Source organism: Thalia democratica, chromosome 5 (genome assembly GCF_965202585.1).
Source record: "Thalia democratica chromosome 5, ktThaDemo2.hap1.1, whole genome shotgun sequence".
Lineage (NCBI taxonomy): Eukaryota > Metazoa > Chordata > Thaliacea > Salpida > Salpidae > Thalia > Thalia democratica.
The window spans coordinates 56,987,060-57,120,981 of NC_139169.1; the positions used below are offsets into that span (position 1 = coordinate 56,987,060).

The following is a 133,922-nucleotide window of genomic DNA, read 5'->3' on the forward strand; positions in this document are numbered from 1 at the left end:
AAACTTACTAAATAGAAAATAAAAAACTTAAAAAATTGAAATCTATAAAAACTGAAATCAAAAATTTTATATGCATAATATATAAAGTTTATAATAAAGTTTGCAACACTTTGATGTATTATTTTAAAGTTAATAAGTTTTTTTTTTAATGTACTTGCGACATTTATTAGAAATTCTAAAAAGTCTAAACATTTTGCTGTAGGAACAATGTGTAAGTAAATATTCAATACAATATCAATTGATATAACAATTTTAAACATGTAATTAATAATTTTTAGTTTGTTATTTATGTTACTTTTTGTTCTGGGTTTAAAACTGTTTACCGTATTTAGATATTGTACGTTATGTTTTTTTCTACTGTTTACATTTGTTTAGGATTTAATTATCTCATTTATCAAATTTCTCAACACCATATTGATGGTTTTTTTTATTCACAAGTAAAATACGCTTATTAAAAGTCAACTGAATCTTATTTAGTTTATTATATTTAGTTTAAAAGTGTTGCCAAAATGAAACAAAAAAGTTTAAAGAAATTAAGACTTAAAAACTAAGTCAACAATATAAATATTACATAAAAACACTTAAAATATAAACAATAATGTTAGTGTAATTTTATTATTCATTTAAAGTTTATTACAATTTTCATTATTCAATTGCAATTAGCAATATAAAACTACTTACGGCATTAAGTATTTGAGAAAGAAATAATTATTTAAACTTATTTCATAAATTAAGTAGTTTACTGTTACTCTATTTAATATTTAGTTGTTTTGTATTATAAGAACTTGTTTGTTACAAAAAAAACAACCTTTATTACTAACTGTTGTAATATACAATTTGTAAGTGAGTTGATATAAAATCATAACTAAGTAAAACTAGAACACATTTAGTTTTATCGTGAAAAAAAGTAATTAACATACTTGCTTTTTATATATAAATTCATTCAATTTTATTTGTAATCTAATATGGTTTTTTGATAAGGCGAGCTTAGTAAAGTAATTAATATTTAGTGTAGGAATATTATATTTGTCGAGTATATAATGCTATTAGGTAGAATAACTAACCTAAAGATTATATACTTGAATTATACATTTTAGTTTTATACAGTATTTTGTTTCAATAGTACTTTAATTTTCTATACGGATGTTTTTACAATAGGAAGCAGTTCTTAAAAAAAGTTTAACAACCGACCTAGTATGTCTTAAAAACTGACTAAAAATTAAATTACTAAGTATGTTTAATTTAGATTATGGTGTAAAGAATTCCGTATTTGTCAGAGTCATAAGTAATTCATTTATTTAAAACTACTGACAAAGTTAAAATAATAAAGATATAACTATTTTTCATTTTTTTAAACAAACAGATAGAGCACTATTTAATATGCAGCACATAACTATTATCTAGCTAGCATATTGCAATTAAAAAAGTAAATGTAAGTAACAAAAAACTGTATATAAGGAAGCTTTTTAAAAACGTTAAAGTTTGTACTATACAATGAGTTTTTAATAAGTCGACTATTAGCTTGAACTTACAAACTTAAAAAGTATAAATAAAAATTTTATAATGTTTATAAAAATTATAAAAAAATAATAATGTAGTAATAAAATCTTTATTCACTGACTAAAGCAATACTGTTCTTTATTTGTTAGACTTAAGTCTGTTCCAAGTTTTTTTCTACTTTGGGAAACTTATCAACTAATTAAGTTAGGGTTTTCCAGTTTTGTTTAAAAATCTATGGTAGTTATGCTTTAGTAGTTCAAAATTCAGTTAGCCATAAGAATTATTTAATGTTATAAACAAAATGAACAAATCAAGTTAACATCAATACCTTTTTTTCACCATTAAAAGGCTTCAATTTAAATTGTGGCAGGTGGAATAACACATAATGAGCTCAAACTCACTTGCTTGACCTTCAGAAAACGTTTATCGTTGGAGTTTTTCTACCTTGGAAAAAAAAATTAAACAGGTGTTTATCCTGGACAAGATGTAAAGAGGTATTCGTGGTATGCAACTCCATAACCAAAAGGTTCTTTGTGCACCTGGTCCTAGAACCAAATATTTAGAGTCTTTTTTTTTTGTTGTTTATCAGATAGTATAGTTTTATTATAGAAAAAAAAGATGCTCAAAATGTTTGAACCTTAATATGATACACAAAGAAACTTCTGGTTGACATGTCTTATAACTTTGAATTTCTTATCCAGGACAGTTATTAGTTTTTCTTAAGTTTTTATTACTTTTTTTTTTATAGGAGAAGTTAATAAAACTTTAGCCTATAAAAAATTTAATCCTTTTTATTCTAGAAATTATATTTTAGTTCACTTTCACTGTAATTCACAGATGCTTTGTTGTGATCCTTTATTAAAAGGCAAGTCCATAATTTTCTTCACATTTATAGATAGCTCAGTGTGCTATTTTCTTACCTCACTTCTTACAATTCATACATCTTTTTGAAATATATTGTTCAACCTATCTTTATTCTATTGTTTTTTGTACGTTTATAAATGCTTTCCTACTTAATTTATTTTGTCATATATATTTTGAAAGTTCAAATAACTTTGTTGAAAAAATTTAATAACTTATTAGTATAAGATACTACTCTACTCTTAAATAATCAAAAAATTAATTTATAAAAATTTTAAATTATTTAGAATATTTTAAAGTTTCTTTAATTGAAATTAAAAAACAAATGGTAACCTTGATTCACACTAATTTAGTATTAGGTTTAAATTATAAGTATAATTAGAAGTTTAAATTAGTGTTTTTAAATAAAGGTGTCTGTATTTTTCATCAATTGCTCCACTCTAGGAAAATTTATATAAATCTATAAAACCCATTCATTTTCTAGATTAACATAAACAAAATTTAAGTTTTCCTAATTGAATATTTTAAACAGCTAGTTTTATTCATATAAGATATCAAACATTCACAATGTATTTGACTAAAGAACATTGCAAAGGATTTGACACATACAAGGTTAGTTTTCTTATTTTGATAGAACAACAGAAAGTAATATAAAATAATCTATTTAAATTTTTTTATGGAATATATGTTGAAAAAAAAAACAGATTTTGGTTTTTTATTTGAAAAGAAGAGCCTTTAATAATTTTTATGTCTTATTAAAATGAATTAAATTTTAAATAGATTTTTTGCAATATTGTAGCAACTAGTACAGTTGAAATATTTATCAACTTCTGAAGCAAATAAGTCCACTTTATAATATATTTTTAAATTAGTTTTTTATCTATTTTCAAATACTAAATTTTATTTACAGTTGTTTTTTTAATGAAACAGAAAATAAAATGTTAAAATTCTACTTTTTAAACTTTATTTAAAACTTGTCCTAAGTATTCATCCATTAGCAACCAGTAAAAAAAGCACAATTTAAAACTGTATTTTAGCATTTAAATAAGGTTTTTTTCTCAGAAAATTTACTTTTTAATTATATAAAGGTTAGTTTACATTTTTATATGGTTCTTAAAAAATATGTTTAAGTTTAAGTATTGGTTTTTACACAACTCATTTATCAAAAGATTAACTTATACAAAAATATTTTTTTTACCAAGGTTTTTAAGCTCTTAGAGAAGTATTCAGTTATATTTTTATGTAAATAAAGCCCTATATTATAAATTAAATATTATAGTTATGTTTAAGTATAACAAATTAAGGGCATAGGGGGGGTAAACACCCTTTTTTGATTTTTGATCTTATTTTATTTAGTTTTTACTAAGCTACAAAATGCTTTCACAAATTTAAAAAATTCAAAACATTTTTTTAGATATAGCCGGTCAAAGTTAGAGGCAACAATAGGTTCCTTATGGGAGGCGCAAACTAAAACGGCAAAAATAGACTATTTCACTAAAAATCTATTTTCTCCTACGTTTTTTGAGATAACTACCTCAAATTTTCAGGACATGTTCCTTGGTATATTTAGAAAATTCTGTCCGAAGGAATTTAAAAAAAAATTAAAATTAAATTTTATTATAAAAAAACAAAAAAAAAACTTTTTTTGTTTATATTTTATATAAAATTTTTATTTTTAAAAAGTTCCTTCCAAATATGTTCTAAATATATCAAGGAACATGTCCTGAAAATTTCAGGTAGTTATCTCAAAAAACGTAGGAGAAAATAGATTTTTAGTGAAATAGTCTATTTTTGCCGTTTTAGTTTGCGCCTCCCATAAGGAACCTATTGTTGCCTCTAACTTTGACCGGCTATATCTAAAAAAATGTTTTGAATTTTTTAAATTTGTGAAAGCATTTTGTAGCTTAGTAAAAACTAAATAAAATAAGATCAAAAATCAAAAAAGGGTGTTTACCCCCTCCCCCCCCCATGCCCTTAATTATGAATATAAATTAATTTAAATATAAATTTAAAAACAGATGAGAAACAGTATTAGTATGAAACTAGTTTATATTCTAAATTTTTGTTTACTCTTGAGTTAATTTTACTTATTTCATACATTCTTTATAAAAAAACTAATTTAGAAACTGTAGTTTCTAATTTTATTTACAATTATTTTAACTAAATCTGTAGTATTCTTTTGTATTACTTTAAAAATTTACTATTATTGATACAGATTCTTTAGAATTCAATATCAACTTACCTATATATAATTTAAAGAAAGTTATAGTATTAACTAAATCTAATTATAAACAGTACAGTTGTGTGGATACTTCACCACTGGCTAACTATGTCATGCACCCGTTCTGGAATCAGTTTGTCAAGGTAATTTATGTTTTGTAATAGATACTTCTATAAAGATAACTAGTTTAACGTTTTTTATTTGTTTACTGTTTGTTCAATGAAGTTAGTTAAGTCCTGAAATTTTTGTACTATCAGGAAAAAATTGGTAATTTACTTTAAAAGGTGGTTATTTTACCTAGTAAAATCTAGAGCTTGAAAATTTAGTCAAAAAATAACCAGAAGGACCAAGAATTTTAAACAAATTCAGTGAAAACACTTATAAAACCTGGAATTTCAACAAACATTTATGTTAGATATAAACAAGATTTATATATTGAAAATAACGCTTAAATCTGTCCAGGACACAGTCAATATTTGTTTGTGATTTTTTTATGGCATCAAGTAAATAAAAAAATCAAATGATTGTTTTTAAAAACCTACACATTTTTAATGCACATTTAAGATTAAAATGCTTTAAGGTTGAAAACCCTTATTCAATAAACTTTTAATAAATTATTAAAACTAAAATAGATTTTTGCAACTAAGTTAAAAATAATAAAAGCATATATTATGATATAGTATTTCAAAACTGTGTAAAAAATTAGTTTGTAAAAAGGTAGAAGGTTCTTAGTGTGATATAATGATATTTTGGTATGAAAAGTAGTTTAATAGAAAAAACAATGAAAAACTTTTCTTGATTTTAATTTCCCACTAAACATTTACAAAAAACATACACTTAAAAATTTTAGAAAAATTGAAAAAACTAAAAAAAATTAATAGAAAAAATTTATCACTCAGCTTTTTAGGTCAGTAAACATTTTATCACTATATAATACATATTTGCTTCACTGAGCATTTTAATGTTTTTAGAATCATATTTTTCAGATTTTTTTCCTTTGCAAAAAATAAGCTAAGCTGTATTTTATGTTTTATTATTATTTAAGTTTTTAAATATTTGTTTTTCGTATTTAATATTTATTTACAGTCTTTTTAGCCAAATTTATGTACTGGTAATTAAGGGAGACCTTTTGTTTTTACAACAAGTTGATTTGTATTGTACTAAATTAAGAAACATAAATATTGTAACGTTTTTTGTAATATTGATTAAACACTATTTATATGTTTTATAACTTTTGTTATACTTGCTTTTCCAAATAATAATAGTTTACTTAAATTAAATTTTTTTCTAGTTAGTTTAATTTTGTATTGCAGTTGAACTTATACTACTGTTAAAATTAGTAAGCCTGCCTTTTTATGACCAATTTTTGTTTATTATGTTACTTTTAATTTAGTGTTTACGTTTTAGAAAAATCATAAAAAAGTTAATCAAATTGTGAGAGAATTTTTTCTGTTGATTTGGATTTTAAAGCATTTTTTTTTTAATTTATGTTATATTCACTCCGTTGAAAAGTAAAAATGTAATAAAAAGTGCATGGAAAACACTGCCAGGTTAGGTTAAGATATTTATTTAAAATGACAAAGCATCATATATTGATTGATATTTGTACAGTCAGTATTTTTCTTGAGATACAAAAAATAAACCATTTTTTAAATTTATAAGTTGATAACTTTTTATATAAATTAAGCTTTAAACTTAATGTTATATTATACTACATAGAAAAATTAAATGTTTATACAATTTTGCAACATTGTTCATTACAACAAACATTGAACATATAAGAACTATTTTTTCTGTGTATTTTAGTTTTGAAATATATTTAAACTTCTAAAAGTTTAACTAATGGTTATTTATCCACCAAGAGTTTAAGAAAAAGTATTAATTTGCAAAAGTGAATTCACGTAACTAACTGCTCTTTATGTAAATCAGCATACTTAATGTATTTTTGACTATATGTGTTTTAGTACTTGATAGTTCCGTACAAGTTGTAAAAAGTAAATGTTACAAGGTTGTTTTTGTTTTAGAAGAAAAGGTTGTTGGTTTAATTTTTCAGCTAGTTATTTTTTAGATATAATCAATACATGATTAAAAAATTAATACTATATAAACTATCAATTTAGATACTTTTTGTTCACAATCATACTATTGAATAGGGGAACGGGTCACTTTTGACAAGCGTCACTTTTGCACGAAGACAATTTTGCACGAGGGGACACTTTTGCACGAAAGGTCACTTTTGCACGAGCGTCACTTTAGCACAAGGTGACACTTTTGCACGGCGTCACTTTTGCACGAAAGGACACTTTTGCACGGCGTCACTTTTGCAGGGATGGTCACTTTTGCACGAGGGTACACTTTTGCACGGTGACTCTTTTGCATGGAGGGTCACTTTTGCACAAGGGGACACTTTTGCACGGCGTCACTTTTGCACGCAGGGTAATTTGTTAACGGCGACATTTTTACACGTCAAAATTTCTGCACAACGTTACTTTTGTATGGCAACATTTTTGCAAAGCGTTATGTTTTCACAAATATACGTATGAACTGCAAAAAATTTAAGCAATCAGTCAATTTTGAACGGATTTTCAATTTTGCACGCTTCTAATTTTTAGTTAGACGAATTTTTATTGAACAACGCAATTTGTTTTGAATGAATAAAATGAGATAGTTTTATAATGAAATTTTAATGTTAAGTTTTTATTTAAAGTTTTACGTAGAACAATATAATAATGTACTGCAATACATTAACTAATACTTATAATCTTAATTTATATAAACTAGATGATGCAAAAGAGTTGCCGTGCAAAAGTGTCTCCTCGTGCAAAAGTGACCCTCCGTGCAAAAGTGACGCCTTGCAAAAGTGTCACCTCGTGCTAAAGTGACGCTCGTGCAAAAGTGACCCCTCGTGCAAAAGTGTTGCTGTGCAAAAGTGTCACCTCATGCTAAAATGACGCCCGTGCAAAAGTGTCCCCTTGTGCAAAAGTGACCCCTCGTGCAAAAGTGTCCCCTCGTGCAAAGTGACCCTCGTGCAAAGGTGACGCTCGTGCAAAAGTGACACCCACCCATTGAATAGTTATAGCTTTAAAGTGTTTGAAAGTTTAAACAAGGCATTTAGCATCCTCTAAAATTGACAATCTAAAATGGCTTTAAAAACTTATTTGTATGTGTTATACTATAAAAATAAAAAACAAGCTTTTAAAACAAGTTCGAATTAAAATTTATTGATTTTTTTTTACTTGGTTCACAGGCTGCAGTTTTCCAACTCGGTTTAAACCAAGTTAATCAGAAATTAAGTTTTTATGAGTATTATTATAAGTACCAGTCCTTAAAATTTTGAACTTAAAAGTTTATTAAAAAGAAATTAACGTGGTTAAACTTAAATTAAAGTTTTTCACAGTCCATTGCTTTAAATATAAAGTTATCACATTAGAGTATGCACATTTTTTCAACACTTTACATAAAAATATAATAAATTGAACTTTAATTAACTTAAATAAATGTATATATATAATATAAAAAAATCAATAATGTTTAGATATAACTAAATCAAAACATAAATTTTAAACAGTTATTTCCCCGCTGGGTAGCTCCAAACCTGATGACATTTAGTGGCTTTATCTTGCTGTTTTCGCAGTACATACTGCTGAGTGTGTACGATCCTACCTATGTGTCCATCACGAAAACTACCATGTCAACAATGCCACTGTGGGTGTGGTGGTTCTCATTCTTTGCCCAGTTCTTTTCGCACACCCTTGGTTAGTATTTATATTTTAAGTTTTTAGACAATATTTTGATATAAATTGATTAGGTGATTAGCATTTTGGCTAATAGGGGATTTAAAAACCAATTAAACTAATAATATTTTATAAAATCTTCTATACATTGAAATATGTTTTTTTATTTTTTGTTTAAAATAGTTAATTAGTTAGCTACAGCAAATAATATTAAAAAAAAAACAGACTGTAAGTATATTCACTGCTTTAGAGATATATTAGATTAGATATTGCTACATTTTTTAATGCACCAGTTTTTTTATTTATTTGTAGTGATAGCATTTAGTGTATAGAAGCTAGGTTTTTTCATTGAGTAAGTTTGAACAAAATGTAGTAGTTTATTTATTTAACTTTTACTGTTTTCCTATCCGTCAAAAACAGTCTGTGTAGAACGTTTGCTGTATATAAAGTACAAACTGTTTTTTTTTTATTTTGACTTGTATAGACTTTTTTATGGACCATATTTTTCAAGCTATAGAATGCTGATAAAAAGTTTGTTAAAAAAGGAACAAATTCTTGTGTTTGAAAACCCATGTGTATTGATACTTTAATTTTCATCAATACACTTATGTAGAGCAAAATAAAAATTGTTCAAAAACTTATGTAGAAATACTTTTTACTAGCTAAGTACATTAACAGACGGGTGTGATGGCAAGCAAGCTCGCAGAACAGGAACATCTTCGCCACTAGGGGAGCTGTTTGACCACGGCATCGATTCGTGGTGTGTGTCCTTCTTCACACTGAACGTATTTTCAATATTTGGCAGTGACTCTGTTGGAAGTTGGTTTGCAAAGATAATTGTTCTGTCTCAATAAGCGTTAATTTTAACTCAAAAAGTAAATGTGTGAATTAGCTTACTTTTAGCATTTGATTTAAATTAGTTTTTTCAGAAAAAAATATATATTAGTTCAAGATATTAAAATTTTATAAATTTTAAAACTATTTAAAATATTTTTTATTAGCAATATAAATTTGCGTTTTACAATTTTAAATTATTCTCAATCAGCTGTACGTCTTTAATTTTTTTTATTTACGTTTTAATAAGGTTTAACTGTAAAATAAGCTGTTTTAAATGCCCAAAATACTTAAAAATTATTCTCTTAAAAACTGTTTTTAAGCCACTTGAGATTTTCAAGCTCTGTATTAAGTTCAACTGAAAAAGGTCGTATTTAATGGGCTTTGAATGTCTGTTTTATTAATAATTTTCAACAATTTTTTTGAAGTTAATTAGATTTTTGTAATATTTGATAAGCTTGTAAAATTCAGCATGTTTACATGTTTGACTTTTCAAATAAAATTTATTGAAACTAAATTAAGAAAAAAACTAATATACATGTTTAATTCAAAAATATTATACTTATTATATATGTTATACTTGATTATTTAACAGTTTACCATCTGTATTACATTCATATGGCTACAATGGTGGCGTTTGTTATATCCCACTGGGAAAAATATAACACAGGAGTCTTGTACCTACCATGGGCTTACGACCTCTCGCAAGTGGTATGTTATTGTATTATGTATTTTAATAAGTTTTTAAGTTCTGATAAACTTTATTTAAAGGTTGGGTATACTCTAGTGATTTTAAATTTGTAAAACTAAATATATATTACATAATAGTATACTATAAATTTAGGTTTATAATTAAATTTATAGATTTTTTTATTTTGGTATGTTTATTGTCGCCACTGAATTTTAAAGTTTTTTTTTGAACTTAAGTAATACAACTTTTTGAAAGTTTTAATACGTTATCCTCTAATAAGTTAGTATATTTTAAAAAACGTAACATCCTTTCATATGAAAGATATGTAGTTTTATTGGTAAAACAACATACTTTATGAATTTAGCTAGTAGTACACAGCAGAAAATAATACTATTTGTTAGGCGTAATCATGCGCATTTGAAAATTTTATTACAACTGACTTTTTGGTTTGCTAAGTCTAGTTTGGTGCTTTTGCATAAAAATTAAGTTTTTCAATGACAAACTATGTATTTATCATAGTTAATGTATAAATCACCTACTGTATTTTATAAAAAAGGAAGAAATGTAACTAACATATACCAAAAAACAAATTAGTACAAAGTTGAAATTAAAAATTTTATATAAAAACTATTTGCTAAAATTGTTGCATTTAAATGATTTATTTTGTTATAATAGTTTAAATAAAAGTATGATTTTCTTCTGTTAAAAAAGTAATAAAGTTGAGTAACTTTTGATTACTTACATTGGATTAAGTTAAATAATTTTACTTATACTCAAGTAATAATTTATTGCAAGTTGAAATAAACACATTTAAATAAAAATAGTAATTTGTTAAGTTTAAACAAAAAGTCTTTTAGACAACTGCCATTTACTAAACATTTAATTAGCCGTATTTTTCATTCAGTTAAAAAAAAAAATTTAAAAATGTGGCTAGAATTTATATTATAAAATTACGTAACTTTGTGTTTGTTTGATGTCATAAAAAGTAAATTCTCATTGCTCAACACTTTTTTTCAGTACATTTTGACTTAAGCCTTAATTTTTTCTGATAGTAGATAAAAAAAAATTATTATCAATTTTGTGAACAGCAGTTAAGTTTGAATTTTTTTATATACTTATCTCAACAAAGGTTAAGAGTCTTTTCTACTTATAACTTTAAGTGAATAGCTGGTTTGTAAGTACAAAAATTATTGCTTGAACGGTTTAAAGTTATGCGAAAAATGTGAAGTAATAGTCGACATTGTTTAAAAATTAGTTAACACTCCCATCCTTATCTAATCAGTAGCTTAAATATAAGTTTAATCTGTAAACTTAGTACTCTTTCTTATATGAATCTTATTTTTTATTTATTGCTTTTACTGTTTTATAAGCCATATTGTTATTTGTCTTTAGTTTAAATTTTATCTTACCACCATAAATGAAAAATTAACTAAGTTTTTCCGAACTTATAGTGTACCATAAAAAACTTATATAAGTTATTTGCAACTACACTCCTTAAAACTTCCAATATTATAATCTATTCTTAATTAAATACAGTGCTTATTCACTTATCCGGACACGTTGGGCAAAATTTTTCTGTAAACATGTCCGGATAACTACAAAAAAATATTTTTTTCATATAAAAATATAACTGCTGCATAAAATGCAGTGCATAATAAAAGTGTAATGGTAAAAACAAATACATAGTAATTGTGAGTAATATATAATAACAAGATAAATAAGAAAAGCTATACTTTAGGTTAATTAATTTATTTTTTTATGTTAAAAAACCATCAGACTTACTAACCCTCTCCAACTATATACGTTTTTTGAGGGTCAAACAAGTAAAATTCATCATTTGCAATTCCACCTTCCCTAAATATTGATTTCAAAAAAATATCAATTTATGTTTAGGAGAAAAAAAAATATTTTTTTTATTAAAAACAAAAAACAATGTAAAACTATCTCTTTAAATTAAATAAAAGATTTTTTTTAATTAAAAGAAAACAGACAGAAAAAAAACGGGAAACTTTGTCAAAGTTTAAAGTCAATTTAACGGAAACATATCACTCCTAACAAGCTAGCTTTTATTAGAAGTTTTACTAAAATAAGAAATAATAGACGTTTGTTTTATAGTTTTTCTACATTTTTCAGCAGAAAAGTCATGAAATTTAAAAAGTTGTGAAACTTTTTGAATGAATTTTTGTGTTAACCATTGAAATTTTTTTGAATTTTCTTCTGACCGAATCTGTCCGGATAAGTGAATAAGCACTGTATTGTAAAAAAAAAAAACTTGATTAAAATAAATATTTAGTTGTTGCTGAAAAATCAATGCTGTTCTTAGAATGTATCCTTATACAAAACATATCATATAGTACATTGTATACTTTAACAAGTTTAGTCAGTTTGTAAATATTTGTCACCTTCAAAGTTTTTTTATTTTAAGAACATGTACATAGTTATATTGTAACTAAAAATTTTTAGGTGTTAGCAATTGTATATTTAGTGACTGCAATGTATGGCGCTGATGTTTGGAAAGCTGGATTTCTCGGTTACAACTACTGTGAAATTTTCCAATACATGACTTATGGTTAGTATACTTCCTATTTAGAAAAAATCAATATGTCTAATTTACGTTAATATTTGTTTGCAATATTTCACGTTGCTTTTTTTTTTCTGAGAAAATAAAGTAACAAAATACCAATACAGCATTTATTTTTAAGTAAAAAATAAAAATGAGATATTTCTTAGATACATAACCTTTAAAAGTATTTTTAGTTATAAATTGTGCATAGATTTTAATTGTTTCAAGTTCTACATTGTATATTGAGTAATGTTAACAACATACTGAAGTGAAGTGACGTACACAAATTTAATACTCAATTTATTTGATTCATTAAATTATATTTCTTTGTACGTATGAAAAAATAGTAAGTTATCATTTACTAATTAAGTAGTATTGTACACAACATAGTTTTAATTAACTAGTTTTTCTTTAGTTAAGTACAGCACACAACTTTCAATGAAGTATTGCTATATGTTACTACAAGGTTTTTATTTGAAAAACTATAAGAGAAAAACTTATATATTAACAAAAAATAAAATTAGTTGATAAAAGATATTTTTTTCGAATCAATTTTTTATTGATGATAAAAACCAAGTTGTTTTTCAAGTGTAGAAATGATTCATTTTTACAAAAGAAAATCAATTCAATAGTTAATACTGAAATAATTGAACAAAGTAAATTTAATATTTGCACGACTATAAAAATAAGAAAAAATAGCTTAAAATTAATAATTGCGATTAAATCAGGTGGAGTGGTTATTTTGACGATTCCCTTCGCCTTGTACAACATCCACTACTGCTACAAGAGGGGAGAGTGGAAGCAAGTATCAGTGTATGAGGGCTGCATCCCCCTCATAAGCCCCTTTCTCCTGTTCCTTGTTACGTCATACTGGGTTCACCACAGACCGTTGTTGGAAGCTCACCCAAGGCTGGTGACTTTTATGAGCGGAGTTATTTTCTCAAACATTGTTGTTAGTTTTTAATTGTGTTTAACTCTTTAGATTGTGAGATTTCGAAGTTTTGTTCAAGTAACTGTAAAGGTAATTTAAGTAGAGTGTGTATTGATTGTAATAAAATATTTTGACTTCCAAATTTTTTATACCTTATTATTTTAAGAAAAAGCAAGGAATAAAAATGAAGTTATAAAACAAGCAAAAGATCGTTGTATGACTGAAGAGTTTCTACTTAATTTGTATAACAAAAATGTATATGTAGGCAAGACTGATTGTGGCACAAATGTCGTCGACGCGCTGCCAAATTTTCAACAAAATGCTGATAGTGCTCACTGTTGCATGCTGTACTTCACTGATACTTGGTAGTGATCCCGCTGACTACTACTTGTTATTAGCCACCATGATCGTGTGCACCTGCGCTCATCTCCACTACGCCTACCACGTGGTTCGTTTGTGTGTGACCATTGTTTGAAATTTTAATGTTAAGACTGTTAAAATTTACTCAGGCGTCCTATTTTAAACCTAATGTAAATAGTACAGTCTGCTATTTCTGTACAATTGGAGCTTTTTTTAATGAATATATTTATGAATAACGTTATACATTAAGCAAGCTCTTTCAGGTAGTAGTAATAAAATATACTTGAGGCTATAGCTTCTTAAGATGAAAAGTTTATTCTTACTATATGTATACTTTTTAAAACCAACACAAAAAGTAAATAAATAAAGTTGTAATTTTTGGTTCTATTAAATTACTTGAAAACCAATAAAAAAACAGGTTATAAAATAAAAGAATGGAATATAAAATTTCTGTACATAGATTTAATACTTTTTAAAAATTTGTTATAAATCTACCTTTAATTTCAAAGTATTTATTTAGCTACAACATTTAGTTAATGACTAATATAAATAAAAACGTTTTCGCTATACGTATATTGTATAGATAGTTTTTTTAAGAAGGTTTTATGTTTATACTTAAGTAGTTATAAACTTCTAAAACGAAAAAGTAAAAAAAAAAGTTTTTATATACCTTAAAAAACTATTCTTGCTCTAACTTTTAAATTATATAATGATTGAAATCTGTAAATAAATAAGATTCGTAGCTATTTTAGTATTGTTTGCTTAAGTAGTATGTACACATATTCAGTGTCAACTTTTTGTTTTTAAATAATTAGTCATTAAAATAAGTAATTTTCCTGTTTAAGGGCGATAGTTCAGTTGCTTTATTTAATAAGCTGTTTTAACTCGATTTATAAAAATACAAGAAAATTTAGTTGACTATGTTTCAATTACAATTTACTTATAAGTACGAACATTTTAAATTTCACGTACAGCCTTTAATGCTGTTTACTATTAAGCAATCTGGTTATGAGACTTTGTACTTTGATAGTTTGAGTTTAAAAGTTGTTTATCTGAATACTAGTAATAAACATTATCTCTTAATTTGTACAATGTTATTGGTTTTTATGTAGAATAATATACCATATGACCATTTGTAATTGCCCCAAATAGTATATTATTAATATAAAAGTTTTTAAATGTTGTTCCAAATCAAATATATGCGAGTGTATTTTAGATAAAACAAACACTTAAAGTTAAAACCTATTTTTTATAATTAATGAAACAAAGATAAGAAAAGTTAAAATATTTAGTTCAATAGTTAAATATTGAGTATATTATTTTAAAAATACACCATTTTAAAACATGAAAACATATAGTAGAATTAGTTTTTTGCACAAATTACTATTAACAATGATTTTTTTTATATATTTAAATAAACAGAATTTGCCTAAGTTATTTTAAAAGTAATCCTTACAAACTGAAATATTTATTTTAGTTGTAATTTAAAGAAATTTTAATAAACTAATACTATTTTTTTCAGTTTAAACATATAACTAGTAACTAAAGTAGCTGAAAAGACTATAAAGTTGACTATTTTTTTCAGTAGCTAAGGTAAAATAAAGAACCAAAAATAATAAGAAAATTAAACTAGCTTTACAATTTCAGCAATAAATAGTTATTTTTTTTAGCATTTTATGTTCAAAAAGCAAAAAAAAAAGTATTAAATTCCTATTAAGAAATGTAACTTAAGTGTTTTTTGAGTTTTTATTCAATCTAATGACTAAATAAAAAAAATAAATTGTTTCTTTTATTTGAAAAGAAATTGACATAAGTTTTCAATTTTTATGACCATATTTAAAGCATTATTTTTATATATTTTAGTCTTGAATTATTATTAATACTAATAAGAATATAAAATGGAAACATAATACTTATTGTCAAGACAATAAAAAATTGCACTTTAAAAATAAAAAGTGCTCTAAGTTGTCATAAAAATACAAAGTATGAAACTTTTGATATAAAAACGTGTAATTTACGACTCACAGGTGTTCGGGCTGGCAGACCACCTCAAGATCAAGGTGTTCTCGATAAAGGAGCAGCTCGATTGACAATCAGCAGGTCGTGTTGACAACAATGCGGCTGCAAAAGACAAAGTTCCACTGCTCGATGACGTAGTGTGAACGTGGAGTAATAATGTCATCTTTTAAAATGAGACTGGTGATAAGTTGCGCTAGCATTCGCACGACCCATGACTCTGTCTTCTCAAATTAATAAGATTTTTTATCACATAGTTTTCGTTATTTGATACAGTAGTTCTAATGATATAACTAAGCGTTGAAATAAGCAAAGTTTTTACATTTTTTTATTTAAAATTGATAAAGATTAAATATAGATAAAGATAAATAGTTTACAGAGTATAAGTTTTTAGTTTTATTGAGTATATGTTTCTATTAACTTTCAAAATTTTATCCCTAACCGAAAAGTAATCTTGTACTATTGTTTCTATTTTTAATCAGCCAGCTAAAGAGATGCATAATTCAGTCTATTTTAATGTTTTCACTTGATAATTCTCTTGTTTTTCAAGGCAGATCAACTTTAATGATATGACGCCTGTTTTTTTGTAATAGTTGCTAAATTTTAATTAAAATTAAATTCATATTTTTTTATACTTTCACAAAGAAACAACGTACTCTTTTTAAACTTTCTTGTATATAATTAATTTTTAATAATGACACTTATAATTTTTTAAGTAAGTTTTTTGTTTGTTTATTGTAAAGTATTTAAATGTCCTCATTTATGTAGCATTGTAAACTTTCAATTTAGTGTAACTACAGTCTTTTAACACATATTTTGTATTGACCTAACTTTTAACAAAAAATGTTATATGTTTAATGAGTGTAACTAAAAAAGACAAAAGTGGTAATAAAATATAAATAAACTATATTTATGCTTTATATTATACTTTAAAATGTGTAACGAAGTATATGATAAGTTTTTATTTTTCTATAAAACCCGAAATTATGTTTTTTATAAATTTTTAAGTTGATATTTTTTCTGTGCTTACTTGTAATAAGTAACGTTTTATCTTATTAATTTAGCTGTTAAAGATTTCAGTTTGGACTAGCTTTAGATAATATATAAATTATTAACTTGTTACTTACTCAAACACTTAAAACAATCTTATATTTATACTTAAATTTGAGATTTTAATTAACCTATCAAAAAGTTCATACAAAAGTAATAACAAAATTTAAATTCAGTAAAAGTAAGAATATAGATTAAAAAATTCAATTAGTTAATTTCTGTTAAACTTGTTTTATGATTTAATAATAAAAACTTAACTTGAAACTTAATTTTAACTGCTAATATTAGAAATACTAAAATCTTATATCAGGGTGGTCCAAAATTTTGAATCCTTGAAAAACTTTGAACTCGACAATTTAGGCAAAAAAAAAACCTGGAATTTTATAAAACTTAAAAACGAAACCTGGCAACTCGTACAAAAAATGTGTAAAACCTGAAATTTTTAAAATTTTTAATAATTTTTATATAAACAATTGTGAACTTAATAATTTAAAAAGGTGTATACAAGTCTCTAATTAGTAATTAATAAATTATTACTTAAATTAATGGCATTACTTTTTAACTTGCGTTTCTATTGTTTTAAATTTCATGTGAAGTCAGTCAACAAGAACCTATTTCTGACTGATGGAACCTAGTAGAATTTATATTAAGAGAATAAAAAAAGCAAGAGCAGCACCAAATAGAAATGTCTGATGCAATGTTTTTAAAGCAGCTATAATAAATATTGACTTTAAATATAGTCTATTGAATGACAAAAATCGCTCAAAATATTTGGTCCTAGGACCTGGTGTGTTATAAGTTTTAAGTCATTAGTTATGCCTAGTTTATTCAAAGTAGCTATAATAAGTATCATTTAGTAAGGTTTAAAGTAAGCTATTTTAAATTATGGTTAAGAGTTCTGTAAGAATAATTTTTTTAATGATAAAATATTAATTGCATTAAAAAACTTTTATAAAAGACTAGTGCGAAGTAAAACAAGTAGAAATACAAACTATTTGTGAGTGATATTAAATTTTAATTATTCATACATTATAAGTTTTCTTTTAGTTCTTGTTTTGATTTAATTTTATACTATTTATTGCAAATATAAATAATTATTTAACTAAAAAGGTAAGTAAATTACAATAGAAAATTAAAACTAACAACAAATTTTAAACTATATTGAATGGCTACTTATGTCAAGTGTCACATAAAGGCTTTTGAACTATTATATGAGAAGTAATTTAAAGAAATTGGTCAATATAACAGTACAGATTGCAGTAGAATAAAACAAAGATTATAAATTAGCAACAACGCATTGTTTAAGTAGTTAAAACCTATCAAAAATAAATTTTTGTATCTTAGAATTAATTTTTTACTAAAAATAGTCAAAAAAAGATGTACTATAAAAAACCTGGAGAAAATTTTCTAATAACCTGTGGCCAGATAAAGAAAAGTGGCCCCTGTAATATGTACAATGTATCCTAAACAATACTATAAAAAAGACATTGATTAGTAAGTAGTATAAAAAACAAAAAAAAACTCTTCAAAAAACGAAAACTTATAAACGTCTTAATTACTTTTTAAGTAGATTCGCAATAACTCTGAGGTTTTGATAATAATAAAATATATTTATTCAAAAACAATCAAGTAACTTTTCAATTACAAACATATAAAACGGAACCGGAGTGTTTTTTTTATTTTAAAAAAGTCTGGAATTGACGTTTCAAAATTTTATTTAAAGTTTTTGCCTCAGTTTTACATTTAGAAAATCCTTTTAAATTTATAATTACTACTTATTAATTTTGTTATAGTAAAATGTAATCAAAGCTTATTTGTATTTTCGCTCCAATAAACTATTTTTGATTTGAACTCGTTCTACTAGACTATATTCTTTATTTACCAAAACTTCTCTATAAGATTCAAAAAAAAATTGTACTCATGATGATTATTTTAAATCTAATTTGGTTCATAAATAATATATACTAAAAGAACTATTTAGCTTGAGAATAACCAACGTTATGATAGTATTTTTTATAATACGATAGAAGGTAAACTTTTTTCAACATATTATAAAAGATTCAAAATTATTTCTCAGTACAAATATATATATTGTTTATTGAACGACAAAAAACGATCAAAAAGTTTGGTCTAAAGACCTGGTGCACGAATAAACCTTTTAGTTATCGAGTCGTACACCAGAACAGTTTAACGTCATGTCCAGGACATACTTTAGTCGGACAATTAAATTATATATTTTAAATAATCTACCTAACCAGTAGGCCATGCGGTCACTTGCAAACAATTTATATTTAGTTTATTATGTTTAACCTGGTTCAAAAAGTCCACACAAAGTTCCAAGATCTTATGAAAAGATGTAAAAATTATAAGAAACATCAAACAAATATTTGTATCTTCGAATAAAACTACAAACTACAACAAAATGAATACATCAAATTAAAAGAAAATTTCATTAGAAAAACATATAGAAAAAGTAATAACACTGTAATTAACAGTATAATAGATAAAGCTAAGCAAGTATTTAAAGAATTAAAGCTTGAAGAGAATTTAATTAATCTACTGCCACTAAAAGGATGCTATGTTACACTAAAATACAACAAGAAAAGTTTTTTTTACACGCCAGTAACCAGACTAATAAACCCTTCAAATTCTGATTTAGGGCAAATAAGCAAAATAAGAGATGAAGAAATAAACAAAATTATCAGGAAGACAAACAACTTCTTCCAGTAGACAAGTACTGAAGACGTAATAAAGTTGTACAAAAGCCTAGATATAAACTAATCAAGTTCGATATTAAAGATTCTTGCCTAAGAATAACTAAAAAATTTTTATAAAAAATATCAAATTTGATAGAAACTATGATACAGTCACTGATCAAGAAAAATCAGTGATATACAATGCCGAAAAATCTACTTTAGTAGATAAAGAAGAAATATGGGCAAAACCGAGCAAAAGTTCGAATGACCACGAGCTCTTTGATATCACAATGGGAAGCAAACAATGGGTGCTGATATAAGCGAACTGGTTGGGTTGTACTCCAAAGACTTAAAAAAGAATCCTAGAGCAAATAGATGGAGTCTATAGAAATGATGGTTTTATAGCTATGGATAAGTGAACAAGCAATTTAGAAGTAGAGTCAATAAAATAAGAATTGCATAAATTTGCCAAATCTACAGAAATAAAAATAATAATTGAAAATCCTGATTTTCAATTAAACTTTTTGACCTAAACCTCAACTTAAAATAACATAGTTTTTTACCAATACAGCAAGCAAAACAATAAATTCAACTACGTTAACTTTAATTCCAATCACCCTCCAGTAATTCTCAAACAGATACAAAGATTATAGAAAATAGATTGACTAAAAATTCAAACAGCAACTAATTATTTGACAGCATGAAAGAAGAACATGACTCGATAACCGAAAGGTTCCTTTGTACACCAGGTCCTTAAACCAAACTTTTTGAGCGCTTTTTTGTCGTTCAATAAACAATATATTTTATTTTACTTGAAAAGGTCGAAGTTTTTTTGCCACCGAAATACAATGACGCTTTGAAACTGAATGGCTACAACTTCGATATAAAGTAAACAAAAATAAATAACAAAGTAACTAAAAAATTAAATAAAAATACATCTTGTTTAACCCACCATATTGCTGTTCAGTTGAAGAAATGTAGGAAATAAGTTCCTAAAAATAATCAAAATCAACTTAAGTAAAGAAAGCAGTCTAAATAAGTAAATCAACAAAAACTGCATTAAACTAAGCTATAGCTCTATGCCTAATAATGAGATGATTAAAAAAATTCAAGAAGAAAAAAAACAGATGAATCATGCAACTGCAGAAACGAAAATAAATGCCCAAAAAAAGAAGGAAACTGCAAGACAGAAAGTGTTATATACGAAGCATCAGCCAGCAAAAAAATGAAACCAAAATATGCTGCTAACCAGATAAAGAAAAATACTTCATCATATAACACAATAATTAATTGCAGACCTGAAAATAAAAATTATATTCAATACATCAACTCAGCAGAACTTTCAACATTAATACACAAACTAAAACAAGAGGACTCAAAAAACAATCTAAGGCTCTGGAAAAATAAATTAGGCCTAAACCAGACAAAAATACGTGCAGACTCTGCTTAAAAGAGCTATTCTAATACTACAAGCAAATATCAACTCTATTAACAAAAGACCGGAGCTCATGGGAAGCTGTAGACATAGGAACAAATTTCTGTTTATGAATTAGAAAGAAAAAAACAGCTAAAAGTAGAAAATGTCTACAACTGATTTTTTTTTGTTTTTCGTATTACATACACTTTTGTTTGCATTTTTTTCCATAAATTTTTTCGTTTTACATTTAACAGTTATTAATTTACTATTACACTTTGTATTTTAACTTTTCAAGTCGATTTGTTTAACTTGTGTTTAGATAATTATCGAAATATTCAAAAAGTTTAAGTTATCTTTGCTTTAGTTCAAATTGATGTTATAATTTACACAACAGTTAATCTAATTATATGCAAAAATCAATAGATAACAATTTTCTTTCTTTTACGCATGAATATTTTTTTATAATATTTATATTATGCCATAACATGCTAATATCACAGTTTTGTTGAAGCCTGAGCAGACTGGCACATTGTTGTCTGTCAAAACAGCTGCTGTTCAATAAAACTCATATCTAAATTTCGACTTTATGTATTTAATTAAGTATCGTTAAGGGGTAGCTGTCAAACTTGCACGAGCGTACAAAATTGTACGAGGGTACAAAACTGCATGGGTGCACAAAATTGCATGAAGATACTTTTGCACGAAGGGTCACTTTTGCACGGAGACATTTTTGCGGTATACTATCAAAGTCTACCCGATTTTTTTTCTTTATGTATTAATTTATTTTATATGTTTTTTGCATTTTTTTAGTTCGTTTTTCACTATCACTGTTACCCTCGATAGGTAAGCGGTTCTCGAATTTTACTGGGTGGGTTTTGAACGTGTCCCATTTCTGCACGGGTTGAATCTTTTTTTTGATTTAAAATAATTTTCTTATTTTTTATTTGTTTTTTCTTATTCTATTACTGTTTTCCCTTAACCCTTACCCTCGGTCGGTAGCTTTTTTTATTATTATATATTTTAACTTTTTTATTAGTTATTATTTTTATTTCTACTATCACTGTTACCACTAATCCTTCCCCTCGGTCAGTAACTTTTTTTTTCTTTTTGTTTTTTTATTAATTAATCGTTTAGTTTTTTTCTCTGTTATTTTTTTTATCTATTTTTTTCTGTTTTTTTTTTACTCTCGTGCAAAAATGTAACTCGTGCAAAATTTTCATTGTGCAATTTTGTTTCCTCGTGAAAAAGTATCTTCTTGCAATTTTGTGCACTCGTGCAATTTAGTCCCCTCGTGCAGTTTAGTAACCTCGTGCAATTAATGGTTGTTGTTTTACTTTTTATTCACAATAGATTACATTTTACTTTTCATATTAAAGCGCTTTACTGCTTTACCAAACATGAAGAATAAATTATCTAACTTTATAATACAAATTAAATAGCTAATTCTAACGTTCATATATACTGTGACGTAATTATTAGATATATTGTGTTAATCATTAGCAACTGGTAAATAAGTTTGAATTCGTTCTTCCTTCTATTCATTTAAGTAGTTTATAATATGATTTGTTATATTATTGTGTATTTTAGTTTACTTTATTTAATTTAGACTAAATGATTACAAATATTATACAGTTTTATAACAGTCGGTTTTAACATCATATATTGTATCTATTATTAAACATTTACCTCTAAAAATCTGTGGAAACTATTTTAATGAACACATGTATACACCTACCTTAGCTTTTATTCTTTTTCTTTACAGTATTTATTTTTTTACAGAACCCAGTTGATCAGTTAACACACATAAACATATGCAGGGTTGCCATGGATCAAGCTCAGAAAAATTTCCTGACTTTTCTATTCAAACTCTTAATTTAACCTTATTCTAAAATACATAATCTAACATTGCATAACGTTTTCAATCTAATTTTAATACAGGTTAAAACAACAATTTTCTGCTGAGTTCAATCATAAAACTTCCATTACATCACTTAAACCATCTGTTTATGATTGATGTATTTGCGATAAAGAGCTCTATCAGCAAAATACTTGTATTATTACCTTATAAACACAGCTTGTCTGGAAAAAGACGCAATTTTTTAATATTTCTAAATATAAATGTATCTAAATAAACGAAATAGCATACAAGTAACTTTTATAATTAAAACCTTAAATTAATAACGAATTTTCATAATAAAAACCTTGAATTAATAAATAAATTATTCTTTTTTTTAATATTTATAAAAATTTATTTTCTCCGTTTCTTTATTAGCACTTCATCTAATAAAGATATGGTTTCCTTTATCTGGTCTGCATCCCGCTTAATTTTCTTAGCAGTTAAAACTTTGCCTCATTTTACTTAAATCGTTCTCATCTGCTTCCCCTACACTTGTCGAAAAGAATCTTTTCTCTAAATCTAGTCACAATTTGTGGGCTTCATTTCTTTTCTTTTTGCACTCATTTATTTTTACCTCCAACTTTGCTGCTTCAATTATTTACTTAAACAAAAAACACTTTGATTCTAAAATTATGCTAGATAAACTTTTGTGTATATATCACAGTTTCACTAAGAAAGTGTCCTTGCTATAGATCAACAACACTAAAAAGCTTACAAAAACTGCTTTTTTAAGTAGGGTAGTTGTTCAATATCTTAGTAGAAAAATTTTTCAGCTTTATAAAGGATTTTTTATTAAATTTTTATCGATGAAGGCATTGGAAATTTAATAAATTTGTAAAACTCTAAGAAAATTTTGCAATTTTAGTCTAACTTTAAAGGATTTTTAATTAATTTTTTATTATTTGAAGGCTATGGAAAATTACGAATGTTGTAAATTTAAACTGACAAAATCTGACTTTTTTAAAACTTTATCAAATTTCCTGACTTTTTGTGAAAGACCCCCCATTTTTTCCTGACTTTTGTCATTTTTTTAGTTTTTTCCTGATTTCCTGACCTTGTGGCAACCCTGCATATGTCGGTACAATAAAAGAAGGATACTGTATAATTTGTTTTTATTAAGTTTTATATGTAAATTTTTTAATAAAATTTAGTTTAGAAAAACGCTGTATAGTACCTTTATGTAGAGTTTTATGGCATATTCACAAAAAACTCAGTCAAAAAATATTTTAAACTAATTTGAGTTGCTATGCTGCCTTAAACAAGTTAAGTTTTAAACGGGAACTTCTGGGTAAACACGAATCCAAAAACACTGTTATAAGGTTTTTAAAATTAGACTTTTATCACAAAGGAGTTGTTATGTTGTGACATTTTAAAACTGATTTAGTGTTCTAATGGAAAATATAATAACCAAATTTCCTTAACAGTGTTTCCAAAAGTTATTTAAATTTGTATGTTATTTTAATATGTTTTAAGAGTGTTTTGTAGCTTTTTTAATGAATACAGCATGAATTTTAAAATAAAATATAAGTATACAGGTTACAATTGATAAAAAGTTTTTCAAACAACCCTTAACCCTGGCCTTAATTTGAATTTCAGTAAAATAAAGAGAAAAAAACTGTTTAAGTTTTTTTTAAACTGAAAAATTTGACAAGTTTTTATTACAAAATAATTGTTTTGTGACGTTTTTACGTCTTTTTTAGTTTATAGTACAGTATACACTGGATACTATTCGAAATAAATTTATCATACCACAATTACATAAATGCACTAAAACTTTATAAAAATTACTCAACAGCGTTTCTCAGAAAAAAAAATAACTTAAATTTTTTTTTTTTGTATTATTAAATTATCAACTTTTAATTAACTTTTTTATTACATATTTAGCCAAAAACTAGAATTTTTTTTTTGAAAGTTAGTTTTTTAGTCGATCAACACCCAACATGGGTAAACAACTTACTATCATTGCAACTATAAATTAGAGAACACAAATTAACAACTTTTACTCTCATTGATTTATTCAAATGCTTAATATAAAATATGTTAACAAGACAGACTTGTAAAAATTACAGTGATCATGATTTTTTTTTTAATTTAAAACTAATAAATTACGTTTTTAAAAATATTAATTGGCTTATAGTTCTAAATTTGAAGATTTTAATTAAATTGCACAATTTGTATTTAACTTTCAACTCGGCAGAGAAAAGAAAATATCTTGAATTGAAAAAAAACTTTAACAATTTTTTTTATAAGTGTAAATCTTATTAAAACAGTAAGATAATTAACTGGAACATCTTTATTTTAATTATGTAATATAAAATAAACCATGGAAATCTGTTTGACATAATTTTAGCATGAGTTGTCAGCGACAAATTTTTGAAACCTATGTGCATATTTTTCAGGGTGCACAGTGGAGTAACTAAGAGGCGGGTGAATTAGTTTCTTCCAAAAGTTTTCCATGCGCTTCACCATTGTGTACCTTGTTAAGAAATCAATGATTCCAACGTAAAGCCTTTCGCTTTCCGTGTCGACGATGTGCAGTTCGTTCTTGTGAAATTCTGGCAGCAACCTTCTGTTTTGCACTTTCATTTCTTCAAGCGATATTGTTGAAGACCGAAATGGCTCTTTTGAAAGATACAAAGACCCGCTACACTTGATGCCCGGGTTGAATTGTTGAGTCATTCCAGGCAGTGCAAAATCAGATGTGAAGCTTCTTCGTTGGACTTTGACTGAGCTGCATTTCCGTTTATACAAACTGTGTCGCCGAGATGTTGACCTTGAAAATATATTTTAATTTTTTTTTTATATAATTTTTTACACAAGTAAAAAAATGTCTAAAAAACTTTCGTCATGTTCTTCAACTACTTGGGGCAAGTTTTAATGAGAAAATGAAAAATATTTCAAATTAATTTAAATATACACAAATAATTTTCATATCTAATCTACATTTTATTATTTTACATGTAAAAATGTTAAAAATTCCAAGTTTTTCAGAATTTCTCAAGTTTACAGAAAAGTTACAAGTTTTCAGGTATTATCGCAACCCTGATTATAATTCAAGTTTAAATAAAACAACATTATATCTAGGATTGTTTCTTTTAAAACATACATTTACAAAGTAAAACAAAAAACCCCACAGTATATATTTTTTTACAGAAATAATATAATAAGAAAGTTTTAACTGTTTAACCGTAGAAGAGGGACTGAACGAATATTATTTTATCTTTTTACTTATTTAATTTAATTACGAACTAAACTTCAAACTTTGATTTTTTATATCAAAAATATTTTAAAGTTTTAAAAAGCGGTAAAACAAAAAGAAAACTATTTAAATATATAGCTTCCTAAAATTTATAAATAATTTATAATGCTAAAAGATTGCAAAGTATAACCAATAAGTTTTTTTAAAGATACAATATAAAAGTTACTTTAAAATTTTCATAAAAAAACTGATAAAATATTAAAAGTTATTGAATATATTACCATGATCATTAATTAACAAGGTTATCTTATATATAGTACTGGTTAACCCAAGGTCAAATTGAAAGTAGATTATAAGATATTTAGAATGTGAGATACATATTTTTTTTTCATATTTAAGACTTCATAAGTATTTAACAAAAACATTAGCGAATGTTTACATAGCCTAAACTTGGATTTTCGTATACATTCGCCTAATAATATATTTAACGTAAACTTTTTTGTCTGATTATTTGATCTATGTTAAGAATTAATAATCTGTAACGCATGTCTTAGATTAACCTAAAAACGAAAATAGTATGCTTTTAAAAGAAACACTTTTAAAAGCTGTACTCAACCATTTAAAAAAAATTTTTTAATGCTCATTTAAAATTTTTGTTTAAAGTAAACGTACGCAGTTGAACTTACAAAAAATCCTAACAATAATTTTTAAATATGCTATTTCAATATCCATTCTCAATTGAACTAATACTTGTACCACTACCATTTATTTTTGTTTTTACAATGTAAAAAATATGAGCATTATTGAACTACCTGAACATTTAAAAAACTCAATAATTGGTCCTGAAATGAAGAACCTTTTAATTATTCATAAAAATTACAGAAACGTAAAAGCGTTGGCAATGAATTATATACGACACTAATTTAAAATTCAACGACTTTTATGACATCGCTATTGGTAAAACAAAAAATGTAGTATTTATACACTAAGTGAAGTTTGAATTTAAATTTATCTATAAAAAAATTGAAAACTCAACATAAAATTCGGATGTATTTAACACTTTAAGTTACACTTTTACTAAACTGTCATTAACACTTTTAGAGCCACTTTTTTAAAAATATAACTTTTTACCACAAAAAACAAAACTTTTAATAGTTTTAAAATGAACATCTATTACATATGTTTTTTTTTTGTAACAAGAATCTGTTCATAAACTTTTGGGTTTAATTTTTTTCTCGGTAAAGTTAAATCATTACTACAAAAAACTGATATGAAAAGTAAAAGCTCGGTGAAATCACAGAAGTTATATCTAAATGGCTTAAACGGTTAATAGTTGCTTGAAACAGTTAAACAAAAATAAGAGAGTAATTTTCAAAGTAGATTTACCATGTACAAAAAATAAAGATATATTATTAAACTTTATTTTTACAAAATGTTTACTGCTTTAAAAATAAATTGTAATTTTAGCTATTGTATTTTCAGAAGTTCAAGAATTTAAGCAATTTATACACATTTTTTCTTAACGATTAAACATAAAATTCAAGAATTTGATAAGCAAATTTTGCACAATAATATTAAACACTTTCTGTACAAAATCACACATTATTATTCAAAAATACATTAAAATCTGTCGCTTTTATGTTTTTCTACTTTGCATAATTTTTTTAAAATTTATAGAAAAATCATGCTTGTTATTTCTTTGGTCAAAACTATAAATGTTTTGAGCAAGTATAGACTTTAAACTAACTTTTTAATTCTTGAAACAACGCTTGCAAAATTGGGATTTTTTTCATCATTGTGAAGTTTCTGTATTCCAATCAATAAACTGTAATCTAAAACTTCTAATTCAAGTAAGAAATTTGTGTCATGTTTAATTTGATCCAATAGCCATTTTCTTTGGCCCCCTTAACAAGAAAGGGTAGTTTTAAATAAAACTTTTACAACACGTTTTTTATGTTAATTTTTTTGTATATAGATTTTTGAACAAAAGAGTGTGTGAAAGTCTATTAGATAAAGACATTTTTAATAAATAAAAATTCAAAACGATTAAAGACTTTTTAATGATCAATAAATTTATTTATAAAATGTCAATATTTTTTACAAAAATTCGTTCAAGATTCATCTTAGCAATATAGTTGGACAATATACTTACTTAGTAATACTTACTTAATTCTTGGGCAAAACTACAATATAACACCGAATAAATTGTTTAAATAATAAATAACAACACTTTAATAACCATAGAGAATGATCTCAAAGTTTGATTACAAATCATTTATTTATTTTACATAATTCTTAAACTACTATTTTCTTTTCATAACCTTATTACTAACTTTTTATATGGAAATAACTGCTAGATAAAAAAAAATATTTCTAATAAACAAACTTTACCTTTCTTAGTCGTAGTCATATAAAAACATATAAAAATTTTAGTCGACTTAAAAAATTAAAACTTAAATTTTAATTATGTTAAATTTTTGATTATTTACAGCATAAGTAACCCTTAAATTGTTTTAAAGCACTTTCGACCCAAACTCTATAGTAAAGTGTTAGGTCATAGGTAGGCAGCTTTTTAAATTTACAATCCAAAACTGCTTTAAATATTAATTGTGGGTAAGATTTATAAAAAAAAAGTCTTTTGTGAGAAATTACATTAAGTTTTAAATTAAAAATTATAAAAATAGTAATAACGAATTAAGCTGAAAACTGACAAAGCCAACACTTAATCGACAACCACAAGCGTACAAAAAATTTTTCGAAGATTTTTCGAATTTAGTACTAGCTTTTTTTTATCAGTTCACAAAGATTAATTTATAAAATCATTAAAACCTAATATATAAATAAAAATAATTATCTATTGGATAAACCTTTTAAAATCTTTTTTACAAGTTGATTTTTTTTAAAGTTGGTTTTGTTTTATCAAAGCTTAGCTCATGGCATAGTTCACTTGGTTTAGTACAACTTCACATTGAACACATTCAACTAGTAAACTGTGATGATAGTCAACTTTGTAGTTCAAATCAAGTTCAAAACAGGGTTGCCACTCATTTTTTCAAATTGTTATCTAGGTTTTCCAAATTTCTTCCAGGTTTTTAAAAGTTAACATTTTTGGGTCAATTTTTAGTTTAAAATTAAGTTTAAGGTAAGAAACTTTGTAAAATAGTATAAAAACATTGAGAGGATACTGTAAAGCTACTTTAAATATGTTTTTTAATAAAAAAAATTTTTGATGATGACAATAAAGTTTCTATTTATATGATAGATTTTTTGAGTCTAATCGAAATATTACTACTGAACTTGTGAAAATTGTTAAAATTTCAGATTTTTCCAGGTTTTTTAATGATTTTTGTTTAAAATTCCACGTTTTCAGGTTTTTTTTTGCCTAAATTGGTAAATTCCAGGTCTTTCCAGGATTCCAGGTAAAATGGCAACCCTGTCAAAAATCAAATTTGAGTTAGCAAAGTTTTTCTTAAACTATGTCATTTTGAAAGCTTAAATTTATAACGTTTTGATTAGAATATACTACATTTTTATATTAGTTACCTTTAGTTAAAACTAAAGACTTTTGGTCAAATTTTTTATGCCATACTTGTTTTAAATTTTTTATTCAAGTTGTGCACCTAAAAAAAGTTTCATAAGTATACATAAAAAGCTATAAGTTTGTTATCTAAAGAAATAATATGTATGTTAAGAATTTACTCAATATTACTTCGGTAAACCATTAATGAGATAATTTGTTTTAGTATAACAAATTTTCTTAAAACACAAAATCATAGAGGCTATTTAAAACGTATATAGAAAGAACTTTTAACTTTTCAATAAAAAAACAGAGTTTTGTAGTTGTTTCTTAAAGTATAATTATTCTAGTTTTGATAAACTGTTTTTTATTTAAGATTAGTTAACAATTGTCTTTTTATCCAAAAAAAAAATCATAAAGTTACTTAATAGCTCCCAAAATAGATTTAGTAAATGATAAAACAACGGTTTCGTTCAAAACCCTACTTAATAAACAAACTAAGTTTGGCAAACAAATTAGTTTACAGCAACTTTTAGCCTAATTGAAAGCTGTTGAAAGCAGTATCTTTACAGACATCCTGTTTTTAAATATAGCGATTGTACACATCAATAAACTTACAACTTTAATTTAAAAAAGCAATCCAAATTTTAAATTGTAAACAGTTAAATATTTCAGCATAAAACGAAAATTATTTATACTCAAAATCTTTATAATGGCATACATATTATTTGTAATACTGTAGATAATTTCAAGTTAGTTAAATTATTTAATTTAGTTATTAATCACATATAACTGACTTAATAAATAAAATCACGCTTAAAACGTTTTAATTCATAATACTTTTTACTTACACTACATTAATGGTAATAATTTGGTATTTTTATGCAATTAATTTAAATTTATTGTTTAAGGAAATTAAGCTTTTCGAAAAATAGCAAAAAATTCAGTTATAAAATCAATATCAAGTATAGTTTACATAGTTTCTAGCAATTGGTTGATAAGTAATGCTTAAATTTATTGATAATAGTTGTATGTTATAAATTTTAAAAATAATACAATGTTAAGGGGTTTTATCTTGTTTAAAACTTTAAATCTTTCAGCTTTAATGAGTCTAAATTGTAGTAAAAACCTAAACTTTGTAAAATAGTAGTTTAAAACCTTATTAAGGGCATAGGGATGAGTCCAACATTTTTTTACTAAAAATAACATCGGATCTTATGTAAAAGCATAAAATACAAACTACAAGCCAGTTTTTATAGAATTTAAAAATCTTATTTAACTTTTAGGATATTGTAATTTTCATAAAAAGTCTCCAATACAAACGTATGAACCTCAAATTTTTTGGGGTCATTTTTCTCAGAAATTAAAAAAAACACTAAAAACCTATCTTCTCCTTCATTTTTTGAGCTAGAGACCTCAAACTTTCAGGAAACGTTCCTTTTATAGTTTAAAAGACTTTGAATGTTGGAATTTGAAAAATATTAAGAAATTAAAATTTTAGATAAAACAAACAAAAAAATAGATGGTTTTTTTCAATGAAAAATTTATTTTTCAAAATAAAAAAATCCTGATTTCAATATTTTTAAAACTTAATAATACACTTTCTGTGAAAATTTAAAGAAGATTGCTTAAAAAATGAAGGAGCAGATAGTTTTTAGTGAGATGGTCTTTTTTGCGTTTTTAGTTTGAGCCTTCCATTAGGAACCTATGGAGGTCACAGACTTTGATCTCTCATATCTCAAAAATTACTTTGAATTTTTTCAAACGATTAAAAATTTCTGATAGCTCAGATAAAACTCTACAAAATAAGATCAACTTGTAAAAATCAATCCCCCCCTATGCCTATAAAGTGTTTTTAAATATGTATCGGTCTCAAATATAAACATTTATTTGGTAATAACAAGTGCTTAAATTTTTAGCAAGGTGGTCAGTTTTTGTTCATTTGAAGTATTTTCAGAAAATCGAGATTGGCCTAAACTAAAGTTACTAAGACTGACAAAAACTTTATGTAATAAATTTTTTTTTTTTTGCATGTTCAAAAATTAAAATTAAAAAACTGTGTTTTCTATAAGAGCAGTAGTGTACAATTGGGTACTTATAAAAAAGTAACGTTCAAGTTTTCAGCTTAAAATGTTTTTTAATGTGGCAAATATCACAAAAAAACAGCAATATTGTAGATAAGATGACTTCAAGAAACTTTCATGCTAGCAAATAATGATTTATGAAAACAATCCGAATGCAAACTGTATAGGATTCAAAAAATGCTACCTTAAAGTTTTTAGCTGGAAAGTTCTTTACATGTTGCAATTATCACAAAAATACATTGTGTAGAATTTAAGATGTTTAAAAAATATTATTTTTTGAAAAAAAAACTTGAAATTCAAAACAATTTACAAAAAGTAATAAAATTACATAAAATCAAATAGTGTTTCCATGAAACTTTCTTTAAACCATCTTAAACTCAGGACAATGTGTTTTTAAAACAATTGCCACATATTAAAAAATTTCCAGCTAAAAACTATAAGGTCACATTTTTTGGGTCCCATACAGTTTGCATTTGGGTTGTTTTCAGAAAGCCAAAATTTTCCAGCATGAAAGTTCTTTAAAACATCTAAAATTTTGCACTGAGTGTTTTTGTGATATTAGCCAAATATAAAAACTTTTTGAGCCTAAAACTCAAAGGTCTTATTTTTGGGAACAGGTCTAAATTACACAAAGACAAATTTGCACAAAGCCAAATTTGCATAAGGGCACAAAAATGCACAAGGGAACAAAGTTTCACAATGACAATTTTGCACCAAGGGTCAATTTTGCACAAGTAACATTTTTGCACTAGAGTAAAAATACAGAAAAAATAAATTAATTAAAAATAAACAAAAAATAATAATTTAATAAAAAAAAAGTTACTGGGCAAGAGTAAGGGTTAGGCAAACCGGTGATAATAAAAATAAAAGTAAAAAAATAATCAATAAAATATTTTTAAAAAAGCTACCGACCGAGGGGAAGGGTAACAGTGATAGTAATAAAAAAATTAAAAAGAAAAAAAAAACAACCAAGGATAAGGGTTAGGGGTAACTGTGATAGTAAAAAAATTAGATAAAAATAAATAAACAAATGATAGATAAAATTAATAAAAAAGCTAACAATTAAAAAAAAATAACCTGTGCAAAATTGTCTACTCGTGCAAAAGTGTCTTCGTGCAAAATAAACCCTTTGAGCAAAAGTATCTTGCTGCAATTATATTTTTGTGCAAATTTATCCCCTTGTGGAAAAGTATCTTTGTGCAAAAGTATCTTTGTGCAATTTTGTGCACTATTGCAATTTTGCCCTTGTGCAATTTAGACAGCTACCCCTTAATTTTTAGTACCCTTCCTAGGGTACAAAGAATTTTATTATAACTTTAAAAAAAAGTAGTTAGATCTGTAACCTTATCAAATTTTCCTTTTTCTTGATACTTTTGACGAGTTTCAGCATATTTTATGTTTATAGAAACAGGTTATATTATAACAAAGCTATTTTTCAATCTAAACACTTTATAAATAGATAGTACTTTTATAACATTTCATTTAAATTTATACTATGCACAGAGTTTAAAATTCGAGAATTAGTGCTCTAAACATAATATTTAATTTCTAAATTTAAATTTCATAGTTTTAAATATTTTATTTTATTTGTAAAAAAAAATTAAGAAAATAAATTCAACAAACCAAAACTTATTTTTTTAGCAAGATTTTTTTCTTTGAGAACAAGGTTTTGTTCACAAATACTTTTGTCATTTTTTATTTCAGTAAATCTTCCTACTTCACAACCTTTTAAATCAAACCGATGTTCAATTCTTTCTTCAGGATAAAATACATTGACCATAACTATGAAATAAACCTAAAAATTAAAATCTTAATTTAGGCTATCACAATAAATGAACAATATAAAGTTTTGATTGTACTCTAATTCACTAATATTATTATTTGCTTTTTAGTTGTACTTTTCTTTTACAGACTCCGTATAACTTTTAAATGAACAGTGTTTATACTTTATGACCAGCAAAACACTGTAAGTCAAAAAAGTATACGTACAAAATCAGTTGTTTTTTATAAATAATATTATTAAAGTAACTTAATTAAATACAGTTTTTTTTATTATAATCATGATACATATCAATCTCAGTTCAAACTTTTATTTTAACTTAAACTATCAAGTCTTTTAATATGTAACAAACTAACAGATTTTTGATTTTTTTTTACTTTGACACTATGAACACCAATAAGTTTACTTAAAATACTGTGCGGATATTTTTCAAAATGTGCTTTATACCTAAAAATAAAAATAAATCTATTTTAACAGTTTTTACGTTTTATATTGAGCAGCTTTGGTAAGAAGTTCTTTTATAAACTACAAATTTTCTCAGTACTAACTAAGAATTTACAAAGATCTTTGTTATGATAAGCTAAAAAGTAATGCAAAGGTATTTAATTTTTTTTTGAATTACTAAACATCAAAAAATATATTTCTTTCAAAGAATTCAGTTTAAATGTTAGTACATCTTAAGTAGGGGCCTGAAATAACTTTATTTAAACCATCAATTTGTCTTTAAATTTTTAAGACATAGTAAGCCTAAGTAGTTATTATACAACAAAATTTTGATCATTAATAAATGCATTTAATAAAAATATAAACATATATAACTTTGAAACAAGTTATGTATGAAAATTTCAAATAAACTTAATTAAAAACAATAATTGCAAATAGTTTTAGTATAAACAGCAGCATACGAAGGACTAAAACAATACATTGCAGTAAGGTATAAAATAATAAAATAAAAAATAGTGTAATTAAATTATGCCACTCACTACTATTGTTGACTAGTTTAAACAGTAAATTTTAAATAAAAGAAAACTTTTTTTTTTAAATCATTTTTTAAACTGTATTCAACTTACAATAACTTACTGATCAAAAATTTTCAAGAAAAATAAAACTTCTGATTTGGTAACAGTTTTCAATATGTACTCCCTGTTTGAACTGAAAATAAAGTAGTATAACATATTGTTTTTTATCAAAATAATATGGTTAAAACCCTTTCTAAGCAAAATAAATGAACACTAACGTCATAAAAAAGTTTTGCCCACTTTTAGAGTTAGAGATAAATTCTTTGTAATACTCTTTCTTCGAACTTTCGCACAGTATAAAGGCATAATCATCTTCACTTATTCCCAAACTTTGTCTAAAACTCATAAAAGCTTTTTCACAGTATGAAGTAAATGCAACAGACTAAAAAAATTAACACAATTAAAATGTGCTCTAAAAGTGTGAAAAATATGATAACTCTTATATAACTTATTTGTGCATTTCGAAAAAGTTTTGGTCAAATTGCACATATTCTTAACCAGTAACAAAACTAAAATTAGCTTATTTATCAAACTTAGCTTACTGCACAAAAACCTTCATTATTACTACGTCATAGTACATTCAAAATTTTTAAGTTCTAATTTTATATAGTACATGTTTAATAAACTTTAGCTTTACTTAGTAATGTATGAGATAAAAATATATCATATACGAAACAGCTGTATAAAACTGTTGTTTGTTATACAAAAAAAAATTAGCTTGTATTTAACTTTTCAAGCACTATTGACCCAAACTTTTTTAAAAACCCAATATATATGTATATATTGGGAAATAAATAAGGTCAATAAAGAAATAAGGTCCACCAAAAAAGTTTTTGTTTTTGCAGATAAATCTCACAGCCTATACAAAATTAGTCCCAGGGTTCGTGCGCCAAATTCCTTTTCATTTAGCCTGACAGAGACCTATTTAGCCTGACATTTTTTCAAAGTAGAAAAAATCACCTTCAGAAGTCATTTTGGGTATCGGGGGGTCTTAATTAGCAAATTAACGCAATAAAAGTATTCACAAAACTACTTTTAAAGAAAATAAAAATTTAAATGAATTATTTTTCAACATCTATCAATCCCTTACCCAGCAACTTGAATATTTTTAACTGGTCATTATAATTTCTGTTTCAATGAATTCATACCTTTATTAAATTTTGGGGCTTAGTTACATCCACAACTTATCACCCATATACAAGGTTCGTGTCAATTAGTACTTGAATTTGTCAATTATAAGTTACATGACTGGACCAGAAGCTTTTATTAAAACAGAAATGTGAATAAGTCTGTAAAAGAAAAACAAAATGTAATTAAACACATCTCTCAAAAACTTTATGTTATCATTAAAGCATCTTCATTTTTAAAATACCTAACTAAAATAATCATGATATTACATAAGTAATTTTTTAGTCTTGTAAATATCTCTAATAACTTTGAATAAACAGAAAATAAAATATGTGAACAAACTGCTACGAGTATTAATCTATAAAGTATTTGGTATAAAGCCTTTATATTAGAAATTAAAACAGTTTAACCAACTAAGCTCTGAAAAACAAAGCTCATGTAAACAAATTCAAACAAACAGTCAAGTTGTTGAACTAAACTGTAATGTTTAAACTGTACTTTTTTATGAATTTTTATAGTTATGACGTATATAATCTACTAAAAACAAAATAATGAAGATTCTTAAAATTATTTTAGAGATTCAACAAAAGGTTTTAAGCACTTATTTTTACAAATACTGACTGATTTTGTCTTTAATAACTAAATCTTTATTTAGAAATAAATTCACATCTCAATTTGATCTTAATTAAAAAAATTTCATGCATTTGAACTGACAAAAACTGAGATTCTCAAATTTTTAAACACAAAAACTGATTTAGCCTGACGTTTTTCAACTTTTTTCAAAAAAACTGATTTAGCCTGATTTAGCCTGACTTAGCCTGACGCGCACGAACCCTGTAGTCCGGATAAATATAAAAAACTAATTACAGAAAACATTACATCTACATACAAAAAATCGGAAAACAGTCTCATCGATAAAATTAATAATGAAGCAAAGGAAATAGTATTGAAAAACAAAATAAAAGGTAAAATTCCCAAACTTTCTCAACAACAATGTTACATTACTTTAAAAGATCATAAACCAAACTTCCCAAATAAACTAAGTTGTAGAATAATTAATCCGGCAAAAACATTTATTGGCAAACCTGCAAAAACAAATTTAGATAAAATCAACAATCTTATAAGATCAAAAAGTAATTTAATACAATGGAAAAACACTTATGAGGTATTGAAGTGGTTCAATAGCTTAAGCAATAAATCAACTTCAAGGTTTATCAAATTTGATATAGTGAGCTTTTATCCAGCCATCTCAGCAACAATTTTGGAAAACTCCTTCAAATTTGCTGCAGGCCTAACTAAAATCACAGAGAATGAAAAAGAGCTAATCAGACATTGCTGCAAATCAGTACTGTTCCACGAGGGTGAACCATGGTCGAAAAAGCATAACAAGAACAGCTTTGATGTACCAATGGGAAGCTTTCATGGCGCAGAGATTTGCGAACTGGTTGGCCTATATATCTTAGATATATTGAAGAAGGAAAAAATCTTTAGAGATGGTAACTTTGGTATATACCGTGACGATGGTTTAGCAGTGGTGGACATTCTACCGGGACCAGATATGGAGACAAAAGTCAAACATCTAAGAAAAGTCTTTAAGAACACTGGGTTTGATGTCACTATCGAAGCCAATCTGTTTGTAACAGACTTTTTATATGTAACTTTAGATCTTCAAAATGAAAACCATAAGCCGTATAGAAAACCAAATGCGCATACGGTTTATGTGAATAGCAAGTCAAACCACCCAGAGCATGTTTTAAAACACATACCGGTCGCAGTGAATAACCGCCTCCAGAAGATTTCTAGCAGTCAAAGCATTTTTAAGGAAACAACCCAGCAATACCAGGAAGCTATAAGAGAAAGTGGGTACGATCACGAGTTAGCCTATAGCCACAAAAGCGAGAAGGGTAAGAACAAGAAAAGAAGGAGAAGAAATATTTTATATTTCAATGCTCCATTTTGTAAAAGTGTGGCAACACGGGTTGGGAAGCGCTTCCTAGAGATTGTGGACAAAAACTTTACTGAAGACCATCCATATTGTAAAGTTTTTAACAGGAAGACACTAAAAGTGTCCTATTCCTGCATGCCAAACATGAAACAACTTATAATGGCACACAATCGAAAGATGTTAGACACGCAGGACAAAGAGAGGCGAATGTGTGACTGCAAAAAACAAGAATGCCCGGTAAATGGAAGTTGCCTAATGGAAAGTATTATATATAAAGCGACAGTCATAACTGAAAACCAGACCAAGCTTTATGTTGGCTCTACTGAACTATTGTTCAAGAATCGCTACACAAAGCACAAGTACAGCTTCAAACAAGAAAAACATAGAAATACGACAACTTTATAGCAGTACATTTGGAAACTAAAAAATTACAAGGTCAATTTTAAAATTCAGTGGGAAATATTAACAAGAACGAAAAATAAGTATAATTTAAAAAACGGATGTAAATTGTGCAATGCGGAAAAAATCGAAATTTTAAAAGTTAAAAAATCTGATTCTCTAAACAAAAGAAACGAATTACAAACTGGTTGCATACATTATCGAAAACAATTTATCTAAAAATTCTGTTAATAATTTTGTCAAAATTTACTATCTATTCCATTATTACGTAATACCTAATTTTGTATAATTTTATTGCTGTACTTACAAGTTTGTTTTTCATTGAATAAAACTTGGCTGAAGACACGTATTAAACGCAGAAACAGCTGTCCCAAGCAAAAGTTTATTTTGTGTATTTTAGTTCTGTATATATATATATATATATATATATATATATATATAGAAATAAGTTGATTAATTCAATAAACTAAATTTTTTAACAGAGCCCACCTTAAGGGCTTCTTTAACAAAAAAGTTTCTTACAAGATGTAAAAATTTGCAGAACTCAAGTTTTGTGCCTACATACTCCATATTGGTAAATTAATTTTTGCTCAAGCCGTTTTGCATAATTTGTAACAGTTTAAAATTATTTCATAATGTTTTTATGCTTAAACTTTAAACTTTCATTTGAGTGCTTTTTTTTTGTGCTCTATGTTGAACTTGTTTTGCAGTTGAGGAGTGAGTAGGCACTAAATTCGAGTTCTGCAAGTTTTTACATCTTGTAATAAAATTTTACATATATTTTTTTTGAAACTTTCAAAAATATTAAACTTTCAGTTGAGTGTTTTGTTTTGTGCTTTATTTTGAGCTTTGCAGTTGAGGAGTGCATAGGCACAAAATTCGAGTCCTGCAAGTTTTTGCATCTTGAAATAAACTTTTTTATTAAAAAAACCCTTAAGGTGGGCTCTGTGTTGAAAAATTGAATTAAGTAAATCAACTTATTTCTACACATATATATAATTAAGTTATTTAACTTAATAAATTAAATTTTTCACACTGAGCCCACCTTGAGGGCTATATTATTAAAAAGGTTTATTTAAACATGCCAAACTCAAAGGACTCGAGTTTCGTGACTATTCACTCATCAGCTTCAAAACAAGTTTAAAATAAAGCACAAAACAAAATCACTAATGAAAGTTAAAAAAATTTTGCATAAATAGAATATGACGTAATTTTGAAACTATCAAAAATCATGCAAAACGGCTTGTGGAAAAATTAATTTACCAATCGACAATAAACTAGCAAAAATTCATATAACTTCAGTGAGTGACTATATATTAGGACAGATAATTGAAAGAGATAAAGATAAAATTAATCGGTATGCCAATCATAAAAAATCTTTTAAAAGGCGGCATATATGAAAATGACACTGAACTTTCGAAGTATGTTTGTGGCTTAAAGCGCAGCGGCATTGACTTCGAAATATCCTGGGAAGTTATAAAAAGAGCACAGCCTATAGCCGACGGCAATAGCCCAATATGTAGGCTGTGTCTCAAAGAAGCATCAGCCGTTGTATATGCACTGAAAGACAAGAAATGCCTAAACAAAAGAAGCGAGTTTGTATCGTCTTGTAGACATATAAAAAAGTCACTTTTAAAGTTTAACAAGTTTTAATTTCATCTTAAAATAACCTAAATTTCAATGTGCATCTTAATTTTATCTTTATCTCTTTCAATTATCTGTCCTAATATATAGTCACTCACTGAAGTTATATGAATTTTTGCTAGTTTATTGTCGATTGGTTAATTAATTTTTGCACAAGCCGTTTTGCATGATTTTTGATAGTTTCAAAATTACGTCATAATCTATTTATGCAAAAAAAAATTTAACTTTTATTAGTGGTTTTGTTTTGTGCTTTATTTTAAACTTGTTTTGAAGCTGATGAGTGAATAGTCACGAAACTCGAGTCCTTTGAGTTTTGCATCTTTAATTAAACCTTATATATATATATATATATAATTTATTGAAATGACGATTTTAAAAATGCTGGAACATATGTTTCATAAAGACTTAAAGATTGTCTCTAATCTTCAGCCAGTTCAAATTTAAAATAAAAAGCACTTTGGTAAACAAAGATGCAAAAGTTTACAAAAAAACAAAAACAATATGACGTAAGAATTGAACATTGTACATTACAAATATTTAGTACAAAAATCGATCTACCATCTGACTAATCAAAAAACTAAAGTTAACGAAAACAACAGTTAATTGACTATAAAATACTTCAAAATTTGTTGTATTTTAAGAGGAGCTTTTTCATATGTCGACAAAACGATATGAATTCACTCCTCTTATTTAAACAACCTTCCTTTTTTAACGCATACATAACGGCTGTTGATTCTTTTAAGCACAGCCTACAAACAGGGTTGTTACCATCTGCTATTGTCTGTGCTCTTTATATATATATACATATAAAATAAGGTTATTATTTTAACTTGAACACCTTATATTGAGCCCACATGAAGGGCTTTTAAATAATTTACTAGAAAAATAAGTTTTAAAAAATACTGGTATACATGTTTCATAAGACTAGACGGCCATCAGCCAGCTAAATTTAAAATAAAAAGGGCTTTGCTAAACATAGATGCAAAAGTTATACAAAAAAATAAAAAACAGTATGACGTAATATTACAGTGCAGCACAAAAATTCAGTACAAAAATCGATCTAACATCTAACTTTCAAACAACTAAAAATTAACAAAAACAACAGTTAGGTGACTATAAATAAATATATATATATATATTAAAGGTTTTATACAAAGTTCTGATCGATAGTGCTCGACAAATCAAATTGGAGCTTAATATTTATTTAATTATATAAAAACTATAATTTAAACAGCTGTTTCACACATTGAAATGTAAAATTTCATGTGATCGTCAGTAAGTTACAGTTTATTATAATAGTGAACAGAAATTTCGATTTTAGAATTTTTTATAATAATTATGACGTAGTAATGGTACAGTTTATTGTACGATTAGTTAAATTTGAAATACGCTGTGAATATTATTCTATGCTTTTTAGGAAAGTTTAAAAAGGTTATTTTGGAAGAATATTTTAAGCTATTAGAAAATTTTTTTTTTTTTTTTTTTTTTTTTAGGCTGTTGGGGAAAAATGTTATAAAATGCTATAAAATACTCGTGTTTGCCGCTTTGATTTTATTTTGTTTTAATATTTAGTTGGTTTTAATTTTGTTAGAAAAGTATTTTTGATAATGGATGCATATATTTTGTCTTTCGCTTTTCTTGTTTAGTGTAACGTTCTTATCTGATTTTTCGATTTCTATTTTTTCTAAGTTACAAAGTTTGCAGCCGAATTTAGTATTGAATTTTAATTTTGTCCTGTTTAATATTTCCCATTTAATTTTGTAGTCTGTATTGTTATCTTTTAAGTTCCATATGTAATTCGCTAGTTCTGTTGTGTGTCTTTTGTTAATATTGTTGAATGATGATTTGTGGTTTCTGTATCTTTGTTTAAAGGTATTTCCTGTCGACCCTATATACTGCTTTGTTGTTTTATTTGATATTACTGTTGCTTTATAAATTATATTTGACACTAGGCATTCGTTATTTAAAGGGCAAGGTTCTTTACGGCAATTACAAAGTTTATCTTTTATGGTGCTTTTATCGTCTTTAATATTTTGTTGTTGTGAGCTATTATTTTACTTCTGAAATTATTTGTGCAACTGTAAGATATTTTGATTGTGTTTCGGTTGAATATTTTATGGAATGGGTGGTTTTCGACCAAAACTAAATGGAATGGTAAAATATTCAACCGAAACACAATCAAAATATCTTACAGTTGCACAAATAATTTCAGAAGTAAAATAATAGCTCACAACAACAAAATATTAAACAAAAGCAATATAGACGATAAAAGCACCATAAAAGATAAACTTTGTAATTGCCGTAAAGAACCTTGCCCTTTAAATAACGAATGCCTAGTGTCAAATATAATTTATAAAGCAACAGTAATATCAAATAAAACAACAAAGCAGTATATAGGGTCGACAGGAAATACCTTTAAACAAAGATACAGAAACCACAAATCATCATTCAACAATATTAACAAAAGACACACAACAGAACTAGCGAATTACATATGGAACTTAAAAGATAACAATACAGACTACAAAATTAAATGGGAAATATTAAACAGGACAAAATTAAAATTCAATACTAAATTCGGCTGCAAACTTTGTAACTTAGAAAAAATAGAAATCGAAAAATCAGATAAGAACGTTACACTAAACAAGAAAAGCGAAAGACAAAACATATGCATCCATTATCAAAAATACTTTTCTAACAAAATTAAAACCAACTAAATATTAAAACAAAATAAAATCAAAGCGGCAAACACGAGTATTTTATAGCATTTTATAACATTTTTCCCCAACAGCCTAAAAAAAAAAAAAAAAAAAAAAAAATTTTTCTAATAGCAAAAAATATTCTTCCAAAATAACCTTTTTAAACTTTCCTAAAAAGCATAGAATAATATTCACAGCGTATTTCAAATTCAACTAATCGTACAATAAACTGTACCATTACTACGTCATAATTATTATAAAAAATTCTAAAATCGAAATTTCTGTTCACTATTATAATAAACTGTAACTTACTGACGATCACATGAAATTTTACATTTCAATGTGTGAAACAGCTGTTTAAATTATAGTTTTTATATAATTAAATAAATATATATATATATATATATATATTAAAGATTTTATAAAAATTTCTGGTCGATAGTGCTCGACAAATTAAAATAAAACAACAAAGCAAAATTTAGGATCTACAGGAAATACTTTCAAACAAAGATACAGAAACCACAAATCATCATTCAATAATATTAACAAAAGACATACAACAGAACTAGCAAACTACATATGGTAAAAGATAACAATACAGACTACAAAATTCAATGGGAAATATTAAACAGGACAAAATCAAAGTTCAATACTAAGTTTGGCTGCAAACTTTGTAACTTAGAAAAAATAGAAATTTATAAATCAGATAATAACATAACAATAAACAAGAAAAGCGAAAGACAAAACATATGCATTCATTACCAAAAATACTTTGTAATAAAATTAAAAATAACTAAATATCAAAACAAAGTGAAATTTAAGCCGCAAACACGAGTAGTGAAAAACTTTTTCTAACAATTTAAAATAATTTTATAATAGTTTAAAACATCTTTTTGAAATAACCTTTTCCAAACTTTCCAAAATGCATAAATTAACAACTACAGCATATTTTCAAATTCAGCTAAATGTACAAAATAAACTGTATCATTACTACGTCATAGTTATTATAAAATATTTCAAAATCTAATTTTCTGTTTACTATTGTAATAAACTGTAGCCTACTGAGGAGTACATGAAGTTTTATATTTCATGTACAAAACAGCTGTCTAAACTATTGTTTTTATATGACTAGATAAGTTAATATATATATGTATATAAATTTACTCAAAACTTAATAAAAAAAAAATTATAGTAAATAATTATCAATGAAACAAATCTTATAAATAAGCATTTATTTACTCATAACTAAAAATAATAATACAATACAATTTTTTCATAGTTTAGTTCAAATAGATTAAGAAAGTTTCAGAACAATTGAATTAAAAATCATTGGAGATGGATTATTAGTGAAATAGTATTTATTTCTTGCATTTTTTATTTGGTGGTTCTAAAAGGAGCCTTACTGAAATCTTTGAATTTGTACCCTTGATTTCTTTACAACTGTAAAACACAACTGCTAGCTGAGTTAATGATAATAAAAACAAGTTCAACTTGTAAAAAAGTGTTTCATCTCTTTGAGCCTTGAGTGTTATTATTTTTACAGATCGTTTATAGTTTATAAAAAAATATTTGAAATAAACAAATGGTTTGTAGAAAAAAAAAGTGCTTTTTTGATATATTGTTATGTTTTTAAAAAGAAAAGAAAAGTCAGTACCAGGGTTCATATCAAAAACTTTGCAATTTAAGACTGATATGCGATTTTAAATATATACTAATATTTTCTCTAATCTTTGTTGGTCGGCATTCAGTCGATATTTTGACCAGATTAAACACTGTAACCTAATAATTTAGTTGTAAATGCATAGCCTAATAATAATAAGACTGATGACTTTTTAATTTTTTAATTCTAAGTTTTATAATCAGATATGGCACCTGAAATGTATGTTAAAATTTGATATGTCAAAACTTGAAATGTCATGTAACTGATACAAACATTGTCCATTCACTAAATTGGTTTTAAAAATAGTACATCATTTATTTAACTTGCTTGTTGACAAAGTTTTTGATAGTTCTTTAAGCTAATAATGAGTTAAAAATAAAAGCTTTGCTAATTTTTTTGAAATATACTAAGTTTCATATATATACTTAGTAAATACCTTAAAGTTCTTTTTTTTTTTACTTATAATCACTACTTAATTTTAGACCTGTAAAATATAAAAAGAAAAATAGATTTTGAGAGCAATAAAAACAATAACAAAAAATCCACCATTACTTCAAATTGCACTTTACTTTAATTTTACAAATTAACTAGTAGAACTTCTAAATACTTATTTTATCTACAAAATAATTAACCCTACTTTTTATATGACTTAAAATAAAGCTTAAATGGTAAACAATTTAAAATTACTGTAATGTTGAAAAAATTGAACTCACAGCTAAATCAGTTGTAGACAGAAATTCATATTTAGTGCTTACCAAGTGAAGCAATCCTTTTATAGGAGATTTTGTTATCTTTGACTGTAATAAAATAACCATATTTAAATACATACTAGTAATAATTTTACAAGATGCTGGTAATTTAATATAATCTAAGAATTTTCATACAAATACATTAAAAACACTTTTGTTAAGTTTTACATATATCAACAACAAAATTTGAGTATGGAATATGCTATGGAATATGATAATGTGCTAGGTGTTCTTTTAGAAGTATAAGTAATTAAGTTTTTGAAGTCAAACTATTTAGCTAGAACTTTTCTGAAGTTATTTTGTATCTAAATTAATTATCAATTTTTACTATTTACAATAAAACTTAAAGCAGGGTGGCTACTGATTTTTTATAAACTTCTTCTAACAGGATTACCAAAGGTGTTTTGTAAGTTTCTTCCAGGTTTTAAGAATCTCTATGAAGGTTAAAAAAAAATTCAACACTTAGTTTATTTTTAAACTTAATTTAACTGTTTTAAATAATATAAATATATAAAAAGGTACTGTAAAGCTGTCTTTGAGTCAAAAAACTGTCCTGGGTGACCTTAAACTGTCCTGAGTCATCTGAGTTTTTTTTCAAATCCCTAAATATTTTAAACTAAAAAAAATCAAGGTTTTCAACATAATTGGTAAAAATTAACAAAATTGGTAACAGACTAACCAAATATTGCAACTAAGTTAACTTAATCTCATTGAGAATCTATAAAACAACTTCCTAAAATTAAAAAAAAAATATTTAGAAATCTCTTTTGGTGAAAGAACAACTTATTTCTTGCAGCTCTTCTTGGTACTTGCTTCTTAGATGATTTTTGGCTACCAACATCTTCTGGTTACTTTCTTCTTCTTACTTGCAGCATTTTAGATGCTACCTTCTTAGGAGCACACTTTTTTAGCAGGTGGCTTTTTGGCTGCTGGTTTTTTTTTTTGCTGCTCTCTTAAGAGCGCACTTCCTTACTTATTTTTTAGCTGCAACCTTGTTTACTGTTGTCTTTTTGGCCTTTTTTTTGTCCTCTACTTGGGGCCAGCAGCAGGCATCGGAGCAAGCTTGAACAAACCAAAAGCGTCTTTTCAAGTAGTCTGGAGAATGGTACCATTTAGTTTTCAAAATTAAAAAAATTAAGCTCTTCAACAAAATTGGTTAGAAGAGAGCAAAATTTTGAAATTAATTTATCTGAATCTTATTAAAAATCTAGAAAAATACTCTCCTCAAACTGTTTAAAAACCTTTAATTTTCCTGAGATTTTTATAACAAAGTAAAGTTACCCTGAGCCAGCCTTAGTTTTTTTAAAATCAAAATATCTTGAGTTATCCTGAGTATCATTAGTGTGTGGCAACCCTGTGTTTACTTAAATTTTGAAATGTCAGGTTATTCAAGGATTTCAGATTAAATGACCACCTTGTTATTGCATAAAGTTATTATTTTCTCAAAAAATTATCCATATTTTTTTTTAAACTGTTCACTCTTATAAAAGTAAATTAATAAACAAAAATCAAACGTAAGTTTTACAAAAAAAATCAAAATTATACATAGAGCTAACACATAGTATAAAATTACATACAGCTGGTAGTTCTAACAATTTTAGTGAGTAGTTGAGACCTTCAAGAATATATTGAGTGAATAGAAATTTTTTATGACTTTCATCTATTTCAATAATATTTTGGTTGATCAGTTTTTTATGTAATCTATTAAAATACCCTTTTCTTTTAACTTCATTTAGTTTTGACATTATAAGTTCCTGTTTTATATAATAAGTTAAAAAGTACCTGTGAAAGGTTCAAAACATAAATTAACAGTTTGTTATAAAAGCATTAAATCGAGATCAATGTATGTATAGTAACCTTCTTCCTAGTACAAACTGCTGTACAGTATGCATTTTTTAGCCTAAAAACACTGTGTTCAAAATGCAATTTAGTAAAGTAGTAATACAATAGTAGTTTTTTTTATTTATAAATTGTATGGATCACATTTAAGTAAATTAAAAGAACAAAAAAATACCCTATGATTAAAACATAGGAATAAAAATTACTTAAAAAGTCATAAAAAATTTTGATAAACAGAAATAATGAACAGTGGAATTAACATTTACATACACAATGACTGAAATAAAAATGCAAATAGCAACATTAATGAAATTAAATTAAACTGTAATAAAAAAAGAAAATTGTAACTGAGAACTATTTAAAACTACATGCTTTTGAAAATATGTTTATTAGATAAGGTTGTCATTTGGTTTTAGCTGAAACTTTATGTTGCTTGCTAGCTCTTTTCAAAATGTTTTGAAAGTTTAAAAAGGTGAATGTAGATGATCATATCATTATTTCATTTTTGTTTGTTTAAAAAACAAATTAATATACAAAAATTTCTAAATTAAAAGTGAGCAGGAATAAAGTTTTATAACCCTAAATTTACTTTTTGAATAAACAAAATTTAACAAAAGCAAGATCAATGTTTTCATAAACCTTTATTTGTTTAAGATTAGTACTATGTGATATGTACTATATAAATTTTAAAGGTCAAGTAAAAAATTCCAAGATAGATTAACAAACTTTGAAAGTATACAGCAATAATAAATATGTACTTGCATACAATACACATATTAAGTAAATACTCAAGACTTCTAGTACACTTTTAAAAAACATGTTTAGTTTAATGGTGAAAGTTTTTGTTTTGGGGGATTTTGCTTGTGTAGTAATTTGTAAATTTTAGTGGCTTTTAACATATTTGCATTATGCGAAGTGTAGGTAAATAAAGACCAACATTTTCTAGGTACGCACTTCCGGTACGAACGCACTTTTGCGCTGTACTCATAGTCCCAACCTAGGTGACAGTTACTGTATTTCCTATCGCTTTTATAAGTAGAAAATTTATCTGTATACAACAATTAAAAATTTCAAAAAACTAAAACAAATTTATCATTTAAATAACAAACTATAATTAATTTCTTTTGATTTACAACTTCACGATCTTTTTATTTTTATTTTAAGGAATTGATGACGTAAACTTTTGTTATGAATTAATAAACTTAAATACAATTTTTTTGTTTTTTAATAAACCACCTTATCATGAAAAATTACGTAGTAAAATCAACTGAATTACTTTTTAGCTAACTTAACGGAGTATGAAAAATGTTTATAGTTAGAATTAAGTTCTGAAACATAAAAAATATATTTTTATAGTTCTAGTAACCTACTAAAAAATTGTTTGTAACTGTTAAAGAAGTATAATAAAACTATTGTGTGTTTTGAATAACTGTCTTACTATAAAAGTTTACGTTGTAAAATCAACTAAATTTTTACCAAAATAACTTCAAGATTTAAAAAAAGACTAAAAGTTAGTTTTAGATTTCAAAAATTTATAAATATGTTTCTTAGATTCTTAGGAATTGACTGCTTAAATATTTGTAACGGTTTAATAAAATCAGTGCTACTTGATTTTGTCATTTTTTGTGCTTTTCGACTGGTGTTAGCCTAAGATTTAGACAAGATAAGAAAAAAGTAATACCTAACACTGTTAGGTATTACTTTTTTCTTATCTTGTATAAAAGGAACCTGTGATCGTGTTTGATATTTTTTTTTTAAGTTATTTGATGACTCTATTTTAACAAGACGCGTGTTATAAAGTCATATTTAGATTTATATCTTATGTTATTTATCCGAATGCTCCTCAGTCCTCATCTCATCCAGGCAGGTTTTATTATGTCTTTGATCAAGGAGGGTGTCGTGTTTCATTTATAGGACAATCTTTAGGTGTATCAAACTTCTTAAATCTTTCATATCATGGTAAATTGCAAATTCTACCACCTTTAAAAAGCTTAATAATATCTGAATTTATTATTCGCTCGCAACAAAGCTGACTTATTGTCTCTTTTTTGCTTGGTTAAATTTTCTGCCCATGTGTCGCCAAGTGTCTGATCAGTTCCCTGCTCTAATAAACACAAAGTAAATTAAAGAGGTAAAGCTATTTAACCGTGAAACCCAACAACAATTAATGCTTGCAATAAAAAGAAAATTATATTTGAAAAAATAATACCTACTAAATCCTAAATAACTAAAAATTAGCACATTGTTTAAATTATATGGAGCTAACTATATAAGTTAATAAATTAAGTAAGTGGAGTTACAATAAAAAGCAAGTTAATGCATTAATTGTTCAGAAAAACAATCGGTAATCTATGATTAGAGCTTTACTTTTATTTTTAATGCATAATAATACCTTAAGAACTTAAATATAAAAAAAAGTAAAAAGGTATTTATGTGCTAAGTATAACCTGCAGTAAAAAATGAAGTCAAATTGTAAAAAGTTATGTTACAACTTAAACATAAAGACACCTAATGTATACTTAAATTAACTTTCAACGTTTAATACTCTTTTTGTTGTTTTTAAGTCTTAAACAATTTTGTCATATATTTTATAATGAATACATGTAGGAGTTTTATTAATACGTACATCGACTTCATTGAGTCTTGCTTTATTTTCTTCACCCTAACACAAAAAACCGTATCAGACGTAACTTATGAAGAGTAAGTTAAGTATTAAATACATAGTTTTATTTTAAAACAATCTCTTTTTATATAAAATACAAAATGTTTTTAATATTTTAGCTTTTAATGTTTCTACGTGTACTGTCCGTCTAAAATTACAACCCATTGTAACATAAAAATCAATAACACCAAAAAAATTCTTTTTTTAGTTTTACCTCTTTTTTTTCACAAACTTTTTATTTATTGAATGAAAAAGTATGCATTGTGTCAATATCTAGTTTAATGTATAAGCTATAAGACAGTCTGAAACTGTTTAAAACTCTTAATAAAGGTTTGCAATGTGTTGTAAATGTATATTTTCTTAAAATCTATATACAGAATTATTAATTGAACGACAAAAAATACGCTCAAAAAGTTTGGTCCAAGGACCTGGTGCACGAAAAAACCTTTTAGTTATCGAGTCGTACACCAGAACAGGTTTATGACATGTCCAGGACAGTAACGTGTCTCTGCAAAACTTAAAACCAGTAAACTTGTATTATTTGTAAAAGGAAAAATTTAAACGTAAACTAAGTCGTAAACCTAGTTGCACTTGTATAGATTTTTACGGTATAAAACCTCATTACGCTACATCTTAAAACTATATCCTTTCGATTACTTTGTGCTTTAATAGCTAAAAAACAAACGGGATGCTGAATTCAAACTAGATTAGGTGCTTATATATTACAAAAAACAGTTATATAAAACATAACCAGTAACTTTCTGTATTGCTAGTATTGACTTTAGAAGATGCAGAAAATATTTTTCTTGCCACAGTGCAAATGACTGCTAAACTAAACCATCAAGTTCAACAACTCTTGTAACGACTGAGGTCTAATTATAAATATCAGTGATGAATATCTATATCTAACAGACTTCCTGATGTAGTAAAATTAAAACAGTCATTAGGTAAGTATAGCTTTTTATAAAGATAGAGTTTTTGTGTCTTACAGCAAAGGGAATACAATGAACTCATGAAATAAGTTTCCTCAGGATCTAGTAAAACTTAAATTATTAATGTCAAGTTTAATATTATATGTTGCTAATAACAAAATCTTATTACAAAATGAAGCACGAAATCAAACTATAACGATACAATTTCAAGACTTTTGACTGTTCTGTGTGCAATGTGCATATACCAAACTATGTCAAATAAAATTATTGTAAAAAAATTAGCCTTGATGAATTTCAAATACTACACTTTAAGTAGTTTTTGCGTGTTCTTAAACTTATTTTTTATCTACTATTGTTAAAGTGTTCAAAGTATGTATTATAAATAACCAACAGCTTTTAAGTACTAGATAAAGCTGTACAATTGAAACTAGTAATGTTAAGGAACTGAATTAAAAGTGTTAAAAAAACATTTAAACTCGTTTTGTAAGCAAAACTATAGAAGTTAAATTGAAAGTCTATGTTGTTTTCTAGTTATAAGTTTTATCCGTAGCTCATGTCAATAAACTTAACGACTGTATGCTTCTTAACTTAATACTTTATAACCATATGATACCGTTAAAAAATAAACTGATTAGATCAAGTAAAAACTAGAAATTTTCAATTTTTTCATGTATATAGCATTGTATAACTGTTTTTGGTATTTTTTCGGAATTAAACTTGTCTTTGTTTTAAGTCTTCATTGTTTGTTAGTAACTGTAAAATTATATAAAAAACTAAAACGTTTGATTTTTCAATACTTTTGGGGAAATTTTTTGAGAGTAACTTGATAAGATTTGATTTCTAACTATCGTGTAAAAGAAAGTTTCCTTTTGAAAAATTTACTATTGAACAATTAAAAATATTCTTGAATTGTTCACCATCAGCTAATTGTTATAATGTTTTATAAGTTCATCTTTTTACAAAACACTAATAAATTACATACTGTTAAGCTTACATGGATTGCTAGTTGTCACATTTGTATTAGGTGTTGACATAAAAAAGTTTGTAGAGTATTTTATAGAGATTAACTTTAAAAAGTAAACTTTTAAGATCGACAGTTAGGACTTGTTAACAAAAAGAGTTAAGTTACTCCGTACAAATTCACACCTACTTTTTTGCTAATATTTTGTACAATTTTATGTAGTCAAAGGAACTTAAATGATTTATAAAAAAATATGTGCTTGTTTGGTTATCATATTAAAGTTTCTCTAGAAAACTGAGAAAACTTCACTTTTGTATCAATTTTAAAGGCTACAAAGAGTGTAGCATGGAAAAAAGAAGTAAGATATAAAATGTCAATTTATTTTTATACTAAAACTGAAACGTTCAAATAAACATTATAAGTATTATAACAATAGAAATTAGTAAAGCTAACAAACTTATGCATATTGTTTATGTAAATATTTTAAACCGTTAATGAATATTTAAAAATCCTCGTGAATATAAAGAAAAAATCTTTCAAACTTTTAGAGAATACAACTATTGTTTTTACCCGCATAATTTTTTGATAAAGATAAATTTCAAAATGATTTTTAGATTAAATGAATGTTATTACTTTATTTCTAAAAGCTGTAAATATTGCAAAAACACAAACTACTAGTTAAAAAAAATAGGCTTCTAAAAAATTAATGTAGATAAGTTTTTAATAATTTTTTAGTAGTTAAACATAAAATTGTAAAAGTTAAGAAGAAGCGTTCGAACTTTTAAGGCGATGTTTGATATATATGTAGTATTTACGACGACTAACGTATTAATAACTTAAACGAAATTAAAATTAATTTCAAGATGAGCTTTAGAAGAATTAAAAAGTTTTAACACTATAACTTATAAAATTTTGTACAGTGGAGCGTTAAAACTACTTTAAAATTCAAAAATAATTTCCTTATAATCAATAACGTAGTAAGTATATTTTAATTTGAAAAAAAAATTAATATCAGTAGTTTGAATTATTTTATAAATTATTTACAAACTGTTATTTTTTACAGATGAGTCTAAACTTTAAAATATAAGAATTTTTAAGCATACAAATATACTGTTTAATGTTTTTTTAGTACTACATAAGATAGTGAACTCAATTTTTCATTCATGACATCAATTAAAATTTAAAAACAAAACATACTTATAAAACTTTAGCTAAGTAACATTAGAACATAAAAACTTACTAATTTTAGCTTAAAACTAAATAAAAGTGACTCCAATTTTATATTTTATTATGTCGGCTAAATAATTTTAAGCCTAAAACAGTGCCTTCAACTTATACCTTAAAACTATTATCAAAAAACTTTGTACTAAAAGTGTGTGTAAAAGTATACTGTTAATAACGCAGAAAATTTGCAAAAGTATATATTCTTTTATACCATTATTCAGACAAGTATGTCATACCGTTTTGTTTAACAAAGTAAAATCAATATAAAATTGATAAGTTAAAATGACTTTTGAACATTGAAATATGTTTCGACTAGTAATCGTGTTGATCCTATAAACTTTTTAATAAAATATTATTTTTAAACTGCTGATATCAAAGGTTAAACAGCAATAATTAATTTAGTTTTCATCATTTTTTTAAATTTCATAAAAATGATAAAGTTATAATGTAATCGTAGCTTCATACTTTAGTAAAAAATGTTTTTCAGCATATAAAAAATAGCTTATTAAATGTATATTATTAGGTTAAATATGCCAAAAAAAAAGCATTTATTTGAAACTTAGTTAGTGTTTTAAATAATCTAATTAGTCTAAACTAATTATTCTTACTTATGTATAAAACATTAACTTCCAAGTGCTATAAAATTCACCTATTTTTAAATATTTTGTAAAAAAAATCAACTAAATTACTATTTTTATTTTATTTACACATCTGAACGAAATGCTAAAATGATTAAATGTAAGAAATAACTGTAATCATGATATGAAGTATGATGAGTTTTAATTTACTTGAATACTTATAACTATTAAAAAAAGTTTTTGCTAGTATTGAAAAAATTTGGTAACAAATATTTTTGTAAAAAAATATTGTTATAAAAACAGTGTTAACTTAAAATTAAAATTAGATTTTTGTCAATTAACTAGCATAACAGACGGTAAAAATTATACACAAAATAACATAAACTGTTGTAGCAATAGTTTTTACAAAAAACATAAAAACGTTATAGAAAGATTATTAAACCTCCAATTATATTAAAAAAACAAATTTCAATCTTATTAACTTTTGTTAATATATTTTGCTTAAAATGTCGTGAAATAGTTTATGCAATCTTTATAAATATTCTTTGCTTTCAATTAATTGCTGATTATGTTTTTTAGATCTTTGTTATGAGTTTTATTTGACTTCAAAACAAAAAATAAAAAACTTATTTTTAAGTAAAAAAGTGTTAAATATAAACAAATCATTATATATGCACAAACTAATCAAATAAAAACAATTTGCTAGGTACAAAAACTTTAGCAATAGTTTAAATAGCGCGAAATAGATTATAAAATGCAGTAATGTAAATTTCCAAGTAATGTAGATTGTTTAGAAACCAAAGAAAGTTAAAGTTAAATAAAAACTGTATATGTTAAAAAAATTAATAAAATATAGTAGCGCACTAATCATTAAAATGCAATTAAAGATTAAAGTAATGAATATTGTAATATTTATTCTAATTTTTTTTTTTGGTATTTCAGGATTGGTTAGTGCATTTTAAAAAGCAGCTTAAGTTCTTACAAACTTAAATATAAAAAAAAAAAGCTTTGTTGAGATTGTATTCGTCAAAATGGCAAGTAAAAAAAAATTAGTGTTTCGATTTAAAAAAATCAGTTGAAAAAAAGTTTTGCATACAAAAAAAAAATTATCTAAAAAAACCAAAACGTTTCATTTATTTTATTAATAGTTTGTAAAAATGTAACAGCTTTATTATTTACTTTAAAAACTAAATCTTTTTGTTACTTTAAATTCACACAAGCTGAACAATAAAGTTTTTACAGTAGTAGAAAAAGAGGTAGATTCAAATGTTCGGGAGTCTAGAATGGGTGGAGAACTTGTGTCGGAAGCCCTGCACGCCCTTTAGCTTCAAACTGGGATCCTTCGCTTTCTGGTTGGTCTTCTGGTGGTAGTGAAACTTCGAGTGAGATTCGTTGGAGTGGCTCTTGTGGAGGGGAATCTTGCTGTTGAAGGAGGATTGGTAGTGCGGAGGCGAGAGGTGCGGAGGGGAGCTTGTTTTTGTGGAGGAGGCGTACGGGTTCATCGGCGTCAGTGTCGGTAGGAGTGTCTAAAATTTACATGATTTTTTTAATGTTTTTTTATGTATTTAAGCATCTAATAAATTTTAAGATCTAAAAATAGAAAACAATTATGAGCTGTAACATAAAACTAAATGTTACAAAAATTATACTGGATGCATTTTTTGTATGTGTGTCTTTTTTAAATCTTTAGAGTAATATAATAGTAAAATTAATCGTCAATATATATTTTTGAATGCATTCAATACATTGATAATCTAAAATTAGCTTTATTGATAAACAAGTTTAAATCGTATTTTGTTATTTTAAACTTTTATAGTTTCCAAGTAATAAAAACTATTGGGTTAAAGAGAAATAAATAAACAATACATGTTTAACAAACATAAACAACTATTAGAAAAATACATAACTAAATCTAGCACACTTACATTTAAATATGACCAATATGTATAAATAAGTTTTGAAATATTCTATTATCACTATTTCAATGTAAATTAGTGAAAAAAACTAATTTTTTTCAGCTGTAGCATTTAAACTATGACGTTATGTAATTCAAGTATCCTTTCTTATAAAATTTTAAGCTTTAATGTAGTCTGTAGTCTCACCATTAATTTAGAATACAGCTACCATGTCATTTTAAAAATTTAAATTAGATTTATTATCAGACTTTCTACTATTTTAGTCTACATTCTGCCTAGCATGACTGTAATTCACACCTTACTTGAGGTGATTTTTGGAATATAAGTAGTAAACGATTAGTAAGGAAATATTTTTGACTCTTTATGATATAAAGTTTTTCCAATAAAAGTTTAAGACTTTAAATGATTAGAAACTAAGAAAGGCACCTTATTTATAAACCAAAAATATATATGCAAGTATCTTGTTTTACGTAAATTATTAATATAAATCGAACTTATTAGCTTTTTTATGTTCTATATGACTTAATTAGTTTTTAGATCTTTAGTTGACGCACATTTTAAAGACTCTATAAACTTTGTTTTAAAATAATCATTATAAATTATAAGCCTTTTTTATATTGTAAAGTAAACAAGACTTTATAAACTTTTGTAAAGCTTGAAAGATTTCGAAGCGAAAACAAAACATATTTCTCTATTTCATAACTTTACAAAATATTATTATAGTAAGCTTTTATCAACAACCTGTATTTCTTTGTATCACTGTTTAATAATGAAACACTTTTCATGATATATGCAACTAAAATTTAGGAAGTTTTGTTGCCGACTATTTGATGTGACGGTTGATTGATTTATGTTTCAATCTTAATATAAAACTATTTCTTACACTGATTTATAGAATGCTTAACATGTTTTAAAAGTAATTGTTTAAATAATACAAAACTCAAAAACTTTTTATTGTACAAAATATGTATATTTTATTAAAAAATACTCTCTTCTTATCTAAGAAATAATAACAGTTGAGCTATTTTTTGTTGACAAAAACTAACTTGTGTTTTTTTGGTTACTTACTAAAGCCTAATCCAAATGAACCGAATATTTTAAGTTTACTGCTAAGTTAAACAACTCGTTTTTTTGGTTAGTAACAAATCGGTAAAACCAATTTTTTAGATTATTTAAGAATTTAAAGTAATATCAACTTGCTTGTAATGGCTTAGAAGTTTCGCTAAATACAAATAAAATTAAGAAAACTAATATTTTTAGGTTTATCGAGGCTCAACTAATAACTTAAACTTGCTAAAAGTCAAATAAACACACCTTTTAAAACAATGCAAATGACCACAATTAAAATTTCGCTTAACTTAAATAAAATTAATAAAATTTGTCATTTGAGGATTATCGAGACTCTACTAATAACTTTAATTTGCTTAACTTGTTTTCAGTTAAGTTGAACTATTATTAATAATTTTAATTTAGTTTGATGCTTTTTAAACTTAATTTTTTTTAACTCTGTTACTTTATTAAGTAAAGCTTTTAATTTTAAATGCTAAAAAAGGGTCGATGACAGTAAAAAGCGTTTAATTGCTAACAAAACAATTTAATGTTGTGGTAACGACCTCTCACAAAAGTAATAATACTTAAAAAAGAGTACCGAATGATGATAATAGGTTTTATAAAAACATGTTTGACCTGCTATAATCCGCCGATAAACAACTTTTGTTACGTCATAAAACATCTGGCGATTAAATCTGATAAAAATGAAAACTTTTGTGCGATTTGTAGATACGAGATGTTTTGTTTCGTGTTGTTATGGGGACGCTAACAGTTGTTAGATTGTTTAATTTTTGGGAGGCTTTCGAAAACAACAAGCCAGATTAATTACTTGTTTTACAACCGCCGGATAAAACTTCGCGTTTTAGCGGTTGATGTAAACGCTGATATTCAAACAAAATTAAATAAAATGTAAATAGAAATTAAAAAAAATGCAAACAGAATTTAAATTAAACGCAAACAAAAATGTAGTCGTTAATGTTTAGTAGACAAATACAAGACGTCTAGATTTTATTGTTATTATTTGTTTCAAAAAGTTGTATTTGTTTACAAGATCTAACTTTTGCTTTAGCAACCTTGATTAGAATGTTTTACGTCTTTTTTTATTGTCCTAATTAAGCACATATGCATAGCTTAACTAGTAAAGTTGTACGTAAAAAGGTGGATGGATTTATATCGCTTTTTAACCTAGTTTTATTGTTTCAAATTTTTAAGTGTATAATTATTTATCTATTATCAAAATATACCTATTATCCAAATTTGAATTTTTAAGTGTTGATCTAAATAATTTTATACTGTCACCTCAATGGCAATTCATTTTTAGAATTATAAAGTATAAAGTTTTTAGATTGAAGTAACTATAATTACTTTTAAAAGTATCACATTGATTTTTGGAAGGTGTTATAATATTTATGAAGATGAAAACCAACATATTTTCTTAGAGTTGTGTATGTATATATATTTAAAAAAGGTGTAAACATAATTTATTATGAGCAATGTTTGTCTAAAAAACAACAGCTTTTGTACATTTTCAACAAACAAAACTTAAAAAAAACTTGACAAAAATTAATTAAATATAGTTAAAGCGCAAACAATGTGTGAATACTTTCAATACAAGTTCTTGACACTTAGCTAACACAAAAATATCAATTTTAATCTTGTTGAGCAGCTTAAATTTTTTTTATCCATATCACGTAGGTAAACATTCATAATCGATTGTTATATTTTTCATCTCACTTTCTTTTATGATTTATAGTATCGTCATAACGTTATACAACGTTTTGAGCATAAAGTATATTAAAAAAGTCTTCTTCATTTACAACGTTTTATTTAAAACTTTTCGAGACACTTTTAACGCGTTGAGTGCTGTTGAAAGTTTCAAGTAGCAGACATGCTGGCAAAAATAAAAACTTTCTTTTCTATACTAAGAGGGCTTATGCGAAATAATTTTAGTTTTTAAGAATTAAAACAAACATATTTCAGTAAATAAAAGCTAAAACTTTTACAGTAGAATGTTGTACAGGATGTTTGCGTGTACCACAATACTTACAAGCACAATAGATTACTTATTCTTGGGGAGTTTGTTATAACAACAATTTTTATACAAAAGTATGATACATCACTTTCAATATTTTTGTTAAAGGCAATCAGTATGTTAGAGCTGAAACGTATGGTAAAAGAGCTTTGAAGCTTCTATTGTCTGATAATGTATTACCCAAACTTTGAAATAGACTGTATAACAGTCTAGTGTTTAAAAATCACTAGAGCTATATAATTTTTGAGTTTACTTTTGTACAAACTATTGCCTATTAATATTTTTGTTAGCTAAATAAAATAAAAAAATTTCTTATATTCTACTACCACTAAACGAAACTAGTTAAACAGTTTTTTAGCTAAAATAAAGTTTTTTTTTAAATTTTCATAACCCCTATAGATTTTAATATAATTTAAACTCAGAATAGCTAGTAATTGTTTTAGGTACGCTAAATTTAATGCTACACTGGTTTATTCAACTTGTTATTTTTTAAAGGAATTAAAAAAGTTATAAGAGTTAAGACTAAAGCTGGTAATAGTAAAAATAAGTAGTTAAACCAGGTACACATCACAAAAACAGGAGCTGCATAATTATTTTATTAAGTTTTAACAAGTAAAAGTTTTCTTTGTAGTAATTCAACTCAATAACACATTTTTAAAAACTAACCGGAAAGGACTTGAACTTGTTTGCATACGAAGGAGCCGGCAACCTGAACTGGTTGTTTGGGGGTTTCCTCCTCCTACCGTACCTGTTACCGTGTTGGTACCTGCTGTTGCTATGGTGATTGCTCTTTATTTCTTCCCTGTAACTGTCGAAGTAACCGTGGTCAAGAAGTTGTTCGCAGTTGAGTCTTGCTACCGGATCCATTTGAAGACATGCCTATAGTTAAAAACATTAGATAAAAACAAACTTGTGCTAACGTATTTAATTAAGAATATGAAAAATTAGTACTTTATAATTTAGTATACTTGTTTTATGTATAAATTGGTTAAACATTTTAGTTATTTGAGAAAATATCTAAGTGTTTCAGATTTTCAATAGTATATTACAAATACTATTCACAAACAAAAATTTATTTAATTTATAAAAGTCTAGTAATTTAATTTCTAACCTAGAATAAAAAAAGCTTCGAAACATAATCTTAGAATTAAATTTAATGTTTAATTAATTTTTAAAACCTTTTTATAAAAGTTAAAGTTTATTAAAGTTAATATTATGTTTTTAATTGAAACACTTTAGTACAAAATATTGAAATTAAACAAACTATTTAATTATGAAAATATATACATTTTAAAAATATTGTTATGTTTTTCTAAAACTGATAAATAAACAGCTAAAAAAAGGATTATAGTATAGAATATTATTATATTTTGATTGTATATAAGCAGAGTTGTTATTTTACTTTACTTTAAATTAAATAAAAGAAAGTTCTCAGCTTATGTATCTATAGGAAATGATTTAGATTTTTTTATTCTTGCAGATTGAAAAAATAATAGTGTATTGTTTTTAATAACCAGCAAGAATAAAGTACAACAAGTATAGTTATTGAACTTTAAATAACTATTTATTAAAAAAGTAGTTATGAAAAAGCTACAAGTAAAAACAATTTTGACTTGTTGCCATTATACGCAACTAATCATAAATGTTAGTTAAATGCAGCATTTACCTTCATAAATGCCAGTGCAGAAAGATTGATGTTCTGGTATCTCAGCTCAAGCGGGTCCTGCAGTTCAAAGTAGGTATTTTGAAATTAATGATTTTAATTTTATTTGTTATTTTTTTAAGTTAAGCTTTTTTAGTAGTTGTTTAAATAATATATATTTAAACTAAAGTGTTTAAGTTTGTTTTTTAAAACAACCTTAATTGTAAAAGTTGTTTTTATCTTATTTAAACTTAACTTTTTATGTTTTATTACCACTCTCTATCGATAATTTTACGAAACAGCTCAATACAATCGCAAATGGTTGTGTTTTATGACGCTAATTTACATTTAAGGCTTTGTAAGTTGAAACCTACAGAAATGTTTATTTTCTTATATGGTAAACTCCATTGTTCCTTCCAACTATTTAGTTAAAATGATAAAAAGTTTCGCAAAGCTGAAAGTCAAACACACACACCTTTGAAAACAATGCGCACTACCTCACAGGTGTAGACGCTAAAATTGTTGAGGTTTCAATAATAACCCTAAAGTATTCAAATCGAGATATTAACATTCTGATGCTAATTCTTTTAAAGTTGCGTGAGAAGTGAGCGGTGGTTTAAAATTACTTTCTATTAATAACTTTTAGCAATATGTTAATTTATTTTTACCTAAAAAGGTTTTAAGTTTGTTCATTGAAACTTACTCTGCTTTCTGGTTCAGGTATAGTGAGCCCGTGAAAAAATTGGTTAGAACTGAATATCTGCTTGTGCCTCGGAATTATGTCTCCTGCAATAAAAAAATAACAAAAATTATTCTTAGCTTTAAATAATCAAAATTTATAAAATTATGAAGTTATTAAAGCAGTCTTTTTCAGAAAATTTTAAAACAAATTTTACAGCAGTTCACGCAGATGCTACGTATTATTATGATTAATATTTTATAGAATATTTCCAATACAAAATAAAAAACATTTATAGAGTCAATAATTCATTTTTCATTGAATTTTTGATAAGCGTATAAAAAACTCGTGTAAGTCTATTTATACATTTTTATTTACTTTACATTTAAAAAAAACATGTAGATTTGAATACGGATGTACTTTAACGCTTTAATATACTAAACGTACACAAAAAACTACTATTTGTTTAAAAACAAATATTTTGTTAAATAAAAGTAAGAGATTTTCGTTTTTTAGTTCTTAATGTTTGTTTTATTTAAGAAAATTTTATATTATTTAAAAATAAGTGAATGTAACATTACTTAGAGTAGTTAAAATTTTACCAACAAGTTACATTTTAGTTTGAATATCTTTTATAATTAAAGTAAGTTAATTTACTAGATAGTTTTTAAAAAAAGCAAAAAAAAATCTTTTAAAAGTAGTTCTTTTTTTCTCAAAAATATAAAAAGTAAATCGTATCTCACAGTTATGTACAAAAGTTTTCAGATTTTTAAAACTGAATTAACTAAAGCTGTCAGGTTTGTTACCAATTTGTTTTCTTTATAAAATGACTGTTTAATAAATGCACTGTTTAATAGATAAAATCATCGGGTAGTTTAACTACTTTTTTTAGTAATAAGTAAAATAAAATAAAACACAATGAAATTTTTCATATATATAAAACAATTTTAAGTTGTGTTTATAAATAAGTTTAATATAATATTTATAGTAGTTTTTCTATAACACAAAAAATGTTTAAAAATGAAACCTTATTAAATTAAGAATAAACTGTATTTAAACTTTGTAGTAAACTTATACACATTCCAAACCCATCTTAACTATTTTTATAAAAATAATAAACTTTTAATTTTCTTACAAAATTTAACATTATCATACTTCTATTGATTTTATATTTACATGCAAAAGTTACTTTAAAAAACCATTACTGACCCAAAGTTCTCTGAATCAGATAAAGCTGGTCCACGTCAGACTTTCCCGGCCACAGAGGCTGCCCGTTCAAGAGTTCGGCGAAAACGCACCCGATAGCCCAAACGTCCACAGGTGGTCCGTACTGCGTGTCACCGACGAGAAGTTCCGGCGCTCGATACCACCTAGTGGCAACGTAATCGGTGTAGTCGTCCCCAGGTCCGGCTGCAAAATAATTTAAATAATGAAGGGATATATTTATCTAAAGTTGAGCTCTATTATACTGATAACAAAGAAAATATAAAAGATAATGTTAATAAAGGTTTTCATTCAAAACTAAATATTTTTGTTTGGACTTTTAACAGTATGTTAAAATTCGTTTTTATGAACATTGAATGTAAGAAAAATTGTTTTAGTCCTTTAATCTAGAACTAACGTTGTAATTTTTTTTTTGTTTAAGTATTTAAATTGTTTACGTAGTCTATAAACTTATTAATCTAAGTAAAAAACCTCATTTAAAAAATAACTAACATTAAAATAAAATTCAACTGTTTTAATTTAGGCTTTGCCTTTTTTAATCAATTAGAAATCAAATAGATTTTTTTATGCAAAAGAATTATTTATACAAATAACATAACGTTCAAAAAAGCTAGATACGCTCACACTGAAATTAGATGATATATAAAAATAAAACTAAAATTATCTATAATCTTTACAAAGTATTATATAATTAGATAACAATTGTTGATGTGTATGGTATCATTAATGTGAAGGAAAAATGAAGCTTACTGTTATTTAAAGTTTAAAAAAAATTTTATCAGTTAAAATGTGCAATTGCAATTTTTCAGCTTTAAATACTTTCAATTATATATTTTTTTATGTTTAACATAAAAAAAAATTCATTTATTTATACTAAAGTAAATTTTAATTTCTATTCAGCATGCGAGCATAAAACTTATCATAAGGTCATATTTTAAATTGAAAAGTATTTAAGAATTAAAATCTTACTTAAAAGTTACAGAATTAAACTTAGTTGTAATTTTTACTAGTTTTACTAAGTAATTATTCGTCAACCTAGCAAATAAAAAAATAACAAGTACACGCTACAAAGGAGCCGTAAACACTTTTAATGAACTAAATTGCTACTCTGAATAAAATTAGTTTAAATTTACAGTAAACGCTTTTGAGAGGGCATTGATTTTATCTTAATTTACAAAGCATGAAGCAATTAATACATTTTGAATGAGGCACTTGTATGCTAATTGGCAACGGAAAATTGCTTATTAACTCAAGTAACCTAATTAGTACAAAATTCCTAATAATAAAACTTGTAGATAACTTTATACAAGCTAACCGAAACTCTATATAACAGTTGCACCAAATAGTGTTTTTTTTTCAAAATAAAAAATTGCAGGATTTATCAAAAAATTGAAAACTTAAAGCATAAAATTTAAAAAATATCAATAATTTAAACAAAAAGCTATATGTAGAAAAAAATGTGTAATTTTTTTTAGCATCAACTAACTTAATATTCTTGCAAAACCGAAGTCACACAGTTTAATAACTCTTTGTTTTGTGATCAGTATATTTTCGGGTTTAACGTCTCTATGAATGCACTGTTTGAATAAAATTCTTTTTTTTTAATTCAAATTAAAACGTGCTATACTTTAAAAATATTTAAAGTTATTTAGTCATTTTTTAAGTGTATGAAATTAAAGCCTTAATTTATTAATATAGTTATACATTATAATAAAAACAAATTGTACAGTAATCTTCCTTTATTGCACCAACATATTTTTCTGTGTGTTAACGAATCAACACACTTCAACTGGGTTGTTAATGGAAAGAAATACTTACAATATTAAAAAGTTAAAGAGTTAAAGAGTATTTCTTTACATTAACAACCCAGTTGAAGTGTGTTGATTCGTTAACACACAGAAACATATGTTGGTACAATAAAGGAAGATTACTGTACAATTTGTTTTTATTTATATTCCAGTGAAGTTGTTTCACTAGGATCTTTTGTTAGCGAACGATTAAACCTATATTTTTTGAACAGTTATATATTATAATATATATTATTAATATAGTTGTTTACTAATATAACAAAAAAGTAAGAATAAGTATTTGTTGTTTATAATATGTTAAAAATAACTACAAATTTAGTTTAAAGAATAATAAATTGTTTTCTTACATTATGTTGATGACAAAATTGTATAGCTTGAAGTACTTGCCAGATTATGCTTTTTACTTCTTTTTCCGGGACCCTTTAAACAAATTCATATCGTTAGTAAAGTGTTTAGTTATTCATAGTTTCTAAGTAAAATAGTTTAAAAAATTGTCCTTGACAAGACGTTAAAAGGTATCTGTGGTGTGCGACCCGATAACCGAAAGGTTGTTCGAGCACCAGGTCCTAGGACCAAATACTTTGAGCGTGTTTTAAAATCGGTCAATAAACTATGACTGTTGAACTATTTTAAATCTAATTAAAACCATGTGTTTGTATTGACTAAAAAATACTAAACAAATAAAGTTTTAGTTTTTTTAAAACTTTTAAAACTTTTTCTATCAATAACTAAAGTAACGTTTTCAAATTAAATTACTTTTTCTACTAGTATTAACAGAAACATTATACAAAAAATTACAATTTATTGCTTAATTCAAAAAAAGTAAAGTTAGTGTGTAGCACTAATTGTTTGTTTTAAACCAATAACTTTGATAATTAATATTTCCTAGTTAGCATAGAAAGAACTTGCTTTTTGTAAATAACTTAAACTTTATTTGAGTAAAATTTGTAGACATTAAAATTTTTATAAGTTATTTATATTTTGTTTGTAAAGTAAAACAAACATAATTAATATTTTCATAGCCTTCTAATAAATGTTTAATATATTATAACGTATTATGATATTTCCTACAAACCACAACTAAACTAGTTTTATAAACTTTAAGCAAGGTTGTGAAATAGATAAAAAACAAAGCATTAAGAGCTTTTCCTGCTTTTCACAGCACTTTAGTGATTTATTTTTTGTTTTTCTTTAATAGAAAATTTATTGATATATTTCATTCGAAGTCATTAAGAAGAAGAAACAACAATTACTATACTCGTAAACTAATTAAGTATTTTGATTTGAGCTAGAATAAACTAATTATATTACTCAAAATTATAAAAATATACTTAATTTATGATCATTTAAAATCAACTTTTAAGTTTATTTTGTAAGAAAACATTAAGTTTTAGTGAAAGTATGTTTTTATAATAAACCACAAACTTTTTAGTACAAGAACTATGATACTTTTCACGCATGTAAATTAAAATCGGTAAAATAAAGTTTTGCAGTAAGACTACGTTTTAAAATGGTTTTTCTTTACCAATCACGTTCAGTTTAACAAAGTCTGCACTTGATTTAACGTTCACTTGAAGATTGATTTGAACATTACTTGTACAAGTGACTTTGTAAAAATCAACGTGAAAAACGAAAATAGTTGTTATTTTATAAAACAAACCCCTTTGGATATTTGTCGAGTTCGTTCAAAACTGTGTGATCACAAAACTCAAATACTAGGTGTAGTTTTCGTTTTCTTCTGAAAACTTCTAATAAGTTCACTAGATTTTGGTGTTTCAGTTGCTGTTGTAAATTAACAAAAAATATCTGTAAGTAGTCTACAGTAACTTTAAAATAAACTTAGGTTTACATAAAGGTAAAGCCTTTGAACGTGCTATGTTTATTTATTTAAGTTTTTTAATAGCTTAGATTGAAAAACAACAAAATATAAATGGCATAATAATTAATGACACTAATGCAGGCAACAATTAAGTGCATATAAGTATAGATTATAAAACGCAAGCTTATATTTATGACGGCTCTGCTTTGACAAGCGTGGTAAGAAATGGCCTTAATATTTCTTAAACAAATTTAGTCAAGTTTGTTTACCTGATACAAATTTTTCACTGGTTTCGATTATTTAGTTAAAATGTGGATCAAGTTACCACAGGATTTGGTACAGTGTGGGAAGGTGGAATACTTTCACTTAAAAGTAAACAGATTTAATTTAAATACTACAAATATCAGTAAAATTCAATAGTTTAATAACAAAATTTGAACATGTTCTTTTGTTTTTAATTTAGAGTTTTATTTCATAATGTGTTTTTACTTGTTATTGTAGACTGCGTGTATAAGCTTTTAAGTACTTTTAGTTTATCCTTTTTACTTCACATACGAAAACATTTGTTCTACGTTGTTGTTAACTTGAATTTAATACTAAAGTTGAAACATAAAATACATCGAGAGTAATAAAGTGTTTAAGTATATTCTTAAAATTGATAAAAAAGGTTAGAAAATATTATTTTCTTATTTATTCGACAAAAAATAACGATCAAAAAGTTTGGTTAAAATACCTAGTAAACGAAAAAAAACTTTTCGGTTATCGAGTTATACACCACGAATACAATTAACTGTCTTGTCCAGGACAATAAGTTAACTAAAACTTTTATAAATAGAGTTACAAGGATAGTTGTTCTCGTTATAGTTTTATTTCAGTGACCTAAAACTCTTTTCTATTTTAATTTGCAAATGAGTTTGAAAATAACTTATTTAATTGCTTGATATAAACTTTAATTTATACTTCAACATACATTTGTATTGATCAAACATTTTAGCGCTCGAGATTTTTGCATAAACTTAGTTTAACGTTAATCTAAGAATGTTAGTTTAGCTATATAGCACTTTATTACTAACCTATTTTCTAAAGTTTTACGACTGCAAATTACTAAAGAATTAAGTTTTCCAAAAATCTGATATTTAAAAGAAACAAAAATATTTTTTTAACTAAAATTATTAGGTAGATTAAACACGTTGTGAGCTTCGATAATTATTTTTAAATAAAAATACTTGGTATATTAAAAAATATCTTACTTTCAGCATTCTTATTTCTCTAAGCGCAATTTTTTTGATTAAAGGGTCATCTTCAGACTCAACAAATTTTTTGATTGCTACAATTTGATGGTTGTCTCTGTTCCTGCATTTGAACACAACTCCATACGAGCCTTCTCCTATCTTGCAAAGTCTCTCATATTTATCCGTAATAAGCATCATTTTATAAAAATATTTAATTAACTGTTATAATGTTTAACATTTATGATTTTTTTAGAACTTTAAAAAACATGAAAATTGTTTTTTTTTTTTTGTGTCACTTATGTAAGTAAGCTAAACTTTCTTAAGTTGATAAATTAATTTTGTCATCATGTACTTACTTATAATTGAAAAAATCAAACCAGATTAAGAAAATGAACTATAAACAAATAAAAACATCAATGAAATCAAAAATATACGATAGTAGTTAAAACTGTTATAGTATCAATAACAAATTTTTTTTCAAGTTTCTTTTTTTTACCAAGTTTAAATTTTGTTATTTTAATTTTGATTTAAATCCAAGGGATAAGTTTTATGTTAATTGTACAGTTAGTTTCAAGAAGAAACAAGCATAGCTTTGTAAACAGTATAAGTTTCACAAAATAAAAATTATTTTAAAAATTAAAGAAAAGTTGTAAGAAATAGTCAAAAATTAGTAGTTTTTTAAACTGATACAAATGTATCTTGTTTTGCATAAAGTTTATATATAATCAGTTTGAAAATATTTAGAGCTAGGTATTTTAAAATATACAGTGTATACATAATGCTTATTAGTAATAAAACAATTTAGCATTTACTTTGAATATAATAATCAAAACAAAAGTGTATACAGTTTTTTAAAAATTGAAAATATTTTTTTATTTTCAGGTAAAACATAATAATTAATATCTATAAACGTTAACACAGTCATAAAAAACTTCTATAACAAATAAGTCCTCTTAGTTTAAATAAATAAGTTTTACTGATAATTTATGTACTTTTAAAACGTAATAGACTAAAGTAAAAAAAAAAATAGCAATAAAAAATAAGAACCAAAAACATAAAACAAAAACACATAAAACTACAATAAAAAAGTGGTTTGTATTTTTATGCTTTAGTAGTAGAGTATTTTAAAAATAAAAGTTTTTGTTTTCTAAAAATCATTTCTTTCCATTACCCATATTAGAGTAAATAAACAAAGAAATATTTATTTAAACTTTAACCAGTTATAAAATAAATATTTAAAAGTTTCATCTAAAAATTTGATTTTAAAAATCTACTACTTAAGTTTTCATTATAAAAACAAACTCTCTTAAAAATATTTAACTTAAAACTTTAAAAAAATAAACTATCACCTTACATGTGTGCAACACACATGATAATTCAATTTGTACTTGTTTGTCTTGCTATTAGCTTTTAAGTGCTTTCACAGCAAAAATAAACTTTCTTAATTTCTATCTTTAAGTTTGTTTTGTGACAAAATGTTGAGAAACTAGTTTATGGTCACATTTTGAAATTTTTTCAGTACTAAAAAAACAATTACGCTGGGTGTTACAATGAGCAGTACGTTGCTAGGCAATTTTATTGCTGCTTTGCGCATCAAGTGTTTAAAGAGTTTTCTGTAAAACAACTTGTATTAGCGTAAGTTCACTAAGCTTACTTTTTCGTTCCTTATTATTAAAAATAATTCCAAATTTTTTTAACACCTCTAAAAGCTTCAAGTAAATTATAAAATACTTTTGAAAAATTCTTTTTTATATCAAAAGTCATTCATGAATTTGTGGTACGAGATTACATTTTGTGATAAACTATTTGTTAATAGTCCAACAAACAAGTTAGAGACGCATTTTATTGACTGCAAAAAAAAATAATTTTAAGTTATATAACTATATAGTTTATAACTTTTTTGTTGTTTGATAAAACATATAAAATTTACATCTATTCGTATGCAACTTTTAATACAATTTTACTACTAAAGTAGCAAAAGTTGATTAACGTTTTTTTTTTGTTTTTGAATTCAAGTTAATTTTTACAATAAGTACCTTATGGTATAAGCATACGCAAGTATATTGTAATTGAATATGTAAAATGAAATTTAACTGTAAAACTAGTCTTAAATTACTATTAAATCATTTTTATGTCAAAAAAAAGTATACTTAAAGGTCTATTTTTAATTCCATTGGTTTTTATAGTTTTTTCAACCTTATAAATATTTTCTAACTAACTTTTGTATTTTTTAAGAGTTCAATACTTACCTTCTTAATATGTAAATTTAATTCTGAAAATATTATGACGAACTATTTAGCTTAAATACCATTGAAAACGCTGTGGAAAAAAATTATCAAGTTTTTGTAAACAGTTGATAAGTTTTAGTTCTTAAACTAAATTATTATAAACAAAGTTAATAATCATCCATGTATGACTCGATAACCGAAAGGTTCTTCGTGCACCAAGTCCTAGGAATAATTATTTTGGGCGTTATTTTATTCGTTTAAAAATATACTATCCATCATAAATAAAAAAACTACTTAGCGGTAAAACAGTTGTCGTCAGCAAGTCACTTGCTGAAAAAGGAAATTATTTCATACAATTAGTTTTAATGAAAAATTACATTATTTTTGAAGTGAAAAATTTTTTTTTTTTTAATTGTGCAAATTACTACATAGTTTGTTTATTTAATAACTTAATATAAATAAGTTTAAGTAGTTTGAGTTGTCATATTTTTTTAAATTAGCTATTATGATATTAATTTTTATACTATTATAATTTTAACTTATCTTTCAACTGTAATCTAATGACTTTTTACTTTGTTTTAAGTTTCTTAAAACAATTTCTAGTAATAACCTTTCCAAGTTTTCCATTAGCTTGTAATTTAAGTTAGTCAGCTTTTATCTTTATTCCTTAAGGGTTGATATAACTATTCTAGTGTTGTGCTCTTTGAAAAAAAGTTCATTTAGTTGAACAAAATTTTTTACACCTTTAACTTCAAAAAAGAACGCCGGCGATATCATCTCCTTAGTAAAATAATGTTCTAGTATTTCGAACTTACCCTAACTTTTATAAAATCAGGAATTTTTACTAAGTAGTGAATCTGAAACGAGTGAATTCAGCAAAGTTTAATTTAATAAAAAAAATCCTGAAAGACGGTAAACCAAAATTTAATGGTAATCTTTTTTACAATGCATTTTTTAAGCAGCCTAATTTGTGTCCTTTTTTTTTGTTTTAGCCTAAAAATAAATCATCACTTTTTAGGTTTAGCTGTCTTTTTAAACTGTTAAGCTAAAACTATGTAGACAAAACAAATTCAAACTTAAAACTGTGCAAAAACATTTTTTTATTTTGTGTCTATCTAGCTGTTATAATTTAAAAAATCTAATTCTAATTAAGTATGTAATGTATATATAACTATGTAATTAAAATGACGTTAAAATATTTTCATTTCACTTTTTTATACTTAACACAAGTTTATAGTTAATGCTTTTTTAGCTAATATTAAAATTAGTGATGTACCAGACTCACTATCCGGGTCCGGGTCCGGCCGGATATTGCAATTTTTGTCTGATATCCGGATCCGGCCAGATTCTAATTTGAAAAAAAGTCCGGATCCGGTTCCGGCCGGATCCTAATTTGAAAAAAAAAGTCCGGATCCGGTTCCGGCCGGATTCCAGTTTGAAAAAAAAGTCCGGATCCGGGTCCGGCCGGATCCTAACAAAGATCCGGCCGGACCCGGATCTATTTAGTAAAAAAGAGCATACTGAAAAGTATTTTTCAAAAACGAACCCTGTGTAAATTAATAAGAGTCATTTTTGTCAGTTAAAATTAAACACCTACCGTAATTGGCTCATTTTGTACACGTGACTAATTTACATTTGTTTACATTTAAACTATGAAATAAACATTTCAGAAATGCAACTCTTTACATATGTTGTAAAATTGCATATGTTGTAAAATAAATTTACAAATGCATAAAATTTACATATGTTGTAAAAAACTTTGGAATGAATACTTGCATTATTTATTGTTTAAAGTTGAGCTCAGAGAATTTTTAGAGTTAATACGGTTGAATGTACGAGCCAGTTTTTAAAGTGTTACCAAAGTAATTAATAATTTTTTATTTGCTAGTATTTCTTGTTGTGTTTTATATAAAAGATTCATCACACAAAACTGTCGTGTCTGATTATAGAAAGTAGTCTCAGTTAGAATTTAGTGTTTGTTAGATATTAGTTAAACAAGGTAGGATTTAATTATGATGAGTAGTACTAATAAGTTAAGTGTACCACAATCAGTCTACGACTTTACTACTAAATTCTAATTTGAAAAGAAAGTCCGGATCCGGGTCCGGTACATCACTAATTAAAATTCGCGAATAAAACATTAATATACAAAAGACTGAAAGAGAGCGAAAATAATAACTTTAATGAGCATTGTTTGTTTACAGTGTTATGTTGTGTAATTTATACATGTTAGATTTTTTAAGAAGAACACGTATAACCGATTTCGGCTAATAAATTTTTGTTTATTGAACGACAAAAAAAGCGCTCAAAATATTTGGTTTAAGTCCTGGTGCACGAAACAATCTTTCGGTTTATGAGTCGCACACCGCTTGGATACCTATTATGATCGTTTCCATCACAGGAACGGCACTAATGTTATTTACGTGAGATAGTATTAAATTTAATTAAACGAACTATTAAATAATAACTTATATAATTTGTACTTTGCTAAATTTCTTAATTATAAGTAAAACATAAGTTTTATAAAACATATCTTAAAATTATAATTACCATGACTTGTGATGACAAGCAAGGGGCCACATGCGGAACGCCACCGATTTATATTGAGTGGCTTGCCGAACTCAGTCACAGCATTAAAATAACAATTAAACAACATTTTTGCTGCAAAGTTATTAAGAAACAAACTTATGTTATTGTGGATGCTTTTATTATTTATTAGTGCGTAACCAATAAAAATTTTCTTAACATTCATAAACATATTTTTAGATTAAGAAGTATGAATTAAAAAAACTCTTAACCATAGAAGGAACTGAAAAAGCCTCAAGTTACTATATGTTGTAAATTTTAACACTCTAGAACCACAGGTCCAATATCTATTAAAAATTTAGTTTTATTTGTTAAAAATCGTTTAAGCTTTGATGAAAACTTTCGCTTATATTTCTACTCGCAACTTTAAGGTCAAACTGTTTTTTATAGTTATAACCTACTTTAACGGTAATAATTGTTTAAACGGCATATCTGATATTATTACTATTTTTTCTTAAATTTATGAGAAATTTTTTTTCTAATGTCAATCTTTATTATAAAGCTTTATAAAGTTTCAGATATTCAAAACTTTTTAATAAAATTTTAACGTAAAATGATATTAGAAACAGCAACTGGCTTTGTTTTTTTTACTGTTTTTGAATAAAAAGATAAATTATGTTAATTTAAGAAACCATTTTTAATTTCTTTACTACTGATTACAATTAATTGTAAATTATATAATGTTATTTGCTTTAATAACAGACTAAATACACTTCTAAATGTTAATGAACATAAATTAGTAAAAAATAGTTAGCTGAAACATTTCTAAGTTTAATCCTAAAATTATTATATACTAAGTTAAAGATACCTAGTTACTTTGAAAACTTTTAGTTAATAAATTGTTTGCCAAGGGCTGGTGTGTAAAAAATTCAGGCTTAAGTTTGTCACTTTCTAACCAAAAACTACAGAGCATAAAACATTATGAAACAAGACCTTGTTTAAAGCTTACAAAATAAATTTGAACATTTTTTTTTGTTCAATCTACGTTTCAAACTTAATTCAAACACAACGCGATCACTAAATCACTAATTGTTAAAGAAAACATCAAAAACTAAACAACTACAAAAGAGACAAAAGCAAGTTTACAGATTTCTTTCTCCTGATTACTTGCTGATGATTGAACAACATCAAGTACTCGTTCTCGCAATCCCCGTCTCCATGGCAACTCCGCTTCATGTTCCGGAAGAAACTTTTCGATTTGTAACTGACGTCATCGTTCGGATCGTCATCACTGACGTCATCGTCGTTTTCTCCTCGGAAATATTCTTGCAGCTCGTCATCGTGTTTGTCGTCTACGATGTGTTTCATCGGTCCGTGAGCCTACATTAAATTGTAGTAAAAATAACTTGACTACAAGTACGAAAATAGTTTAATTTGTTTTGAGTTAGAAGCAAACAATTTTTGTTGATTGAAAAAAAAATCCTTTAAATGAATAAACATATTGAGTTAATATAAAAAAAATTTTTTTTTAACTCATTACGTAATCAAACCACGAAATTAGTAATGAAGAAAAAAATAAAAATATTTACGTAGTCAAACCTTTTAATTTTTAAATAATCTATATAAAGACAGCAGTTAACATTTTATCGTATTTTCTAAATAACAACTAAGTTGTTGCAGCATTTAAACGTTTTTTTTTTCTCAGGAAGTAATCTATCTAACTATTATAGTTCATAAGCAATTAATTTCATGACAATCTTAAAATTTTTTTTGGGCATTATTAAGTTAATTGATTTCAATTACTAAAACTGAAATTAAGTAATAGGAGTAAAGATTACTTGCAATATATAAACTTTTTTTTAACTAAGCAATCAAGTTTAAGAATAAAAAAATTTCAACAGTGTTATGTAAAATGTAACTAGTCTTTCAAAAGTTTATAAAACAGTTGAAAAAACTTTATCTGAATACTGCTATGTAAGAACACTAAACAATCAAGGTTAAAACTCTAAAATATATATCTGGATTACAATTTTTTTCTAGCTTAACAATATTTATGTTTGTCTGTTTGTTTTATCAGGTTATACTTGGAAAAGGAAATTGACTTGAAACTATGGTAGTGATTTTAATTACATCAAAGTTATTTTAAAAGGAATTTTCGTTTTCTTTATAAACATAAACTGTTAATTAAAGTTTCAAAAATTTTAAATATAATAAAAAAGTATAGTATACTTAAGAAGTCATATATTTTAAACTGATATCGCTTAAAATCTTTTAAGAATAAACAAACAACTAGTTAGTAAAAACAATGCTAATTTGTTTTAGTAAAGCTAATTTGAAAAAAAAAAGTCTATAAGTACATATTAAAAAAAAACAACTCTTTTTTCAAACTTTTTTCCCAAAAAAAAATGATTTATATAAGTTAAAAACAATTTACTTGCAATAGAACATACTTACTCTGCAAGAAACTAATTTGAGGTCGTTTACCAGTTTGTACTGGTGTGTCAGTGACAACTCAGTGTTTTTTCTTTCAATGTAAGACGAAAGTTCTTCCATGTCCAGTAACTCAGCATACTTGCTAGAGTTTAAGCGCATGTTTCTGTTATGAGAAACATTAACAAACTTATCAATCTATTTTTAACAAAGGGTATTAAAAGTTTTTAAGCTAATAAAGAAGCGAACACAATTGTAGTTATATGTCTTCAAGTAAGTTAAACAAAAAAAAGTAATAAAGAAATGAAAATAAATTTCCATGTCAGAATAACTATCAAAATAAATTAATCCTGAAATTAAAATATTTAATAGTATTATTAAATCGCTTACTAATATTAGTTTCAGACTACTAATGTTCTTAAAGAAATAAGTATTAGGACCTACAAAAAGTCGTATTTAAGAATTGTAATACTATAGTAACTATTTTTTGTATAAAAGCTATTCAGATGACCATCAGAAAAGTTTTCAACATCGATTTAATGAAAATTTATTTAGTACGATTTTAAGTATTAATATTGTTTATTGAACGAAAAAAAAGCGCTCAAATATTTGTCCAAGGACCTGGTGTACAAAAAAACCTTTCAATTATTGAGTCATTAAACTATTATCATAATTAAATTACAACTTAAATAAATAAAAATTAAAAACTTTTGTGCAAATGATATTTTCTTTGCTTTTTAAGTGATAGAAAATAATAAAAATATTAACAAATTACTGCTTAAATAAACCAAATCAACTGTGCTTTTTTTTAATTTGTTTTACTTTACTTATCAACTGCCAGATAAGCTCTAAAAGTACTTTTTATAATCAAAACGTTGAAAACTAAAGCAAACAGAAAGACAATAATTATTTAAATAGTAATATAAAATTTATTTTAATATTTCTAATTGAAAGAGAATACCTATGTAAAATAACTAGCAAAACTCAAAAATAATTTCCAAATCCAAACCTGACGAAACCGTTCAATTCAAACTCCAGCTTGGAATCTTCGCGAAAGTTCATCCGCACAGCAGCGCTCTTTCCCGGTAGCATTTTCACCGCCAGCGTCATCCTCAAACCACCGTTAGATGGCGGTGTTGCGCTATGGGGAAAATCCCCGTCGAAGATCACCGCCCTGCCGAAGAGGGGAAGCACCGCGGCGACGATCTCGTTTACTTCGTCATCGTCGTGCTGCCATCGCTCCCAGAACACCGTTTCTCCTGGTGTTGTGACGTCACAGTAAAGTTACGCGGTTGGTGATTCTGTGAAAGGTGATAACAAAAGTGTTGATGAGTGCAAAAAATAAAAATGACAAATTTAGTAATTATTTTCCACATGCATAATTAATTTTTATGATAAGCAACAAACATAAAAATTTTCTTTTTTCTTTTTTTGATTTAAAACTTCATCGAAAAAATTATAAATATATTGTATTTATGATTGTTTGGTACTGTTACTTGAACATTGAAAACTTTTAATTTATACATGACTAGTTGTTAATATAAAACTTTTGAGAATAACTGAGAATTTAGTGAGTCAACTAATTTTATGCGATTATCTATAGCTTCAGATTTTCTATTCAAAAACTTAGGATGAAGCAAATGATGTGTAAATAAATAACAAAACAACTTTAAAGATTTTTATCATTTCTATGTAATAATTTACGTTTGAAAAAATATTTTTTATAAAAATTAATTCACTTTAAAAAACTATCTACACATTATACTTTGTAATTATTCCTATTAGTTAAAAACCATAAAAGCTTTTAATTCCAATTTCTAAAAAATGATTAACTACAAAAACACTCAATAAAATACAAACCGCGGTTGTGGGCCGTCCAGTTGGGAGAAAGGTACAATAGAAAGGTGACTGTGTCGTCACCATCGAAGCTGGTGTCCAGATGCACCCTGGTGTGATCATTTTCTCTTATTATGTTCACACCAATATCGTACGGGTACCACTCGCCTGCAAATTGTTAGTTATACTAATTGTTCCTACTGAAAATTTGTTGAATGTTTAAGTGGTTATAAAAGTAAAGTATAAGTTGGCTGATGATATATAGTTTACTACTGTTTTTGTTATTTTGACTAAACAGTATGATAAATTATATTAGTTTTAGTATACATTATAGACTAAACGCTGTCACTACAAAATTTAACGTTAAACACCAATAAATACAACTAAACGATTAAAAAATATTTATGAATTTTCCTTAATGCAATTAAAAATATAATTTAAATTCTGAGCTCAGAGATTCTAAAACACTCACAACACTTTCTTAATTCAATATGAGAGTTAATCTTGATCATTTTAATTATTATATGTTTAGTCATATGCTTATTTAATTAAACGCTTAATTTAAGTATATTTAGTAAAAAACTTTTTATATCACTATTTTTTTTGATGTGTTACTTTAATAAATAATAAATGTTTCTAACGATTAATAAACCTTTATAAATTTATTCAGCTCGATTGAACTTGATTTAAAATTTGAACTAAACCACACACAACCTTTGTACGACTCCCCGTAGTGCTTGTTAGTGGCGGCCAGCACCGACTTCCACATGTTGGTTTTGACGAACTCGTAAGCGTTGATGCCGGTGATCCACTGCACGTTGTCGCTGTCGCTGTCCAGGCTGTTGTCGTAGTACATGAGCGCGTGATTCTCTAACACGAACGACCTCAAGCTGAGTATTTCGTCATAATCGAATAATCCGTCCACCACCATCATCTTGGAAACAATACCAAGTTAAATTACTGATTAGACTTTAAAATAATTAAGAACAACTTTTAAGCTAAAATAAAAGTTGAGCAATATTTTTACTAATAGAATTTTATTTTAGCTCGTAAAATAAACAATGGTAACCTAATCACTTACAAAAATATATTAAATAATATTTTTTTAAATGCCAATTTGATTGAGTAAATATTTAAAAGAACTGATTTTGTGATTTCTTTACTAATTCTACTTTTACTACGAATTTAATTAAGTAAAATTAATAAGATTTGCTTTTATATTGAATTAGAAATTAAGCAGGTTTTTAACTAACTGAATTTTATTTTAATGCTTAAAATAGTTGTAAAATTAAAAAACTGTAAAATAAAAAACCGGTAAGCAAAACATTAGAAAAATTTGATCATAAACTTTTACTTACTATGGTAATGAAAAGTCAATTTAAACCTAAAAAAACTGAATTTTTCAAAAAAAAAGAATTTATACATCTATTGGAGAACTAAAGATCTAAACGATTATTTACAAATGGTAGTTTACTTTTATGAAATTTAAAAACTCAATATATTGCTAGATTAGTAATGAACTTAACAATTATTTAACCTTTATTTAATGTATAAGGAAAAAGCTTGGAAAGTTTATGCTTCTGTTAATATACATTTATTTATAATAGAATTTAGATATTTCGTTTATTACAAAACACTAACAAATGCTTAATAACTTAATTTATTAGTATAACATTGCGAAAAAAATTAGAGGTTTGCCACTTTTTGGTGCAAAATAATCTAGTCTGAGTGCCAAAAACTGGACTGAGACAGCCTGAGTCTATTAAAAACCTCATAAATATTTAAGTGGAATTTACTTTTACCAGAATCCTGTATATGTTCACATTATAAATAAGAATATAAAAGAGTACAATTTAAAATATATGCTTGAACGCTTTTGTCTACGCAACTCAAAATATAAGTAAAATATTTAATATTTTAAAAGTTTTAAATTCAGAATTAGGAGTAAACAAGTTTTTTTTTTGTTTATATGGTAGTACTAGTTATTAAAAATGACTATAAACAAATTTAGTTTAAGAACTATTATTTTTTCATGTATATTATATATTTAATTTTTTAATTAATAAAAAATTTGCTGAAAAATACGTATTAAATGCTGAAAAAGTTGACCACGGTAAACTTTTTGTAAACAAACTGTTTATGCTATCACCATAAATTATAACTTCAGCATTTAAGTAAAAAATAAAATATTATAAAATTGTGTGTTTTAGCTGCAGGGCGAAAAATTTTACATAATATTGGAAATCAACACTATCAACTTCATAGAACTATCAACATTAGAACATAACAAAATAAAAGAATAAAAAATTTTCAAACTAATTAACTCAATCTTAAGTTTTAACAAAAAACACTGTTTTTTCAAAAAACATTCTAAATGAAATTAAGTTTGAAGTTTAATCTTATGTATATAAAAACTTAATTTTAAACTTGATACATTTACTGTAGTTACACAACATTTCAAAACAGTTTTAGTAAACAAGTGAAGTTGTATATTTGTTTTATATTGTATGATTAGTACAAACATATACTTTCTAAATTTACTGCACTTTTTAATATGGATATAAATCTTATTTTAGAATAGAAAAACCAGTAAAAATTGTAAAATGTGTAAAAAATTAAAATACATATACAGTGCTTATTCACTTATCCAGACACTCACTTATCCAGACAGTTTCAGTCGAGAAGAAAATTCAAAAAGTTTTAAGTATTAAACACAAAAATTTTTGTGTGGTACAAAGATTTAAGCTTTGATGCTGAAAGAATATTTCAAGTAATCTTATAAATTTTTCAATTTAGTTCATTATTTAGACGTAATAATACTTCTAAAGCTTACATTCAAACTTTGTTCAAAACAATGTTATTCGAAAAATGACTTAAAGCTGTTTATTTAAACTTTTAAAGTTTTTTTGGTAGTTGATTAAATTTTAAGTTTTTTAGAAAATAAATGTATAACAGATATTTTTCGTTTGATTTTTAATTAAAACTATATTATAAAAGCTGTTAATTCAAATAATTTTATTTAAGATGAGGTGCATGACATTTTTTTTAAAGTTATATAAGTTTGACACACTCAACATACCAGGTTTTAGAAATTGACAAGACATCAAAAAAAGAAAACGAGTTGCACTAGCCATCGAAAACAAACAAGAAGCTTGTAAAATTGTAAAAAGCAACGTGCTAAAGTCTTTTATAGTTGAGCAGTTTAGCATAGGCAGGTTGACTTTGTACGACATTTTGAAAAGTGAAGAAAAGTTTAAAGCAGAAAAAGAGGAGCTGAGTTTTTATTATTTATTATGGATTGTACAATATACAGCAGTTATATTGTTTTATGAAAAAATAAGATTTTTTGTACTTATCCAGAAAAATGCTTATCCGTACATGTTTACAGAAAAAACTTGCCCAACTATAATACAACTTGCTCCTTATAAGTGAATAAGCATTATACTACATTGTAAAAATACTTATCACTATTTTAGCTCAATTAGTTTTTAAAAATGAATTGAATTAACCCTTTTTCCCATCTCATTTTCAACTAATTTGTAAATATTTCCTTGGTATTCCTCAAAAGTTCTTGGGTTTTTTGTGTGATTTTTGATCCACTTATCAAGTTCCTAAAAATTTTTATATAAACTTGATTTAAAAATTAAATTACTTCTAATACACAACACACTTTTTTAAGTATTAAGTAATTTCTAAGCACACAAATTTAGTAAACAAAAGATAATATTGAAAATTCTTATTGAAAACTTTTAATAATATGCAAAAGTTAAACTAATTTGCTAGTAAAACATAAAAGTGTAACATAACATTAAAAAATGTAAAACTTGCATCTTTAAATGATACAAAATTAGTTTAATATTTAACTAGTTCAACAAAAAAGGTTTAATTCATTTTATCATTGGAAGAGAAATCTATTCAATTTAAAAAAATTAAGCTTATCTTATATAACAACAAAATTTACAATATCTAGCAACATTATAAAGCTTACATAACTTAATTGAGTTATAATTTTGGTTAGATGTTAAAAATATAAACTTAACACATTATTGATTATGAAAACAAGTATTTTCACCATGTAATAACTAACAAAATAACACTTATTAATTCTTTTTTAAACATGTTAACTTAAATTATCCATAAAGTTTGAAAACAATTTGCTTGAAATAAAAATTTTTTGAAAGAATATCTCAATAAAAAGTACATAAAGTTTTTATGGCTTGAATATCAATTAAATTGTAACAGTTAAATTGTTTATAAATACAAAAACCAACCACTGTTTCATCAACCACAGCATCCTTATACACATTAACATTTTTCTCATTTTCGAACGTGGCAACAACAAACTTGCCATCCTGGTTCTGGCTGAAACTCGGCGGTCTCACAACCAGGTCACCATCAAGAGGGGGCAGCACAACAACCCTTCCAAATCTGGGTCGGACTCTAGCCAATTCTTCCGTACCAGAACTGCTGTAAAGTACTAACTCCCCATAAGAGTTTTTCTTCCAAATTGGACTGATGAAAATTACCACTGTGGTTTGGTTTGGCCAACTGCTGATTAAAGTCCTTTCTTCGCCTCTGCTAACAACCGTGGAGTAAACAGAAGACATAACCAACTTTTCTTTGGATTTTCTTTGAAAACTTTGAAAAGTAAAGTAGTTTATTAAAACTTCTTTCAAAAAATCTTATAAACAATAGATAAATATTCATTGTTTCATAATAACCAGTTTAGGTGAGGCAAACTGTTTTTTTAAACAATATAAAACAATAACATTACTTAAATAATGGCATTTTTTATACTGAACATAAATTACCCAAGTATTAAGCTGTAGATTATCAATTAAAGACAAATTAACAACTAATTAGATGACTAAATGATTTATTTATTTGCTATATTGGGTTCAATCTTTAAGTTTTAATAAATTTAAAAGGCTATTGAAAAATATAAAAACAAACTTTTTTGTTGACAACACAGCTTTATTCAGTAGCTGACCAAACCTTGTAATTTTAATTAAGTCAGCATCATGGTGTGCTTTCAAACTTAACTTAGGACTGGTACTAATACGATATCTTTCTGCTGCAGCCATATATGCTTGTATGGCATAAGAATGTGCTTGACTAAAAATATCATCAAAAATGAAAACCTGATAAATAAGTTTAGTCATAAATTTAGCCAGCTTACAACTTGAAGCTATAACTTCATACTATATATAAGGTTAAACATAAATGAAATATCAATATAAAACTAGTTTAAAAAAAAGTGTATAAAAGTTATTAAAATTAGTATATTTTAAATATATTATAATCACAAAATAGATTTCATACTGCCAAGTAACTAAGAAAATCAGTGACACACAGCACTTATTTGAAAAATGTAGTTGTTACTGAAGGACTAATATTTTAATCACCTTGTTTACTTAATCAAGAACTATTTTAGAAACAAACATATTTTAATGTTAAAGTCTTATCTAAAGCTCAACTAATAGTTATAGATACAAAAAAAAATTATATGTATACTTTTATCAATAATAAAGGTCTGAAGTTGTAAATGGTATTTACTAAGAAGTATTGATTTTGCTGTAACTTTACAATTACAACAACATTTTAATTTGTCTTTCTATCCTAAATGATCATTTGTGTTATTTACTTGAGTTTTTGTTAATTATAGTCAATAAGTTATAAAAATTATACCTAGAAAGATTTCTTTAAAACTAAGTCTAAATGTTAAGATTTTAATACAAATATTTATGATTGTAAAATATAATTCTTAAAAGGTCTAGGATACAGTCAAAGTGTGTTGTGATTATTTTTAAACGTCTTCAAATAAATAATCAATGAATGGACTCTTGTTTTAAAAAATCTAAAAATTTGTTTTGCACATAAATTTTTTTGATACTTCCAAAAAAAGTTAATCTCATCCTCAATAAACTTGAAGTAAAAACAAACAAAACTTTTCTTTATTATCATTATTAAAACTAAAAAAAACTGTTTGTTTTTACTTCAATTTTTTAGGATGAGAAACACTCTGGAAAATACTCCAAACTTTATTATCCAAAACAAACTTGTAGTTAAAAGAAGAAAACAATTCTTGAATAATTTATTTATGATTTTCATAGAACTTAAGATTTAAAACACTTAGATATATTTAAACTTTTTACAGATATATAATAAAACTTGTTTATAAATAAACTCTACCTTACTACAGAAAATTAAAAATCATATAATAAATTATTTCAAGTTTTTTTTATTAACAAGTTTAACCTTCTTTGTCTCTCCAATATCTATAACAGAGCTGGCATTTACTTCTTCAGAAAAATATACAGGGTTAGATACAATTTCATTTAAACAAGTTAACAGTATTATGTAAAAATACATGTTAACTCTTAAAATTTAACTCATAAATCTATTAAATAAAGTATTAAAAATAAAATAAACAATTATTTTCATTAGTCCTGCAGACAACAAGTTTTTGGTTGTTTTTAGCATTTTTTGACCTCAAATAAATTAGTGCTAAACAATAAAACTTTATATATAAAAGTTAAATTCTCATAAAATTTTGGTTTGATCAAAGAAAAAAGATGAATCATTTTCAATAGAAACTAAAAGTAAATTTGTTTTTTAACTAATCATTGTTCTAAACTTAAAATTTAATCCGAGTTATGTGATACACTGTTATTTAGTTTTGAAATATTGAAAACATGATCATTTTAACTTAAAGCCTTTCATTAAAATTCAACAAGATTATTCTTTTTTTGATTAGTAAATTTTTTAGATTCTTAAAATAAATATAAAGTATTTGAACATTAGCATAAAAATTGCAAAAACTAAAATTCATTTGATTATCCTACGCAAATCAGTTATTTGATTTGTTTTTTTTATAATTTTTATTATTAAAAATTATTGAGTCCTTACAAAAACTTTTGTAGTAATAAATTTGGACTCTGAAGAACCCATAAGTAAATTTTTAGATCTTAAAAATAAATATAAAGTACTTGAACATTTGCATAAAAATTTCAAAAAAAAATATGTAATACGCATACTGTATACACTGATTACTTCTTGTTAATCTGTTAAAGAGGAAAAAGTAAAAATTATATTTTTTCACTGAAAAAAAAACTATCCTGAGTTTTTTATAAAACTTTAAGCACCTTAGTCAGCCTGATTTTCTTTAACTTGAAAAAATTCCACTATAGCCTAAGTAAGTGAAACTCATGTGGAAATTAGAATAGCCCTGTAGGACTCTAAAAACAAATGTATACTAGATTTACATTCAACAACAGGTGTGCAAAATTAAACTTATTTTTATAAAGAATTGTTTGTGTAAGAGCTTTTTTTTGAAGTGTAATTTTGTCCACGAAAAAACGACTACATGTGGGAACCCTGCTGAAATTATATTTGTTTTTCTCTATCTTTGATATGACTTAGGTATGTAGCTTTTGTTGCATAAAAAACAACAAAAAAAATATTTAATTTGTTTTTCTTTTAAACTACAAAAAGTTGCACTTCTGGAACTTATTGATATTATCTTAGGTCTGTTACAAATTACAAACTTAGTATAGCTAGTAATGAAAGATTGGTGTATGTAACTTTCTTCATTTTGAAAATAAATTTGAATGAGTCAAAAACACATTGTTTTAATTTAGGTTCTTTTATATTGCAACTACTTTCTCCTTTGGTAAACTTCCTGTTTTATGATTTATAACAGGGTTGGGTTTCCTTTTTCAACTAAAAGACTAATTTTCTTAAAAAACTTTGCTCGTGGGGTACATTCAGCATTGTTACTATAAATTTAAAGTGTTTGTTAAATAATTGTAGTATCCAATTAACTAGAGATTATTTCGGTTAACTTAAGCAAAGCTGTGATTTTTTCACACCATTATTCAATAAGCAATAAAATACACTGCACCGCAGTCTTCATAACCATTAACAATTGTCCATGATATTTTCTGCGACCTGGTTTCAACCTCAAGGACTCACCAGGAAGGCGTAGTCACGATAAACCGTGTTAGCAGCAAACCAAGTATGTATACATATTTTCGCTCTAAAGCGTTCGTTTGTTAGTACAGTCAAACTTGATGCAAATAAATCATTTACAACTAAACGTCAAACTTATATTTTGTTTTAAAATAGAAAGTAGTTTACGCTCAGTGCTTTTTCAACCGTTAAGCATCTATTTAACAAACCAAAAAATTATGAGGGTGTAGAGCAGGGTTTCTAAACTTGAAAATTTACAGAAATTTAGGTGCCCATGAGCAGTAAAGGGGCCACAGGGGGCCATAAGGTCATAAACTTAAACTTGCTCTAGACATTCTAGAGTTGATGATGAATTTTAAAAAAACTCTTAGGCGTTTTTATTAGTAGTTTAAAAACTTATACTAGACACTATGGAAAAATTTTAGGAACTTTAGTCGGCCATAAGCTTTAAAAGCGGAACCACATGGCTATAATTTGAAACTTACACTAGATATTCTAGAGTTGATGATGTAAAGCAAAACAAAAGAGGTCTTAGACAGTTTTAATGGTAGTTTTTTGACTAATCTTGTTGGAGGGGGCCTTAGCTTGTTTAATATTTCGAAAGGGGGCGTTTAAAAAAAAAAAGTTTGGGAAACTCTGGTACAGAGTTACTTTTTTTGATAAAAAAAAAAAGTTGTCTCAGACTTGAAGCCATTCTCATTGACTGTTCTCAAGTCTCTGTATATTAAATTTTAAAATTTAAAAAGATTAAAATTTCTGTGTGCAACTCACCACTTTACCAAATAATGTATGTTTTTACGTTGATTTTAATGTATATTAAGTTTTTAAGTAAGATATTTATTTGGTGTAATATATATACATACCTTTTCTGATTTATGTCTTAATATTTTTAAGAGTAAACTAAGGTTTGATTTTTACAAATTTAAAAAAGTTTATTTTGAGTTTGATTGTTTTATTTTAACACAGCATTAAGGTGAACCTCAAGATCATTAACAACAAATATTGTGGTTCAGTTTAATGCTAATGGTGATAGCGCGAAAACATCTCAACTTTTCGGAAGATGGTAAAAAACGTTAGTATAACATTACTAATTCATAAATTTTATTTAGTTTATTCTAATATGGGCTGTACATTTAAATTTATTTAAATTAGTATGTTATAAAATAACTATTCAAAATATAAATTTAGAATATAAATTTAAGTTTTTGCTAACAAAAGATCCTAATGAAACAAGTTCACTGGAATATAAATAAAAACAAATTGTACACTAATCTTCCTTTATTGTACCAACATATGTTTCTGTGTATTAACGGATTAACATACTTCAACTGAGTTTTGAATAGGAAGAATAACTGATAAGGAATCAATATATAAACATATATTGGAACAATAAAGGAAGATTACTGTATAATTTGTTTTTATTATGTTATAAAATACCTGTTTTTTATATATTTATAGTTAAATATGTTGCACCATTACTTTTAGCCTAGCCTAGACATGAAAACTAAACTACGAGATTGGTTGAGAACGTCATAAAATACAATAAAAGTATCAGTTATTTTATATCCAACATAAACGAAAAAAAAAGAAACTATACCAAGAACTAAGGGGTAATAAAGTTTTTTTTTTCACTTAAGTTTTTCATGCTATGAGTATTTCATTTTTTAAATTTTTCTTTGCTGCACTATGAAATAATCATAAACGTTTTTTATATCTAAAGATATCTAAGAACAATATTATTAAGTACAACATCTAAACATAACATGTAAAACTTTTTTTTACTTTGTTTCTTATTTAAACTTTATATTTCGCGCTTATACTGAAAAAATACTTTACTTAAAAATGAACTATTTTTGAACTATTGTACTAAGAAATCCTTCCACCAAATTCTTGAATCTTGATCGTCAATTTATTTATCATGTTCAATAACTTAAACATTGTATACAAATCCCTTAGTTTGCAGAACTTTTTTTCTGATAACATTTTTGTATGTATGGTTTTTTATAACTTACTCACGACATTTTTAGATTTTTTTTGATGAAATATGTAAGTTATTTATGTTAATTTAACCAGAAGCATAAGTTTAATATTGGACGAAAAGTTTTGATTTAAAATAAACTTTTTAAATAGGGCCTTATTCATAGTTTTTCAATTGTCTGTGTCTCAGTTAAACATTACTTTTTTTTTCAAAAAATATTTAAACCTTACAGCTGTTTAATTTTTAATTACTTATATTTTTAGTTTAGAATTATTTCAATTTAAGGTTATTATAAACTTACATCTTTTCATGGATTATTGCATTTTTTATATTAAAAAGCATATTAAACAAAAAACTGAATTTTTACGCCGCTTCGACTTTTCCTCAGTCATTATCATAAACAAAATAACTAAAAACAGTGTTAAACAACTAAATATATAAAACATATTAAGTAATAAGATATATATAAACAGCTATACATTAAAAATTACAAACTTAAGTAAATTACAAGGTTAACAATAAATTTTATGCACATAAACATTTATACATGGTAAAAAAATATACAGCTAAACAAAAATTCTTAATGTGTGCGTTGAAATAAATTGTTTGTATAAAATTAGATTATAATGTTTATAAAAATTGCTTACAGTTTGAATTTTATAATTCAATTTTATACAAAAAAATAAATAAATCGGGTATCATCCACATGTTAAAATATTTTGATAGTTGTATATTTTTTACAATGTATAAATGTTTATGTGCATACATTTTATCGTTAGCCTTGTAATTTTACTGTTTTTTGTAATTTTTTATGTATAACTGTTTATATATATCTTATTACTTCATCTATTTTATGTATTTAATTGTTTTATAGTTGTATTTAATTTTTAGTTATTTTGCACAGTTTTATCTTTGATAATGACTGAGGAAAAGTCGAAACGGCGTCAAAATGAAATAAACTATGAACTGTAATGTGCATCTCTTTGAAAAAGTTTATAAAAGCTCAAGTATCTTATCCTGTATTTTTTCTTTGCTAAAAGTTTTATCATCAAGACTAACTTAAAAGTTACGAAATTTTCAGTTGGTTTTGCTAGTCTAAAAATACTTTGCTAATGAGAAACAAAATATTATTTTTAGATTTCGTGCAAAACAAATATAGTTTCAAATCAGATCTAGACTTAAGCCATGGTATCTTTTTTAAGCTATAATGGTTTGGCTTTTGATATATATTTTTTCAATTGCTTATTTGTTTTTCTTTGTTCCTAAGTTTACTTACATATTTTTCAAATAGTTAAACGAGAACAAACAAATTAATATTAGAATACAACACAAACATACTATTCTAGTTTTTTTTCTACTAAGAGTTTATTTTTTAATGAAAATCTCACTAAGAAAATTTTAGTTTTGAAGGTAAAATACATATTTGATAAAACATTTTAAACTAAAAATGGTAAAGTTAAACTGTACTTATTCAGTTTAATGGCTATAACTAATCCAAAGGGTATTACTTAAATTATTTTATATATACTTAAACAAATTTTCTTACTTACTTAGTTCAACTTACATTCAAGTGTTTAGTAAAATTGAACAAAGCTTTCTTTTAAGTCAGATATCTACAATACAAGAACGACTTGTCAAAACTTAGATGTCTTACATTTTAGCACACGAGTATTGTAACTTAAATATTTTTGTTTTAAGACTGTATATAGTTCTATCGTTTATAATTTTCTATTGCTAGATTATTTGAACTTAAATTAGTTAACGGCTTTCAAAGATAAAGTATGATAAATACTCTAGCAGTCTAGCGGAAACGTAAAACATAAACGTGCTATTTATCAGTTCATAAATGTAAAACAAAGTTTTAGCTTTATACTTTATGTTTTTGTTAAAAGAACAGGGTCAAATTAACAATGCCAATTACCTAATGACAAGCTAATGTGTTACTAGTTTTTATTTATACTATGATAATAATGCTTTAAAATGTTTCTTTTTTTAACCTACTCATTCGAAATACTATATTCTTAATAACAACACTTCTCTATCCTTACTGGTTTAAAAACGATGTTTTTTGTCACCGAATTCACATTGGTTGAATTTTAAACTAAACTACACGCATTTAATATTTCAATATGTTTCAAAGTGCTTATTGAAAATTTCAGCATTGTTAGTACCTAAACTAAAATTTAAAAACAATATAGAATTTTTTGTTAACTTTTTCTTTAAAACTTAGCCCTCAGCATTAAATAAATTATGTTCTGTAAAGTTTTCCAGAAGAGGTAAAACTATTTTTACTTTTAAAAACTTTTAATTTTGAATTTTATAACAAACTGTCGGTAACTTTACTTTAAGTATAGCCATTTTGCTAGATTCATCAACTCGACATAGAAAGTAAGTTAATTGCAATAATATTTTATAGCTACAAGTATGGTCTTTATTTATAGCGCATAAGGAACCTTCAGATGTTTTTAATAAGCTTAAATGTTTATCAAAAAAAAATTCGTTAGCTAGTTTAAATTTAAACTTTTCTAATTAAACATAAATTATTTTTTTTGGAAGTAAAAATATTACAACGTTATAACATTAAAGTGCTCAAACTTATGAATCTATGATTGATATAAGGAACTAACTATTATGTTACAATAGTTTTGTTGTTATTAATGGGTTGTTGTCCAAACTTGTATTAGATTTTGAATAAATCAATTTGTGCCGAAATCATTTACGTATTTAAAACAAATATAACTGTTTTTTTTTAGTTTGAAGTTTTTATATTTAATAATGCCAAAACAACTAACTTTTTCTTACAAAAATCTAAATATTGAGTAATTCTAGTTTATTTTAAACAATCATATTTTTAAGTAAATTTAAATATTAACAATATTTATGCAAATTAGAAAATTTAATTTACAATTTTTAATAAAACTGGAAGATGAAATTTAAAGATTAATATTAATAACTTTCTTTCCAGTGGAAGATTTTTGAGATACAAACACGCTATATTCAAACATACTGCTCTTTATGTATAAGTCTAGGCTTTAATAAAACTTTATTAGCTTTAAAACTTTTAAACATTCGTTGAATACAGAAAGTAAAAAACAGAAAAAAGTTTAAGATAATTTTCAGCAGTCATAACTTATGTCAAGTTTTATAGTAAGTACTGATAAATTGTATAAAAGCTAATGTCTGAATATGCGCTTAATATATAATAATGACTATTCAGTTTATATTGATTTTTCTTTGGGTGAAGCTTTATAAAGTTACATTCGGCAGTGTAAAAATCGATCTATCAGTCTGACTCTTAATGATTTAGTGCTGCAAAACATAGGGTATTAAATTATTCAATACAAATGTAACGAACAGTAGCGGTTTTATACTTCTTATTTTTTCCTATAATGACAGAAAGCAAGCTTCTAGTATATATATTTAAAACATGACTTATTGAATGGTAAACTGTAGTCTTAAGATATACTATTAGATTTATGAAGCTTCAGAAGTATTGTAATAAAATAAGCATATGTATTATAAAACATAGTACTTATTTATTTATTGTTTTTGTAGAACATTTTCCTATAAAAACTAAGTTCTGAAACTATAGTTTACATAAAAGCTGATAACAAAAACAGGTCTAAACTTTCTACGTTATCGAACTGCTAATACTTATACTCACCATTGTTCATAAAATAGTATTTAAATAAATTCAAACTATAACAAAGTTAAGTATATATTATACTTTAAGAAGTATACGAAACAGAACAGTAAAACTGTTTGACAAAAATGGTAATTGATATGAAACAAGTTACTTAGTTTAATTTTTATATCAAGTCTGTTTTGAAGCTCAAATTAATAGTTTAATGGAAGAAAAGAATCTGAACAATAATACACAACATATTATAAAGTTCTAATCTCCTAATAGTAGATTTATTTTAATCGTTAAAGAAGTTTTTCATATATGTTGCTATAGTATTTTCGTTATATAAATATTTAAACTCGTAAACTTTAAATACCTACATATCAAGTTGTTTAAAAAAAGTTATACGTGTTTCGAGAACATTTTTTTAAAATGGTTGTAGGTCTTATAAATAATATTATGGTAGTAAAATAACCTTGAAACTATTCATAAAATATAAATATAAAAATTACTGTAAATTATTATACTATAAAACTTACTTTAGCCATTTCTAAAAATTATATGTATTTAAAAATAAATTTATATATATTTTAACTATGAAGTTAATGACCTTTGAAAATATTTTAAGAGTTTGTGTTATCTGAATTTAAGTAGTCATACACCCAGTATTTTAGTTTTTAAACTGTTCAGACAATATGACTTAATAAACAAAAGGACTTTGAACAACAAAAAACACAACAGTAAGTAAATTTTATTTTTATTTTCAGAACAAGCGATTAAAAGCTATGTTGTTTTAATATCTAATCAAAAAAATTACAAAAAGTACATAAAAAGTTGTACACCAAATGAAAAGCAGACTAAAAATAAATAGTATCTGGTGAAAAACCTAAAAGAAGAACTACTAGGTTAATTATAAATAATATGACTAAGATAAAAGTGAAAAAGAACGTTCGTTTGTCTTGGACTTAAGCCTTCACAGGAGCAATTGTGCAAATTAGTGTAAAAAAGCAAATAAAACTATAAAAAAACAAAATGATTTTATATAAGTAGAACATTTTTTGTCTATATTAACTTAGAGCTTTCAGACACTTACTAACATATTTTCTAAAAGTTTAAACTTAAAACAATAAATTAATAAAACTGATAGTTTTTTTTCTTTCTTTTAATATCCACAACAATTTTTAATCTTTTTAAGTGGAAACAATCGGAAAAAACTTTTTAAGTGAAATTTTTTTCGAAAACTTCATAACTTACTTTAAAAAACAGCATTATTATTTAATTTGATTAAAAGTACATACGAAAAAATATTTTAAAGAATTATTTTGAAAAAATGTTGTTTTTTTCTAAAACAGTAATAAACATTAGCAGCATTAAAGTTGTGTAATGTTAGAATTGCTTAGAAATCCAAATGAAAACTTTATGATTTACTTTAAGCTTACTTGTTAATTTTTGCTCTAGTACAACCTTAATAAGTTAACTAAAGTATAAAACTAAATAAAAATGTTAATTATCTACTTTTATGATGGTACTTTTATGATGGTATTTTAGTTGTTTTAAATTGTTTTTTAAGTAGTACGAAACAAAGGCATTTTATATTGGTAACGAAAATTTATATAAGTCTTTATTTAATTAAGCTCTTTACATAACAGTAAATTGAGCAATCTTTTTTAGTTAAGACAAATAACTATATATTAAACTTTGTCAAAATATTTTTTCAACTTTAATAACTTTCTATTGTTCTAAACAGTTTCATTTCATAATGAAAAGTAATAAATGTAAAATTTATACAGCTACTAAAGTTTAAAACAGTAAGAAACTAAATAAAATAAAAAAGTAAAAGGCACTTAACTGAATGAAAACAATTAAGATGCTGAAAAATCTTAAGTTGCCGTAGCAAATATTATCAGAAAATAGTTAGTTTTTACTAAAAAACTTCTTTTAATTAAAAAAAAAACGGAAAAACAGAATTTAAAAAATTAAGAACGTTTAAGAGTCTAAACTTTAGTGCAAAAAAAGATCAGACTTGCTTCAAAAAAGTTATAGTATGAAACTATCAAAAGTAATCTAGGTTTAAAATACATACCTACCCTTAGCCTTCCTTAATGAACTAATACATTAGTTTTTATTCAATTGTTGATTTTTAAACTTCAACTTACTTAATATATGCTGACGTTTCAATCTTTCTCTTAAAGTCAATGAGCTTTGAAAGCGATTCAAAATTTTTAGTCATCTCCTGGCTTCCAGTTTTAAGCCTCAGCTTGTAACTTGCTCGGCGGTTTGTATCCAGATCCTTTATTTCAAGCTGCTCGCAGCTTGTCAGCTGGGGAAGCCCCGTTTTGCACCAAACCGCAAAACACTCGCTGTTCGACCACAGCGACTTTTTGCCGATTTGCTGAGTCGCGTTGTTCAGCACCTGGACCACCGGGAGCTTTTTCAGGTTGTATATGTCGTTCACTAATCTGACTTTCAGGGAGTTATTCGCCGCATCTCGCACCCAGCACTTTTCCACGGCGCCACCTGATGGTAACAACCTAACACACGAGTTGTCGCCCACGAATACGGCCCACTCACCCACGCACTGTGAAGTCACAATTTCAATTAAATCTCCCGCCGCTAAGAGCGGAAGAATCTCGTCAACGGTCATCAGGTCTGAGGAGTCGCTGGTGCGTGAAGCGATGACGTCGTCATTAGTTACGTCGGTGATAGTGAAAGACGAGGAGTCGTTTTCGGAGTCGGCGGGGTCGTTGTCATGGACGACGCGGTCGTTGCAATCTTCCTCGGTGGAGTGGAACACGAACATTAGGTTGCCTCCCTTTTCCTGGTCGTCGGAGTTTATGGAGTTGCTGGAGGACTTGTCGGAAACGTCACCTAGCGGACGGAATTTGTTGTCTGCGGTGAACTCGTCGTCTATGGTCGGAACTTGGCCATACTGCTTCGTTGTCTGGTTACCCATTTTGTTTAGTGAAAATTTATCATTGAAAAAAAATCATTGCTTCAATAGTTTTTAGATTTTAGTTTTGATTTAAGTTTGAAAGTACTAGTATTTTGACATCGTTTTAAAATAAAACTTTTAAAAAGCAATTTCTTAAAGGAAAATCTTTAAAATAATATTTATTGATTGTTCAATACAGTTCCATGTTATAAACTTTAATTTCAATAGAATAGATTTAGTGCTTAATTTATTTATCAAATCAAATAGAAAAATTACCACCCACTTATAGTTGAACTCAATAATATCAAATATTATTCTTATCTATTGCTATATGCATTTATTCTAAACTTGGTTAAAAATAACTAGTTTTTTAAAGGTCAAATATAACATAAACAAATATTAAACTAGTATAAATATTAAAGCATATTATTAAATGTTATTATGTAAATAAAACTTTAGTCATATAAAGGTGTTAGAAGTGTTTTAAAACCAAAACTGAATCTATTTTTCACAAAAAAAACAGCAATTTTAGTAAAATTAAAACTAGTAAATATAAATGTTTTTCGTTATAAAAATTAGGTTTATTTTTATTAAAAACACAAAATAAAAGTTTTTCCAACATTTCATAATAAGTTAAGTTATATACCAAGATACATTTTGCTTTTAGTTCCTGTAAAAGTATACTATATTTTTTAATAAAGACTAAAAACTTTATAAAGCTATTGTATTTCAGCAAACTTGCTGAAAGGCAGTCATCCATGACTTAAAAATTAAGTTTAAGAAATAAAACTTATTAAAGGTTTTGAAAACATTTATCTATATTTGTGAATAAAATCAGTTTTGTTTTATATATATTTTTTTTTTGACTAACGAAACATTGCTTCCAACTTTTATATAAAATTATCAAATAAAAGTTAGTTTTGTTTTTAAGTTTAATCTAATTTTTACTTCCAAAAAAACTATTTATAGTTTCTATGTATAACTGTTAAAAAGGTTATTGTTGTATTAAATTAATCTATTAATATTCAGCTAGCTGAAGTTAAATATTCCCTGCTTTAAAGAAGGAACTTATATTTACTCAAAACATCCAAATGTCTAAATTAGCAAAAATATTGAAGCAAGCTTGCTGACATGCATTCAACCATCATTGTTTCCTGCTGTTGGGCGAAACTTTTCATTTTCTTTCATTTTTCAGCTCAATCAAGGATTTAACTGACAACTTTTTAAACTTAAGAGTATGAATAGGTTTTTTAACAAACTTTTCTTTAAAACAGTTTTTTGTAACAAAAAAGAGCTAAGTTTTAATATGCAAAGATTTGAAAATTAATAAAAACAAGTAAAATATTACGACTATAAATAGAAAAAAAAAGTTTTGTACCTTGACCTTTGACCATAATTTAAGGAATCAATTGTTTTCTTAATGTTATAAAACACATTGAAAAAATAAGTAAATAAAAACAATTTTCATAAATTTTACTTACAAAATTAAAAACTCAAAATATAGTTTAAAGTATGTAAAAGAGTTTAGAAAATGATTAATTATGATTATTTAAAATCACTTAAATGAAACAAGAGCGTTGAAATATAACAACAACAAAACTTAAATCACTTTTTTATTTAAAACTAATAACGTTATTCTTTATTAAATTGATTTCGCAAATTTAGTCTGAAAATTATTTTTAACTGATATTAAAATGAATACTGTGATTAATATTGTATAATATTTTTATATTTTTATTCAAATATAAACTTCATTGAATGTTTTCAATCAATTTAGAAAAAAGCTAAACTTTTAGCATAAAATACTGATAAAATTCAACGTAAAAGTAATTCGCTTTTTGCAATTTTACCTTATTTGAAAAGTTTTTACCTATTTTTCAAGTATTTTCATGTTTGCTATTAGTATTGTTTATCTCGTTTTAGAAATTAAGTTTTAATTATTTTATAAGTCTAGAAATGTTGTTTAGTTCTATGTTTATTCTTTTGGGTTTTAGGCTTGGACTGTGTTTTAATTTTTATTTTAATAGACAAGTTTTGGGGTACATTATGAATAAAACTTTCTTAAGTAAACACATGAATTAGTTAATTCTCGTTTAATTTTCATTTTTACTTTTTCATTTCATCGATTGTTTTATTTCTTAACTTCTAAAGGTTTAAAAGTTAAGATTTAAAAAAATAATCTTTTGGTTCGTAAGAAATTGTTAAAGCATGTGGTGTACGACTCGATAACGGAAAGGTTTTTTCGTACACCAGGTCCTTAGACCATACTTTTTGAGAGCTTTTTTTATTGTTCAAATACAAAAAAATTATCATAATCTTTTTAAACTGGTACTAAATATTAGGTAGTTAAACAAGTTTCTTATTTAAACAAACAAAATATTTTCTAACTTAATTTATTTTTTAATGTTTATTTTTATCTATTTCTATTTTGAATCAAATATTTAGTACAAACAAGAGATTTTCCAAGTTTGTACCTGTGCACAATATTGTGCATTATACAGTGTCCGCCCTGGCTATGTGCAGCAAAATTATAAGTAGCATGATTCCGATCGTGCCTAAGTTTAGATATAATCTGACTAAATAATTTTTATTTCAATGTCATAATAAGTTAAAATATTAGTCTTTTACAAAAATGTACAATACATCGTAATTTTTGAAAAAAACGCTTTTCTAAAATTTTGTTTCGAAGCTTATATAAAAATTGGTTTATAAGTTAGAGATTTTATAAATAAATTAGGAAACGTTTGCCTATTTTTACAATTAGCTATATTCAATAATTAATTTGCTTATGTAAGAAAAACAACTAAATATATAAAAACAATCTGAATATATAATTAACAAAAAACAGCTGTAAAAAAACACTGTTATACTTCAAGCTTAGATTTCAAAACTAAGCTAAAAGTCTAAAATTTTGTTTAATATTAATTATAAACTTTAATGACAGTAGTAAAAAAACCTTTTACATACATATATGTATATATATATATTCAGTACAAAAATCGATCTACCATCTAACTAATCAAACAACCAAAATTAACGAAAACAACAGTTAATTGACTATAAAATACTTCAAAATTTGTTGTATTTTAAAAGGAGCTTTTTCATATGTCGACAAGACGATATAAATTCGCTCCTCTTATTTAAACAACCTTCCTTTTTTAATGCATACATAACGGATGTAGATTCTTTTAAGCACAGCCTACAAACAAACTTACGTCATATTTTGTTTTTTTTGTAAACGTTTGCATCTTTGTTTACCAAAGTGCTTTTTATTTTAAATTCGAACTAGCTGAAGATTAGAGACAATCTTCTTTGTCTTTATGAAACATATGTTCCAGAATTTTTAAAAAATTTAATTAATTTCAATAAATTATTTAAAAGCCCTTTAAGTGGGCTCAGTAGAAAGTGTTTAAGTTTAAACATTAACCTTATTATATATATATAACTCTATATAATTGTTAAACAAAATGAAATAAAAAAATATACTTTTAAAACCAATTTTTCTAATTCTTGTAAGACTACGGTCTTTTTAAAGGAAAACCTAAAAATATCTATAAATCTAGTTTTCAAACATGTTCTGTAAGTTATTTAAACAGCCTATAATTGCAAAATAAAAATACTTCCATTAAAAGCGTGTTTTTGAATTGTAATTTTTTATTATGTGTAAGGACACATCAAAAAAGGAAGTTACCTAATATTGCTTACATATCTGAAGTCTAGATACTCACAACTAAAATAAGTTTTATAATGAATAGTTTTCTAAATTTTTAGATCTTTTATTTCTATTAAAATTAAATCATAATGTTTCATCTTCTAATTTTTACACTACGTTTTGTATAAGCAAGGGAAAAAAGTTTTTCCTAAGGTAAAATCACTTTAAGTTGAAAAATTAATGTTGGTGTAATTAAAAAGTACAGCAAAAGTAGAGTTCATCTTTACATATGTTTCCCAAATGTGTGATTTTAGGGAGCAATATTTAGTAAGGGGGTGAATTCGAAACTTCAGGTATTCATAGAACTTTTACTGTTGAGCTTGCATTTCAATGCTTCATAAAGTAAGGTTTACACCAGGGTTTCCCAAACTCATTTACTAAATCGCCCCCTTTTCAGATTTAAAAAAAAAATCGCCCTCCATTATTTTATAAAGTAATTTTTTTTTAGTACGCACTTTTGAGCCGAAAAGGTTGTGTTCTAAATGTAATTTAGTCTGGTACTTCTTATGCACGCACTTTTGGGCTGTGTTCCGAATCGTTTACAGAGTTTGAGAAAATAATTTACAGTCATTTTCTTATAAGCCCAATTAAGTATATTAAAATACTTAATTATTATAAAGCCTTGTATATTCTGTAACCAATTTTGTTTAAATGTCAATTGTTTTTAAACTAATGTAACTTTTAAGCTAGTGGTTGACAATTTTTGTAGTCAGCAAGTCATATCTACTAAAAAATGCTTTCTAGTGTCGACTTATTAAAATAATGTATTTGCAAGCTGCACAACTCGAAAAACTAACATATAAAAAAATTAAAAAACTCGAGCAAATTTGTAATAAAATGATTCAGTATTATTGTGATCTAGGAAGTACTATTTTGAACATTTTTTACACACAAGCCTTCCTGTGCTATGCGTTTCCATTAGTTGGAAGAACGCTAGTTCTTCGTATGTTGTATCATCAACTATTAAACGCACGCAAGCAGAAGACATTTATTTCCGAGCTGAATGAACTCGTCAACCTGCATCGAAAAAAAATTATCGCGCATCTTTCAATTTAACTTTTATTCAACACATTCTGACATTTCATCTATACGTCTTTTCATAGTGTTGTTGCTTAGAGGAATCGACCGTAAAACATTACTGGTGTTTTAATAATGAAAAACTTTTTCCAGCACTTTTTTTCAGACAGGAATAAACGTTTTCTCCCAATGGTGTGAGGCAGTCTTTGTTTAGCAACTATGAGAGACATATAATAAGAAATTAATTTTCCATCTTCAATACTTTGTGTGAATTTCTTGAACATTTTTGTGATTTTACACTATTTTGTTTTCTCATGTAGACGTTTTCTAAAAAACTCTACATTTTTATTTACATGTTCTGAATGAAATCTTTTAAGATGATCTTTGAGCCGTGATGGTTTCATAGCTTCATTACTGAGAATTTCGCATAGTAGGCATAAAGGTTGAGTTCTGTTACTTTCATTCTCAATAAAACCATATTGTAATTAATCTTCTTTGTATTATCTAACTTTTTTTGGATTTAGTAGCCATTATTAACAAAATATATGCTATAAATTAAATTTAATGATTTCAACTTCACTTATAAACTTTAAAAATTGTTTAAATAATAAATGTCTGCTGATATCTTTGAAATCAATATAAGTTTAAACGGTATACTATCAAAATCCACCCGCGTTCAAAATCAACCCAATTTTTTATTACATTTTCTTATTTTACTAGTTTAGTTTATATATGTATATACTTTTTTTTACTATCACTGTTACTCCTAACCTAAGTTGGGGCAGCGTACGGCCCGCAGGCCGGACCCGGCACGCAGAGTGAAAATGACCGGCCCCCGACCGTTTTTTAAACTTTAATTTGATCCGGCCCGCAAATGAAAATGACCGGCCCGTTAGCGAATTTACAGGCCCGCAAAGGGTCAATATTTCAAAGTTTTTTCTTAAGTTTTGTATATATTTTTACAAAACAAAACTGTGAGAATTTGACTTTAGAAACATGCTATAAAAATATTTGATAAATTAATGTGTACTAATAAGTACATCATTATATAGTAATATTTTGAGTTGTTCTAACTTAGGTGGAATATATTTTTGTAGAATTACCCCAAGCAAAGTGATTTTTTGAGAACGATATTTTACATACGTACCTTTGTCAATTACTGTGTTAGTTCTATTCAAAGACATTATTTAAACATCTGACATGTCTCAATCTACATCTTAAGTTATCAGACTTTAGAAAGTTTTTTGAATTTGAAGGATTCCAAAAAGTGATCAAAACTGTATCCAAAAAGCTAGATTCCGACAGGAAACGATATATTTTAAAATTAGAATCCGACCGGATACGACTTAAAATAATTATCCAGTCGGATTCGGATTTAAAAAGTCATTATTTGGCTGGATCCGGATACTGGATCCAATAAATCACTAATTCGAAAAGCTCCGGCCCGCAAAAGACTAAAATTTTCCGGATCCGGCCCGTTGATCAAAAAACGTTGCCCATCCCCTTTACCCTTACCCTCGTTCGAAAAGCGGTTCTTTAATTTGACTGGAAAGATTTTGATCGGGTGGATTTTGAACGTGGGTGGATTTTGTTCGCGGGTGGATTTTGAACGTGTCCCGTTTCAACATTTAGATTTTATAAAAATAAATGATTAAGTGGTACAATATTTTTTTTTTTAAACTTAATGCAGCTTTTGTAAATTTTAAGCTAAATTAAATCTAAAATTAGATTTAGATGTCTCTCAAAAATTGACAGAATCAATATTTACAGACTGATACTCGAATAAAAAAGTGTTTTTTACACTTGCATTCTAATAACAAAACGTTCAAAGAAATACTACTTATTGGACTGCCATTAACAAATGGTTGTACATTATAAAATTAAAACTATAGTTTCCTAAATGAGTTATAATATAGCTTGATATAGTTTAAATTTATTAAGGTTAAACAGTCAAAATAAATAAAATAAACAGCTGAAGTTTACAAAATCTAAACATTATTTTCAAATATATACAAAAAATAATAAAATAAAACAGGACTGTCATTTGTTTAAAGAAAAAATTAAACATTTGCAAAACTTTTTTATTACTTTTTAATTAACTAACTTAAAAAAAACTTAAAGTTAATAACAAAAGCATTTGGAGTCTATTACAATCAGGACTAACTGCTACAACTAACTTTAGAATTAGGACATTTCTAAAACTACTAAGAAACTATTTATTTTCTATTATTAAATATGCATTTATGTATAAAGCTGTGCATAAAAATAAATTTATATTGAACAACAATATATTGATTAATGAAAACAATAGGGATGTGCATAACATTTAAAAACTTTTAGTAATTAACGTCTGCTGATATGTATGAAATCATTCTATATTATAACAGTCAACTTTAAAGAAAATCAAAACTTAAGTTTGAAGCATTAACTTTTTAAATTGGTTAGTTAAATGCAGGTTTTGTGGATTTTAAGTTATACTAAATCTAAAATTAGATTTAGGTGTTTTTGAATTATAAAAGAATCAACAGTAAAATACTAATACTTGAAGGGTTCCAATCAAAATCTTAAAAAACAAATTTAGGAAAAATAAAAATCTAGTGAAAAATCATTAAAAATTTTTGTCAAATATAAAAACAATCTGTAATATTTTCTTATTTTTGTTGTAGTTTTAAAACTCTACTTTATTTACATGAAACTCTAAAATATAAATTAATCTATAAAAAATTATGTTATATTTTGTACATATTATAAAAATTGGTCCAAAACTAAAAAGTTAAATTTAGGGAAATTAATGATTTTTACAACTTTATCTAGCGGTTTTTGGAAGATTGTAATAATATAGGGAAATATCAGGAATTCTAAAGAAGAAGGAACTTTGTACTTGATTTAGGACCTAAATGGACTTTTTTGTTTAAGTTTTACCTCAGGTTCTAATATTTAATAGCAAGCTAAAATTAGTAAAATAGCAAAATAAAAAGGAATACTGTTATGACTGTCCAAACTTTGAAATCGCCCCCTTACTAGTTTTCGCCCCTTTACTAGCTATCGCCCTCCGACTTAATAAACTCCCACTTTGGGAAACCCTGATTTAGACATAAGTAGAGGGTTCTTAAAAGTAAAACGTACTAATAACATGATAGTAAGCCCCAAGAGGAAACTTCGGCTATCAAGGGGCAATAACTAGTAAGGCGACAAATAAGTGGGTATATAATTAATTTAACTAAAGCGATTTCTTATGTAATTCTGACATTGGACTATTATGAAAATGAGTTTAGGAATCTCCGGTAGATGTACTCCAATTTACAAGAAAAGATGCCCGCGAGCCACTTCAAGTATTTCGAAGATAGTATATAAAATAGTATTATTTGAAACTTATAATTCAAGCAATGAGAAAAAACCAGCAATTAAAGTTAGAAAACCTAGTTGTAGTTTTTATAAAAAATATCTTTTATTGTTTTCAATTTTTTTTGCTTAGCGGGCGGAAAGTTGCCGATCCACGCTTTGGTAATATATTCTATCTGAACTAATCAAATAGAATACAACCAAAAATAGTCGAAAAGTATTAGGTAGTATAGAGAAAAAAGAAATTTAAACTAGGAGTATTGTTGTTTGGCAAATTCAATTTTTTTGTCTAATTTTTTTTTTATTGTGTCCAAAAATTTTTCGGATCAGTTACATTATGGTTAAATTATGTTTATTTTATTATATGCAATAGATAGTATTACTTTATGTAATATTTTTGTTTTTAAATAGATTCAATTAAAATATTTTTATAAAATGCAAGCTAAATATCGTTTAATTCCCAAAACTGACAGGTTATTAGTAGAAATTCTAAACTTTACTACCATTTTAAGAGGCTTTACTTTTTTTTTTCTTTTAATAAAAACTCCTCATTTTTTATCAAAGACAATTATCACTTTACTAATTTTATTATCAGAATAAAAAAGATTTTTTTTACAAACTATTTATTTTTATTTCCAAAAAACACAGTACAAAATGGCCTAAAGAAAAAAGAAATTTTGACTTGATTTAATCAACTTCTTCGATGGTCGGACCTGATGTATCTCCTGCACCTGATGCTTGTTGCGATCCAGGGAATCCACCTAAAATAAATTATTCTAAGTATTACTTTTCTCTTAAATATTAAACATTTAATAGATTTTTATAGACAACATCCAGTTATCAATTATACGAAGAAATATGAAAAAAGGAGTTAAATTAAATTAGCCTAAGTCATACGGACTTTTTTAATATTCAAGTAAAAAAGCCAAAAAATAGTCTTGTTTAAAATTTAATTCATATGTAAGTAGTAATAACTGCCACAAAATGACTTACTATTTGAAACCCTTACTTAACTAAAAAAAGATTTTAAATTTAAAAAATTTAATCAGAGCGTTAATAAAAGTACAAATAAGCCGAAGTTTTTCAAAAACTGTTACCTAGACTGAGATTTATTCCAAATTTAAAAACTCAATTGAAACAAACTAGTACCTGGCATACCTCCTGTGGCGCCACCTTGCTGATAAAGTTTCGCCATCACGGGTTGCGCCACTTTCTCGAGTTCCTTCCTCTTGTCTTCATACTCGTCCTTCTCAGCTTGTTGGTTGTTGTCCAACCAATCGAGAACTTCCTTGGCTTTCGCCACCACCGCCTGCTTGTCGTCGTCGGATATTTTGCCTTTCAGTTTGTCGTCTTCAGCTGTCTGCTTGCATTGGAAGGCGTAAGATTCCAACTGATTCTTAGCGTCGACGCGTTCTTTTTGCTGTTCGTCTTCTGCCTTGTATTTCTCGGCGTCGTTCACCATCTTTTCAATCTCCTCCTTGCTCAAACGGCCTGATGAAATACATTTTAGTTGCGCATTAACAATTTTATGTTTAAATTAAATAAGAAGTAAACTGCTAGTTGTAAAGAACTAAACTTCATCATCACAAGACGAACAATTGACATACAAACTGAAACACACCTTTATCGTTGGTGATGGTGATCTTGTTTTCTTTTCCCGTCGACTTGTCGCAAGCAGTGACGTTCAAGATAGCGTTCGCGTCAATATCGAAAGTGACTTCGATCTGGGGAACTCCCCTTGGCGCTGGCGGAATGCCGGAGAGTTCGAACTTTCCGAGCAGATTGTTGTCTTTTGTCATAGCGCGCTCTCCTTCAAACACCTGGTTTGTTTGATAAAAAGCGTTTTATTTATGTCATTTAGTAGCTCTTTAAACATTTAAATGATGCATTTATAAAACAATATAAAAACAAGTTGATAATAAACACAAAAATTGATAAATTAATCTAAAACAAGTTGATAAACAAATACCTGAACAAGGACACCGGGTTGGTTGTCAGAGTACGTGGTGAACACCCTGGACTGCTTGGTCGGGACGGTCGTATTTCTGGTGATGAGGGCTGTCATGACACCTCCGGCCGTCTCAATGCCGAGTGAGAGAGGAGCCACGTCCAAGAGCAGAAGGTCCTGTACTTCTTCCGACGTGTCTCCGCTCAAGATTGCGGCTTGGACGGCAGCTCCGTAGGCAACGGCCTCGTCGGGATTGATGGACTTGTTTAGCTCTTTGTCGTTGAAGAAGTCTCTTAACAGTTTTTGGATTTTGGGGATGCGAGTTGAACCTCCAACAAGAACAACGTCATGAATCTGGTAACATTTTGCATTCACTTTAGTAAAGAATAGCTCGGTTACCAATAAGAACATTTATCTTTAAATATAATTTACTTAAATTAATTTAAACAATGAACTTTTCTAATACAATATGATATTATTTTACAGCTAAAACTAGAGATGAGTAAAGCAATTAACTTTTCTTTTATCCATTTTTGCTCCCTTCAATGCTTCTTCAACTGGGTCAAGAGTTGCACGGAACAAATCTCCGCAAAGTTCTTCAAAACGAGCACGCGTGATGCTGGTGTAGAAGTCCACGCCTTCATACAAAGAGTCAATTTCAATACTGGCCTGTGCAGAGGAAGATATTGTTCTCTTGGCTCGTTCACAAGCTGTGCGGAGGCGGCGCAAAGCTCTTTTGTTTGAAGTGATGTCTTTCTTGTGCTTACGCTTGAATTCTTTGATGAAATGATCGACCAGACGGTTATCGAAATCCTCACCTGTTTATTAATTTATTAATACTTATTTATTGGATCAGTAGAAATTGAAGTACTATAGTAATTTTTATTATAGATGTAGTATTTACATAAGTTAAAATATTATATGAATTAAAGTGCTCAATCCATATAAAAACTAGAGAGCTTAATTTATACAACACATTGTTACTTAGTTAACAGATAGTATGTATTTTATATATATCATATTTCTTAAAAACAAGGTGTTTATAGTTTTTGTACATTGAAATCTAAAAAAATACTGTTTAAAATTTTTACTGTTTTTAAAAACACAAAATTTACAAACCTCCAAGATGGGTATCTCCAGCAGTAGATTTGACTTCAAATATGCCATCTTCAATAGTGAGAATGGAAACATCAAAAGTACCTCCTCCAAGATCAAAGATGAGTACATTTTTCTCGTCTCCAACCTTCTTGTCGAGACCGTAAGCAATAGCAGCAGCAGTTGGCTCATTGATAATACGAAGAACGTTCAAACCAGAGATGGTACCAGCATCCTTAGTAGCTTGACGTTGGGAATCGTTAAAGTAAGCTGGGACAGTGACTACGGCATCTGTGACAGTCTTGCCCAAGTAGGCTTCAGCAGTCTCTTTCATTTTGAGGAGGACCATTGAACTGATCTCCTCTGGGAAGAATGTTTTGGTTTCGCCCTGTAAAATAGATTAAAAAATTTAGTATACTGACTAACATTAAATGGTAAAAAAGATCAATTTATCATTACTGTTCAATCACTAACCTTGTATTCAACTTGAACTTTTGGTTTTGTGTTGTCATCTACAACTTTAAACGACCATTGTTTCATGTCTGTTTGAACAGCATTGTCACTGTACTTGCGACCAATTAAACGCTTGGCATCTGAATAAAGGTGAAAAATTAATTATTTTAAATTCAAAATCTACTCAAAAATACAGTTAGTCGTGTTTTTTAATAAACAAGTTTTTAAATATTGTGATAGCCGTTTCAACGCAAAAATGCAACAAATTTTAGATTTATTTACAATTTGATATTTACAAGTCATTGGATTTGTTAATGCAGAAAGTCTTAAAATAGATAAACAAAAAAGCTTTCTACATACCAAATACAGTGTTGACTGGATTCATGGCAACCTGGTTCTTGGCAGCATCGCCGATAAGACGCTCGGTATCAGTAAAACCAACATAACTAGGAGTTGTGCGGTTTCCTTGATCATTAGCAATAATTTCCACCTAAATTTTTTGAAATTGTTTAAAATTTAACCATATCTGTAGTTTATTGATATATGTGGTTTTAAATTCAGCATATAAAATTAACTCTAAATATTTTGTAAAAATCATTTCATTTCATTCAGACTAAGCTTTGTAGATACATAAAACTAGTTTTTGTCATGTCAAATTTAAATCAAAACAATTTTTCAACTCACCTTTCCATGTTGAAAAACACCAACACAAGAATAGGTTGTTCCTAAATCAATACCTATAGCAGGAGCTTTTGACATTTTGTGGTTTTATAAGTTTTAATTTCTAAAATTTAGTAACATGATTAATATTTTTACAAAACTGTTTTTAATTGCATTACTTAATTACTGAGTGAATACTTTAATTTTCATTTATAGTGCTCTAAAAACAAATCGTAAAAACTCTTATTGCCTTTTTACTTCATTTAAACAATTTAAAATGCATAAGAACAAGCACACATTGTAGTACTAAGAAAGGAAGTAAGGAAAATCTAAAAACAATATCATTAACTTGTAATTAAAATATTGATCAAGTTATGAGCAAAACTACAACATGCTTGTAATTTGTATTATATTACTAAAGTATGTTGACTACATTTTTTTACTAAAAAATAATAAAAGGTGTCAAAAACTAAACTTGTATTCTTTTGATATAAATATACATAAACTTTTTCTATCCCTGCTATTCAAATTAAATATCTGAAATATGCAAAAGACCAATATTTTGATTTAACTAAACTATAATTTTTTAATTATAGTTTGATAGTGGCACTCTGTTATGGTGTCAACCTATATATTATATTGTATAAAACATAACCGAAAGGCTTTTTGCACACCAGGTGCCAGAAGCAAACATTTTGAGCTTTTTTTTTATTCTTCTAATAAACTATAATGGCCACTGGTTTTTAGTGAAACTTTTAAGTTTTTTTAATTTTCCTTCAGGTTTTAAAAAGTACAAGTTTTTTTGTTTTTTTCAATAAAAATAATGCAAATTACTGAAAAGATACCTGTAATAGTATTTTAAATATGTTTTATTACAAACAAAAAAACTATTTTTGGGTTTTTTTAATTTTCATATTTTAAACTCTATTATTTTACATTTAAAATTGTCCAGAATTTTCCAGGTTTTTTAGTGATTTAAAGTGTACTTTTAAAAACCTGGAAGAAATTTTGAAAACCCAGAGAAAATTTGCATAAAACATTTGGGAACACTGATCTAAGTCTGTATCTCTAGATTTTAGTCACTCAGGCTATTTTGTCAGTTTCCAAATCCAGGTTAAATGGCCACTATGATAAATTGTCAAGATGCTAATTAACAGTTTAATTTGTAAAATTATGTATTTAAGTTAACATGGCAATTCAAATTAAACCATACCAATTCTTACAAAATAATATAGAGGGCTGCTGTATTTTTAATACTTACTTTAAATTCAAAAATAAATCAACTTTTAAGAGGTTTATGAATAGTAAAAAAATCAAAACCAGTTAAATAGATATCTCTAAACTATAAGAGTTAAAAACCTTTTAACTAAAAATGTCATAGTTTTAACTGCTACAACTTATGCATTCATGCACTAGAAAAAGCAGCAGTAGTAAGTAAAAATATATCATAAACTAGTAAAATAGCCTGAGTGACTAAAATCTAGAGATACAAACTTAGATCAGTGTTCCCAAATGTTTTATGCAAATTTTCTCTGGGTTTTCAAAATTTCCTCCAGGTTTTTAAAAGTACACTTTTTTGGGTCTATTTTTAGTTTAAATTCAAGTTTAAGGTAAATACTGAGTTAAATAATATAAAAACATTGAAAAAATACTGTTAAGCTACTTTAAATGTGTTTTATAATAAAAAAATATTTGATGATGACAAATTTTTTTTATCTATATGATAGTTTTTGTATCAAATTGAAATTTTAATACTGCTCATGTTAATATTGTTAAAATTAACAGGTTTTTCCAGGCTTTTTAACCTAAATTGTCAAATTCTAAGTTTTTCTAGGTTTCCAGGTTTTTTGGCAACCCTGTTAGATCAAGCTAGCCTGAGTATATGAGAAAACTTTAAAAATTGTTAATATGAGCAATATATAATTAAAAAACTGTTTATCAAGGTTAATTAATTAAAATTACCAAAATAATAACTAAAGAAACTAATAAAATATTTTGTCATAAAACCTAGCCTGAAATATAAGGAAATAACCAAACTAGCCTGAGCTTTGGAAATAAAGTACAAAGAAGTCTTAGCTTAAATAGAAGTTCAAATAAGCCCATAGTTATCCTTAGTAAATGACAGCTCTAAACCCTACATATTTATCTTCAATAACGAAACAACATTGATTTTAGTCAAAATACTAAGTATTAATACTAGTACTAGTAAAAAATAAACAATACCACTTTAGTAAGTTTGCTTAATAAACAATGACAATTGTAATGGTATTATCAGTTATAAAAATAATAACTAAAAAAGGCAAATATCAATGACAGCTGAAAATTTAGTAGAGATCTGCTTCTTCTGACTTAAATAAATTTTGAAGATATTTCTATCTATATATTAAATATTTGACCAAACTATCAATTTATTAGAAATTAAAACCAATCATATATAATATATCATAGTTATATAATAACAAAAGTTTGAAAAATACACAATATTTCATGAAACTAACAGAATCGTTTTTTCAAAAACTTTCCAAGTTTTCCAAATTTCTTCCAGGTTTTTAAAAGTAAACATTTTTGGGTCTATTTATATTTTAGAGTTAAGTTAAAAGTAAGAAACTGTGTTAAATAATATAAAAACATTGAAAACATACTGTAAAGCTACTTTCAGGGATGCCACTTGTTTTTTGAAATTTTTTTCCAGGTTTTTCAAATTTCTTCCATGTTTTTAAAAGTACACATTTTTAGGTCTATTTTTAGTTTAAAGTTAAGTCTAAGGTAAGAAACTGTGTTAAATAGTATAAATACATTGTAAAGATAATGTAAAGCTACTTTGAATATGTTTTTTAATAAAAAAACTTTTTGATGATGACAATTTTTTTTTATTTATATGATAGATTTTTTGATATTATATTGATAGATGAAAATTGTTAAAATTCCAGGTCTTTTATGTTTTTTTAGTGATTTTTGATCAAAATTCCAGGTTTTTCCAGATATTTTCAGAATTTATCAAATTCCAGGTTTTTCCAGGTTATTTTTGCCCAAATTGTCAAATTCCAGGTTTTTCCAGGTTTCCAGGTAAAGTGGCAACCCTGTTCTTTTGATGTTTTCAAAAAAAACTTTTTGATGAAGACAAAAATTTTTATTTATCTGATAGACTTGTTGAGTCAAATCAAAATTTTACTACTGAACATGTGAAAAGTGTTCAAAATTCCAGGTTTCTCAAGGCTTTATTGCCCAAATTGTCAAATTTTTCAAGGTTTCCAGGTAAAGTGGCAATCCTGAACTAATCACCAAAAATGTAAATTATTAAACTAAATTTAAATTTTTAAAACGTTCTAATAAATTAATAAAATATATAGACAAAATTATACTAATTAGATATAAAAAATATTTGTTTTTAAATTTTTTAAATCTTTTTCCATAATTATTATATTTGTAGTTTATTTATTAAATTTTAGTAAAAAGTTTTTGTTGTATGCATTACTTTAAAACTGAAAAAAAAAATAACTAGCTATCAATAAAACTTTTGTTCATTCGTTTTTGTTCAATAAAACTTTTTCATGGTTTAAAAATAAAATAAAAAATTTCCTAATTATTGTCTATAAAACTTTTCAAAATAAATACAGGCCATAAAACAGATATTTTAATTAGGTTAAACAACAACAATTACTTAATATTCACAGTAAAATTATACTTACTAACACTTGGTTCATTACTGAAACTTCACATAATAAGACTAACTCAGTGTGTGCAGAGCTGCTTTATATATACACTGCATAGAGTATACTGGAATAATGTTGGCTTTTCTGTAATTATACAAGAAAACACAGGAAACATCTAGAAACTTTAGCATTGTATAATACTATAACAATGCTGATGAAAAGTAACTTTCTCAATAATTTGCACATGATTACCTTTATCCAAAAAGCACCTAACAAAGGTATTATCAAATACTTAAGTAGTAAGTACTAAAAATTTTTTAAGCAATAAAACAACAAAGGATAATTAGTTTAAATCATAAACAATATAAAATTGAAAAGTGCAATAAAGCAACTAATAAAATTTAACAAAGATCAATAAAAACGTTACTTCTAATTTATATATTAAGGTAAAGCTAAAGATTATATTTGTAAATGAGTTTAAAACTTCAAAAAAAAAACATTTAACCTAGTTTTATAATTTTTTAATAATATTTCTTAAATTTATAAACATAAAACAATTAAATGCTTCTTTTTAATATGAATTCTCATACAGAATTGCAAGAACTTCAAAATAATGCATCATAAAACTTAATAAACGTTTGTTTGTTTTAGATCAAAATTTTATGTTTAAGTAACTATTTGACAACTTTTTCGACGAAGCCTTGCAACTGGGGTTGCAAATTAATACATATTTGTTTATAATGTAGTAGAAAGCTTTTTGTTGTGCTTATATACTTATATATATAAAAATGATCTTAAAAATCCTGATTTTTATTTTACTATAAGTTGGATTAGCACAAAATATTTTTTTTTAATTTCAGAAGTTCATGAACTTTTAACTAAAATTAGAAAAATTACAAGTCTGTCAAAAAAAAAGCTGTGTTAAAACTAATATCTAAAAATATTTTTGTTTAATAAATTAGAAAAAAATTACAAAACTAAACTTCATATAAATAAAATTTAAAACTAAGTGTTGTTCATAAGGTCAAGTTGTTTATTAAAACTGTGTATTACTAAGATTTTATAAGTCAATAAAATATTTAGGTTTTTGAGTTTATAATTATAGGTTGGTTTTTTTTAACCATTTAGTGTGTAGAAATACATAACATGCTACTATAATTAAATAATTATTAAGAATCACTTGTATTTAATACAACAGATTTTCCAATCAAAAAAGCTAGGTTAGAAGCTATAAAACGTAATTTATGCTAATAGAATAAACATTTTTTTAGTTTTTAATGTTAATAAAAAAACTCCAGAAATAATTACATAAGTCAAAAAATATTCAACTATAAAACAGTTCGTGTAAATGTATTATATTTACATATATCTAAAATTTCTAAACAGTTTATTATTGTTTATTAAACGACAAAAAATACGCTCAAAAGGTTTGGTCAAAGGACCTGGTGTACAGAAAACCTTTCGGTTATCGAGTTATACACCAGAAGAGTTTAACGTCATGCCTAGGACAAGACTAACACAATAAAAAGTTGTTATTAAATTACAGTTCATAAATAAAATGTAAAGTTTTCAGCCGATAGAACTAATGATATCCTTAACAGTATTTTTGTAATATTAAAATCCTAAAAGAATAATGTTTGCTTTGTAATAGAAAATTCTAAAAGTTTAAGTTGTAAGAATTGTTGAGATTTATTAAAACTTTAATGCACTCAAATCAAGTTTTTGTACGTTTTCGTTATAAAATATGTAAAACAATTCAAAATTTAAAACTGCAAGCTCACCCATCGCTAACCAATTTTATATAAAGCTTTAAATCTAAAACCTTTACTCATATGTCACTTAACCCAAAAATATAACAAATGTTACCAATGATAAACTCACAATAAATACTAATTTAAGTGTTAAAATGTTAATTACTCAATTTTAACTCAATAGTTCTACTGCAGCTGACACAAACTTGTTTTGTGAGTAAAGCGTTGGATTTCCAATCTTAATTGTCTACTGTTTTGGTATTTTAAGCTATGAAATTGTTAAAAATGTTTAACTTTTTATAATCTTTGCTACACCTTATACACAAAACATAATTAAACGTGAATAAAACATATACTAACAAAAAAATTAACTTTTCTTGTTAGGTAATTAATTTAAAGATTTAAAGACCCTTACATATTTGTTATACTAGGCTGTTTGTAACTTAATTTTTTAGTCAAAGCTATGTTAAATGCCATAAACAATTCCACTGCTACTACCTAAAACAAAACTAATTAGTTTTTTGATAAAAATTTTTACAAGTTTAAAATTTGAAAAAACTAAATAAACTATACTTTTATATTATAAATTTTTAAACATTCTGGCTACTTTTCACTTATTTTCTTCTTAGAAAAGAATTGTTATGATAAACTATTTTATTTTTTATTTTTTACGTTTACCTGATTCACCTAGTTTTAATCGATTTTTAAGGTTTTTACAGTTAAAAAAAATATAGTTATAAGTAGATAAATAGAGTATTATTTTTGGGGCACATTGTCTACTTTTTTTGGTGAACAGAACACGCATAAAATTAAGCTTGTTTTAAAAACTTTAATAATTAATCTCAAAACTAAACGTTAGAGATCAACCACTAAATGCATACGTTGTTGATTTCTAATTAAAGTACAACTTAAAGTTAGCTGTAAAGGTATAAAATACAAGTTTGGTTGTTGAGCAGTAAAACATATATAATAATAAAAAGTTTTTATCGTTACAGTACGTTTTCAGTAAGATAAACAGTAAATGTAAGTAACTTAATTTCTTAACAAAACATTTTAAAGCTGATTTTTTTATTTGTACTTGCAAATAGTTTTTAAAAAGACAATTAGATAGTTATTTTATAAAGTTATGAAGATTTATTTTTTTACAATTTTTATTTATAATTTATACATACTTCCTTAACTAGTTTAACAACAATGTAATAGTTTAAGTGTTGTTTATCGAAAACAAAACATACTGGTATAAAAACATGATAATTTTAAATTTCAATAAAAGTGTAAAAACAATTTAATTTAACACCTTCTAAACAAAATTCTAGTATAAGCCTTAAAGAATAAAAACTAATTGTGATAGAAAGGGAATAGAAGATAATATGTTGTCAATTGCATTCTTGATATAAGCAATCATCTATTTCTTAACAAAGTGCTAACATAAAGTATTTTATTTGCACAAAGTAAAGAAATTGCTAAAAATTAAATTTAACTACAGAGTGCTGGTTAAAACTACAAACTTTAATAAAACAACTGAACACAAATGAACATTTAGAGTACTAATAAGTGTCTTAAAACTGTGAGTCAAAGAAGTCTTCATTTTTAACCTAAAATAGTTTAAACACAACACAATAAAACACACAACCATCATTAATACTGCGAAAAAGTTTCAAGAAGAATGCTGTTTTATAAGCGTTGCAAAAAATGTAACTCCTTTTAAAAAGTATTTTTACAAAAATCGTGTTCATAAACTTCAAAATTACAACATTTTGTCTAAGAAAACTTTAAGGGCATTGTATTATTTCTAGTATTTTTAACCTATTCGCGTATTTTAATTTCATAAACTATTTTTTAAATCCGCTGTACAATGTTATTACCAAAATCGATATCTTATTATTTGAATAAGCATCATATGAAAAGTACAAAGATAGTGTATGTTTTAAATGCTGATTTTAAAGCTTTTAAACACAAACTTTTTTTACAGCATGGATAGTAGTTACTTTTTATTAGTATGTAGTTGTATTGTTATAACTGATGTGAAATGCTAAAGTGATGATACTTAAGTGTTAATGTGTTTGGTTTAAACGCTGAGAGAGTTAGTTTGATAAGTTATAGCTTTAAAAATATTTTGCAGTTATAGTAACAGTATTTTTTTGTAGTGTATTTGTGTATTTGACTTAATTAAGTTTCAGTCTAATATGCTTTTATTTAAGTATAAACAGTATTTATTTTGCAAATTGGGAATAAAGTAAGACAGTTGGTAACATTTATAGAAAATTTGATAATTCACAAACAAAATCTAAAACAATAAATATATTTCATTTTGTTGAACTATAACGTTTTTTTACATATTTATAAAATTTGATTAGATTACACTAAATCCAATTAAAGAGTTGTACGACAATTTTTGTTACACTTTAATTGAACTATAAAGTTTTATCGTAAGAGTTTTTCTAGTGTTTTTCCTATCACTATTTTCGGGTACAATTTTTTTCAGCCAGCAACTTTAAACCTTGTCCAAATAACTTTTTATATAAAAGACTTTATTAAATTTTTTATATAGTTATAATTCCATTTATATTTTTTTCTTATAGTCTTTAAACTAGTTAATGCTACCAGTTATTTATAAAACAATATAAAATAACTTTAAAATACCGCTTACTGTTCGTTTGACCTGATAGTTTTTAAGGACAGTCAGTAGGTTAGTTAAACTCCGTAACTCAGATTTTTTAAGTTGCGGTTTTATAAACTTACCTGTGTTTGTTTTGAAAGCAAGTTTTACATAAGGTTGCTTAAAATATTTAATAAGAAATTATTGTTTTTAATAAGCTTCATTTTAATAAACTCTTTAATGCTTTTACAAACTTATTTTTTTGCTTAATTGAAACTTAAGACCAGCAACCTTGTTTTTAAGCTTATACATTTTCTCGTAACCTAATAAGAGGATTAGTTTTTTTAATTTAATTATACAAGATCTAAAAATCTTTTCAATCTCTTAGATTATATTTAATAGAACTAAAACGTTTAATTGAATTCAAAAGTTTTTTTTTCAATATTTTTTAGTTTAAACCAAGTGGTAGTTTTGTTTTGATTTTACCGTTATTTTAGAAATATCTGAATTAAATAGTTTTTAAGTGTTATTGTTGTTTTTTAATTAGTATACATTATGATAACTATTGAAGAATAAAGACGTGTGTTTTGTTAAACTATTGATTTTAAAATTAAACTACATTAATTACTCAACAGTTATACTAACTTGCTGTTAAGTAACAACTTAAGTAAAATAAAAACTTTATCGAGTACCATGTGACATGAAATGGTTACATGAAAATTATTACTTGTAAAACTTTGTTACATGGTTATTTAATTTATAGCTTCTAATAACGAAATGACAACTACTCTAACTATTTTCAGGATTTTTACTATGACATTCTTTGATAGGAAAGAATTAACTTCTCTTGCAAAATTGTCATTTGATATAGGTCTCTACAGTGATGCAATTGACTGTATGAAGCAAGTGATTAAAATGGCTACTCCATTAAATTACGATGAAAGAGATTTGATTTTCAAAAGTTACAATTGCCTGAAAGAACATCTTTTAAATTGTCGAAACAAAATAAATTGTACGAACGAACATCTGCATAGAGAACTTAGAGCAATAATTAATTTAAAACTAGAAAAAATTTGTGTAGAAGCTGAAAAAATGACAGAAAATTACTGGATTAAAAGAGACGATAATGCCGAAGCCGTTGTTCATTATAAACATTTCAAATTAACTCAGCGTTACTTCAAGGTTTTTGTTACCTCCGAAAATAAAAAAGAAGATGCCAAGGAAACAGTAGGCGAAATTGAAGAAGCATTGAAAACAGCGAAGGAAACGTTAAGTCCAGCTCATCCAATCAGACTTTCGATTGCGGAGCATCTTTCAAAACTGCACGGCTTCATCTTGGGTACACCAGATGAGGCAGTTTCCATTGCAAGGGAGGCTTATGAAAAAGGTCTTGTTTGCTTGCATGAATTAAGCGAGGATTTGAAAGGCAAATCGGAAAAAGAATTGAAATATCTAAAAAAGGACATAGAACTTTGGAGCAAAAAGAAATAGTTTAGCTTAACCCTCTGAACGGTTTTCTTTTTTGTCAATGTTATCTTTTAATTTTTATAAAGCTTTTCAAAACTTATTTTTAATGTTGTTTTAGTAAGTCAAACAAAATCAATAAAGTTATTGTAATAAGGAAATAGAAAACAAAAGTAAAGTTAAACGATAAACTTAAACATTTTAGAGTTTTATCACCATATGAAACTTCATTTCAGTATACTGTAATTGTTTTTAAGTACGGTACACCATGCATAGACCATTTTGACAAGTATTAAAAATAAAATAGTTTTTTAACAAAAGTTCTTTACTTAAAAAAAAACAAATTCGTATTGAAATACAATTTTACCTTTTTTGTTGGAGGTAAGCTTAAAAAATTTAAGTAGCTTTCTTTTTTTAATATATTTATGAGAAAAAATAAGTTTGGAAAGTTATTTGCCGTGAAACAATACTCATAACCATCTATTAACAGATTTACAGTTAAGCTTATTTGTTTTTAAGTTTAGATAAACAGTTTTTTCAATCTTTTTTAAACTTTTTAGCTGTGTTTTTTTTGAATTAAACATTTATACTTTTAATTATGAAAGAAAAAAAACAGTATTTTTTCTTATTACTTTTGGTGGTATTCACTAAAAACAAGTACGCGTTTAATTTTTACTTATTTTTACTAAAATTAAGATAAAAATTTTACATGATGTTCAAAAAAACGTTTTTACTTGATTATATTAATCTCTATAATTTTCCTATAATGTATTTTTAAAATTTGTAACAGTTTAAATTGTGTTTTTCATTATAGTTTATTCTTTTTATCGACCAGATGCACAACATTGTAAGTTAGTAGTTAATAACTAATTTTCAAAGCTAAATACACTCGCATAAGTGAAAAAGGTAGATAAATCAGAAACAATACCAACACTATAACAAAAAATTTATTTTTTTAAATTTAGGAAGTACTTTAACTTTAAAAAAATTATGTAAAAAAAATCAAAAAGTATAAATATATACTATATAATGAGTGACTACTATTTCTTTAGTTTCTATTTTTAAAGCGCTGTTTTTTTTTGTTGTCTTTTTATTTTAAAATTTTTGTTTTTAAATAAACTATGTAACAATTTAACATTTTCCTATGTTTAAGTGTATTTTTTACCTACCAGTTATTTTTATAAAATAATTATAAATCTAAAATAGATTGAAAATTATTAATACTTTATACCTACGTTGATTTTTCATTGGTATTTAAAACTTTTCACATGTATTATACACGTTAAACTCAAATTTTTCTTAAATTAAAAAAATAGTTTTACAATTACGAAAATTATTAAAACAATGCTTATTAGAAAAAAATGTTTTGTAATAAAAAACTCTTATTGTAAAGTCAATATAAATCGTCACTTAATTATGTTTAAAAATAAAACAAATCAAAATCACATTGTAAAACTTTCTCATACCAGTATGCGAGTATGTTATATAAAATCGGTATATTTATTTATTCTTTGATTTATATACTTTTTTTAATAGCTAAAACTCTTTCTGATAAACTTCCACTTTTTCTTCAAATCTTTTTAAGCAGTTTTTGAGTAAAGCAACTTTTTCATTTCTTCTAACTTTTTTCTTGTTGCTAATATTTATTTGTTCCTGAAAACAGTAAGTTGATAAATTATTTTATTTGAAATTTATATGATGTAAATTTATAATACAATTTACATATTGATAAAAATTGATTTCATAGAAAAATAACAAAGAAAAATAAAATAAGAAGTATATTTTTAAGTTTATCAAAAAAAGAAAACATTAATGTCTATTTAAATTAGATTCTGGTGTGTTTTAGGTTATCCTAGGCATAATAAAGAAAAAGTAATAGTAGTTCAACACTCTAAAAAGAATGAAAATGTTAAAATGTGCTTAAGAACTGTATTTTTCAAAATATAAATTAAGGTATAAAGATACTTTTCTTGTTTTTATTGCTCTGAAAATGCTTCTACTTCGTGGAAATAATGTTTTCCTTTTCTTCTCCTTATCACTAGATGGAACTATGTGCAAGAATGATCTTTGAAATCGTTGTCGAATGTTTTCAGTGAAATAAAATTCAACATTCAGAGAATAGTTTATCTGCTTGTATTAACTCATTAGGACACTTTACAATTTTTTATTCTGCTATATCTCTCAAATTGTAGTAATTTTGTTTAAATTCGAATACGTTAAGCATATAAATCTCAAAATTACTTGTTTACTAAAACTAAAGTTAATAGAACTAAAAATCAAAAACGTTGTTTTTTAAGTTTAATTAAAATGTATTTTTCTTAAATTGAAAGTAAGCTGTATTTTTTTAAACAAATTAATTTAAAAGTTAGTAATCTTAAAAAGGAAAATTGGTGAAAACCAATTTAACCAAAAGGTAAAATCTCGCATGATTATATAGAGATTAAGCCATGTAAAGGTACTTTAGCCAAATAGTTTGTTGAGATTTTTTAGTTTTCAGAAACGTTTTTTAATAGATAAAAACACTTTTCATATACACAATAAATAATTATCAATAATAACTACAAATAAATCAGGGACTCCCAAATATATTTTAAAAATCGCCTACTTGGCATCAATTTAAAAAATAATAATCCCTGTTTAAGCTTCACCTTATTTACTAGTTACTTACTCATATAATTTTACACCCTCTTTATATTCGTAACCATATGATAGCAAAAATCACTCCTACTTTGGGAGTCCCTGAGTATACAAAACCCCCGTGTTACCTTTCTTGTCTTTAAACAAACCTTGTTTTTAATTCTTTCTTTTTTAGCTCTTTCCATAACACCCTGAATATCGTCTACTGCAATACCGATCATCATATTCATAATTATTATTGGCATAGAAAACAAAAAATAAACAAATCCAAGCGTTTGGAAAACTAGAAACAAACTTTCATTGTCCTTATAAGCATCTTTTAACGATTCATTTTTGTTCTACATAAATATTTTAATTTGAAACCGGTTGTAAATTAATTTATTAACTTTAAAAAAATCGGTTGCTATTTTGTAAACTATAAAAAAATTAAAACAATGAAATGTTAGCTTAAAAAAACAAAGTTTATTTAAAAATCAAATAATAGAATTTCTTTTCATTATAAACCAAGTTACTTTATATGTATGCAAAAACTTTGTTTAATTGAAAAAGTATTGTTTATAGATTTATAATTGGTAAGTTTTTCAATGGCTTAGTTTTAATTTAGTTAAACAAAAGTAAAGAAGTAGTACTTGCGAAAAGCTTACGAAGCGGAGTTATTACCTAGACTTTTTAAATGATCATAAACATTTACAGACATTTAAAAGCATAAATTATAAACAAAAAAAAAAAAAACATAAAGCTCGAAAATTGTAAACATCAAAATATTAACATAAATTATATAATTTTATCATATAATTAAATATATTTTTAATATCCAATTGTCTTACTTCAACTAGAAACAAAGAGTTTTCTTTAACCTCAGGATAAAACAAACTATTAAAATCTATTTCACCTATCTGCATTACAAATACCTTAACGAAAGACATCAAATTTTGAAAAGTTTCCTGTAAATGTAATGTTTGATATTTACTTCATGTTTAAAGTTAAAATCAAATCTCAAGAAGATCGAATTTTAAATACTTTTATACTGTTTTAAAATATTGTAGACAATTTTTTAGTAAAACAAAACAAATTACCACAAAAAGTAAGAGCGTTAGTCTTGTAATGATAAATGTGTTTTATTAAAGTTATGTTAATTTATTGATAATCTTCGAACTATAATCCATGTACATAAATTTAGGGTATAAAGTTACATAGTAAAAATGAAACTGAATAGTTTTAAGATTCCTTAGTATTTAGAATTTTATCAAAAGCTTCTACTGATATAAAACTAATTTATTTTGAATGTATACAATATTTTAAAGTACAAGATTAAAAAACTTTCATGTCTTTTCAATTTTAGGTCTAAACCCACTAATAATTAACTATAAACATAATACGCAAACCTAAAGATTCTAAACTATTTTTAGGAAAATTTTAATGGTGCCAGTTTAACTATTTTTACGTTTTATAACCTTTAATACTTGTTCAGGTTTCTTAAATGCTAATAGTCTCATTTTCATTTACTTCATTAAAGATTAAATTTATAAAAAAACCAAAAATTTCTTGTTTTAAATAGTTAAAAGTTCTTACGCGATCTCCGAACATCAGATAGAAGTAAAAAGCAAAACCGAGCAAAAATTCATTCAGCGTGAGAACGGCTTTTAAAAAACTTCGAGCTAGCTCTTTCACCATTATGACGTAAATGCCAAATATCGGCAACAATTTAGTTTGGAGCACAAAGGAAAAGGTGCCACACAGCGTTGAGAAAGACAACATTATCCATTGCCATGCCTGAAATCCGTTTTAATTGAAGCAATACTGCAATAAAAACTTTTACAGGCTGTAGTTTTTTGTATTGATTTAACATAAAAAAAGGCAGCACAGTTCATAACAAAAAGAGTTTACTTGGAAAAATTAGTTGAAAAAAACTTAATTTAACTACTTTAATTAAGTTTGGCTGAATAGCAAGTCGCGGGCCACAAATATTTTCTTGAGAGGACCACATTAAGCCGAAGTTTGCTGAACCCTGCTTTAATTTGTTTAAACAAAATAAACATTTTAACTTTAACATAAGTTATTATATAAAGTGTTGTTTAAATGTCCTTGAAAAGATGTTAAAAGATATGTGTGGTGTGCGACTCAATAACCGAAAGGTTTTTCGTGCACCAGATGCTTTGAGCGTGTTTTTTTTGTTCAATAAACTATAATGAATTTAAAACTGATGGTTATGAAGAAAAGTCTTTATAGTGTTAACATTTTTTTTATTAGATTTTTAATTTATAAACGTATTAGGTATTAATGAATTATCACCAAAAACTGTTTTTAAGAATCTATCTATCTATATATATATATATATACATAATATATAAGTTCTTACGTACATCGTAAAGTATTAAAAAAACATATTCAAGTTTTGGTTTATCCAATTAAAAAAAGGAATATTGAATTGTGTGTGAATAAGATAACTGACAGAGTGCTTAAAAATAGTTTTCATACTCTATATAATTTTCGTGCGCTAAAAGGTTTATTTAGTTAAATTTAAAACAAGTAAAAAAGTTTAAAATACAATAAGAAAACTAAAGCTTATACATATTTTAATAAATAAAACCTTCGAAGGTATTTGATACTATTTTTTAATACTTTTGTTATGTCCTTTGTACTTCATTTTCTTTATATACAAAGGTTAAAAAAACAAGGTCTAAACTTGTAGATGTTTAAGATGTATGCACAACTTTCAAAAGTTATCTATTTTACTTTTTTATATTTAATAACAACTATAACTTCAAAAACTACATGAAAAAAAAAAACTAATATGATAAAAAAATTGATAAATTTAGAAAAAATAAAGCATTTTATTTTAATAACAAATGAAACAAAAATTAATTTAAAAAATAATACTTGTAAAACCCCGGTCCTTCTCATGAATTCAGAAACAAAAATCATTGGTGGTAAAACCAATAAAGTAAACATAATTTCTATATTGTTCTCGGCAGATGAAAAAAACTTCCATCCATGTGAATTAATACGTAGTGCCTAGAATACTTGTTTATATAAAAATAAAAAAATTGTTCTAATTTAGAATTTTATTTATTTATTAGTGGTTTATTAATAAATCACAGCTACTTTAAAATTGTAAGAAACCTTAAGTAATATTTTAAAACACAATTTAAAAAAACCTTTGTTTTTATAGACTATACCTTTGCAGTTTTTTTAATTAATATTATAACTTATGATGCTCTATGAGCCGGAGTCTCCCAAAGTAGGCGAAATGGTTTAAAAGGGGCGATTATGAAAACTGTTTTAGGAAACACTGTTATAAACAAACTAAAAACTAGAATAATATAATTCTATCAAATTAAAAAAAACATATTCAAGTTTTGGTTTATCCTATTAAAAAATATAATTAATATCAAATTTAGTTATAACTTTAAAGAAACCGAAAATTTTTACATTAAACTAAAAGTATAAAATAAAACAAACAATTTTTAGGAAGTTCACTGTGGACATAAGTAAAATTAAAAGTTGAAAAGTAAAATCTTCATATTTTCCATCTTTTGATTCATAAGACAGGCAGTTTGTTAAGTTTACGTCAGAATTCAAGTAATAACAGTTTTCTTCGATATTCAGCTAAAAAAAAAACAAAGTAACTTATTTATATTTCTATGAATATGTATTTTTAACACTTTTTAAAAAGTATGAAAGCAATTTTAGAAAAACAAACATCAGAATTTTGTAAAAAAACTAGAGTAACATTGAAATTAACTGCACATTACTTTGACATAATTCTAAAACGTAACTACTATTTTTTAAGTTTTTAGCCTCTTACTTTTATATATTGAAGCCGCGGTCTTCTCAGCATAAACACGTAAATAAGTCCAATATATAAAAACTTTGCTACAAGCCCTGAATAAAACATTTTTCTTGTAAACGTATCCCACCTGTACTTTAAGTAGCTTTTAACCAATGGATGCTCAAGCAGGTCCATGTTTTCACTTTCAATCTGTAGATTAAATATAAACTTGAAGTTTTTTTTTGAGTTGGTATTCATCTTAGAAATATAAAAGAAACTATAACGGTAATTTTTTTTTTGGTTTATGATGTAAGTGATGTAGATTGAAGATAACAGCTTGTTTAATTTTATTGAAATTTTTTTTTAACTTTCAAATTTAGCTTTTTTAAAAGATAATTGTAAAAACATTGTGCGTTTTTTGGTAAAAAATTCAAATTAACATACTCAAACACAAAAAGAAAACTTTTAAATTTACTAAATATTTAAGATTAAAATCTACAAAAAAACTTAAGATAGAGTTATAATGATATCTTTAATAATATTATTTTTCTTAAGTTTGAGATGAACAAGTTAAATAGCTGTTTTAAGATATGAGCTTTTAACTTAAAAATAATAACATTAATGACTTGTAGCTACGATTTTCAGATGTTTGATAAAAGAAAACGAACTATTTTTGTTTTCTTTTGAACTTGTTTTATAAAACAATAGATTAAGCTATTAAGTTAAAATGTTTCTATTATACTAAAAAACAATTAAGACCAAAAAAGAAGAGTATACTTTAATTAATAATTTTAGTCTTAGCGTAAGTTAATCAACAAGTAATCTGGGAAAAAAATATTTTTTAAACACAAAACTAGTTTTTAGTATTAAAACATTACTTTACTAATAAATTTGTTAAAGTTTACTTTAAACACTAACAATATTCTTTAAAACATGGTTTTTGATTATTTCTTTGTTTTTGTGTGAGTAGGGACTTATGTTGCCCAAAAGTGAGTTGTTTTCATCGAAACAAGGATTCGTTTCTACATTCAACGCCTGATCTCCCATCTGAGACAACGCTTGCCATGTTGTACACGTGTAAGTATCTTCTATAAGCTCAATATTCATTTTTACCTTGTAATAAAAAATACTTTTATTTTCAATAAAGTTCAATCAAAATATGTATTAATCCTCTCTGTATATTAGCAATCGTAGCTTAAAGTTTATTAAAACGTTTCTTTTACTATCACCCGTGTTTAGTACAAAAGAATAGCAAAAAATAAGCTCTGAATTTTTATATTCTTGTTTACACACATAAGTTATTAACTTTAAACTAAAAATTCATTCACAAGCACAAAAAAAATTAAAAATTGAATAAAACAAACTTCAAACTCTTTGTTGTAATCAATATTTTCATCTTCAACGATCATACAGCGATCCATGACCATCAGTGCACAAGTCGGCATATGATTGATCAGTTTTCTCATCGGTGTTTCAATTGAGTTTTCTGAATGTGAATAGTTGAATGACCTCATTGCAGCCTTCCATTTGTCACTTTTTATTATTTCCTTGACGCATTTCTGTTGAGAAAAAAAAAGTATGTACTAACATATAAAATACCATCTAAAAAGCTTTTACAGTAATATATATTAAGTTTAAATTATATATAGTAAATATACTAAACTCTTAACTTAGTAAGAAAAAAAAACATAAATTTATCAGTTTATATGGTTAAAACTAATATTTTTTATTGTGAACTACTTTGTTTCCATTCTCAATTGCAATTTCAAATGCAGTTTTGTTTTTAACACCTCTGTAAGAAACTTCAGCTCCGTGTTCTAACAACAACTTTGTCGTTTTATAACTGCCAATTTCACAGCTTATTTGAAGAAGTGAAATCTTTAAAACATATTTCTAATAATCACATACTCTATAATCATTGTTTTGTATTTTTTTTAAATAAAGTTTATACTCTACCAAGTCAAATTGTAAAAACTTCATATACTGTAAAATAAACATAACAAATTTAAATACAATATTTATTTTAAAGTACTAATAAAAACTTTGTTAGAATATTCTTTCAGTTCACCTGCATTAATTAAAGTAACTTAAAATGTATAAACTTATCTATTTGTAACTAAATATTCTAAACATTTCATAATGCTCTACTAATTTTAATTTTACAAACAAAATTTAAAGTGCTTTTTCAATTGCTATTATATAGTCCCTATACTTGTGGATATGTATATTTAGTAGAGCATTTATAGTTTCAAAACTTTTAGTGAGATGTGTAATTTTTGTTAGACAGTATTTTTTTTTCAATCACTAACTACCGTTGTTTTTACTTATTATTTTTAAAGAAATAACTGAAAAAAAGGTGTTTATAGTTATAACTTTTAAAAGCATTTCAAATTTAAGAACTTTGTGAACAAGTAAAACATTTTTTTGTGTTTTTAGCTAAATTCCCTTAACAGCTGTTTTAACAAAAATGAGTTGAAAAATAACAAAATATTTATAATAAAATAAACATTACTTGATTTATCTCAGAATTGTTTATTTCAGCACCAAATTTTATTAAAAGTTTAAAAATTTCTTCGTTGTCAAGCAAACAGCATAAATGAAGTGGTGTTTGGTTTTCATTGTTCCTATAAATTTAGAGCAATTAAAGTTTTATTTTGAATAAATTTTGTAGTAAAATAACTTTTATGTAATATATATTTCGTTATTATTTATACAAACTACTATAAACTTGCTTACTTTTTGTTCACATCGAATCCAAGCTCAAGAATTTTTGTTATATTTATTAAGTCATTATTCTTAATTAGTTCAAACGGCAAGTCATCTTCAGTGCAGAAATTAGCATAGCTTTTCAACTAATAGAAAAGATAACTTGTAAACTTTTGATTTACTTTTTAACTTCTACAAAAAATACCCTACTTGTAGTTTTTCCTGAAAAATGCAATGCTCAAATTTTTTTGAAGAATTTATCAAGTTAAATGCTTCAAAGTTTTTATGCTTCATCGATATTTCAAATGGGCTTAACCTGCTTGAATCTAACAGTTGTTGAAGTATTTCTGACTCTTTGCTTGTTATAATGTTCTAGAACAAAGATTTTTTTAAATTTTTATGTACTTTATTTTTATATTTAAATAAATTTGTAGTAAATTAGTCTAAAATTAAAAAGAAAACTACATAACTTATGTTTTTTTAAGTAATTTAAAGCAATACAATATTTTTTTAATTAAAATACTTTTGTTAAAGTTTTTGAAATAACAGTTAGCTAAAATTCACTGAGAAATTTCATAAAAAATTATACTTTTAAATTCATGAATAATTTGAAACAATTTTTTTGATATAAAAGTTATAGCGTCTTATCTTCTTAATAATTAATCTTACTTTTACAATGTGATTGTTATGAAATTTTACAGCCAAATGCATGCAATTTTGTCCGTTGTAATTAGTTGCAAGCTTGTTTACTCTTTCATTGTTGTAAAGAATTTTAAAAGATTTTTGAAAACCATATTTTGCACAAGTTAAGAGTGGAGTCATTCCATCATGGTCAATTTCGTTAACATTAATATCGCTAAAATAAATATCGGTAGTTTGGTAAAAATCATCTAAGCACAGCTTTTAGGTTAATATTACAAATAACTGTTCTAAAGCAGTGATCTTCACGGTGTGCACCTGTGCACACTAGTGTACATATAAATTATTCTACTGTGCACAGAAAATTTTAAAAAATTTAAAAAAAATTCAAAACGTCGTCGATTTTGTCTAAATCTATAAAAAAAATCAAGTAGTAATTTAAGTTAGCTATTTCTTAACACATTTTTTGTATATTAAGACACTCAAACATGAGTATAATAGAATTATTTTATAATTATTTATACTTTTTGTAGTCTAGTGTGCACAGATTTAGATTTCAGTAGTTCGGTTTACACAGATTTAAAAAAGGTTGAATACCACTGTTCTAAAGTATTCCAACTACCTGTTGATTTGCAGTAGATGTTCTAACATTTTGTTGTTGTTTAGCTTTGCGCAAAAATGAAAAGCCGTAAAACCTCTTTTGTTCTTCGAATTAACTTCCAGTTTAGAATTCAACAACAAATCAACTGTTTTGGTGCAATCAGTTGCCACAGCTAAATGAAGACAAGTGTTTCCTTCGTAATCTTCTTGTTTCACTAAGTTCCCAGAGTAATCTAGAAATTTATTCATAAAGTATTTAAACAGTTTTAGTTAGACAACTTTTTTAAAATTCGCTATGATACTTTTTTTTTATCTATCATATTTTAATTAAGGATTTTGTTTAAAATATGAAAAAAGTATGATACTTAGCCTATACAGGCTAAAATGCAAAGTCTGTTTACACTTTTATTTAATTAGTTAAAAACTGTAAGATAATTTATTGCTAAAAAATATTAAACATTCTACAAACTTTAAGCAAGTATCAAAAAGGGATCTTTAAAAAACGATTAAAATGTTTATGTACTAGATGCATCTGTTTTAAACTGTGATATAAAAGCATTAAAACATTTCATATTGAGTATTATAGGTAACATCCAGAAAAATTATAAAAAAACATAAGTATTTTCGAAACTTTTCAAAAAAAAAATGTTCTAAAACTGTAAATTTTGTTCTAAAACCTTCTTTTAATAGAACTTGAAATGCTTCCGTCTTATTGTTTGATAAGCATTTGTGCAAAACAGTTTGATGTAGGTGATTTCTTTTTTTAAGTAAAGTTGGGAAACTTTCATGTTGATATTTCATTAAATATTCAATGACGTTTTTACAACCTTTAAAATTTCAAACAGTTTAGTTTTTATTTTTTTATTGTAGTTCAAAAAAATGTAATTCAGTAGTAAAAGTTAAAAAATAAGCACGTTTTATAAAATTGCTCCCAAAAACTACTAGCTTTTATCTTAAAGCTGTTTTTAGTATTGCTTCATACTCTTTTATGTCTTTAAACGCTATATAATGATAATCCTCTTATATTACCTTAAAATAATAAAATTTATACTTAAAAAATAATAAACGTGTTTTCTTATATACTTTCAATTTCTTTAGTTAAATAACCCCCCTTTAAAAAACAAGCTCTTGATAAACTGTTTATATATTTTTTCAACTAACAGTATATATTTATGGATTTACGCATAAGATTATAGAAAGGCTATTAAAATTGTTATTCTATAAAATATACAAACTTTACTAACCTTTAAATGCAACAAAATGCAATAAATTATTCCCATCTTTATCTATAAGATCAATTTTTCCTCTAAATTTACAAATTATATGTAAAACTACAACCGATTTTTCATTAACAGCGATTAAAAGTGTTTTAATTCTCCTTCTTTTAAAGACTAAACTTTCCAGTTTAGGTCTTGCAATATGACAAAAATCCTGCAATAATTTTGGTAAAGTCTTCACTACTCAATATGAAACTTAAAAAAAGGTTACTTTTGAAAATATTGACTCTCATTGCTTATTCATTACTGTTTCTCTCACAAAAAACTAAAGATTTCTAAACTACATTAAATAAAATAAATAACAAAAGTAGACCTAAATCAGTTTTTGTTATTCTGAAATAATTCTGAAAAGATTGTATAAAAGATAGCGTTTAAACATTTTACACTTTTGAATGTCAATTTTAGCATTAATTCTTCTAAAATAAGTTATACTTACTGCAATGAATTCAAACAAATATTTGTAGCGCTTATTTTTTCAACATTAAAAATATCTTCGTTAATTTTCCAAACAAATAAAAACATTTAATGTTTGCTTCATTCATCCTGGACAAGACGTTAAAACGTATCCAAGCGGTGTACAACTCGATAACCAAATGGTTACTTCGTGCACCAGGTCTTAGGACTAAACATTTTGAGCGCTTTTTTTGTCGTTTAATAAACATATATACATCTTTATGACATATATCTATTAGGAAATGATTGCTTATGATCAAAAATCTAACTTTCAATAAAATGGTATCGAATATTTCTGTTGTGCAAAACTTAACTAAACTGCAGCTTTATAACAGAACAAATAAAACAAGAAAATGTTTTTTTGAGTAAATTTGTTTTGTAATAAAAATAGCTTAGTAAGTAGGACTAATGTTGAAACTTTCCTCAAAGTTTAGTTTTTCATAAGTTGTATTTTCCGAGTTTTCTCTGTAAACTTCAACAAAAACTTTCATAACAGCATATGGACTTCCCAAATTACTACTTGTTCCGGAGCTTGCTTTGTAGATAAATTCATCTAAACTATCACATTGGTTTTTATTACGCTGTATTAATTTTATTTAATTATAATTGGCAATGTTTGCTTAATAAATTAAAGCCTAAGCTTTTTGGAGTTTTTTACTCGTAAAATAAATAAGAGCTACACTAAAATTTAAAAATAAGATGTTTTTAAAGCAAAATAAAGGGTTAAAACTACATTTAAACTTGAAAAAAATAATTTCAGTTTACAAAACACTATGTATTTTAAACCTGTTTTTTCCATGTTAATCGATATAAATCTATTAAATTTGAATATGACTCATTCACTTTAATAGCTTCTTTAAACAATCGTTCAGTAGTTTCTTCTAAAGTCTCCTGTAGTTTTGTGTTAAGTATTTAAAGCTTTAAGTACTTATGCAAAGTGATGCAAAGTACTAAAACTAGTACTATAATTTTAACTACTTAGTTCTTTAAATAAATTTACTTGTAAGTTATGAGAAGTAGTTTGATTTTTGTCTCCATATTGAAGAGGTGAGAAACCATTTTTGTCTCTGATCATTAAATCAAGTAAACTGTATTCATTTTTCACTTCATTTTCTAAAAAAAGACAAAGTGATATAAGTACATAAATACACGTTATAAACCAATTACTATAATTATTCAAATTAAAGCAGTCAAAATAAAAAGAACTTTTTTGATTCGAATATTAACTTAACTTATTCTAACTTAAACATAATTTTATTTTAAACTTATTTTATGTTACAAAGTAAACTTATTTTTAAATCTATTCAAAAAAAAAATTAGACACCATTTTTAGATTTTAATAATTTAAATGATAAAAACACAAACTTTATGAAAACCTTAATGAAACATTTTATTCATTTGTTTTTAATTTTGAAACTAGACTGAAATATATTTTTATGTGTACAGTTTTACTAGCAAATTTCCTGCTATTAAGTTTAAATAAGACGATTTAACATAAGAATCTTCATTGAAACTAGGTATTATATCATTATTTAAAACAAAAGTTACAAAACGTTAAAAACTAAAAGTCAAATACAAATATTCAGTTAACAACATCTATTATTATCTTGTTTCATTTATTTTTTAAGTTTTGTTTATCTCTTTCAGATAAAAAAAAACTCTACGTTTATTTCAATACTATAATTCTTTTAATCTTAATATTTTTACGTTTTTTTTATATTGAACAACCTGTTAAATTGTTTTCAAAATGATCAACAAATTGCTTCAGGAAGCATAATAAATTGCTATTTTTGTTGATAGCGATATAGTGCAAAATAGTTTTCCCTTCAGAGTCAACTGAATTAATTAGAGCTTTCGCCAACTTAAATTGAATTAAACTGCATTTTGAACTTGCTTTAATGGCCACTTTAGCTGTTTCTAGTCCTTTTCCGAAACCTTTAACATTTTCTTGTCGTGCAGCCTAGTAAAACTTCGGTTTAACTAAAAAATAAAAAACTAAAGTTGTTTGTAAGTTATAATTATAATAGACTAGCACTGTTTAGATTTTTTTGCTTTCCTGCTGTATTTAAAAAGTTATAAAAACTATTTGTAAAAAATAAAAATATATAAATTAAAGTTGTCCACCAGTATAACTTTTATTTTTATTTTTGTAGATATTTTACAGTTATGCAAAACGTTTTATTAAACTTTAAGTCCTAAATGCTTTAAATTATGACCAAACTCTAAACAAAAGTAGAGAAAAACTATAAATTTAACAAAGTAAAAAGTACATAGTATAACTTTTATCAGAAAATTCAGAGAATTATTTTTTTAAGTAAAAATTAACTAAAATGGTTCTATATTTATTTATTTATTAAACAGTTTATAAAAGTCATAAATTCATCATATAAATACTTGTTAGATAACATTTGATATTTATAAGAACATGGTTATACTATTAAAAAACTGACTGTCTAAACTATTATATATTTTGTAGTAAATTTAAATACTACCTTCTTCAGTTTTTAGAAAAATTAAAATCCTTGAACAACTTAATTTCAACCGACATTTTGAATTAAGAATACAATGTTTCAAACTGAGCTAGTTCACTCAAAATTTCTATGCAAGTTAATATAATAACAAATACTCTCAAGTATGAATAAAAAAAGTTATAATTAGTTTATGTAGAACAAGATATAAAATTGTACACAATTTTAAGGTCTGTTATATAGTGGTATGTCACGAAATAATTTCGTTTACTTGTTTATACTTTAAAAGCTTTTTTTAAATAAACTTGTTTAGTATCTATTTGTGAGTAAAGCGTTCGATTTATAATTTTATTGTCTCCCGTTTTGGTCTTTTAAAATCGATACTAATTAGACACGTACTTTATTTAAATGAACACATCGTTGGAATTATTTTTTTTAGTTATCTTTGCTATACATACTTTAAACATAAAACGTAACTAAAACTTATACTATCAAAAAAAAATTATCTGTAAGTTTTGAAAATTAATATATGTTTGTTACACTAGGCTGATTGTTATTTAATTCTTTTTTTCAAAGCTGTTTTGCATGCAATAAGCTAATGCAATATTACAAACAAACATGAATATTCAAATAGTAACAGTAAAACTGCAACTACTTGAATAAAAATTAAACAAGTTTTTGAAAAAAAAAACATACTTAAAAGTTTTAAATATCCTAGCTGTTTTTCTATTAAAATCTTCTTATTTAGAAAATATTTTAATGAGTAGTTTAGGTGTTGTTTTTGTGTCCGTTTATCTGATTTGTCTAGTTTTGATTGATTTTTAATTAGGGATGTAAGTTTAAAAATATGTTGCTAAAAATAGATATACAAAATACTGTTTTAAATGAACATCTACTTCAGGGTTCGGCAAACTGCGGCCCGCGGGCCAAATGCGGCCCGCAGGCACGTTATTTTTTCGAATGGAATGCGGCCCGCGAAAGAAAATTTTGCGGCCCACGAGCATGTATATGTGGCCTGCTGAGCAAAAATATATTTTGAGTTAATTTTGTCTGATAAATTTTGTTTTAAGTTCCTGTACAACATTTTAAAACAATTAAAAAACTTTACTGATTTAGCTTAAAAATGTAAAAAAAGACAGGTTAGCATTCTAACAGGTTTTTTTCTCAATTTAATACTAACTTTCTTTTTGCAACAGCAAATTATTTTCTGAAAATAAAGATTTGTAAAAAGTGCTTTGAATTAGTAAAATAGTTATATAATACCTATTTGGTAAAAACTAAATGCAAATGTTTTCCGTTTTGTACAACAGTAATGCACAGTAATTAACTAAAATGTCATTTCTCTAGTTTAGTTTTTTTTACAAGTTTTTTATACCTAAGTTTCTATAACAGATGTTTTATTTCTAAATGTTATATTCTAGTTTACATAAAAACTTTTAAAATAAGATAGTATTAATAATAAGAAAAAATAAGGTTAATTTTATTTTGGTTTTGCACCTACGATTTTTTAGAAGTTTCCTTTGAATTTTTTTTTTATTCCTGTGCACAACAATGAACAAAGATGCTAATATTTTAAACGACTTTTTATTTATCACTTAACGAGATAAAATTTAGTTTATGCATAATTTTTCAACATTATTGTTTCTACTTGTAATATCTAAGTGTGTACAGAAACAATTAAAACAATATATATGACATAAATTAAAAAAGATTTTGTTTGGTGTACTTTTTTATTTTTCATACCATGTTTTTTGGCAAAATAAGTTAAATTTTATGCGTTGCATACTAATATAAACAGTTGCTGTTTTTTGGAACTACCTATTTAATACAAACTAGATTGAAAAAAGGTAATTTATAAAGTTTGTACATTTTTAATCAAATAGTTCAAATTCGATCAAATAAATAAGTAAAAATTCCCACACAATCAGACTATGACTATTTGAAGACTTCAAATCTCAGGCCAATTAAGTAATTTTCAGTTTTTGGCTTGAATTGCTTTTTGTATGCTAAAATATCAGACTAGTTTTGGTCATTCGGACTGACTTTTTTTTGCTTTAAAGAGAGGTAAATTAAAATTATGATGTATGTTTTGTTTAATTTACAGTGTTGGTTTGAATTAGAATATATTTCAAATTATAAGTCTTTCAGCTGATATAATTTTAATTATTTTTTATATTAATTGTATACATATAAATGTGAACAGTAAGTGTTGTTAAAAATCCCGGAAAAGCTTGGAATTTGACAATTTGTACTTAAAAATCTGAAAAAAAAACCGGAATTTTAAACAGTTTTTACATTTATTTAATGAAATTTCGATTTAACTCAAAAAATATACCATATAAATGTTTTTTATTAAAAAACACATTTAAAGTATCTTAACAGTATCCTTTAATTTTTTAAATATTATTTAAGACAGTTTTTTTACCTTTAACTTAATGATAAACTAAAGATAGAAGCAAAAAGTTCTACTTTTAAAAACTTTATATTGGTGCATTGTACCTTTGCTTTTAAAATGTCTTTACCTATTGTTGTGCTTTGTATTGGAACTAAACCCAGAGTTTTTTCTAAAATGTCTAAGTTAGTAAAAACACCTCTAATACAAGTTCTCAGATGAGCAATGTTTGTTGTATAAATGCTCTAATCTTAACAGATTGATTAAAGTCCTAATTTGGTTTATGCGGCTTTATTATTTTCAGACATTTCCTAAACACGACTTCTTGTTGATATTGAAGAAAAAAAAAATTACTAACGCAAACACAAATTATTTAAATAAGTTTTCAACTATCAACGGTATCTTTTTTTAAGTAAACACTTTTGCTACTTTATAACTTGCCTAAATAGTTTTTTCCTGATCAGTCTGTAGTTACTGAAAATAATTATGTGCGTTGTTGAAACTGACTTAAGCGTTTTGTTTTTTTTTTCGTTTCTCGAATAACTTCAAACTAACGTATTATAGTTTTCACAGCTCGTCTTATAATTCACATTTGCTCTTTTTAAATGCAATATTTTTATTGCAGATAAAGAATTGCTATAATGCTTAATAAAAAATAGGTTAATTAATTTTTATACATTTGTTTAAAATGTTTAAAAACTTAATTGTCCTTTCAACCTGAATTACACTAATATTTTTAGTTTTATAATTAATTCACTGTTTATAAACTTCGGTATTTCTTTATTTGTGAACTTTACTTTAAACAAGGTTGCCAAACAAACAGGCTAGTTTAATTATTTTTTTTAATTCAGACTAGGTTAAAGCTGTTTAATAGATTTTTATAAAACTCAGGTGTATCTGAAACTTTTATTTCAAACACTTTAAACAAATCTTCGAACTCTCAGAATAGTTTTTATGACTGTAGTGTAGTTTACTAATTGTAATATTTTGTCTATTTACATGTTGTGCTTTTTTATAATAATGATGTTTTAGTTATGTATTTAAGCTTGATTAAGAGAAAGTTTTTAGCTATTTTAACTTTTAGTAAATTTTTAATATAATTCAGATATTTTTGCTTTTAAAGTGGTAACCGTGTAAAAGACTAATTAATTACTAATAAGGTATTTTATTATAGTATTCCAGTATTAATTATGCTAAAAAAGTTGGTTTATCTTATCTACAGTATAAATAGGTATTAATTGTATTTAATTAACTAGTTACTGAATTTTCTAAAGAGTGCAAACTATTTAAGACGCAAAAACTATTTTCTAAAGCAAAAACTAAACAATGTATAAAATAAACCCATAAATGTTTTTCAAGTTCTGTTTTTTTTAGAGAGTTAGGGTGTAAGTAAAATAATAAAAGTATTATATTAAGTTTATCTTATTCAGTATTTAAGAAAGTACACATTTTATTAAGACTTAAATATATTAAACAATGTAAATTCTATTACAATAGATATTTATATATTAAATAGGCATTCTATGTGTAGCTAAAAGTCATTTAAAGTAATTAAGTGAATAAAAGTAAAGCTATCTCTTGTGTGACCAAAACTAAAGCCAAAACATTATACAAATACCACTAAAACTAAAACTGTGGCCTACGAAGATTTTTAAAACTTGAAATTTGGCCCGCGAGCACCAACTACCTGCCGACCCCTGATCTACTTTTTTCAGTGAACAGAATACGCTTAAAATTGAGCTTAGGTTAAGCTATAACTTTTGATATCAAGTTTTACATACCAATCACTAAATGTATATTTTTGCTGACTTGGACCTAAAATAAAACTAGATATAAAAGTATAAGTCACAAATTTGGAAATTGATCATTAAAAAAATAATGTTAATAATGAAACGTTTTATATTGTTACTTTACGTTTTTAGTATTCTTAGTAAATTAATTTCTTAAATAAACTTTTTAAAGCAGAATTTTTTATTTTTTACTTGCAAGTAAATTTAAAAAGCGTAATTATATAGTCATTAAGTTTAAAAATATGATGAACTTTTTTTTTACTACGTCCCATTTTTAACATGTTTTTTTTAGTTTCCGTATTCTCTCTGAACTACTTAAAAGTAAATTTAATAACTTACATGTAGCTTATTAAAAACAAAACAGTCTAATATAAAAATATTTTAACTTAAAACTTTTAATTAGTTAAACATGAAAATAATTTAACTTTACACTTTGTGATAAAAATTATAGTATAAATATTTAAGAGTATAAACTTGCGTTTACAATATAATTAAAACTCGTGCCAAGCTAAACTAATCTAAAATCAAAACAAAAATAACTTGTGACTAAATTTTAACATTTTTTTTTCTTTAGCACTTAACTCAGCAAAATAAAAAATGATGTTTATATGGTGTCATCTGTTTTAGTTACTATCTAAAAACAATCATTAATTGAAGAAGAATCTTAATTTGATTAGATTACAAAGCTTAAAATTTATGTTATTCTTATATAACGCTAGCTATTTTTTTATTCTGTAACGTTTAACGTATTGGTATTATTCTTATAATACCAATACATATTTTCTATAGTTTTTTTATGTAATTGATAAAATATATAAAATATAAATTCTGCGCTTTGCCTAAAAAAATCAGACTTCAATGTACACTTCATTAAAAAAACAAGCCTCTTATATGGAATTCTTTAAACATTATTGTTGTTTTTATTTTAAAACTCATGTATAAATATTTTTTGGGTATAGCTCCAATGCTTGCTAATATCTTTAAAACAAATTTAAAATGATAAAATCATTATATTTTTTATACTTTCTTTTAACTTCAAACCTAAATCTGAACTCGCTCAAAAAACTATTTTGATGTTAAAAAAAATAATTAGTTTGCTTTTAAAATATAACACTAACAAGTTTAATTTGAATTTAAAACATTTAAACTAAAAAAATATATATTTGAAACAGCATTATGTGAAATGTCTACAGCTGGCATAATATATCTTTAATACTTTGTTTTATTATAAATCATAAAAAAATAAACGGTTAAAAATTACAAGTTAATCTATAATTGATAGAAAATATTTCTTTTCTAACCTAACGTAATCGAAAACGCCTTTTTTAACAAAATAAAACACTTCTTTTAACCTTAAAATAGTTTTAAATTAGCAACCAACAGAATATTTATATACTTGATGTTTGACTAAAACTTGGCTAAAATAAAAAGGAATGTTAAAAAAATATTTTTTGATTTAAATTATCTTCTAAAATAACAGCTTGTTCTCTTTAACTTTTTTTGATGCTTAAATATTTTTTTAATAAATGTAAAAGAGTTTAAGAGAACAAGCTGTTAATTAAGTTTCAGATTCGTTATTTGTTTTATCAATAAAAAAACATTAAGTTAACAAATTTACCCATTAATAGCTCATAGACGTTTGTATATTATTTGCACTTCAGCAGCTGATTGTAAATTCCTTAAAAGGCTAAGATTGCATAACTATTCATTTATTTACGTTCTATAAAACTTGTTAAAAACTTTTTTGAAAACTTAAACTTTAAGGTTTTTAACTGA

The 133,922-nt window shown here is 25.5% G+C and overlaps 7 protein-coding genes across 8 annotated transcripts; 2 read left to right on the plus strand and 5 right to left on the minus strand.

Annotated features, from left to right (window-relative positions):
• Window positions 1-2,897: 2,897 nt before the first annotated feature.
• LOC145835582 (ethanolaminephosphotransferase 1-like) lies at window positions 2,898-16,501 on the plus strand. Its single transcript, XM_082943248.1, has 9 exons — window positions 2,898-2,973; window positions 4,657-4,725; window positions 8,151-8,337; window positions 8,995-9,135; window positions 9,746-9,861; window positions 12,305-12,410; window positions 13,133-13,356; window positions 13,601-13,783; window positions 15,723-16,501. The coding sequence occupies exons 1-9, from the start codon at window positions 2,929-2,931 to the stop codon at window positions 15,783-15,785; spliced, it is 1,134 nt and encodes a 377-aa protein (XP_082799374.1). The 5' UTR covers window positions 2,898-2,928; the 3' UTR covers window positions 15,786-16,501.
• An 8,561-nt stretch (window positions 16,502-25,062) lies between these two features.
• LOC145835746 (phosphatidylinositol 4-phosphate 5-kinase-like protein 1) lies at window positions 25,063-44,686 on the minus strand. Its single transcript, XM_082943455.1, has 7 exons — window positions 44,559-44,686; window positions 34,589-34,752; window positions 34,432-34,503; window positions 33,708-33,798; window positions 33,195-33,366; window positions 27,718-27,874; window positions 25,063-25,544 (listed from the first exon to the last, which is right to left on the minus strand). The coding sequence occupies exons 1-7, from the start codon at window positions 44,670-44,672 to the stop codon at window positions 25,118-25,120; spliced, it is 1,197 nt and encodes a 398-aa protein (XP_082799581.1). The 5' UTR covers window positions 44,673-44,686; the 3' UTR covers window positions 25,063-25,117.
• A 9,051-nt stretch (window positions 44,687-53,737) lies between these two features.
• Window positions 53,738-66,404, minus strand: LOC145837200 (cyclin-dependent kinase-like 1). Its single transcript, XM_082944972.1, has 9 exons — window positions 66,211-66,404; window positions 64,802-64,923; window positions 63,489-63,561; window positions 62,820-62,910; window positions 61,319-61,519; window positions 60,134-60,216; window positions 59,455-59,511; window positions 58,455-58,667; window positions 53,738-54,316 (listed from the first exon to the last, which is right to left on the minus strand). The coding sequence occupies exons 1-9, from the start codon at window positions 66,388-66,390 to the stop codon at window positions 54,053-54,055; spliced, it is 1,284 nt and encodes a 427-aa protein (XP_082801098.1). The 5' UTR covers window positions 66,391-66,404; the 3' UTR covers window positions 53,738-54,052.
• A 5,449-nt stretch (window positions 66,405-71,853) lies between these two features.
• Window positions 71,854-81,557, minus strand: LOC145835901 (uncharacterized). Its single transcript, XM_082943654.1, has 9 exons — window positions 81,471-81,557; window positions 80,166-80,353; window positions 79,484-79,850; window positions 78,722-78,823; window positions 75,927-76,146; window positions 75,237-75,380; window positions 74,386-74,635; window positions 73,401-73,542; window positions 71,854-72,326 (listed from the first exon to the last, which is right to left on the minus strand). Exons 2-9 carry the CDS (start codon window positions 80,294-80,296, stop codon window positions 72,066-72,068), a joined length of 1,617 nt encoding a protein of 538 aa, XP_082799780.1. The 5' UTR covers window positions 80,297-80,353; window positions 81,471-81,557; the 3' UTR covers window positions 71,854-72,065.
• Window positions 81,558-90,123: 8,566 nt separating this feature from the next.
• Window positions 90,124-91,775, minus strand: LOC145835845 (protein LRATD2-like). The gene has a single exon (XM_082943580.1). It carries the CDS (start codon window positions 91,737-91,739, stop codon window positions 90,939-90,941), a length of 801 nt encoding a protein of 266 aa, XP_082799706.1. The 5' UTR covers window positions 91,740-91,775; the 3' UTR covers window positions 90,124-90,938.
• An 8,608-nt stretch (window positions 91,776-100,383) lies between these two features.
• On the minus strand, window positions 100,384-104,071 carry LOC145837163 (heat shock cognate 71 kDa protein-like). 2 transcript variants are annotated; one of them, XM_082944931.1, is made up of 9 exons: window positions 103,970-104,071; window positions 103,646-103,775; window positions 103,307-103,425; window positions 102,857-103,220; window positions 102,254-102,555; window positions 101,759-102,091; window positions 101,411-101,609; window positions 100,948-101,280; window positions 100,384-100,550 (listed from the first exon to the last, which is right to left on the minus strand). In XM_082944931.1, exons 1-9 carry the CDS (start codon window positions 104,042-104,044, stop codon window positions 100,477-100,479), a joined length of 1,929 nt encoding a protein of 642 aa, XP_082801057.1. In that variant the 5' UTR covers window positions 104,045-104,071; the 3' UTR covers window positions 100,384-100,476. The 2 variants fall into 2 exon arrangements, with proteins under 2 accessions (XP_082801057.1, XP_082801056.1); XM_082944930.1 differs by having other exon boundaries at window positions 100,385-100,550; window positions 100,939-101,280.
• An 8,969-nt stretch (window positions 104,072-113,040) lies between these two features.
• On the plus strand, window positions 113,041-113,439 carry LOC145836660 (14-3-3 protein sigma-like). The gene has a single exon (XM_082944446.1). The coding sequence runs from the start codon at window positions 113,041-113,043 to the stop codon at window positions 113,437-113,439; it is 399 nt and encodes a 132-aa protein (XP_082800572.1).
• The last annotated feature ends 20,483 nt before the right edge of the window (window positions 113,440-133,922 follow it).

Bases quoted from the DNA above. Each gene is read 5' to 3' on its own strand.
- LOC145835845 (XM_082943580.1), bottom strand. From the start codon at position 91,739: ATGGGTAACCAGACAACGAAGCAGTATGGCCAAGTTCCGACCATAGAC.
- LOC145835746 (XM_082943455.1), bottom strand. From the start codon at position 44,672: ATGTATTTAAATATGGTTATTTTATTACAGTCAAAGATAACAAAATCT. The intron at 33,799-34,431 runs GTAAGTTATTGT...TTTTATTTTTAG, and splicing joins TTCTTGAAAATTTTTGATCA to GTATAAAGCACATTTTGAAA. The intron at 27,875-33,194 runs GTTTGTTGAATT...TTTCTTGTTAAG, and splicing joins TGCTAAAAAAATAAGTTTTG to GGGGCCAAAGAAAATGGCTA.
- LOC145836660 (XM_082944446.1), top strand. From the start codon at position 113,041: ATGACAGAAAATTACTGGATTAAAAGAGACGATAATGCCGAAGCCGTT.
- LOC145835901 (XM_082943654.1), bottom strand. From the start codon at position 80,296: ATGGCTGCAGCAGAAAGATATCGTATTAGTACCAGTCCTAAGTTAAGT. The intron at 75,381-75,926 runs GTTGTGTGTGGT...AACAATTTGCAG, and splicing joins CTACGGGGAGTCGTACAAAG to GCGAGTGGTACCCGTACGAT. The intron at 73,543-74,385 runs GTTTGGATTTGG...TTCTCATAACAG, and splicing joins GAATTGAACGGTTTCGTCAG to AAACATGCGCTTAAACTCTA.
- LOC145835582 (XM_082943248.1), top strand. From the start codon at position 2,929: ATGTATTTGACTAAAGAACATTGCAAAGGATTTGACACATACAAG. The intron at 2,974-4,656 runs GTTAGTTTTCTT...AATTATAAACAG, and splicing joins AAGGATTTGACACATACAAG to TACAGTTGTGTGGATACTTC. The intron at 8,338-8,994 runs GTTAGTATTTAT...GTACATTAACAG, and splicing joins GTTCTTTTCGCACACCCTTG to ACGGGTGTGATGGCAAGCAA.
- LOC145837200 (XM_082944972.1), bottom strand. From the start codon at position 66,390: ATGATGCTTATTACGGATAAATATGAGAGACTTTGCAAGATAGGAGAA. The intron at 63,562-64,801 runs GTTTGTTTTATA...ATTTGTTTAAAG, and splicing joins CTCGACAAATATCCAAAGGG to GGTCCCGGAAAAAGAAGTAA. The intron at 61,520-62,819 runs GTTAGTTGATGC...ATTATTTTGCAG, and splicing joins CGGTTTTGCAAGAATATTAA to CCGGACCTGGGGACGACTAC.
- LOC145837163 (XM_082944930.1), bottom strand. From the start codon at position 104,044: ATGTCAAAAGCTCCTGCTATAGGTATTGATTTAGGAACAACCTATTCT. The intron at 103,221-103,306 runs GTTAGTGATTGA...TCTATTTTACAG, and splicing joins AAGTTCAAGTTGAATACAAG to GGCGAAACCAAAACATTCTT. The intron at 101,281-101,410 runs GTGTGTTTCAGT...GTATTTCATCAG, and splicing joins CACCATCACCAACGATAAAG to GCCGTTTGAGCAAGGAGGAG.